The 144179-nt window shown below is 42.1% G+C and overlaps 3 protein-coding genes across 5 annotated transcripts; all 3 read right to left on the bottom strand.

Annotated features, from left to right (window-relative positions):
* Positions 1 to 3894: 3894 nt before the first annotated feature.
* On the bottom strand, positions 3895 to 25953 carry slc41a1 (solute carrier family 41 member 1). Its single transcript, XM_076751073.1, has 12 exons — positions 25640 to 25953; positions 23716 to 23827; positions 22679 to 23455; positions 15728 to 15835; positions 10282 to 10353; positions 8917 to 9061; positions 7760 to 7906; positions 6155 to 6302; positions 5419 to 5498; positions 4903 to 5037; positions 4540 to 4688; positions 3895 to 4102 (listed from the first exon to the last, which is right to left on the bottom strand). The coding sequence occupies exons 3-12, from the start codon at positions 23162 to 23164 to the stop codon at positions 3917 to 3919; spliced, it is 1656 nt and encodes a 551-aa protein (XP_076607188.1). The 5' UTR covers positions 23165 to 23455; positions 23716 to 23827; positions 25640 to 25953; the 3' UTR covers positions 3895 to 3916.
* A 14640-nt stretch (positions 25954 to 40593) lies between these two features.
* On the bottom strand, positions 40594 to 78338 carry klhdc8a (kelch domain containing 8A). The gene is made up of 9 exons (XM_076744929.1): positions 78061 to 78338; positions 75867 to 75928; positions 61553 to 61985; positions 60696 to 60906; positions 56565 to 56729; positions 56196 to 56414; positions 46274 to 46375; positions 45601 to 45749; positions 40594 to 41942 (listed from the first exon to the last, which is right to left on the bottom strand). The coding sequence occupies exons 3-9, from the start codon at positions 61715 to 61717 to the stop codon at positions 41889 to 41891; spliced, it is 1065 nt and encodes a 354-aa protein (XP_076601044.1). The 5' UTR covers positions 61718 to 61985; positions 75867 to 75928; positions 78061 to 78338; the 3' UTR covers positions 40594 to 41888.
* A 22183-nt stretch (positions 78339 to 100521) lies between these two features.
* On the bottom strand, positions 100522 to 125797 carry blacat1 (BLACAT1 overlapping LEMD1 locus). 3 transcript variants are annotated; one of them, XM_076751036.1, is made up of 3 exons: positions 125341 to 125797; positions 123144 to 123302; positions 100522 to 109316 (listed from the first exon to the last, which is right to left on the bottom strand). In XM_076751036.1, exon 3 carries the CDS (start codon positions 109283 to 109285, stop codon positions 109151 to 109153), a length of 135 nt encoding a protein of 44 aa, XP_076607151.1. In that variant the 5' UTR covers positions 109286 to 109316; positions 123144 to 123302; positions 125341 to 125797; the 3' UTR covers positions 100522 to 109150. The 3 variants fall into 3 exon arrangements, with proteins under 3 accessions (XP_076607151.1, XP_076607166.1, XP_076607159.1); XM_076751051.1 differs by lacking the exon at positions 123144 to 123302; XM_076751044.1 differs by lacking the exons at positions 123144 to 123302; positions 125341 to 125797 and adding an exon at positions 118713 to 121594.
* Positions 125798 to 144179: the final 18382 nt, after the last annotated feature.

Raw genomic sequence — 144179 nt, 5'->3', positions numbered from 1 at the left:
TCACAAGGAGGAGTATCGCTGTGCATTTTGTCATGTACGACTTGGTTTTCGGATGTATTTATGGGTTAAAGTGTTATTTCAGTTGCTGATTAACTTGACTCCAACTCCAACTGACTTTTCAGATGCGCTATGAAACCAGCCTAGTGTTTTTTTTGTTTGTTTTTTTCAGTCTCCAGGTCCTAGTTTTTGCAGATTCAAGTGACCAAAAGCTTGAAACTGACGCTACCAGCCCTCCTCTCCACTGCTGCATCATATAAAGTCATTATTACATTACTCATAATCAACTTACTGTACATCTTTTATTAATCAAAGCTAACTAAAGAGATGCTACTCTGTGGAGAGCCTAGCTCCTGATTGGTTACTCTGAGTTGAGCTTGGCTCTGATAGGTTAAGGCCATTCTATGTCTTACAAGTATGCTTTCCCCGTCTGAGACAGGGTGTGTGCACATATGTGTGAGGTGCGTAACGACTGGTATTAGGCACTGTGCTATGAATTAGCCTCACCACCCTTCTATTGCGGCATGCACCGAAAAGCTCTACTGGCCTTTTGCAAAGAAAAAAAAAAAAAGCATAAAAGAGAAGATAAAAATGACATCAACAAGGTGACAACGAAAACGGAGCCAAAATGAAATGACAAAATAAACAACCTTATATATAGAATAAATATAGTATGTACAATTTGCTTTGTGTGCTTCTAAAAATAAATAGACAAAGCATTACTTGCCCCCTTATAGAAGTATTCACAACTTTCCATTGACACAGAGGCAGAACGCTGGCACCTGCTCAGTAAGAGTGGAGGATACAGACTGACAGTGAACAGATGGAAGGACGCAACTTTTACAACAAGTCAAACGCTGTAGAAAAGAAGACAGAATACATGTCGCTGCGGGTGAGTGTGAGTGTGTGTGTGTGTGTGTGTGTGTGTGGGTTTCAATCCAGAGGACACAGAGATGCACTGAGAAGGTATACAGTTAAGAGAATCCCTGTGGTGCCCTCTGGTGTCCGTTTTACATATTACAGTACTTTGTGCATTTGACCAGCGTGGAGCAGTTGCTTCATCTTTACAGTGGTTGTTCGTCTTATGAAATTCATGACACAAAACAATAATGAGGAAGAGTTAAAAGGATTAGGGAGAGGAGGAAAAAAAAAAAAGAGAGAAAAATCACAATTTGAACGTAATTAAAACATTTTTTTGAAATCAGTCAGAAAAACAAAACAAAAAGAACAGATAAAATAATCACGTTTGCACATTCACTCTATGTGCCCTGCACATGCACTCTGCTGGCCCCGTCGAAACAACACAGAAGTCTGACAAGCGTCAGATAAATCAAGCATCACATGCAAGTTTCTCCTTCGCCTCTGGGCTTTTCCTCTGGGCTGTTTGTACTTGGTACAGTCTGTCAAAATGGCTCACGACTTCCTTTTGCATTCTCCTCCTCACCTGTAAGCCCTCAAAGAAAGAATCACACAGCTTGTGTGTGTGTGCGTGTGTGTGTGTGTGTGTGTGTGTGTGTGTGTGTGTGTGTGTGTGTGTGTATTCACTAAACTGATGTGTGACTAAGATTTTGCCCTTGGGCTAAACATCGTCCTGTCATTCTCTCATCAAAAGGTCAGCTTCTTCCTGACCACAGAGATTCTTAGTTATTCTATCATTTTAATGTGTGATAAGAGAAGAAAACACCTTTTTCTGTTTTTTTAACTGCAGTGAAATCTTCCTCAGTGCCTGCTCACAACACAAACTGGTCAGTCACAGTAGCTCTCCAAGTTTCTCTCCGTTGTCCATGTAGTGTGTCCCCCTCCCTGTATATTGCTCTAAACGTTGTCCATCATTTCACTCAATAAACAGTAGCTGACGGGGGACAAAAGCTCTCTGAGCTAAGGACACTTGCTGACTGACAGCATGCTCGTTAGATTAGCGAGCTTTTGGTTTCTGACGGGACTATGAGTTCACACAATTCATTCAAAAGTTGTATTTCTGCGATCAACTCCTGTCTCATAACAGTCTACAAATCATCCCTCTTCTGTGGAGCAGTTTATACTCCACCAGAGGCGGGATAAAAAAAAAAGTGGATTAAAAACTCCTGATTCCATTGAGGTGAAGTGATTTTGCTGTATTATATGCTGGTGTGACCAGACCCTCCACTTTTAGGCGAGCCTGAATCTAAAGGCTACAGAATGAAAACCAGTACCAACACTAAAGTACGAAAAAAGGTTTGCCACCATTTCCTGCCTGGGACCTCACTGTCAACCTCAAACAACTTCACTGGTCTGTCTTTCATCAGTTCAGCGCTCCAACATGGTCAAAATGCTTTGCGGGAATCAAAAATGTCAAATGGAAGATCTAAAGATATCAAATATCCACACAAAATATCAGCGATCAGTTCCTTTATGTGGTATCAGACTTCCACACTCCGCACCACGTGTGAGCACAGTGCCGTTCAGCTGGATGAGCTCTGCAGGTTGTTTCCAGTGCACTGCAGCATGGTGAGCCTCTTGTCACTTACTGTAAGCCTGACTAGGGTAACACAACAACAACAACTGGCCTGCTCCAGTAGAGAGTTGGCAGATGCTTTCAGACAGGGGGACTGGTGGTGCTATTCTCACCTGGAACAAAATAAGACCTCTCTAACCTCTTGGCATCCACCAAAAAAAACAAAAAAAAAAAACCCCATCGTGAGCTGCAACAAACAGTGAGGTGTGTTCTTGTGTGTCAGGTACACTGACACAATCCTACCTGACAGTTGTGCTGCCATTTTCCACGTACTATTTCCCACTGTGTCTGTGTGTTTGCTCAAACAAACACAAATCTTTTTCAGGACATTGCATAATGGCAGTTTTTAGTAGATTTGGCCCAAAAAAAAAGGAAGTAATGTAACCTCTGAGGAATAAAAATACAGACTATTGTTTGCAGCACACAAGCATCATTAACCTAAACTTTTAAATAGGCATTAATTACTCTCAACCGCTAACGAAATCAAAGTTAAATCCATTGTGGTAGTGGCTGACTTAAGCATTTGTTGGACTGTGATCAGACCTCAGATCTGATATCCTTAATTGTAGAGCCCAGAAATGAGGGGAAGTAAGCGCTGGAATCACAATCCTGTTCCTGTTCACTCCAGGTACTCAAAGCAAGCCATCCGCTGATGGGAGCAACACCAAAAGGGATTTAGCTTGTTACGTCTGTGGTCCAGTCCCCTGTGGTAAAACTCCCCAACCCTGTTCCCTACTGTCACAAGGCCAAAGCAAAACAGAGAGAACAGCTGGCCCTGTGCACTCTACTAAATCAGAGATGAAACACATTCGATTTGCATTTCATATAAATTCATTCCGCATATATGACATAGCACTTGGTGAGTAAGCATTCTAGGCTTGTTTGGATTTGTTTTTTGCTCTTTTTTTTGTCTTGGTTTCAAGCGTTAGAAGTCGATCTTTAAAAACGGGAGGGCTAACGTCCCCATTGAAAATAATGAGAATAGGCCCTGCATGTAGAAGAGATATGGATTCATATCAAATGACTTATTGACCAACAATAATAATCATTGTCAATAGTATAATGTTGCACAAGTAGTAGGACTGAGTTATTAAGTAGAGTAAAGTGGGGCTGGATCCATCCACTGAAGTTTATGTACTGGCTGAGGTGGAGATGAGTGTGTTCCCACTCTTTCTAATGTGAAACACAGATACTGTCTGGATTCTGGGCTGACATCCTGAAGATGAACGCTACTGCCCAACAAGTGCACTAAACCATCAATGAGAGCCCTACAGGAGATTAGCCCTTAAATTGTAGACGATGTCCACTTTCAGATAATGTTCAGGCATATGGGTGATATTCGTCACTGTCTGTGCGTGCAAGCGTACATTTTTTTGTTTGTTTTTTGTGGTGTGTGTGTGTGTGTGTGTGTGTATCTGCATGCATTCAGTTGCCGGCGCTAGTGTCTCTGTCTCCGATGAACCAGCGCATGTGGAAGCAGAGGGCGAGGAAGCCGGTCCCCAGCAGGTCACCCAGAGCAGTCAGGTAGGGGATGGAGAAGTTGTCGGGGTCCATGCTTCGGCCCCACATCCAGTGGACCATCCAGTCGGCCAGGTAGAGAAGGATTATCACCTGGAGGGAGACCAAGCAGAGGCAAAGCTTGATAACCTGCATTTTCAAAGTCTCTGAATGCAGTTTGGAGCTTTACTAAAGGTCAGAGATCACGTAATCTTTCTGCAATATTTCCACATAAACTCATCAAACTGAAGAAAGCTGAATGGAGTGTATGGCAGTACCTCGAACCAGAAGTACGGAAATTTTGCCGGAATTTACATATTCATAATGTAGCTAATATCACTGCTTTATTGTTTGTTTACATGTGCACACAAGCAATGCTGAAAAACGAAACACATAATAAATACAAACAGCAGACTAGTTGCAACAATATACTTGCATGTATTTGGGAAAATGAAGAACTATTTCCCGATCTGAAAGAGAAACAGTGACTTGATCCTAAAGACCTACAATAACTGGGTCCTGGGTTTAATTCCTATTTAATTCCTGAGTACCTGTAGTAGTGCAGCAGCCAGGTAGAAGGTAATGAAGATGGGTGTCAGGGTGGTGTGCCCACCCCTCAGGGAGTTAATGGTGTAGAGGAAGACGAGGTGACCTGGAGCGACCAGGAGGAAGAGCACACGGGCTGAACGAGAGTTCACAGCTGGAAGAGAGGAAGGATCTAATTTTAAAACGGTCAAAAAATAAATTAAAAAAAAATCTCTTTTAGGACTGATGCTGGAATCAAAACTCAAAATGTAGGACGAGGGGTGGACCACTCCCAGATCCTGATGACAAGCTGTGATGGAAAGGTCTGTTTTAGGAGACAAAACCAGGAGAGGAACAGTGGAACATTCCACCGCTGCCTGTCGACTTACAGGAGCTGAAGAAGGAGGTGCAGGGTGTGGGGCACTTCCTGGGGGTGGGGTTGGGATCCCCCATGGGTAGACCGTTCATGTGCAGATACGTGGAGATTCGACTGGCCTGAACTGCAACCAGGTTACCTCCCACACCTGATACACACACACACACACACACACAAGGTGGAAACAGAACAAAACTAGCTGAGTATGAGGATAGAAGGTTTTTCTGTGCCACCTTCATTTTTAAAGGACAGTCACTTTGCATGTATGTTTGCTCACGCTGGACCCATCTGTCTCTTATTAACCGGGGGAGGTGGTGACATCAGCAGCTTTAACTACACACTTTACTGCTAGAACAGATGTTTCTGGATGTGTTCACTCTATTTACCACTGTCTGTTTGTCTGTTCTTTTACTCATCGGCCATTGTTATCTACAGCTCTTTCTCTCTCTTTTTCTTATTGCATCTTATTCTCTGCTGCTATGGCGACCCTCAAAACAAGTTTCATTTCTTAGGTTTTATGACTCCTCACCGTTGATGACCGGTGTGAAGACAGCCATGCCAGCAAAGTTTGGGTTGGTGACAGTCTTGTCGAGGATCAGACCACCAACACTAAAAGACAGACGAGAGGGATTGACTGAAATCTTTTTCACTGCATGACCTGTCATCATCACACAGAAAAAGAAGATCCATCACACAGTTAAGAATCTGGGACATCTGGATGTCAGTGCTGATCAGTGCTGGGATGTAACTCAGTACATTTACTCAACTACTGAGGATTTCCACATTATGCAGCTACACCACACATCTCAGAGGCAAATGCAGTATTTTTTTCTCCACTACATTTGTCTGACAGCTTTAGATGTCCTTCCTGTCCAGATAAACCACGAATCTCCAAAAGTGGTGATTTTGAATGTTATACGTCAATACCTAAAGGACTTTTTGTTGGTAATACACACCTTTACTTACTGAGGTTCAGAATGCAGAATCTTTACTTGTAATGGAGTATTCTTTTCTTACTTTCATTTTCTTTAGTTTCAGTATATGATTTCAAAGTAGAAAAAAATAATTTTACATAAATACATGTAAACAACTAAAAAACTGTCTTTTCTTTTAATTCTAATTGTGACATTTTGAAAATGGAGACAAGACATTAGCTTAAGTGAGTGCAGTGTAATGGCTGTGAGAAAGTGAAAACTATACCTCCAGCATGTACAGTATGTGTATTCTGCAGTTAAATAGCATGAACTGGTCCCTGTGTGCTCTACCTGCTGATGGCCATGGCGATGATGACTGGCTCCCAGCCAGAGTACAGGAGTTCTCTGGTGGACGGGATCTTCCTGGCTATCAGCACCCATAGGGGGCACAATGCCACAAACACTGCACACACCAGCGGGTTGGCATAGTCATTGTACTCTGTACAGGAAGAAGAGAAAGTCGATTCACACACCAGGCACATGCTGATGTTACAAATGTTATATAAAGGTTTTACTAAGAAATCTATGGATAATTTCAGGTTTGTGATGATTGGATGGGTCTGTTTTTGCAATGTTATACCTTTGATAATGTTATTGAAAACATATGTTATATTACCTGAAAAGTGTGTTTGCTGAGAATAATCACAAGCACAAAGTGAAAACGGGGGCGTCGCCCACCGCAGTATGAAGTGTGGAATGAGCCAATTTAAGGATTATTATTGCAAAGCAAAACAGCTGATTTCCTGCCAAATCCAATAAGGTTTAATCTCAGAGCAAAAGTGTCATTTGTGTACAGAAAAAGTATTACTGTACTACCGATTGCTCTAAATTTCTATTTAAATACGATTCCTAAACACTGCTTATAGTAACTGTTGCTACAATTGTCATGAAAATCACATTTGATTTAAATTAAAGTCACTTCAAAGAAAGAACAAAGTCCGAGTTTTTTCTGTAAGATGGCATGATTTCATTATGTTTATGTCAAATATTAAAGCACCAGGTACAACTTATTCAATCCTGACAATAATAAAAGAGAAAGTGAGTTTGACATGTAACTGATAAATACAACAGAACAGAGAGGAATAAATACGGAGGTCATGATGACTATATTCAGACTGACAGTAAGTCCCTGGCGTTGTCTCTAGGAGGCAGTGTAACTACTAAATTGAGACTACAGGACACAACCACCACAAACACAACATTTAAAGTAGACAGACCACTTACGCACACAAGACCCAGACACCGGCTGTGTTTTTCCATGTTTGAGCCAAAACAACCCAAACAGGCTCAATATAGTAGCTGTCTGTGGCATTTAAAGTGAGTAAGACTGTCAAGACTCTCAGCTGAAGGAAGGAATTATGGGATTACTCCACACTCTGGTCAGGACGGTTACATTGCTCCTGCGTGTGTCAGAGTCTGTCTGTCTGTCTGTGGGGACCAGGGCTCTGTCAGTGGTGAACACAGTGACAGAGCTGACAATAGAGCCAAATAGCTGTGGAGTTTCTCACTCTAAAAAACACAGTGAGGTTAGGTGTGGGCGGCTTTCATCCTTATTTACCGCGCACAGTCAGAGTCACATCTCACACATTTCTACACATGCTGCTGCTCCCTCTTATGATAACATCTTCAAAGGTAATACAGGCTTTTGAAGCTCTATCCCAAATGTAGCTACTGTGATGACGCCATCGCTGAAATATTGGTTCTGTAGAAATGATTCTGTCTCATTAGTGGCTTGATTGTTCATCCATGAAGACCAAAGACACGACGGAAATTGGGATGTCTGACACAGATGTGAGCATCAAGAAGCACCATTAACTGAGCATTACATTAAATATTAAAGATATCACATTTATTCTGTGAGATGTGTGTGTGTGTGTGTGTGTGTGTGTGTGTTACCTAGCTCCTTGTACAGTCCTGTTGAGACGCCCGCCAGCAGGGACAGCGTGATCAGGTCTCCCAAGCTAGCGGCAATGGGCGTGGCCACGTTGTCAGGGTTGATGCCGACTTTCCTGGACGCGATGATCACACCAATCATGATGAGCCCTGTGGGGTTTTAGAGACGTCACAACATGGAAGCCATCGGAACCTGCGGTCTCACACAGTGACCCGTGTTTATGTAATATTGTGTGTACTAATAATGATCTGATGAACGATCTGTCATTGGGGTTCTGCGGTCTTGTGTGTGGGGTCTGGGGGTCAAGTGGGAGAAGCAACAACACAGAGTGCAACATGTTGACTTTAAGGGTGTAGCCTTGTCCAGGACAATGAACAGAGATTCTTCTGTTTTCCATCGTGACAGCTGAAGCTGGCAAAAACAAAACCTGAGGGTTGTGTTAAAAACATAAAGTGAGAAGAGCCAAAGCAATAAAGAGCTGCTGATGGAGAGTCTGAGAGCTTTATGGCATGGCAAGGATGGTTTGGAATACATCCTCTCTCACAGAAAGGGGAAATAGGGAGAACCTATGGTTTAGGATATTTGTTCAGCTAATGAAAGGCATTAAAAAAACACAATAATGGTGAATCTATGACATCTTTTGTCATCTGATTTCCAGCTGAAATTTTGCAAGAACAATCTTTAGCTTTCTCTTCCTGCTGTGAGGTTAACATTTGTGGTTTTGAGTGAATTGTTCATGAAATTTGGTTCAGGGACATTTATGCTTCAGGATCAATTGTAACAACTTTGGTGAGCCCTTAACTTTTCATCAAGAAACATCATGAGAACGAATATGACATTAACCCCATCAGCCTCAGCTCTACTTTGTGTTTTGTGCCAATAAGTATGCTAACATGCTAAACTATGATGGCGAATGTAGTAAACATTACCTGCTAAACATCAATATGTTAGTTTTGTCATTGGGGACATGTTAGCAAGCTGATGTTAGCATTTATCTCAAAGCACCACTGGGCCTACATACAGCCTGACAGTGCAGCTAGCATAGCTGTACACTCAATCCTTTTTTTTTTTACTCAAAATGAACACTGAAAGTTGTACAGGAAGTCAAATGTAACCCAGGCACTGTGAGGATCCCTCATATCCTGCATGCTGGTCATACCTAGCAGCAGAGAGGCGATGAAGGCGGTCGCCACACTGGAGGCACACAGCAGCACCGCGTGGCCCAGCCTGAAGTGTCCCTCTGGGATCCAGCCGAAGATCACAGCAGCTATAGAGGCCAGGAACCCTACCACTGTGGCCTGGACCTGACGACACACACACACACACACACACACACATGCACACATTTCAATGGTTCACGTGGGCATCGATTACAGTTAACGTGTAGCATAAAGTCCAATGTGTGTGAGACATCGTTACATGGGAGCAGCTTTCAGTCTGAACGCTGTCAAAGCTTACGTGGCATTCAAACAAATAATGTCAGAGTGCAGCAATCGATCCAACTAGCAAAATAAGTCAAACTTTAATCTCCAATTGAACTCTCTTGATGGAGAACCACTGTGACCCAGTGTGAGTGCACAATGACCTGTGCAGGAAGTTGTGTCAGCACCCGGCTGGCAACGGTTTTAAAGTGTTCCAGGAACTATGGACTCAAATATTACATAAGAACAAGCACAATTCAAATAGCAGACTCTCAGGAGAGGTGACTGACTCACTGACGAACAAATAGTTCATTTTAGGAAATGACATAAGAGAGGATCTGTACATATTTAATATATCCATATCCATGGTCCTTCCTGTCCCACCTGGGTTTTGCCTCAGGTCACGTTATTTCCAGACTGTGCTTGACTGGCATCTCTGTCACTCTCCAAACAGTTTAGTTCCACTTTTTAGGGTGGATCAACTTGTACTAATTCTGAATGTGCGGCGAGAAACACACTGTGCGGGGGGTGTGTAGGGGCTTTAATTATGTGCCTTCATTCACACTGTGTGTCACGTGACTCCTGTCATACAGTACACAAGTGTTATTGGTGTGCCCAGTAATGATCAGCTGCTGTGTTTACTGTACACACAGTGGACTTACGAAACCAGAATGTTCCCAGGTTTGTCAGTAATTTGATTCCTGGAATGTCATGTAAATCACAAACTGGATTTCCTTTCTGTTCTTTGAAGTGTAATCAGGTTTTTAATGGGTGACCGAATGAAAAGAAATTAAAATTTAAAAAAAGAAAGAAATTAAAAGCAATAGAAATATGTCTACTCTCTGCAGCGTCAATCAAGATTCAGAATAAAAAAAAAGGGGGTTGCAGGGGAGAAATCTGATTACTGACTAACTGCATGTAAACCGAGTTTCAGAGCAATCTGACCATTGAACTGAAGGGCACATAAACTCGTAATCTGATTTCTTGCCTTAAACCTGATTTCTCCCCGTAACCGTGTTTGTTAAGTGGATGTAAGCCTGGTCAGCGATGCTCAATGACGCTGGAATCCACTTCATTGTCCGCTACAGATGTGTTTCATTTACCTGGATGAGGGCCAAGTTCCCCATGATCATCTTCCACATGTCCTTGGCTGTGTCCATCTGACCAATATTAGCCTGAAAGAAAGACAAGAGGTCAACCCATTATCATCTGTGTGTGTTTCTGTGTGTGTGGGTGCACAGCACATGTACATGCTGTTGCCTATTGGTCCCATCAGAACAATCAGATGTCAGTTCTCCTGACAAAGACACTCTGATCTGATCCCCCACCCTGCGGCCGACTCCACTTATCTCATCTCCCCTCTTTTACACAGACACACACACACACACACACACACACACACACACACACACACACACACATTTCACACACACTGATGGTCTCAAGTGTCAAGTGGCTGTGGCTACAGTGGGCCACTGTGTGTCCAGAGCAATGATCCTAATGCTCGTCCACAGTGAGAGGACACAAACAGAGGATCTCCTCTTCTTCCTTCTCCTCTAACATTTATATATGCAGAGGGAAAGGAAACATCTGGACACATCAAAACACATATTAGTCTGTGTGTGAGAGTATATATCTGCTTCATGTTTGGCTTTAATAAAGCAGTGGAAGAAGCGATGCAAATGTGTGTATGAGTTGACATGTCTGAATATGTAAGCATTTGCAGCTATGGGGTTTGAATGTTAAAGTTTATTAAATGTAAAATGTTTTTAAAAACGCTGGTGAAGAGTTGTTGGAGAGAGTGAGTATTGGATTTAAATTGGTCAGGCAGCTTGAAACACGTCTGCAAAGAAATGCTTATGCTGTTGTGTTATGCAATGAGTTAGCTTGGATTAATTAATGCACTTTTTGTGAACTTTGCTTAAAATGCTGAGTTTTGTACATATTAAACTTTGTGTAAATCCTCTTAACTGTACTCATTAGCAGTTTCATATTTTGAGTATTTCATTCCTTTTTTTATCCACTATCAGAAACACAAATAATACAAAAACATTAAAAGGATTAGAGACATTCATTAGGGCAAAACATAAAAGCTAAGCCATGCTGTTATGGTGAGTGAAAAAAGCACAATCGATGCTGGAAGAGATTTGAAATGCTGAAACAGTCTGGGAATTGACTATTTTATAACCCTGGTTCCAAAGAAGTTGGGAATCTGCACAAAACATTAACAAAAACAGAATGCAATCATTTGCAGATGAACTGGGTTGAACCTGTTTACCTGAGGGATGTTCCATACAGGTGTTTCTTTCTGTCTTTTGTTGCTGCATCAAATTCAGAATAAGTACCTATTTACAAAAATCAATGACGTTTGCGGTTAGCAAGTTATCACATTCTGTTTATTTCTGTTTTACACAGCATCTCAACTGTTTTGGAATAGGTGTTTTCCACAAAAGATAAATTTATGTTAAAAGTATTTAAATCTAGAAAAAGCTCCAAAGGTTATAAAACTGATTAATGCTGAAAAGCCATACAGAGATGGTCTTGATGACTGGATGTTCCTATTAGTTTTTTCTCTCCCTCTCAAATTTCTCACAATCCTGCACCATCCTCATTTGACGAATATATCTGGCTGCATGACAGGAAAAACTCGCAAGCCTGACTGACATGATGATTATGTGTGTGGGACCGTGCGTCATTGTAACTTGTATCAGACAGATTACAGCCGTGCAAACATACTCCTCATCTGTCAGCACCATGTGAACCTGTGCATGGATGCCTCCTGACAGCCCTGCTGTCATTCAGAGGGGGCAGACTGCCACAAATACTGCTAAGAAGGTTTAAGGCAGAAAGATAAGAGAACGCCAAACATCTGTTCAGAGCACTGGGAGCAAGACAGCCTCACAATGAACTCCACATGCAAAGACACTCATATTGTTGCTTGAAGATGAACCTTTATCTGGAAGCAGTTTCACACAATTAGAACAACAATATGCAAACTGATTCAGTGCACAGACGAAGCTCAGGAATTCGCAGAAGCATCGCCTGGTGTTATGTGATGATGTGCAATGGTGATGCCAAGTCCACAGCTTGGGGTGTGTGCGTGTGTGTGTGTGGGTGTGTGTGTGTGTGTGTGTGTGTGTGTGTGTGGGCGGCTGGATTAGTGACGTTTTGGATCATCACAGAGATGTAGCCAGGTGAACACTGTGAAAGTGAATCATGGGTGACATATCGTGCATGAGAGGCTGTAATACCCTGCTTTTCAAAAGCTCTGTTACGTTTTTCTGTTGAAGAATAATACCATTCAATTTTCAACTTGTGAAGGGGAAAATCTATTGTTTACAAGGTTGGAACCTGAACATACGTGAATGGAGTGTATGTTGAAACATCTAACACACATCAAATGAGGATAAAGTGGGCTTTTTGTACTGTTTGTAATCTCTGATTATACCGCAGCCAATTTTGCATTTTTTTTGCAATTTGGAAACAGTCGCAAAGCAGGTGCTGCCAAGTTCCTGTAATCCCCAAAATATCATTATCCAAATACGTACAATCAATTAGGCTCAATAAAATGAGAAGGGATGAGGCAGAGCTGAGAAAACAACTGCTTAGTCAGATAAACAATTATGAGAAAGTACAAAGGCAAGCCTCATTTCAGTGAAATTGTCAGTCAGAGGCTAAAAAGACCAAAAGAAAAAAAATCCAAAAGGAAACATGGTCATGTGAATTGAAAAATCCTACAGCCAGCCAGTACCAAGGATTACTTTTTTTCAGTAATAAGCGCATTAGGAAACTTACAGTGGTCTTAATCTGCTCATAATTAGCGGCAGCGTGGAAAGAAACGTGGTCCCGCTGGGGCCAGCCAGCAGAGAGCTAACAGTAATGTCTCAGGACACGCACCAGACTCTGGCCTACTTTGTGATGATGGATGTAAGAATCCTTTTATGCTCAACTGAAAGCGATGCACATTGACAAATGTGAAAAAAAATGTGAAAAAAAATATTCCTGTTGAAACATCATCGTATCAGCCAATAAGACAAAGCTGTGTCAAACAGTCCCATGTAAAATGAACTTGTATCATGAGCTGTATGTATGTTGCATACTGTGACTTCTTTCTTTCTGAAAAGAGCCACACACGATTTCAGGTCTAACATCTTGGCCAAGAACGATGACAATTTGTTAAATGAGTGTTGAAACACTGGTGAAACATTGTCGAATCAACTTCCCACTCTAACACTGATTCACCACCAAACCTTCACTATGAATGAATATGGAAAGAACATGGAAAGTTAAACATAACACCGACCACAAAATCAACAGTGTGTCTCATCAAATATTCAGCTTCTCCAAAAATACTGTCACTATTGTTCTGCTTTATCGACAGCCAAGACCAAGGTGTTTATGTTGAAAAGCAAGCTGAAAATTCGAGCTTCCTGTATGACCATAATGTGCACCTGAAGCAGGTCACATTGTGTTTTGGCTGACACGCATTTTCTGTCTTGCAAACTTCATTTAAGATTAAATTTTTGACTAAATGGTTTGCTGTAGTTACTACTCGCCATGACCAAATAAAATAGTGTTGGTCTTAATTACTCTACTAACTCAATGGATTAGTGTGCTGCAGAATTTTTGAAAGACACAATTGGGAAAACGTGAATGTACAATATGTGATCTCGGCGCTAATTTGGAGGGTTCATTTCAACTTTTCTCCACTTTGTGTGCACTCAAGGGATTATCAACCAAGCTGGTTTATTCATTAAAAAATGGCTTTTGCAAATGAACTTGAATGGCGTGTTTGAGGACTTGAAAACTGTCTTTTTAGAATCGATTATTCTTGTGTGATTAAGTTGAGCTCTCCTTGCTGGGTGGGTCGGTGCTAGCTATGCTAATCAGCTTCGTCACGTTTCCCACATTCCAGTGGAAAGAATGTGAGGATTGGTGCGCTTAAGAGCAATGCTGAGCTAATTCTCTACGCCTTCAAAACTGTAGTTTGCTGCTAACCTCTGGCAATGCTGCTAGGTCATTGACCCCTTAGACTTTACAATGGACAATGTTAGCTCAGACATCGGCATTATGGCCAAGAGCTCAGTGGAGCTATAAGCTACAAAAAATAGATTACCATCAAATGCTAGCTGTGTAAACCCCGTAGCCAGACTTAAACAGTTCTAACTGTCTAAAATGTGAATATGGACAGATAGCAGGGTAGCTTACAATAATTATGCACCATTACCGTTACAGATTTTTTTATCCTACAAGAAACAACTGAAGTGTATGTGAAGCCTGCTCTTCTTGTTAACAGAGGTGCACAGCTGCTATGACCTTCAACTAGCTTCTCACCAGAGTATAGTGGAAGAATGAAATGGTTTCTGGCTTCAAGACAAAGCACAGTACAATTCCCAGTGGTTACTATTATCATTTGAAATTTTGATCATCATTAGTACTGTGTTTGATTACTGCACTTTGAAAAACTCACTGTAAATACTTTCCAGCATCAACCAAAGTTAGCAGCGGTCTCCCAGATGCAGGTGCAGCATGCAACATGGGTTTGGTTTACATCAGTGAAATCATGGCAGGATGCCATTTTTCAGCCTTCTCAGAGTCTGAAGTGTGGTCGTATTTGGCTTTTATGAGTGCTGATAGAAGACAGTCAACCTGTTTGCAGGAGGGTGGGCAGCACTTCGAATCACAGGTCACACAGATGACACTTCGAGTCATCTGTGTGACCACCACCCACAAGTGTACTTTACAGTGAATGCAAAAAAAAAAGATTAACTTTTAACGATAATACGTTAAACATAGCTGGAACTTCTTCCATCATGCAGTCACTTATAATTTGGGATGATTGATGGAACCGTAAAGGGACAGTATCAATAGCCTATCTAAGCTCTGTTAGCATGAAATACACATTTATGAGATCAGAATTGTTCTCATTTCTGCTTTCTGCTTGTCTTTCCCTGCATAGCTCATCATCCTACTGCACTTTGGCCATCACGCAAAGGTCAGCCTTCTCTTTGTTACTAACAGCCTAATTTATCCCATTACACAAAAATGGCATGTTTGTCCCTCTGTACAGCCCAGATTAATTAGTATAAACAAACAAAAAATTTGGACATATGCTTTTGGTTCAGCTATAAACAGCGCACCAACTTGTGTGTCTATTCAGCGAACAGGCTGGTTAGTGAAAATGTTAGAGAACAAAGGCTGGAACAGGAATGCTGCTATCAGTTTGTCTGAACCCCAGGTCACATTTGGCAATATGACCTCTGACTCCAAGAAAACACAGCTTTAATGGGTCTGAGAGGGGTTGCCAGGCAATGAGATAGATTGGTTAAATAGGGAAATGCTTTACGCAACCATCGTCGACTGAAACAGACTTTTCCAGGCTGACATAAGACAGTTGTGTTGTGTTATACAATGAACCCAGAAAATTTCTACACATTCTTTACAGATAGGATGATTTTTGTTTTTATAGAATAATGGAACAGAATGCAACCTACAGCACTTCTGGTAAGACATACTGTAAATCTGATACTTTACACACAAATTTCTTACCGCTGTGGACAGTCTGGAGGCCAGCGTCATCTCCAGGTTGCCTTTGAGCCCCAGCAGTGCTGGAACCAGGATGAACACCTCGGACACCTCCATAAACACCGTCCAGTGCTGCAACGACCACCATGTAATATCAGTAACATAACATCAACATAATGGACACACTGCCATACTGACACAGGACATCAGAATTACATAGACACACAATGTCACCAACGTAGATAGACTTTATCCTTAGGTGAGAGCAGAATGTCTCTGTGACCTTGTTCTTTAATACTGATGGAGTGGTGAAACCAGACCCATGTGACGGACCAGATAGTCTGTCTGTTCAGTCCTTTACACTCTGTATCATATCAGCTCTCTGCTATCCTTTACAAGAACAAGGTCACTGGGACTTCATGCTGAAATGATTTATCACCTTCCTCTTTTGGCCTCCGATCTTGAATCCCTTTCCCTTATGACTCCCCCTTTCACCTTTACTCACCATTCTTCATCTTCTACAGCTGAAACACAATAAGACTGGGCTGCCTCATATCTCACTGTCATGAAAATGGTACATTACAAAGTAGCAGTTGGGGCAGACACATGATAATAATGTCAGTACTTAAGCAAAAGCTAAGAATTCTGTCAATACACATGAATGATTCACAAAAAAGATAAGATTCTGTATCTTCACAATTACATAAATTTATACTGCATGGCATTCCAAAATCAAATCAGATCATCTTCCTGTAGAACAAACCTTTCATGTAAATAATAAGTTCATTTCATCTACTGTTTAGAGTTGTATGGAGTTTCTAGCCTGGTACCAGACCTCTGAATCTTGCTGCCTTGCTACACCCATGAAAAATGGACAAAAGCATGGATGAGACCGATGGAGCTGCATATTTAGTTGTGAGTCAGTTTAAAGAAACAACTCAAAATTTTGCGTATTTCGCAGATTGCTGTGAGAAATGCTGACTGGCACTAGCCACTGTTAGTGCAGCTCCTGTGTCGACTGAACATCAACTGGATGCCCCCTCTCCAAAACCGAAATTAGCTAACATGAACACAATGTTGGACTGAATGACTGAATTGGCAAGATGGTACCATTGATGTTCCAAGGTGGAAATAAAAAAGTATTACATACTTTATTGGTAAATCAATCAAAGCCTCAGAGTGCTTCAGCGACAATCATCATCCCACCTTACATCCTTGCTGCTCAGCTCCTACCTTTGCATAAAAAAGCTATTTTTTGCTGTAAACATTACCCGCAGAACCACATACAGAGTGTGAAATAAAGTCAGCCAGGAGTTGGACCAGCTACATTTAAAGTCCCCCTCCATTCAAAACTGTGTTTTTCTTATTGATCAAACAGCTGAATGTTTGAGCTTCACTGTGCAGGACGATGTATGAGCAGAGTTTGACGCTAAAAATGTTTGCAAATTCATTAACTGAAAATCTGGTTTCAAGGGACTGGCCTAAGAGCATAATTAGTGACATCACAAATAGTTTGGGAGCCAATCCTAGTCCAATAGTACTTACAGAAGTATGATTTGGAAATTTGCAGCCTTCAATGCACATACACTGAGAACTGACTTTTCAGTAGGAGATATCTGGTGTCAAACCATTAAAATTTAGAAATGAAAATAAAAATTACATAATCATAGATTCTGGAATTTAAAATGAGAGGGTAGCAGAAGTCATTTTAAGGACCCAAATTGAGCTTTTTTGGGGGGGGGAAACGTATCAGACACAAATTATTATTCAAAGTAGATTATTTTATATACATCTTAAAACACATCCACAGAGGATCTTTAAAGGACGACATGGGCAGGTGATGGGATTGCTTGAGACAATCACAAATCATGTTTAGCATGTGCAAGAGGACATGTCTGGTCAGCTATGCGTCCAGATCCTAGGAGATGGCCTGTAATGAAATTTATAGTCTGTGTTATTAGACCTGACCCTCGATAACCTCCTCCTTGGCTGCCAGCCAGCCCTTGAGAGGTGGGTTGCCTGTGAGTCCCTGGGCTTGTCACTGTGGTGAAGTGCCTTTCTCCGCTGTGCCTCCATTAGAGTTCGTGTAGTGATAGCACGTTTGTGGTCTACTGTGGCCAGAAACAGAGCTATTGCTGAGGCTGAGGCCTTCGATCTATCTCCAGTAAAAGTGCTTATCTTTGGAGCCGGCCTCAAAGGCCCCCTGCACTTAAGAGTCCAGTCTGCCCAGAGCTGAATCAATATTCACCGAGGCTGACGCAGAAAAGAAAAGAGGAAAGTAGAAAATTGACATGGGGAGGAAAATAGAGGAGTAGCTGACGTTGAAGCGACGCACAAACAATGATGGCCAACATTTCTCACACTAACAAGCTTGCATTTTTGTTTCCCTGTGTTGCTCCCATGGTGCATCCAGATGTACAGACTGATAAGGGGTGTTGCCTACAGTTCAGTTGATGTTGTATCAGTAGGTGTGGCACTAAAATGAACCGGTGTGGGTTAAACTCCTTCTGTCTATCCCCTTGCTGTCATCAAGCCAAGCTGAGCTCCATTCCAACAGCCAGCCCCTTAGCTTGGCTCACTGCCTTCTGCCAACCCAGCAGCCTTGTGAGCACCTCTGTGAGCACTCCTCTCTTCTTTCACAGCCGCATGTTTTCAAGCTTTCTCCCTCTCTCTCTACTTCTGTCTCATTCCCCTATCTCCCTCTTTGCCTCCCCTGTGGTGATATATGTTGTTGTCTCCATGGAACACTGGCTGTGAGCCAAACAAGCCCTCCCTCCTCATGGCCACCTCCTCGGTTCTAGGAACTCTACTGGACAACCCCAGCACCTCTGTGTACAGACCTATAGGAGCTCTGGTATGCAAGCCCCACGAGGGTCGGGTTGCCCAGTTGAGTAACATGGCCCCATTTTATTTGTGATCACTGTACTTGCTGTACAGAGTGGGAAGCTGAACCTGATGGCATTCAATCTCAACGCAACTCCGACAGCGTCACAAAAACTACATCAGGTGGTGTTCGTTTAATTTTCACATGGACAGTAGAGTTTGAGTCCGGCCTAATGTGCAAACATGTGACATGGACGAAAAATGAATACAGCTGTGATTAAAATGATTTTGGATACTGGAGTTAAACATGAACAATGAACATCAGCCAAGAGCTAAAATTTCCTCATGCCAAAAATGCTTAAGACTTGTTAGCAAAGTTGTCCTCAAAAGCATGAAAGCCCCCACACATGTACAAAAAAGCATGATCAGGCTTTAAGCTAAGTCCCAAGAACGCCTGAGATGTGGAGTGTTGGTGTCCACGGACAAGATGAAGGTGGATAAAGCCTGAACTATCTGACCTGAGGGAGTACAAATAAGCAACCTGGGACAAGGATTCCTGAGAATCATGGACAGAGTGAAAGATTAACCAGGGTTTGGGGCACAACAAAAGCATTCTAATCCTTTCGATCTCTATCTCTCAGATCCTTACCACGTAAATGTGGGATATTGTCAGGTGTTAATAGCTGTGAGCTGATATGTTGTTAATGATTCTCAGGACGCAACATCCTCAGCTGATGGCAATGACTGACCAATATGAAGAGAAGGTCTAAAACAAGCATTTGGTCAGTGCAATAACAAGTGCAAATAGTTGAAGTTTTCTTGAAGCTTACAAAATGGCATTTGGTTTGGCCTTTAGAGCATATGTCTTCTTTTTTAATGTGATTATTTGGGGAAATTCCCTGAACGGGCGTAATATAAGTGATGCATACATTTGAACATCAACTCATCCAATGAACGGAGCCGGGGTTAGAAGCCAGTAGGTGGAACAAAGATTCAGTTTCGCAGTGGTAAGTGGATGTGGTTGGAACAAAATGGTGTCTCGTGGGCAGCGAGACCTTGGCTGGTGTTAAACCACTGTGTTGACTATGACTTCCTGTTTACTGGTGCCTGTATTTTTAGACTGTTTGTTTTTCAGGCTGAAGCTGTGCCCCACTTCTTTGCTTTATTTTGCTGTATAAGTCTAAAGACACCACAGTGCAAGACAGACGGCTAGACACTGAGGCAGACATACACACAGATAATAATGGCAATTCACTGCAATAACAAGTTGGTTTCTTTTCTTCCTTTCTTTTTTTTGGTATCCTTTGTTTGTAGTTTGACTGTGCAGAGGAAGGTACCATAAGCTTTAGAATATAAAACTGTGTTGTGTAACCAGTGGTGGAAGACACATTCAGATCCTTTACTTGATCAATAGTACCAATACAGCAATGTAAAAATACTCCATTACAAGTAAAAGTGAAAAATCCCACTTAAGTAAAAGTACAGAAGTATTAGTGGCAAAATGTAGTTATTGGTTAGGCCCCTCTGAGTGATATAGAATTATATGGCATCAGATTATTAACACTGAAGCATCAACGTGTAGGCAGCATGTAACTGTTGTTGCTGCTGGAGTTGTTTTATATACAGTCTTACATACAGTCATACATACAGGGCCACCAGATGAATCTGAGGATTCAGGAGATAATTACTGGGAGAGGAAAGAAGAAAAAATCTAAGTTCTGATACACAAAGCTCTTTTTTTTCCTCTCTCTCTCTCTGATCAAAAGGAGTATTTGGTGGAGCTGTTAACAACAACTCAACCCTGACTACACACCAAACCACTGGTTCAGTCTTTAATAGTGTGTTGTGTTTTAACAGCTTGTTATATCATCCATTATGTAAAATCTTCATCTTAGAAGTAACTACTAACTAAAGCTGCCAAATAAATATAGTGAAGTAGAAATGAAAGACTGTCGATTGGAAATATAAATGATCAGAAAATGAAAATACTTAGGTAAAGTACCTGAAATTGTTTTTTCAGTGCAGTACTTGAATGACTGTGCTTGGTTACTTTCCACCACTACTTGTGACAAATAGCAAATCACCTATTTGGCCTTTGACACTGGCATTCGCAGGAAAACTAGCACGACATGACCTTTACAAACCATGTGTAATCTTCAGTCCAAATGAGCAGGTCACCATCAGAGTTCTGAGTTTCTGGCCCTGGCTGTGAGAGACTGACAGTTTTAGGTCATTCTGCTGCCAAGTCACTAAGCAAAACTATGCAGACGTCTCACTCCTCTATACCAGCCTGGACAGTCTTTTCTGGGCCAACCTCGAGTGGGAACGAGGCCATAAGCTCCGTCTGTCTGTGTGTTATACATAGTCAAAGGAAGCAATGTTGAAGAGGTTACATTTCAAAGTAGCCTTATAGAGAGTGATGCAAAAAGCCAGGTCAACTACTTAACTCAGGCCAGGCAGACACGTCAGCTAAAGGCTCTAGTATGTTCCAGTTTTCAAGCTTACTTTTAGCAGAGAACTGTTGCAGTCTGACCAAACCAGAGAGAGAGAGACAGCAAGAGCGAGAGAGAGAGTGAGAGAGAGTTAGACAATTACCTTCCAGGACAGGAGGGATTAGCTGAGTTAGCATTTCACGGTGTCATGGAGGGGGATTTAGGCAGTGAGACAACCTGCTAGGTGCTCAGCCGAACTCAATGGAACAGTCATTAAAGACTGACCGTCAAGCCTCGCCTCTCACTGCACTGCAAGTGTTTCTTCAAGGTTTGCCCACAGGCACAGGAAAGCATGGCTGCCTAGAAGGGAAAGATAGGACCCTATACCTTCTGTGTCCCCTCTTTCCCAGCCTCACCTCTAAAAGAGTGGTGCACTGAGTGTTTTGGAAACTGGAGAAACCGCAGCAGCATGGTGCCTAAGTTGAGGCAGCATGAAAACTTTTTGACCTCAAACTTCTGCATTCCTGGTTTAGTGAGGATACCTAACCTCATGGTAATGGAGGCTTTGACACCGCATTGTGTTTTCTTTTCACTCTGACTCGAGTCTGACTGAAGTGTGCTGCCATTTCAGGTGCTCAAAGAAAGTACACTTATTCTCCGGCCTCTTCCCCTCCTCCCTGTGCTGAGTTCCTGGGGTCCACCATGTTGGCATCAGTATGCTTGTACACAATGTGCCGGGACTGGTCTCCTGGCAGCCTGACACCTCCAGTTTTATCTGCATCACAAGCTGACTTTAAAGAAATATTTGACCTGTCAGCATGACTTTGGCCTGCATTTCTACACCGCACATGCACTCTTGGATATATTCAGAGCGAGACAGCAACAACAGTGATTCAACAGGAAAAGAAGGAAGGAGAGTAATCAGAAATTGAGTTATATCTTTTCTTGGAGTGAGAGTTGATCCAGCAGCTCTCTGGATACACACTGTACCAAAATAAACTCTTTATTCTTGTCTCTATTGTTTAAGTATGCCAGATTTCAGATACAAGGCTCTGTGACAGGCCATGAGAAGGCACAGAGTTTACCAGGATGTCTCAGCCCTGGGGCCAGGCAGGCAGGCCTGAGGAGTAAAAGGTTATGTAAATACCCCCATGGAGTGTCACGGCAGTCCCATCCGCCCACCCTCAAAAGGCATGCCATCCGATAGGGCAGCAGCACTGTGACAGGCACATGCCAAAGATAACTGAGCTCGCTAAACCAGTTCATTCAAATGCTCCACAGGCTAGCCCATCCCACAGTGTGACTCAGTGCACATGGTCTGCCCGGAGTACCAGCTCTGGTCAGAGACACAACTGTGAAACATTTAATGAACTTTAGTGGGTGTTTAAATAAGATGCAACTCCTATTTCACAGGTAACTGGATTGTAAGAAAAGGGAATAAAGTGGAGTCTGAATGAGTGCCGCTGCACATCTGAATCCAGGTAATACTGTTCTACAAATAAAGATGAAACTATATTGGTCCAAATTTGTTTTGTTCCCTGTCTTCCAAACTAACTAAAACATTTAAATCTACATCAATGTTTTTATATGTGTTCTTTAGGCTTGTACAAGATCAGAACCACATTTGGTTTAACTGCACTCAACCAGCTTCTAATAAGAATCATGCACAATCAAGTTTTCATAAATACATGTACAGTATAGAATATGTGGGATTGCTCACCTGGACAATGTCCAGCACCATTCCCGCTGCCACTGTCCCGAACCCGGCCAGCAGGAAGGGGAAGACCACCTGCAGGCCAATGGAGAAGGAGGTCTCCTTGAGGGGCGCTGGCGGTTCTGGGCTCTGGTCGGTGCTGGTGTCGTCGCTCTCGTTGCTCTGGCTTGCGTTCTCCAGGAGAGCGTCCTCCTCCCGCTGACCTTTGGCGTTGGCCCGGCAGTCCATCGCCACTACAATCTCTGACCTCTCCTCATCCTCCCCAGTCTCACCAGCCCTCTCCGTGAAAGATGTGACCTCTGTGAGCTCAAACTCGCCCCCGGTCCCTGGGCTCACCTCCTCAGGGCCCTTAGTGAGGATCACCGGGTGGACGGAGCAGTTAGAGTTGAGGAAGGCCGGGGTCGGGGGGCCTCCCTCTTTCTTCGTCTCATTAGCCCCAGAGGACATGTCGATGTCGGGGAGTTTATCTTGTTCTTTCGACCAAAGTACCATGCGGAAGCCTTTGGAAGACAGCGGGCTTGACAAGAAAAGGTCAGGTTGCCTTGGCCAAACAGTTTTGGGGAATTCAGAATGGAATTGACCACCTGATCTGGTTTTGAACCTGATCGGTCCAATTGATTTATCCCATTAAAGAGGCTTACAGGGAGTGGGTGTCGGTATTAAAGACCAGGAGAAAACTGCTCTGTAGGAAAAAACCTGCAGCAAGGCACATGCAGCCGTGCGTCTGCAGAGCCCGTGTTCCTGTCGGTGCTTCGGGAGCAGAACCAGTATGTTCTCCATTCACTGCAAGGTGATCAGGATAGGCCGGCAAAAAAAGAAGAAAGCATACTGGATTTAAACAGATGAGGATGGAAAACAAGAGGCTTGGGGAATCACTATAGAAATCCCCTGCAGTCACTTGTAAACAGTCCTTTAAAGTTCATAAGCCAAAGGAAAAATCGAGTCAGAGGTCTGAAGCAGTCAGATTGCAGCACAGACTGTTCATGCTCTTCCTCCACTGTTCATGTGAGACTGGTTGGTGTACCGGGTTGGAAATGTCTCACCTTACACCAAGTGGCTGCTGGCAGGTTTTCAAGGAAGATATTTAAAGGTCTGCAGTATGAGGATTCAATTACCGGCTGCAGAAAAGCGCCTCGAACCAGAGTGGACAGTCACCTGGAAAACCAACACACTCATTGATTAGTCAGTCATAAATGCAAACATTTCAGGGTTATTTGTAACTATAGACTAAGTCTATTTCCTGACAATGAAATTCTGATTCTAGTATACGCACACACACGCACGCGTGCGCACAGACAGAAAGAAACAACAAGAAAACGACAAAATGAGTCACTACTCCTTCATCTCTAATTGTCTAGAAGACAGAAACATTTAAGAGGTGAGAAGTATGGTTGTGTTCAAGCTCTCATCTTTGGAAAAATACTTGATTTTCTCTATGATGTATTATTAATATGAGCCATTTTCATTTCCCTTATCACAAAACGACAATCCTGATGTGTGCATTTTACAACAAACAAAAAACATTTCAGTTTTACAGGAATGTTATGTGAAATTCTTATAAAAGGACAGAAATAATACATCACCACAATTAAATAATATAACTGCTGTAATCTTGAAAACAAATATTCAGTGGATGATAAAAACTCCTCCCTCCCTTGTAATAGATTATTAAAGCATTTAATGCCAGAAAAAAACATTTCACTCTGTACTGACATGACAGAAGTGAGGAGAGACAAACAGGGTGTTTAAAAGCAGTTTATCCAGCGCCTAATTTCCTCCCGGCAGCTATAAATATTCTACCATTACCAGAGGTGCTGCGTACATCCTCTGGAAACGGACTGTCAAATTACCGTCAGTGCAACCCCAATGCAAAGACATTGATTCCTGTCACACCTTTCAAAGTAAACACCGCCGCCCTATCAGGAACATAGCATGACCCTGCACTGTCTTCAGTCTGAGCACAATTTCACTCTTAGAGTAAACACAGTAATCATAATTTGAGGAAACTGTAATAGAGAATTTATTCGAAAATTATAACACTGAGAAAAAAGCCTATCATTTAAAAGCTCATTATATTTGAGAGTCCCATTTTCAATCACAACGTGAATTAAGCAGCGGAATGTTAAATGAAGGAATGGCACAAGGGGGAGGGGTGGGCAGTCTGGCATGGGAATTTCCTTTAATCTTAAGACCAAACAGTCTTTTAAAATAGAAGACCTGTGAATCTTTCATTCACATAGTGATGAAGGACACAATTACTGTCAAATTTTGAGGGTTTGTTTACAGATTGTAACAAATCTGGATGATCTCCAGTGAAGGGTCTCTGATCACTGATACAAGGTCAAATGTAAACTCAATTTAGGCAGAGTAAGGTAAGCACCCGACGCACCTTACCAAGCTGTAGGCCTGCATGTGCCCAAAAGTTATAAATTATTCAACAATTAAACACTTTTATTTTGAAGGCCACTCTACTTGCTTCCAGTCTTACTGTTGCAGACTTGACGCAGCTTTCCTCCGCCGGCATGTTGCGACATCCGCACACAGACTTTGGCTTTCCCCGCTGTAACAATCCTCTGTTTAGTAGTCAGGACCAATACCACCCGAACCCAACATGGCAAAGGCGTAAATTAGTGCTCCCCTGGTCAGAGCTGAATAGACTAGCCCTCCTTTTCTATTCTGATGCTCATTTAAAGAAGGGCAGGGGGCTTTCTGTTCCAACACCGGGCTGGAGCCCATGTCACTGCCACTATCACCACGAGTATTTAACTCATGAAAGTGAATGCAAAGCCACAACAGTTTTCCATTCTGTATTATCACCGTAGAAAAACACCCAGAGCAAGAAGCTGAGGTTTTGCCGTGTCAGTCGCCAAGTGACACATTCCGTTAGATAAAGGCATTACGTGACGCTCACAGCTCACAGCGGCTAAAATGTCCAGCAGGTAGTCAGACAAAAAGCTCCTCGGTTACCTTTCAGTGTCAGCGCGCCAGAGAGAAGAAGACCAGCCGGAGTGATGATCCGTTCCGGCGCAGGGACCCGTGTGGCTGGCTGGATGTATCCTCCACCTCTTGGTAACGCGCTCAGGCTGAGGCGTGGACGCCGGTGCGCACGCCTTATGTAGGCTACGGTGCCGGCTCTGCACAGCTGCCTTAATGGTTAATGGTGGTTAATGGTTAAACCCTCCCTCCCGCGCGGTTAAGGCTGTGTCCCAGTCTCTCCCGACCCCGTCACATTGCACCCGTCCAGTTGCCCCCGCCGCCCGGCTGCTTCGATGCGCATCTATAATACACCCGTCCGGTGCAAGGGGCCAGGAAGCCACAAGGCGGGCCCTCCCTCCACACTCTGAGCTAACGATACAGACCCCCCCCCCTCCCCTCCACTGAGCACAAGCACGTCCCGTCCCTTCGCCCCCGTGTGTGTGGAAATTTGTGCCCGTGCGGTGCCAGTCTCCTCCACAAGCCTACTAATTTACTACCAGGGGGCTGAAATAGAAGTTTTAATTTAACAATAGGCCCAGATTCCTGAATGAATGTGTACACACGCATGTCACGACAGTGTAACTGAGCCGGGAGGATTTTAGTCACTCATCCACCAACATGGAGAACAGATAAATGCAAATGTTACATAAGTCAAAGTTCTGAAAGCAGACTAATGTGGCTTAAAACGCAAGAGAGAAACAAGGACTTTGAACAGAGAGTTGATTTTAAAATGGAATAATATTCATAGACAAAGAGGGAAAGAAGCCCATTGAAAATCAGATTAATATCTCTGGGCCTGTACTGTGTTGCCCACAGTGACCTGACCTGACTTGATGCAGGTTTTGTCTTCTTGATTTCTCAGTTCCAGTAAAAATAATTTAAAGACCTTTTGTTGCATCTGTGTGGTTAAAGTTTACAGATCTACCCGTGGAGTTCCCCAAGGCTCAGTTCTTGACCCTGGCACACTTCATTGGGTAAGATTATGCAAATCAAAAACATAATTAAGCACACAACTGCCAAATTTACATTGTTACCAAGCAATGACAGTCCCATGGAATCTCTCCACAAGCACGCTGAGCTAATGGATGTGCCTTAACTTTCGCCAGCAATATACAGACTCAAACGTTTATCTTTGGCACAAAACAATGAAGGCTGAGAGTTTGTGCTTTTCCCAACACTTCCTGTTCCTGAAAATCAAACGCCAAGTAATCATGGACTCAAGACTTTTTGGCCACTTGAGGGCAGCAGAGCTGTAAATACCATTTAGATACGATTACAATTATTATGGTTAATGTGTTAGCAATAAGTTACCATTAAGACCAGGGGTGGGCGATTCATTTTTACAAGGGGCCGCATGAGAAACCTGAACTGTGTTGGAGGGCCGAACCAACAATAACTTGAATTTAATTCTGTTCAGTATTAATTTTCTCCCGTTGTAAAAAGCAGTAAATTATATATTTCGATTAGCTGCTACTGGTAATCAGAAGTAAAAGGATATTCTGTAAGTGTTTCTATAAATATATGAAATTGTGGTGTTGGTCAAATAGGAAAATACTCCAAAAGAAGTAATGAAGAGTAAAAACAAAAACAATCATTACATCAGTGTTTCATTTTATTTTTAACATGTTCATCTTCACAAATACTGAAAAGGTGTTTTGCAGTGTGTTAAAGATCAGCAGTTGATCAACTTATACAAAAAGCAAAATGTGCTTTAAATGTTTTTCTCTTTTACTTGTTCAGTGGAAAAATCCAGTCTGTCTTGGACTTGAACAAGTGCATTGAAATCTGGCTGAATGTCTGCATTCTCTTCAAAAAACAGTTCACTTTTTCCAGCCATTTTGTGGGGTGTGACATAACTTGCCTTGACTGCTGCATCTCTGGATGAGCAAAGTTTAGTAAAAAGTCCTTGTTGATTTTGCAGCTTAGCTAGCAAAGCATCCGACTCCCTCGCGCGCTCTGGATCAGACAGCTTCTTGTATTTCGCCTCGTGTTTGGTCGTAGTGGCGATTCAAACTGTAATCCTTGAACACAGCGACCCGTGTACCACAAACTGAGCTCACGGCTTTACCTTTGACTTCTGTGCAGAAATATTTAGCCTCCATGTCTTGTTGAAAACGCGACATTCGGTATCAAGTTTTCTTTGTTTGGCGTGAGCTGACATTTTTGGGGCTAGCTGGCCAGCATCACTTGTAGCTGTTCACCCATGCACGTGCGTTTTTACATCAATTTAAAAAAAAAAAAAAAAAGGCACGTTTTTCAAAATAAAAGCAACACAGCTGTAGTGCGTGCACAGCAGGGCTAGGGCTGACTACTTTTTCGTTTATGTTCTAATTTACAATTGACCACATGGGGCCGGACAGGGATGCCCTAAGGGCCAGATGTGGCCCGCGGGCCGTAAAATGCCCAGGTCGGATTTAGACATTTGTGCTGGGTGTTTTGGAAAAAGCAAAACCAATCTGAAACTGAGGCTACCATGGAGACCAAGTTATGGTGAGGCTATAGTAGCAAAAGCATTACTATTACAAACCATAATACAACTGTAATAATAATAATAATCAGTAATGCAGTACTCCTCACAGTCACTGATATGATATAGTAACTTATTACGTTCAATGACAGTAACTAGTAATACGTAATGCATTACATTTTGAAAGTATAACTTGCCCAACAGTGTTCTATAGCTACAAAATGCTCCACACTGTTCAACAGCTAATCACTAACTTTGTCCCAGCTGCTGGGTTGGGAGGCGGTGGTACTGGCCACCTCTGAATTTCAACTGGCCACCGCAAGTGCCACCCCTGTGTATGATTGGCTATCTGCCCAGTGAGAGACAGGAACTGAGATCAAACCAACTGTTTGATGAGTGTATTTGAATGTACATTGTTCTCCTTTGTATGTGGACATAATGTTGCCTAAATGTGGAGGTACCGTTTCTTTTGGAAGGCTTAATGATAAACTATGGAAGCTTTATGCTAAATGTATATGGTGCCACTCTCCTGTATTGTGATTGATGGGACTATTTACCTTTTCAATAATAATCTTAAAAACAGTACTGTAAGAAACTGTGATTTAAAGTAGGAATTCAAGTAGATATGAGAAATGGTAAATTAGTGCTATTGTGATATGTGTGTGCACATGTATTTTACTTACTTCTGTATACGTCAGGGCCTCTCTTGGACCACCCCAGTCAAAAAAGTCTTGACAAGCCACTGCCTCAAAGGTTTCACAATCTGTACAGCGTATGACCCTTTCTATCATCAGAGATCAGTGAAACTTAATCAATACAGTTAAGTTGTGGGCAATAACCAAAATAATGAGCTGAAAGATGCTAAAACGCTCCATAGAGTTGAGGAGAACTGTAGAGTTGGGTGATAAATTCCGTTTGTAACAAGCAAGGCATTTAACATTACATTTGGTCATTCAATCTGTAGTGAATATAGAAATATTAGCGGCTTTAAGCCTTCAGTATTTTCTCTTGCATCTGTGTTAAGGGGCTAACTGGTGAGCCCAGGAGCAGACACAGACACACAGCGACAGGGATGATATTTGAGGTAATTAATCCTGGGGACAAATGAGATGGAAATGTGAGCTGCGCAGGTCCAGAGCAGAATCTGGAGAGCTGCTGGGCTGAGCTGGAATCTGAGGCTGGGGAGCAGATCAGAGGAGAAGAAGGGACAGGAGACAGAGACCGGAGCAGAGGAGACGAAACTGCAGGGAGAGGAGAAATAGGATGAGACTGAAGATAACGGGCTGCAACAGGTTCACTAGATATAAATGGGCAAAAATGACTTGAAGCATAGCAACACTCACTGGCAGCAGAGTGGACGATGTGCTGAGGTGGAAGTGGCAGAGCTGAGGCCTTGATGATAGATTGAAGATGGGATGCAGCTGGTACACCTGTCTCCACTCATACAATCACACAGAAAGAGAGAGACAGACAGGAGCACAGCGAAGGGAAACATGAGGAGACACGAGGGAGAAAACTGGGATGCATCATGCCCTATGTGATATTTATTTCTCTAACAGTGTGAGCACATTGGTCTTGCCTTCTAGATCTGATGGTATTTGTTTGCCATTGCACCCACTGTGTTTTTTTGCTTTTCTTTTTTTACATTTCTATATATGGTCCTTGATTAGATGTTATATTTGCATAATAAAAAGTTCTATAGGAATACTGGAACTGTTTTTCATCCAGGGACTGCATATTGTGTAGTGTATTTCGTGTGTTATCTGACAGATAAATTGTATGATGCCTCAGCCTCCTAATGTGGTTCCTAGGAGAGCAGCAGCTCTAACAACGTCCCCAGAGGACCTGCAGCTTTGTTGTGCTGTTTGCCTGTTGCTATACAGCCGCTCAGCTCACCATCAGCGGCCGCTCAGAGTGCAGAGGCTGCAATCCATCCACATCCTCCCATGCTGGCAAAGCGGTGAGCTGAGCCAGTCTGCTCACAGCGTAAACATCTGGTAACAACAGGGGAATGAGAGTCGGTTACACCACTGCACGCTGCGGTCTCTGGGTGGATTTGTTAGGTGCTTTTACGTAGACTCATAGATGAGCAGATCGTTGTGACTTGTTTGCACTCTCTTTATTACTCATCTAGGCTTTTGTGATTTTGCATATTCCTCTGACGTACACATACAAATATGGCCTGCGCAAGAAGAGTGACAGGAAATGGAATGAGCATGTGTCTTTCCTGGGAGTGAATATTCTGTGTTACTAACTGTTACTGTTGTTGTTTTGTTACTAACTAAATTTAAAGAAAGAGTTTAACATTTTGAATTGCTTTCTCGCAGTGAGTTAGATGTTCACACTGATACCGCGTCTTAATGTTCATGTGAAATGACTACCAGCACGCAGATAAATTAGCTTAGCCTGTGCAGGTGCTCGGAGGGGGATTTTGTTGCTTTTGGACAGAGCCAGGCTGCCTGTTTCCAGTCTTTGTACTAAGCTAAGGCTGTAGCTTCATACCTGTCATCAAACTCTCGGCAAGCAAATACATGAATTTCCCAAAAAGTTAAACTCTGCAACATTCAACTTTTGGATTATTACATGGCATATATGAGAGATTTTGGACCTGTGATAAACTATCATGCTTTACAGACACAGAGCTGAACTGAAACTTGTTTATTTAGTTTTTTATGCTGCACTTGGATACATGAATGAATCATCACTGTTAAGTGAGTAAGACAGAAAAGACCCCTGCTTTATTTCCTCCTGAAGAAGTCTTCATGCTGGGTCTGTGCCAAGAAGCAGGTGTTCTCAGTTGGCTGATCAGTTCTGATGACTTTAACTGAAACTGCTCTGTTTACAGAAGACCTACCCTTAATTTTAGGGGCGTTTTCTGGCTTTTGTCAAGGAGAGATTTCCAGAGAAAATAAAAACACAGCATACTAAAAATTCATTTAGTTTGTTACTGCCAGTCAAGCAGTTTCAAATCATATAAAGAAAATTAGGGACATCTTCAAGGAGAATTTCTATGACTTAAAAAAAAAAATAAAAAATTCTAACTGGTCAAAGCTGTTACGTTCATCACTGTTTCATATTGATGCATTCTGTGGAGACAAGACATGAGGCGCTGTTTAAGATCTCATGGCTACAGACAAAGACTGCAGAATGTCTGCGATCTCCTGTTAGTCAGCACTCACTCAAGCCAACACATGCCAATATATGATGTTTTAACAAACTGTGTATTCAAAAGAAAGTTAGATTTTACACAGTAATGCTCTGTAATATTTGAAAAGTATTTATTTCCAAATATTTACGTTCCAAAAATGTATGAACCAACAGAAAATAGTGAACAGTTACTGGGAAAAACTTTTTTTTTTTTTTTTTCATATTTTTCATATTTGAAAACCAAATGAAAAATACAATAATCCAACATCGTGCTAAAAAATTGATTATAATACCAGTAGTAAGGGTCCAAGGATAGCAAAGATGTTTCATCCATCTGACAACAATCTCTCCCTTTCTCGCTTCCCCCCCAACACACAATCATTAAACAACTTTAAATGTTGTCACAGACGCATCTGAGCTGAACAATTCTGTCATTCATTGATTGGGCAGGATGTGGTTTTGGCAGCATATCAACTAAAAAGTATTAGTTAACCAAAAATGTACATACATTCACTGACAGTGATTGAAAGTCTAACTGCAATTTTATATCTATTTTATTTCCTTTCAAACAGCAGTAGCACAGTGCTGAATGAATATATAACTAGCACAGATCCGTCAAACTGCATGAAAACAGAATGGTATCTACATTTTACAGAGTCTGTGCAGGATGGTTGGGGTCGTGTGGTAATGAGCCAGCACATACAATACCAGGACCATGAAGCTGAAGCAGCTAACAGGAATTCAGCCATCATTAACTCTATTACACCTGTGCTCTTCCCACTGTGACATGTCAAAATGTCCTGTTTACTTTGATGAAGTCATTCCATGATGTCTGGGTAATGATGTCTTGGTGCTTCTTGGGACCACATGCTGTATGTGATTTCTTCTGTTGTTGTGTTTCCTGATGCTACAGTGGTTTGGTGCTGCACATTGACTGCGGTCCAACAGGAATGTAGGCAGGGAGAATGGAAACTCACGGGTTGTCCCTAAGAGGATTCAGGAGCTAAGAGGATTCCTTTTTAGATTCAGTACACATGATACAGTATTGAGTAAATGAGACATCTTTCAATGAGGCTTTTAATATTCATCACTGACATTTATAACTTACAACAACACTTATAAACCAACCTAAGTAAGACTGCATACTGGTGAGTGTAAAAGCTGTGTCCTAAAATATGTTTCACTATGAATATAGTGAGAGTCTTGTACCAAGCTGCTAATCTTGTGCTTGCTTATACACATGGATTCATGCCTTGCACATTTTGTTGTGGCTTTGGCTTCGTACATGAAAGTTAAATAGTTTTCAAAACCTCTAAAGAATCTTGGACAATGCTCATTTCTAGTTCAAAGCATGAAAACTAGGCACTTTAGTGTTTTGAAAGATTTCCTGGGAAACCAGTCGCACAGCTGCCTTCAAACCTGGGCAAAATAAAACGGTTAGAAGGGCTGCAAAAGAACACATGATGTAATCTATCAGTTGTATTTTAATGGTGCTCAGTCTGAATTTGAAAATCCTGAAGCTCTTTGCTTGGATTATCCCATCGGCGTTTATTCGTCTTTCGTGAGCCGCTCATTTTTTGTTTGTTCCATCTGCAGTTTTGTCACTTTTGTTGCTAATGCTGTCAGTACAGTCAAAACAAGTCAAATGGCACAACCCTGATCTCTTTGTACAACCTGCTGTACGTTTCTCAAAGCTGGGAACAAATGTCTACATTTGTAATGAGGTTATATGGCCTGAAAACAGCACATCACAGCAGATATGAGATCGTATAAATCAATCTGTGGCCCAATACCTACAGTGTTCACTAGCTTACAGCACATAGCTTGATGTTTCTATGGTGATAATTTCCAATTATCGTTGTAATTAGTCTCCACTGTGACTGTACTTTAGATTAAGCTATCTTGTTTTAACCCACATTTTGAATGGCCACAATGTTGCTGTGATATCGTAGTATTAACACATAATAGAACACAACTACCATCACATTCTGACCATGACTACAGCTGATCTCAGAGCTGTGCAGGAGAACTGGTCTAATTGCGCCAGGCAGTCATTAAAGCACATATGTCAAACTCAAGGCCCGCATGGAATGGATGGAATTATCTTTGGCCTGCATGATAATATGTAATTATTATTAGAGCTGGCCCACCGGTATATTGCACGCACCACTAGTACTACAAGTCCCACAATGCACTGCCAGTGCGTTTGCACATCAATCAAAGGCCCGCAAGTGTGAGTCCCTGCCCCACACGTTCATCAGCAGCCTGATGGAGCTCGTTACCCGTGGTCGACTTTCAGCTACCCTCTCCCCCAAAAAACGGCTAAACAGACGGTGGACTTTGAAAACAGAGGTTTTCAAGGCAGGTGGGAGGCAGAGTATGTGTTCGTGGATATGAAGGACAAAGCTGTTTGTCTTCTGTGTGGAGACAGTGTGGCTGTAATGAAAGAATATCACGTACAAAGACACTATGAAACGAAACACCATGACAGGTAAATTACTCTGGAAAAGTTGCATAAAGAGCCATAAGAAATGAATGCAACTGATTTTTCTTGTATTAATGTTTAATGTTGTTGTTTATAGATAAAAAAACAGTCTTTTAAGATGTGTTAGTTCAGGCTTAGGTATCTGGCTTAGACTGCTGTGCATCAGAGAGCAGCACACTCAGGTCTAATATATGTTGACATTTTTGCACTCTTTGGGCATTTTTGGTTTTTGTTTGAAGGAAATTATTTTTTTTGGCTGTTGTTTGCCTATGGGAGAATGTTTTCATTGGAAATTACTGTGGAAAGCTGCAGATAAAGTCATATGAAATGAATGCAACTGATTTTTCATTTATTTAATGATTAATGTTGTTTTATAGGCAGTAACTTATAGGCTGTGTTAAAATTGAACCAGTCCTGGAACATTTTTTTTAAATTTTGGCCCACTGTGTATTTGAGTTTGACACCCCTGCATTTAAGGAATCATTGTATTATAAAACTCCTCAGATATTTGATAAAATGGAGGCAGGATGCAGATGTCGAACTACACAACATGACACATCCCCACTTCCTGTTTGGGCAGGAAGTTAAATGAGCAACTGACCAATAGCAGCAAACAATGGAGCGGAAGCACTTGCACTCATCTCTGGGTTGGTGGTTCAAAAGTGTCCTTGGGCTCTGTCACCATCAGTGTGTGTGTGTGTGTGTGTGTGTGTGTGTGTGTGTGTGTGTGTGTGTGTGTGTGTGTGCTTTGTCCATTAATGTAGTCCATTTACCATAAGAGGTTGAGAAGACAGCATTCATCCAGTGAGAAGATGAAGCGTAACGTTACACTGTAAGCTGCAGGGACAGGACATGGAACAGTGTGACCCCACACATTTGGCAACTGGTCTGTGTAACTGCTTCACATATGAATGATCTTTGCTTTAGGTTCAGAAATCTGCCTGACGACAGCACTGAATGGATGTTTGTTTTAAAGTGAAAAAAGAACACCTGTGGCACTAAGTGGAGACAGAAATAGCTGACTGAAAGATGATGTTTAAGCCTGTCCTGAGGTCTGGTTACGTGTGGACATACAGTGTAGTATGGGTCCTTCTGGTGGTTAATGATCCTCCAGCCTCCTTTTCCAAACCAGGAAGTGAGGTGAGAACGGAAGACAAAACAGTGTTGGGCCCCAGCAACGCCTCGGCAGAGTGGCTGTCCCTGGCAACGTCCAGGCGGTCTGTGCCAGTTTTGGGCCACTTCTGTCCTTGGGCTTCTTTGAGCCCAGAAGAATGTCAGGGGGGAGATTTGGAAACCTTCCCTCAGCTCAGGATGAATGGCTGTCCAGCGAATACACTCCCCCACTCTCTCTCCCATCCCCTCCATCCTCTCGCCTCAACACACAGAAAACTGCAACAAGCCTGAGCTTGAGTCTTCACTTCTTCTCCTCATTCTCCAGAGAGTCATTACATCCAACAGAGAGAGTGCTGACACTAAAATCATCCAGTCACTTTATTCCATCAGCTAAATGAGCTTTTGAGGGCTTATTTTTGTAGTTTTGATCACCACCTCACTGAGTTAAATATTGAGATCTGGAAACAAAGCAAAATCACTGAGAGAAGTCAAAGAGAGAATTGCTACCCTGCTCTATGATCCCTTGTCTTGCAGGTTGGGGTGGTTTATCAAGTCTCCCCACAGACCAACACCCTGGTTCAGCTTGGACTAGTTTACTGAAGTTGTGTGTGCTCCTAGTTTTTCTGTGCAATGGATTATTAGTGATGTTTGGGGGGCACTAACTTTTGGTAACTCTGGTACTTTTGGCAGGACGCTGCACACGAGGTGAAATTTGTCCTCCGCATTTCACCCATCCTGGTCGTCCCTCCTCCGCGGCAGACCAGGAGCGGTGGGCAGCCAGCCCGGCGCCCGGGGACCCATCTTCGCCGTCACCATTGGTCAGGTGGTGATCTTCTTGCATGTTTTTAGTGGGGGTATATATTTTTACGGAGGATACCCCAGGTGAACACGGGGAGACTCCACACAGACTTTTTTTTTTGCAGCAGGCACCGAAGGCATGGTGGAGGACACACCCCCGGTGCCCGCAGCGAGAATCGAACCCGGGACCTTCTTGATTGTGAGGCGACAGTGTTTCCACCGTGCCACCTTTACCACCTGCATGATCGTCTAACCACTTGTGCCTCATTGGTCCCACATCTCAGCAATAATTTTGGTGACTGCAATATTATCACAACCAATAGAAACGATTGGGTGGAACTCCAAAAATAAAACCCGCTTAAACTGGGATTACCCTTGACAGCTGTCACATTCAGCTAATATCATTTCACCTTGCGCTCATTTATTTTGTGACTTTTGTCTCATTCTTCAGTTTTGAACACGTTTGTATACATCTAGGGAGCTGCATGATATCACCATATGAGAGAAAATTCAGTGCATCAGTGAGATGACAAAGGTACAAAAAAGTATGGACTAAACTCTTGATGGGAGACTGTTGGAAAAATATAGATGCAAGTTTTTCAAATCATACCACAGACTGCAACCATGTATACCAAGAATGACAACTACTGCTATATATTTCTGTTCCTACTAAAAACTGTGCAGATGAAATGAATGTCCTGACCTTTGACCCCGGGCTCTTGTAATGAATGAGCTGTGACCTTCCAAATAGCTGTACCAGCAAATACAACATACTGCCAATGTTCCAGGGAGAAGGTTTCTGTAAAACACGGAAGAACCAGTATGATGATTAAAAAAGTTACTCATTCAAACAGAAACTCTGCAACATTGAACACTAAACCACATAAATGGAAGAAAAATCAACTTGTGAGATGTTAGGGAATAACCTACAGTCATAACGATTAACTGCCGCTCCTATGTGTGCTGGTAGGAGTATGTGTGTGTGTGTGTGTGTGCGTGTGTGTGTATGTATGGGTGGGTGAAGAGTAACCTCCTGCAGGCAGCACATGGTTCATCCATTAAAGGAAAACAGACATCATCATAACATCATGGAGAGATGGAAAATTGGACAATGGGGGCAGAAATTGTTTGTTTGAGGTCAGAGAGGTGTGTGAAGCACATGCCTTCTCAGAAAAGACCACTAGTGTTTTTGCAAGTTTTAGCCTGTTGCCCACTTGCTACAGCTCGTGGACTCGAGGATGATTAGTTTTCACCAGTTCAAATGCAGTAAGACAATCAACATGCAAAGACTCGCAAGAGTTGGGTAATCCATTACAATGAATGTCATGCCTGCTTCTGTCATTTGGTTTTGTATAGCAGCACATTAGTACACACAGCCTGACTTATGAAGTGTGTAAGTCATGTTGATTTCCATAGCATACTGGAAATAGTTGGAAAGACAAAACACAAACAGAGAGAGTCTTTGAAAAATGGCTGATGGTAATAATATACATTTGCAAAAAGAAGGACCCTTTAATAATGTTGGTAACTTGAGGCTGGTGGAAGGGTAGACGACGCTAGATGCTGCTGGAGTGTGTATGTGATTATACTTTATTTATCTTAGCGCACATGTGTGCTTGTCTTCCCTTAAACTCATTAATTTTGTCCAATAGAATTTGTTCTTGCACCCTTGCAGGAGTGTTTGTTCTCTTAAAGTTAAAGTTGAGCTTGTGCTTACTTTAAGTATTTCCTTTCATGCTGCTCTATACATAACAACAACAATAATAAATATATTGTTGTAAGGCTTTTCAATGTACTCAAAAATACTTTACAAAATAAAAGGTTGAAAAACTATTCTTCTTTTAAAAGAATGTTCAACATTTTGGGAAATATGCAGATTCACTTACTTGCCAAGAGATTGCTGTACAATATGAAGTTATGTCCAGGAGGCATTTGCTTAGTTTAGCACGGACACTGGAGCCAGGTCACCAGGTTCTGTCTGAAGGTGACAAAATCCACCTCCCAGCACCTTCAAAGCTGACTGATTAACATTATATCTTGTGGGTTTAATCTGTATACGAACTTAAGTGTTAACACAGTGTGTTGTGGTTATGTGCCAGAATACTGTATTTACTTATAATACTTTATTTACTTAACCAGTGAGGTTAACCTCACGGAGACAGCAAGACTCAAGCAACTGGAAATTAGAGAAGTCTATTTGGGAAACTCGTCAGCAACCATTGACATGCATTTATCATCAACGTCAAGACATAATGTGATAAAAGATTACATCCACTCAGAGGTTTTGCCACATTTTGACATTTGCTTCCCCATTTACAGTCTTTATGCTAAGCTAAGCTAACAGTCTGTGGCAAAGTCTCAAACTACCACATTAATACTTTAGTAAATATACTTTCAGCTGGTAATTTTTCCTTATAATGAGAACTTTTCATCACTTTCAATTTCACTTTTTCTAAAGTAGGATTTTGAATTTTTACTTGGAATGGAATATTTTTACAGTGTTGCATCGCTGCTTTTACTTGAGTAAAGAATCTGATTACTTCTTCTACCAACGTCTTATCCACATCAGACTTGTTTGCTGTGTGTGTGCCTTCAGTTTTTCCATGTGGGCAGGATGTCCTCTACTATTTTTGTCCAAAAAAAAAAAAGAAAAAAAAAAAAAAAGAAAACATCACTGAAGTCATGGGCCTTAATTGTGATGTAAATGTAATGTCAGTGTAGTAATTACATCAGTTTAGTACAGTATTTCATACTTTTACTTTTGCTTTGTAAAATATATTTTTATCTTAACTCTTTATCATAAATCATGTGAGTAGAGTGAGCCAGTTAGATACCAGCTTTCACCATGTACTTTGACCAGACTACCCTCCACTGCCCTTACACCCACCACCATGCACCCATACTCTGATACACACTGGTCCTTTCCTGCTATTTGAATATGTAACACCCACAAATTATGCAACACATTAGGAAACATGTGTTCAGATCAAATATGACCTGTTAGCAGAGAAAGGCAGGATTCACGATGGTGCACTGATGCAATTCATTCTTTGAAATCCCTCTCTGTGTGCTGTAAACTCACAGTAATACATACAGGTATGAGAAAGACACTCGGAGCTGACGTAAAGCAGAGGCTGCAGTTTGCAGAAGCCGACACTTCCAAGAAAACACAAAAAGATGTGTAACATAAAGAAAAGCCAATCATGTCTTGACACAAAGCATTAGTCAATTACAGTATTAGCTTTTCCACTTCGAAGGATACATCTTATTTGAAAATGAACAGTCAGACTCAACCTAAAGATATCTTGAGTAAGCTGATTACTTCGATTTCTCCCCGAATGGTCAAGTGAGGGTTGCTAGTTCAGGCTAATAACCGTCCCCCATTGTGTCTCTCTGCTGTTATGCCAGGGCAATTACTTTGACCGAGTTAATGTGGAAAAAACACAGAGAGGAATACAGTGGCCATGGAGAGCAGTCACAAATGCAGCCAGCCTCACTTGAATGCAATCAACCCATTTTAGACTGGATGATGTCTAAAATAAGTGTGTGTGTGTGTGTGTGTGTGTGTTGGGGAGGTGGGGGGTCATTTACAGAGCAAATTTCAATCCTTAGTGGGCAGTAGAGAGAGCCTCGGATGGAGAGGAAGCAGTGAATAAGCATTACCTAACAAGCCTTTCCAACCATGACTAAAGCTGCCTGTGACACTGTGAGGGCAGCAGTTACTGCTCCATTACCTTATATCCTTAGTATATAGAGGACCTTATTAAAACTTACAGTTTGTTTGCTTTTTGTAAGATGAACAATCACATCACCATTAAAACAGGTTTCCGTACATATATCAGTTTGCATCATCGTTAAGACCTGCATGGAGTCCTATACTGTCTCTGGCTGTCTGAAATTCAACTGTAAATTCAGTGTGTTGCTGGTTCAAGCTGTTGCCTTCAGTTGTGTGCAAGACCCAACCTCTTCAATCACTGTTTTTAAGGTTAGTAGCTCAGAGTTACGACTTCATGATTGTGTCCATGGGATTTGTGGCCTTTAATGAGGAAGTTATGTAGGGCGTACTGCATCGTCTGAGCTTGTTATGGTGCTTTGGTCACCAGTGAGAGGAGCTGCAATGGTGACACAGTCAGTTCAGTTTGAAGATTAGATGCAGTTCATATATCTATGGAACAACAAGGAAAATGACTGTTTAGAAGTGAATTTGTATATGCTATTCACTTTTGAGTATCCTTAACTGTTTTTTACTGTACAACTCACATTGACATCTTACACATGAAATTCCAGGAGGAAACAGCAATTGACGTTCCCCATTTGACACCATTTCAATCAGCTACATGATTTGTATTATCAGCTGCAAGGACGGACATAAAACTGATGCATTTTCAAGTTAAAAGCCATCAATTTGCACCTCTATCAGCTATCAACAAACTCTAACCATGATGTATAGATCATACAGTCTGACGTATTGTAAAAGCCATAAACACACAATGAGTGTGAACTGTTTGACCATAAAACAGACTTTTTTTTTTTTTTTTTTTTTTTTTTTTTTGTAACTCAAGCTACTATAAAAAAAAAAAAATCCACTACCTTATGAATCTGGAGGGCTGTGACCAGATCACTACATGTTAATAGTTAATGATACTTCATCTCTTGTCAGCAGTCATCATTATAGCAACTTGTATTAACTGAAGTACAATTTTGAGAAAATAATTAGAGATTTCTCCTCTCTTTCCCTTACTTGACTTTTCTTAATATAATGTATTCTAGGTTTATGAATATACATATCTGCATATGTAATAATGCACTGTCAGTTCACTGCATCCCTGTGGAGAAGCTAACACTGTGTAATGAGTCAGTGAGAGCCTCGCAAGTGCTTGTGTAGATTCATGTGTGTTCTGACTGCCATCTAGTGGGAAATAAGTGAATAACAAATAACAAAACCAATTTATTTCACTGAATATGACCACTCATACCCTCAGTGTTACATGAAACAATTGAGTGTGGGGCAGATCAGAGATTGATGATGGTGTATGATGAAATAAAATCTTCAGAAGAGAAAGTTTCAACACAATGAAATATTTCACAGCTTAGTTACTGGTTGCACAACAGCCTGTGCCAAAGAGACAAGAGTTTGGCTTTGACTATAATAACAGCAAACACCATACCAGGCAAACACCATACCAGTCAGTAGATTATCTCTGAAGTCACTAAAGAAATCTGTAACATCACAACCTGAGTGAGGTGTTATTAACTAATGATTATTACAGCACAGCACATGTTGCACAAAGCACAAAGGAAACACTGACAAAAAGAGAGCTTGTATTGCTGAAGGAATAAAATGTGTACAATCGATCACACTTCTTACCATCCATTTCTTTGTCTACAACAGCAGTCTGGTAATTACGTAAACAATCACCATATTGTCATTTAATACAGTTCTTTTTTCTATTTTTTTTTCTACAGTTCTATTCAGTGTTTTAAATCATATCTATGATCATACTGACAAATATGCACTGTTACAGCATAGAAGAGTGAGAGTACAGCATTCTCAGTGTAATTACAACAATACATTACACTAGAAATTATTGATGGTAAAATCAACTCATCCTCAGTGTTAATTGCTTTAGTGCAAATTTTGTTACAGTACAGTTTAACAAACACTACCCACCTTCCTTTTTTTGCTAGATAATAAACAGTATACAAATATTGCAGTCATGTCATCAAACTAAATAAAAATCTTTTGTTGAAATCGCACTACCCACAAATGTTCACTTGTTAGCAATCTGCACACAACTAAACACTTGAACAAAGACATAAAACCAAACGTGAAATGCATATAAGACATAAAATAGGTCATCCCTCTATTGTCTGTCTACATTACGAGATATATCAGCTACAAAAGTTCTTCTTCATGTATGCACTACAACGTACAATGCAGAAGTGTCACATACTAAAAGTATCAAGAAACATAACTTGGTATATAGAAAGAGCCAGCTCCTCCATTGTCCGTGTGTGGGGCTCAGTGTCAGTAAAGCCCAGCAGGGGGCAGTGTTATCTGTTACATTACATCATTAAGTCGGGCCTCTCACTCAGACTCATCTCTCTGTTTTTTCAATGCTTCCTACATATTGCACCACAGTCTGATTCAAGAGGGTTCTATAGAGAAGAGGAAGTGGAATCACTGATGTGCTGCATTCACTGATGCGCCTGGTATCAGTTACAACAGGCTACAGACACTCTTCTTCTTTTACATACAAAATCTCGTGGGCCGTGCTGGGAACCTGTGCGAGAGAGAAATAAGGAAAAGATTGGGGGTCAAAGTATTGCACATTTTCATACTGAAATATAATTCAATCCTGATACCTTAAATGAATGAAAATTCTTGCATCTGATTGGCTGGGAGGTGTTTGTTAAAACTGCATTTCTGGATACCTCACATTGTTTAACTACTGCTCTAAATCAGAGAGTCAGGCAGTATTTTTTTAAACTGCAGGAAACCACAGAAACAATTCATGAAACATATCCAGCAGAGAAAGTGATCAATTGTTCAACTGACTAAAAACAAAATAATTTAGACAGTCTTTCCGTTGAAGGTCCAGTGCTTGGAATTCATAAGGATTCATGGGTAAAAATGGAATCTAATATTCATAAGTATGTTTTCATTAGTGTAAAATCATCTGAAAGCAACAATCGTGTTTTTGTTACCTTAGGATGAGCTCTCTATATCTACAGAGGGAGTGGATCCTCCTCTACGGAGTCTTCCATGCTGCACTGTCATGTTTCTACAGTAGCCCAGAATGGACAAAACAAACCCCTTTTTCAAAGCCATCCTTCACACTGGACCTTTAAAAAGTGGCCATGGCACAAGAATGACAAAGTACTGTCCTGATTTAGAAAATGTATTCTCCATATGCAGGTATTAGATATGAAGCACCTTTTTAAAAATGGCTTGAAACTGATAACGTGACGCAGCAGATGGTTTGTTACACAGAGCCATCTGTGAAGTTGTCCTTGGAAATTGTTTGGAAAAGGGCAGGCACTTTCAAAAAAATACTCAGCAGGTGATTGGATGAACCTTCCAGCCTTCAACCTTCAACCAATCAGCTCAACAAAATATATGACGTAGTAGGACTCTTGCTGAAGCCAGTTGTGGGGGAGCAAGAACATCTGTCCCACGGAGTAAAGCCTTTGGTGCTGTTCTTTGCTCTTTTGAGCAAATGAAGAAATACTCTCCACTTTTGATACAGCTGATGCTATGGCAGCATCTAAGCTAACCTCATTAGGGGCTGTCATTGTTGATGTCAAAACAACAGTTGCTTCTCTTGCTGTCATCACATCTAAACCATGCCCATAGCTTCCATAGCTTGAAGTCATGCCTAGGTAAAGAAACTGACACATAAAGTCACAACTCAGACTCAGACAATGTTAGCAGGCTGTTTGTCCACAAGGCGAAGCTGTTCAGTCATTCTTTGACAGTTTGACTAATTTTGTTGCCACCTACAGGCAAGGAAAGTTCAACACTGCAGGAACGTGATGCAGAAAGCAATCATGCTGCAAATCCAGAAACGATGCAAAGTCTAAAATGCACAAAGAAAAATAAATGTAACGTAAAAGAGTTTGGAGAGTTGACACATATTCTCAGAGAAACTTTAAGATTAGAAATACAAGATACCTTTTTCCCTCAGAAGACAAAAGTTACAGCTGGAGAAGAATATGACTTGATTATTAAAAACTAAAGTAAAACTAAATTTAAATGAATACTTCACTTACTTCTTTATCGTGAATTATAACGTTATGTATGAAATCCTCATGTTTTGAATTCTGTAGCTAATCGAGGTAAATTATGATGAGAACTAATTGTGTGTTTGGAGGTGGGTAAAGTCTTCAGATAACTCATACTGAATCTGATATTTACTGTAACAGTGACGATAACAAAAGTCATGGCTTGCTTTTATATATGGCAAAGGAGGAATGTCCACCCATTCATCCATTTTCTGTTGCTTATTCTGGGTCACAGTGGCAGCAGGCTAAGCAAAGTGGTGCAGACATCCCTCTCCCTGCAGCATTTTCCAAATCCTCCTGGGCGATGCCAAAACATTCCAAAAACACATGAGATATCTAATCTCTCCAGCATGTTCTGGGTCTACCCTGGGTCTCCTACCAGTTAGACGTGTTCAGAAAACTTCCAAATGAAGGTGCCCAGGAAGCATCCTGATACCCCCACCAACCTCACCTGGTTCCTTTCAGTGTGAAGGGGAATTGGCTCTAGTCTGAGCTCCTCCTCTCTGTAAGGGTGAGCCCATCCACCCTATGGAGGAAACTAATTTTGGTTGCTCATATGCAGAATCTCAATCTTTCAGTCACTATGCAAAGCTCATGAACATAGGTGAGGCTTGGAACTTAGATTGGCTGGTAAATCAAAAGCTTTGCCGTCTGACTGAGGTCCCTCTTCACCCCAATATCCTGGTACAACAGCCACTTGACCATTGATCCATTTACTGATCTCCTGCTTCATTTGCCTTATTTGGGAAGACCCCAAGATACTTCAATTCCTTCCCAACCAAGAGGAAGCAATCATTTTCCAGCCAAGAACCATGGCTTCAGACTTGGAAGTGCTGACTCTAATCCTGACTGCCTCCCATTTGACAGCACACTGACTCAGTGTGTGCTGAAGGTCATGGTCTAATTAAGTCTACTGAACCACATCATCTGCAAAGAGCAGCAATTCTGAGATTCTCCCAATTCTCCCATGACCCCTCTTGAAAACCCTGGTAAGGTTAAGAGCTGATCCACCATTCCAGGACCAGGATGGAATTACTCCTCTTGGACTTCAGGTTCCACAGTTGGTCTGAGCCTCCTTTCCAGCACAAGCTCTTCCAGGGAGGCTGAGCCATATGATATTCTGATACTTGGAGCATACCCCCTGGTTCCCCTTTTTAAAATATGGGAACCACCACCCTGGTCTGTCATTCCTTGGGTCACCTTCCTCTACACGAATTTGTAAAGGCGTGCCAGCAAAGACAGCCCAACAGTGTCCAGAGGCTTCAGTGTCTCAGGATGGCTTTCATCCACACCTAGTACCTTTCCACTACGATTCCTGTGCCAACCAAGTGGCAAAAGCACCCTTCCTCAGCCTGACTGCATCCCTCACCACTGGTGTCCACCCACAGGATCTCAGGTTGCTGTAATGACAGGCACCAATAACAATAAGTCCAATAACAAAGCATGATTCAGGGCTCAGATAAGGCTGATCACTCCTTCCTAACCAAATGCCTGGTGCTTGGCTACTTGTGGTGGGCCCAAAAGGGCAGCAGCTCCATGTATTTCTTTTGGGCTGTGCCCCACCCAGCTGCATTGGTCAGATGCTAAGAGAAGTTACCAGTGTCCCTGGTCCAGGCAAGGTGCTGCAGCCCCTTCTTAGTCAGGCCCCTACCCTGGGACCAACTTGCCTTGGAAGGCCCTACCAGGAGCTATTTCCCCTGACAACACAGCTGAGGGGCACACTAACCGAAGGCAGGTGTACTACACAGAATACAGAAGTTTTGACATTTCTAATGGTCATTCAGAAACAGTTTTTTTGTAGCTGTAATTATTATCAAAGAAGATTGAGAAGCATTTCATGACACTGTTCATTACTGAAAAATGTAACACATCACTGTGTGCAGTTAGTCAGACAGACAAGGGTCTTTCCAAACACAAACCTTCTTAGTAGTTCCTCACTACAGACTAAAACCACACTCACAGTTGTGAAGAACACTCCAAGGGTATACATAAATATGTCAACTGTGGGACACACTTGCCCCTTTTAACAGTGAGAAGTAACCATCTGTCACCATGAATTCTAATACATGTCTTGCTGGTTAAGCTGCTGTCTAAATGATGTGCTGTTTATGTATGTGTAAATATATAACATTATGTTTAAATTTAGCAGGAGTGTACCTGGTTGACTCCTCCTACCACCAGGAGGCGGTCTCTGATGATAATGGAGGAGGTAGAGCATCGGGGGAAGGTCATGGGAGCCAACCTCTCCCACTTCTTTCTCTGAGGATGAAAGGCTTCCACTGTGTCCAGGGCTGAGGGCTCATGACCTGGAAACATAAATAAACACTCAAAGCTATCAGACATATCAAAGATAATAAATATTCCCTCATGTTTTACTTCTGTGTACTGACTGGCATAGAGGGTATTTCTCAAGTAGAAGCTCATATTTACAGGAAATATGACAACATTGATGCATCAGGATTCACCAGGATCACAACATTGCAGCCAATCAGTGTATTAGACTTCTAAATTTTGACACCATCAACAAAGGCCATGATCATTAAACCTGTAATCAAGTGCAGTCAATCATATAGATAAAACAAAGAATGTAACAATTTTCTTTCATTTTAAAATCATGAGCTTGGTCTTGCTGGATTTCTTTTTTGTTGTAGATGTTGAATTAGCTGTCAAATACATTCAATCATGTCAACACTTTAATGCACTTTAATAGGATATTTTAACCCACTGGATTGTTCTGAAATTAATTCTATAACAGGCAACAAACTTCAATCAATAAAAATGCAATGTGAAAGCTGTGGACAACGTTTTGTTTACATTGTAGCACACTTACCAAGTCCTCCAGCTACAACCATACGGCCACGCAGGAAAGCAGCAGCAAAGTCAGCTCTCTTTGTTTTCATTGCCACCGTCTCCTCCGACTTCAACCAGACTCCTACAGTAGAAGAAGAAGAAGAAACAACAGCTGAAGTGAGCAGATGTGTGTGCTTGTGTGTGCACAAGCTTACGAAGTAGCTGAAGGTGAAGTTAGTGGCACTGTAGTCCTCCGCCGGCTGGACAGGACGCTGCTGAGCTTGTTCTCGGACTGTGACTTCTACAAAAAGGTCACCAAAAAAGCCAGCTGCAGCCAGGACGAGTACAGTACATACACACACATACACCTGGCAAGGACACTCAAAAGGTTACAAACACAGACTAGAAACAGAGACAGAGAGGAGACAGGATGGTTAGAGTTAGAGTCAGACTACTATTACAGAGAGAAAGTGTGAATACTGTTTTCAGCCTGCTGGCACATCATTTTGATGGCTGCACTTTGCTATAAAAAATTTAGCTTTTGCTGGGATTTCTTCCCATGCAGCTAGTAAGGAAAGGGGTCAGGAGTGGGTCATAAGTCCAACATAGCTATTTGGACCTCCGAAGTTTGACAAAGTCTGCATGACAGTATAGAAGATCAGCTAGCCATTGCAAGATTCAGTTAATCTGAAACCTTCAGGAACACAAGGTATACTGGGTATCACTCTCAGCATAGTAGTATGTTTGTTGTTGCACTACACTAACAACAGAGAACTATAAATTACTGTAATGGGATTTGGATATTTTTTTTATAGGAATAAATATGCTGTAATAGAAATCATACAGTTTCACAGTGATCTGTTAAAATATCAATCATTCCTGTTTGATAGGGGACAGGATACACTAAGTTTACTTTAAACAAGGGTAGAGTCAATATATCAATGTTTTTGGGGATAAAGTTTTATTTCTTTTCATGCATAAATCTGCCATTTAAAGGAGCAGTCTGTTGAGGCATGTGACAGTCTTGAGAAGTGAGTTCCTTGTCCAGTAGATGACATAACATAGTTAGATTTATTACATAAGGATGTTTGCATGTTGATTCATGTAGTCATAAGATAGCTGTTAATGTGCTGTATGTTGATAATGCTTGCTTTAATCCAAAGATTCTACTGTCATTTACTTACAAAGTTTAGTAGACGTTTTGTCCCCAGACCAAAAACCAACACAACTCATCCTTCCAGGTATTTTAGGTATCAGGTTTCTTGTTCATGCTCCAATATGTGACAGTGAAGTAAAGGACTGTGCTATGATGTGGGTGGCTTTGTTTGTGGCCATAATTATAATTACAGTTAGAATTTGTCATTTGGCAGTTGCTTTTATCCAAAGCAACGTATGCAACATATGAGATTTTCATACATCACAAGCAAAGTTCTGGCCAGGAGAGAACAACAAGAGTAAGTGTCTGTAGCTTTTTTCTGAAGATCAAGAGGGGCGAATGAAGTTTGGTAGGTGGAACTGAAGTTACGTTCCGAGCTGCGTGCATTACTTTGAGTAGAGGGTGGAAAGCAGGACTTAGACCAGCAGTTACAGTTCATCACTTCTTGAAGCAGAATATATTTTAATATGTTCAAAGTTTCCATTAGCTTGAATGACAAAACAACGCAAGGCTATCCTGCTACCTTTTTCGGACATAAAATTATCAAGGTGCTTTGTTGGCCAATCAAATACATGCAAGCACATATTCCCAGCAGGTCACTTTGTAACAGGAGTGCTGTATTTCTACTGTTTATCCCCAGTCATTGTGATGTAAGTTAAAATAATTGCTGGCATTATAACTTTCCAGAGTTGTAAAATCCTGTCTCTGAGCATCATAAACTGTTGTGTGGTATTTTTGAGTCTGATAAGTCTTTAATAGGCATTAATCCGTTACTCCAACTGAACTTCATGGATCATACTACATTGTCCCACTGATACCTAAACTACACAGGGGACTGCGTTGTTGGGGGACCAATGCAGTCCCCTGTGCTGTTTTAATGCAAGGCTGTGTTGGGTCTGAATCCCCACTTACACACACAGTTGTTCTCACTGTCTTCCCCAGATCCCACCACTCTGCATAGATATCCTGACCAAACACTAGGAGCTGCTATTCCAGTGAGAGCATACACGCTCCATCAGCAGCCTCCCAGCCATAACGCTGCTACTGCCATGACAGAAGCCCCATTGCTGGGACTTGAACCCTGGTGCCCACAGGTGCAGTGGCGAGCATGTGCTTGTTTTAAATTCACCACCGAAAACAACTACTGTCACCTTTAATCCCACAATATTGGAAACAACATTAAGTCAGGCTGCAATTGTAGAAGACATTGCAAGTCTTATCCAATCTCCCAGTATCCTACCACTTAAAACTGGCAATGAAGACAATGTTCTACACACTGTATGCAGTCTGAGTGGAGGTGACATGTCCTTCACACAAAGCTGAAGAACTCCGGATGATCAAAAGAGTACACGAGAGTGGTGGAAATGATAACCTAGCCATCAAAATAATCTTTCTCTTCCCCCAGCAGGTTCAACACAAGTTGTTTTCTTTTTTACTTGTAAGTTTTGTTGCTGGGAAGTCTTGTTTATCTGAAGGAAACCCAGACTGGAGAGAATCGTGACAGAGGAAGAAAGATAACTTCATTAGGGAGTGAGGGAGGGTGAGGATGGAGAAGTAGAAAAGAAGATAGAGACAGAACAATACAAAAAAAAAGTACAAAAAATGCCTTGCTCTTTATCTTTGTCTATCTTCTGTTTCTTTTTCTGGATCTCTCTCTCTCTTATCTTTTCTTACACTTATTTTTACATCGTCTTTCTTCTGTCTGCTCTCTCTTCCTCATTCTGTCTCGCACTGCCATTGTCTCGCTATTTCTCCCCCTCTTTCTCATTTATTCTCCAGCTTTATCTTAAACAAGAGGCAGAGGCAACAAGGTGGAGAGAAACAAATAGAGGCAGAGAGAATGAGAGAGAGATAAGTAGCCAGATGGTGAGTCTTCCTGCATGTTGCAGCAGTGTGTAATGAAGAGCTGTGTTTTCCTTTCCAGCCTGGTTAAATTGCAGAAGAGAACAGAATAGAGATCACAGCTGGCCATCCACTCTGTTCTGTTCTCTCAGAGGAAAATCCTCCTGTCACATACTTCACACTGGTATGTAACACAAATCCAAGATGGTGAAGAAATTCCAGCAGCTATGTTGTCAAGCTGTTGCGTGTATTGAAAACTGTGATGTACCTAAATTTGGCATCAAATGCTTGCTCTTTTTGATAAATGTATCAAGGGCTGTGTACGAAAACATATCTATATTCCCAGTAAGGTATCGCATTGTTCCTGAGACTCAGTCACTGTACTGGCATTAGTGTAGAAACAGTTGAAACGATACCCACCTGGACAAGAACTGTAATTTAACTTTTCCAGCCTGCTTTGTCTACTTCTACTTCCCTATAATGTCAAGAATGCCTCACAGCAAACTTTCAGCCAACTCCACAGGATCAGAATGCACCTGCTCTCCACAAATCCATCAACAAGTTTGAATGGTAAGTCCTTTTTGAGTTCAGAGTTTACAGACTTGACAGTTACGGTTGCAGCTAGTTTCTAAAGTGGGGATTTACTAAATTGGGTTGTAATGTTTTAGCCTCTTGTGCAATCGACTATGAAAAGAAGACGTCAGTTTAACGTCACCTACGCTCGAGGAACAACATGAGGCGAATCGGTGTAGAGGCCATATTTGGTGTTGCAGGATCGCACGTTGACCCAAAAAGACAAGAACACCCCGAAATGACTACATAATCAAAATTTCACTCATTCAGTCCATTAAAATTTGGAAAGTTTCAAATAGCTGCATCAGTAAGTAACTTTACGCCTTTCTTGTGTGTCTAGAGACAACAGGAAGTGAGTCAGCTCAGTCAGAGAAAATGTCCAATGCGTGCATGCTCTCAACTCTTGAAAAAAAAAAAAAAAAAGCCTGAAAAATGTTCTTTGATTTTTACACCCAATGGGCAACTTTGACTGAGGGCTGTCTTTGAATACAGTACCCTGCTTTTCTTCAGACATCCACTAGAGTCATAAACTGTAACATACTTTTATGAACAAGAAAAACGAAAGTATAGCTTTTTGTAATTGTCGACATATTGTCTCATTTTTGTAAACTGTACTTTCAAATGGTTCCATCATCAGGTGAGATGTGTCGAACATAGTCCAGTTACATCTCTTCACTATAAGTGGGTCATACATGAATTAGCAAATTAGCTTTGTTAGCTGGTCTGGTCAGCTATGCAACAGCTCCACCTGGCACTTATAGGTGTGAATATTTAGTAACACATAATCTCTATGTAAGGTCTAGTGTGTGTGATGCAACCCATTTTAATGTAGTGATGTTAGAAAACATTCTCAGTGGGCTAAGTTTAAACTGTGGACACCTGATACAACTCGGTCCTGGACTTACTACATGTAGCGTCAGCCTGTCAGTCAGTCCTCCTCTTTGGTCCGGACTAAAACTAGGATCAACTACTGGATGGACTCACATAAAATGAGACACAGACACTCATGGATCCCAGAGGATGAGTCCTGCTGATTTTGATGAAACCTTGACTTTTCCTCTGGTGCCACCATGAGGCTGACATTTGTGGTTTTGAATGAAATGTCAAGTATTGGATGGATTGCCATGAAACTTGTTACACACATTAATGTTATCCTCAGGCTGAATTCTAATAACTTTGGTGATCCAGTGACTTTTCATCTAGCGGCACCATCAGGTAGGAATTTCAACATGTCCAGTGCTTTATAACCAATTATCTGCATGCCGAATGACATTCCCATCAGCTCAGCTGCATTCTGTGTTTGATCTAATAAGCAAATGTTAGCATGCTAATATTAAATTTAGATGGTGAACATGGTAAACATTATACCCACCATGAATCAGCATGTTAGCATTGGCAGTGTGACATTTAGCTCAAAGCTGTGCCTCATTACAGCCTCAAAGAGCTGTGAGTATGGCTGTAGAATCCTATTTGTGCTTCAACATGTGAGCAAAGACTAACAAAAAAACAAAACAAAACAAAACTGAAAAAGTGAAAAATTCAAATTGAAGCCCTTCATAAGAGCACGTCATGTGGTTGAATTCTCGTCAACTGAGGCTACTATTGATTGAGACATTAGAATATCTTCCTGTATTTATCTCTTAATGATTGTTGGATGTGGATCCATAAAAACTCCTGTGCTTTGATTCTGGCACCACTCTTATTCTTTCTTATATTTTACTTTGCACTGGACACAGGAAACATACTGTCATGTTATCGATGTTTTCCATTTATCAGCTAATGGAAAATACAATACACCCATCTACAAAGTGGATGCATGCTGCAACACTTGTAATTCCTTTCTAAACAGTGCTCACAGTGTTACAGGCTAGATTTTTCCCTTTAAATTACAGTTGTGTCAACACATCACTCTACAGACTTATGGTCCAATCCTCTGAGACTGAGTTTCAACTGCAGAACCTTATTCCTATTTGCTTTGGAGGGATTACACAAGTCTTCATGCCAAGATTTTCTTTGTAGGATGCAGGGAAAACACCAGCATGCATTATTCTTCTCTGGAGGGAGATGGCAGAGGAGAATAAAGAGATGGAGAGACAGAGAAAATACAGAGAGGCAGAAAATAGACAGAGAGAGAGAGACAAAAGGATGAGAGAGATGAGGCGATTCTCTGAAGACTGGGCTTTGTAGTCTGTGTGGGAGTAATTTTGTCCACAGCTCTCCTCTGTAATTGTCCATCGTGATTAAAACTAGAAAAGGATGGTGATTGGTTCTCAGTCTTTGCTGGATTCTGTTTCTGACACACGCAATGTCTCAGACCCCGCTGACCACACAGATGATCCTTTTTGGACAGAATCTCATCATTATGTTGTGGCATTTTTAATAGATACACATTGGCCTACAGTCATGGCCTAACCAAGACCACATTTGCTCTCTTGTCATTTCTGCTTCATTCCATCTGCTTTGTAGTCTTTTGTGTAGTTTTTACCATCTCAAGCAGGACATAAATCAAATATAGACAACATGGAATACATTTGTTACTAGTTGGACCCAAGAGGACTGCATCATTTATGTTTTTTGTTACTGTTGACTGAGTTATACATGCTTCACAGAGGCTTCTGATGAAAGTGTTTCTGATGAAAATAGTAGAATTCATAATTCTAGTTCAGTACTGCTACAGAAAAGGAATTGATTTAAAAATTCTGAAGGGTTGGTTTTCCGAAATCACGTAAAGATGTTTTTTCTTTAGTTCCAGGTTGAAAGGAGCCACAGGATATAAAGTCAGGAACTAAATGAGTAACGGAGAGTGGCCTTTGTTAATTTCTGTTTGAGACCTCATAGCATCTGAAAAGCCATGAAGAAGAGGCAAATCAGCCCAACAACAGATTAAAAAACAAATACACTGAGATGCAGTTTTCATAAACGGATACTATTTCTGCCTTAGTAGGCAAGGTGGTAATTTCCACGTTCCAGATGAGAGAATACAGGAGTTGATGAAAATACACACACATCTGAGCTGCTTCAGTTATTACTATGCACTCAGCAATGAACCTTTATGAGCTGCAGCAAGTGATTTGTGAACATTTTTTGACTATGTTTTCACCTCTCAGGCAGCACAGAGCATCCCCTGTCTTATTATTGGACGCTGCTGGGGCAACGTTGTTTTGTGCTTTTCAATTAAAAAGAAAGACAATTTCATTTGTGATTTTATTTACAGGTTAATAGTCTCCTAAAAAGACATTAGTGTTAATTACCAATCAAGGATAAGGCTGTAAGGCACACTGTCCATTGTAGTAAAGATGGAAATACAGCATTATTCAGTACCGTGTCTTTATTAACAAGCTAAAAGTGATATAGGGTTAGTGCACTAATAATCCAGTATTTTGCCTAGCATTTCTAATCATTAGTAGTACGAAGCTAGTGTGTAACCAAATGGAATCAAACAAAGCTTTGTTTCTAGTTTGAACCACCATCGCTGTCTCTGGCTCGTGCTCACCCTTGATTTGCATGCGCTCTCTCTCGTTATTTTTATCTTAGACCTGTCAGGAAGTCAGTAAACCCTTAAAGACATGTTTGTCCCTTATCCTCACCAAAAGGTACTACCTCCAGAGCAGGGTACCGTGGAGGAACTGAATTTCAATGCAGATAGATTTGGTTTTATTTATCCAAGTTTTGAGATATCTCGAAGACTCTGGCCTCCACCTCAATATAATGGAGGTCAATGGAACATTGTTTGTGGTGCTCACGGCAGTGAGACCTCCATTGTGTTGTGGTGGATGCAGACTGATACCCTAAAACTATCTGCATGGTTGGATACCAATAGAGGAAAGTGAGAAAATCTTTTTTTAGTAATTTGAATGAACTGACCCTTTCAGGTTTTTCGTTCTGTAAATTTCCTTTCACAACTCCACTCTTTGTGTTTCAGTCACACTTGTTGCAGCTTGCCTACAATGCCAAAACAACACCTAACAGGCGTGTGTCTTAAGACTGCCGATATGGAATGGAACAGTAATAGAATATCACTGTGTGACAGCAGATTGCATGACTGTGTGTGTGTGTGTGTGTGTGTGTGTGTGTGGAGAGAGATATTGCTGCAGATGGATAATAAAGCAATCTGTTTCTGGATCTTGTAATTTAAAGCGCTCCTCATCCCCAGCCCTCCCGCCGCAGCTCATCTCCCATCTCATCTCCACCAAAATTAGATTGGTGAAATGGGGTACGGTTGCCTTCCCAGTATGTGTGTGCACGAGCATGTGGATATGCATCAGTATATGCACATGAACGCTTGTGTTTGTGTGTGTTGGAAGACGTTTTCTTTCATTCTTTCTGCCTCTATCTCTCACACACAAGGCAAACTTTCTCCCCATTATCATATATTAACATCATCACTCCCGTGTTCTGCTTTATTTGGTTTTCATTCGACCAATCCCAACGTGTGACCGTACATCCAGCTGTCTAAAATGACTTATCGATTTTTGTTCTTCCATTTCTCTTTCCCGTCCCTCCTCAATTTGTTCATCTGTTACTCTGGGGTGTATTTGCTTGGATCGAGGTATCAGTCATTTCACTGTGTTATGGGACGCAGAATGTACACAGGGAGGAATAAGCCTGTTTGAGTAGAAAACCATTTCTCTTCATGGTGAGGGTGATGTTAAGGGATGTTTTGTATGACAGTTAAGTCAAAATGAAGATGGATGCTGTCAGAGAAAAAGGAGATGACGATGAGACACTTGCTGATAGCAAAAAATAAAATGTCTCTGTGGGACACCCATAATCTGTGTGATGAACATCTCAATTACCCAACTCTAACATCATGACTTTTATTTTTGGTTTGCAGATGTGATAGACTGGTCTTTAATTAATTTAAAAATATTAAGGGATGAGAGTAAAGTTCTGAGAAATATGCATATTATTATCTATTAGAGTGAGAGGCAAGGATTGATAAATATGGAGCTGATGTCAGGAGGTATTTAGCCCAGCTCAGCAGAAAGAGTGGAAGCAGGGAGCTAGTTGTAAATCTGACTGCTTCTCCGCCGATTTAGTATTGCAATCCTGCAACATTATTAGACTCACAATGAACAGTTAAAAAAGTAGCAAAATCAGTGTAGCTGAACCAGATATATCGTCTTTCTCACTTCATGCATTCCTCTTCCAGAGTCTTGGGTGTGCTATGCTAGTAGCAGCTAATGTAGCCTCGAGTCTCTAGCCTCATTCATGGATACAGAGATCTGGTAAGATCACTTCTTTCTAACTCCACACCGGCAGATTTTCAAATTCACAGTTTTCACTCCTAACTAACGCTGACTCAAGTGACATCACTCGAGGCAATTATCAGGCTTTATGCAACTTTTTTCACATGTGCAGTAGTACTCCCTAACACCTGTAAACAGATGTGTAAAACTGTGTTTCCTTTGAACATTGTGTATCTCACTTGTTCAACTCATGAATATGTAAAAGTGACAGTTTGTGTTGTTTTGGGGATTAACATGCTGGAACTTTTTCTTCAGAATTTCTTGGCAAATCCAGGCGTAGTGACTGTACACAGCTTCCCAAAGTCTTATCATGACAGAGAGGTTGCCAGATTGGGGATCTTTGTGCTTGTACAGAAGACCAAAACAAACCTGCTCTAACCAACCATATCTTGCAACCAGCACTGCACAGAAGTACTGTGCCAATGAATAAACTGTGTGTCAGGAAATTGTTCCAATCCAGTACCCATCCTAAAATCACAAATTGTCAATTTACATTTCTGCTTATGCACTGGTTTAACAAGTAAGAAATGTGCAAATAAGACGACTTAAGAGGTGCTGGTAGGCATATTTTTGAACTTCGAATAGAGTCAGTTTAGCTGTTTCCCCCTGCCTCCACTTTATGTGCTTAACCAAGACTATGCTTTGTTGTACTCAAATGTAAGAACTATTCCTTTAAAACCCTCCAGACAGTACAGCCCACATCTTTCCAGCAACTCAGCAACACCAATCATTTATAGTTTTGGTTACAGAGCTGCATATAAAGCAGTATTACGTATACATCCCTTCAAAGTCCTCAGCCTCAGTCCTGATTTTGTCCTCATTCCAACTCTGCACTGAAATTCTATTTTGCTTGAAATAAGTGAAGTATTCAAAGTCAAGGTGGCATATTCTGAATTTGCAGCTCCACCTGATTTTTTCATTTTGGTGCAATTAATCCTAAGGTTCAGAACAACCCTCTCACACATGGCATGTGTTGAGTGTGCATGTGTATGTCATCTAATCCATGAATTAAGGGTTAAAACTTTGTCTGTGCAAGATGTCAATGTGCAAGACCAAAAAGACGAATTACTTTCAAGTTACAAAGAAATAAAATGAAGTAAAATGGAAACTGGAAACCTATAAAGGAAAATGTGTTTACATACCTTGGTTGGTGTCAAAAATGTTGACATTCTTGGTGAACTTGGAGCTCTGGTGTCCTCCTCCCTGCCGCAGTCCTCCGAGCAGACACAACCTCCCCGTCATGTCCCATATCACACCCCCATACGAACGTTTACAAGGCATCATGGGTAGCGTCGTCCAAGAACGTGTCTCTGTGTCATATACTTCAAAGGCCTTGACTGGTCGCTTACACTGACGACCGCCTTAAAGGTGGCACAAAGAGAAAACCAATAATTCTAGTCACATAGATACTTAGAGAGCGTCTCCTTGAATTATTGGAAATCATTTCTGTTGTTTGACACACAAAGTGAAACTGTTGTGGTACAAACACACCCACACTGGTCTGTGTGTACCTGCCACGTAGAGCTTGTTGGCCAGCAGATGTGTGTTGGCATCGTAGCGTGGAGTCGGCATGGGAGGAAGTAGCGCCCACACGTCCTTTCGAAGGTCATACTGCTGCAGGATGCTACGAGGGAGCAGGTCAGCACCCATTCCCCCGACTGCCAGAGCCCGGCCATCTGCACACACGCACACACACACACACACACACACACACACACACACACACACACACACAACCACAGTTTCTTCTAAGTGCTTTCATGTATTTATAATGCATATATAATGCGAGGCTAGGCAGTTTTCATCAAACCCTATATCACATGGTGCAGAAATTAGTCAAACAATAACAACCTGCTCAACAATGATCGGCTTGTGAAAAACCAATCCCTGCTGATGGAAACACCTCATTGGCACTTTATTTCATGAAGTGTTAAAAATGTGCAAAGCTAGAGAGTTGGGTGAGAAGTTTGTGACAAGGCAGGAGACTGTGACAGACATGGGAAGGACAGGGAGTTACAGCAGCAGAATAAAAATGCAAGAGTCCACGTCTGGCACTTCGGCAAGACACCTCTAGAATAAGAATGGAAGTGGGTGAGAGTGTTGACACAAGGGAAAATACAGCCTTAACCATCAGAATGAAGAGAAGTAGAGCTGCAGGAAAACAATTTGCATTTTTATTTTGTTTTTCTTTATCATTTTTTCAAATTTTTGGATATGAAGCCATTGATTTCACATTCTAACCTCCACGCATCTGTGCATTACATAAATAACACAGGGTAGAAAAGTTTCCAAAACACTTAATATTCATTTCGGGGGAACAGAAAAGCTCATTACCTGAGGTTCATTATCTAATATCTGGAAAATAATGATTCTACAAATGTCAATAAAAATGGCATCATTTAGTCAATTCGATGACTGAGCATCCATTTAAATATAGCATATTTGTTCTAATTTGGACCTATCGATCATTTTGTCAGACCATTTGTCTTTTTCAGCTGCTGAGAACCAGTTTGGGGATGAAAGTGCACGCAAAGGGGTGAGGACTGAAGACTGTTCCGGGACCTGGAGAGGGCGGCACGATGAATATACACAGCCAATAAGTCTGTGTGTATACAACATCTATCTGTGTTCCAGCAGACAGGGACTGATGTGGCGCTGCTCAGAACACAAACTCATCCTAGGCTGAAAAGATACTCTCTGAAAAGACAGCTTATTTATGTAGAATGCCAGAATCATCCCAAAATGTGAGAATGAATATGAGTGTTAGAGGCCAAACGTCGTTCCATTGACACCAAAAGCAAAAACTTATCGTAGACTTCTTGGTTAAACTTAAAGTGCTCATAGAGTGTGTTCAGAGTTATTTGAGGTTCACTGTGGAGTGCAGTTACTCCAATCAAATTCTCTACACTTTACACACAGGTACTTACTGATGTAAACTATATATATATATATATATATATACACACACACACACACACACACACACACACACACATTGCTAAATGAAGACATAATTCCATGTCACGTGAGTGGTTGAATCTGACAGTCGGGAAGAATCAAAGCTCAAAGACAAACGAGTTCCCAAGAAAAACTTCTGGTTTGTTACCTAAATCTGTTGTCTCCGCTGTATAACCTCGATGCATCATAGGATACACGCTGGGTTCACACTGTGAGCAAACTGATTGCTGTGTCACTGTTTGAATGTAATCACAAGATTAAAGCTGCGCTCTAATTCCACACTAAATACTGACTCTTACTGGGTTTTGGTCATGTAATGCCTTTGTTCTCGTCAGATGGCTGTATGCAGACTAACACTGCTTGATTGTTTGTTTGTGCTGCTGAAGTGTATTACTGTTGTGCAATGTCATGTTTCAAGAACATCTTGATAAAAAGACTTAAACATGTTGCTTTGCTGTTAAGTTTTTTCACTGAATATTGGCAACAGCATGTTTCCAGATTTGCAGTTGGACATCATTTGGTGCACGTCCCGACAAGTGCATATTTAGACTTCTGTATATTCCACACTACGAGCTCTATTCTCACTGTCATAGACGGGTGGTAACAGCAGCTGGGCAGAACATTCTACATGTGGATGTGTTATCAGCTTTGGCTATTGCAGTACCTGTGAGGGACGACTAGCAGACAAATCTATTTTGCAGAGAGACTCTGGATGGGATGCACAGATAACTCATCTCAAAATAACTCAGTGCAAAGCCACTAAATCTAATGCGTACACTATGTGTTAAGACCCTATAGCAGGGGTCCTTCACTACATGTGTCCAAGATCTAGAATTTTTCCAAGCAGACACTGCAGGGGCAGAGTGTTTAGACCTAATTAGCCTATTATTGTTGAATATTTTTACTTTCTCACAAAATTAATGTTATTTCTATGAGCCTATATCAGGGTGAGTGGTCTCCTAAAAACATGGAAAATCCATATGTCAAGAGAAAATACTCTCAGACCTCAACCAAGGAGGCAGTCAGTGCTCAGTACAACACCCACAGTTCAACTACAAATGAATGAGTCCTTATCTCGACAGAAGCTCCTCTTCAGGAATTAAACAAAAATACTCAATGAGACTCAATATGTGGGTCCACAGTAGTGTCGGGCATATTAATCAGTATCAGTTAGAGTCATGTATAATTTTTATTGCTTGGGGTTAAAATTATTTGCTGAACTCATAATCTGATATATGTTCATTTGAAATAGCAAGTGTAATCTTCTAGTTGGTTAATTAATGGTTACAAGTAGCAACCAGAGTAAGGCTCACACAGGCACTTTGGGGTACCTTAGGGGTCCTTGGGGTCAGACACTGGAGGGTGCATGTGTTATTTCGTGCGACCTAAACAGCCTGCATAATGCAGTCACATCATGCTGTGCTTGTGTTTCTGTATTTCCACGTCAGCAAAAGTGGTCACACATATGTGACACATATATATAATGCATGTGTAAGAGTAACAGACTGTGTGAGTGATGCAAATAGGAGATCTGTACTGGTGTTTTGCAAGCTAAAAGAAACAGTATGTTTTGTGAAACAGTGCTCCAACTAGCAGTTTGGAAATGAGTAAATCAGTGGTGTAACTACCTGTAGCCTGCTAGAATACCAGCTGCGTGTATACTAAACATCTAACAGACAAGCTCAGTGATTCTGTGACAGCTCTGGAGTTACCTCCCGTAGTCTGGCCACTGCGCTGCTGTCGGCTCCAGGGAATGTCAGCCTGGAAGTTGAGGGACTTGATGGTGGATGAGTGAGAGGATGGTGCTTTAGAATAATCCGATTCTGTAGACCATGTAAACTATGAATCGTGGACTTTTTGGCTTGTTGCCAGGGGTTGTGCAGCTAATCAACGATCCCTCTCAGGCCCTAATGGGCCTCCTCCAGTGGTGAGTAACATTAGATGTGCTCTTTTTCTGAATTTATTAATATTCCGCGAGCCGGATGGAATGGGCAGGCAGCTGATGATCAGTGCACTACACAGATGTTATTGTACAGGGCGTAAACTGGTAACAGGCTGAGCTAATGCTCTGGATTGCTGCTGTTTCAGTACTTGTTGATAGTGTTTCCGTCCAACAGACTGCTTTCACTTTCATGCAGTCTCTGCTGAGTAACGTAATACATCTGCTGCTGCATTCATGAAATACATTTGGCATAATCAATAGCAAATTTCACGTTTCAGCTTGATATTTCTATGCACATCAAACTGGAATTGATTAAATGCGTAACTTAATGAAATGAGATACTATGACTGGATAGTGGACGCATTTCCTTATTCCAAGATGATTGAGCAAGTGTAGCTGCTCTGCTTTGTGTTTGGAGCTGTAGATAAAAAACAGCTTTTCTGAAAATGGATTATTTTCGGTGGTGAACTGTAATTTTACAGTTCACAGTTCTCGTGTTTAAGAGCAGTACCATTAAACTGATATGAGATTCAACCTACACAGCAAATTATTTTCAATCAGCCACACATTTTTTTTCTCATTATTGCCGACTTTGCATGCATCACCATACCACCCTGTAGTGACACTATATGTAGAAATATTAGTGAATGAGGACACAACTTATTCACTCTGGGTTTGGGCAGCATTTTAGCACTACTAACTCTTTTTTTCACAGTGTTGCAACTAACAATGTTGTGTGTACCTTTCACAGTGATGGATACACCCATCAAGGCCTCTCGCAGAGCGCTCCTCTTCCTCCATCTCCCCTCTTCTGTGTTGTACATCTCCACCACCTTCAGGGGGCTCTGGTCCTCCCCCACTCCTCCCACCACCAGGATTTGTTTTCCCAGCACTGCCACAGCTGCACCAGCACGAGGCGTTGGCATGGGCGGCAAGCTTATCCACCGGTCCCCCTGCAAACAGGGACAATCAGCTGCGTTCAGGCAGAGCAGTTGCTGATGCACAGGGCAGCTGTGGATATATCTGCATGTGTTTCAAGATTTATTTAAGTAATTTATAGTCAATGGCACAGAGCAGATGTTTCAATGAGGGAGAATACTTAAAGCCAATAAAAACACCAGAATCTGCGAAACTTCAACAGCAACATTTCAGCTGCAGCACAGCCACCAAAGTTTACTATGAGGTTGAACTTTTCCTGGTTTTAGTTGTGCTTTTTTTATTTGTGCGCCTCCTCAGTGCTGGGAGTTGCCTTACATGTACAGCTAGTTTATTTCCAATTTAAATCAACTGATTTGTGACAGTGTCTTCAGGGGGATTTAAATAATGCACAGTGGAAGTTGCAGCTACTGTACAGATAGTGCTTTGCTGTTGATTTGCCAAGAAATTATGAGCTTAATATTTCAGCTTCAGCTTGTATTCAGTGCACCGGGGAAATGCAACATTTCATGTACAAATTTGAACAAATGTGTGAATGTGTGTTTGTTCACATTTCTTTTTGCAATTTAATGGTTATGTGTGGCCAAATTATTGTAGATTTGACATCACTAATAACAGTTACTTAGTTAGTCAGTTACTGCCCACACTGCATTTGTTTGGTACCTCCGGGGAGTAGAGCTCCAGGGCCGGGCAGGGCCTCCCTGCAGCATCGCAGCCCCCCAGCATATACATCTGCCCCCCCACCTCAGACAGGGTGTGGTAGACGCGGCCGCTGGGCAGTCGTGCCAGGCTCTGCCAGTGAAACTCCTGGGCTGATGGTATTGCCATGGCTCACCAAGGCAGGGAGGGATGTGCGAGGAGGAGGAGGAGGAGGAGGAGGGCCAGAGTCAGGGAAGGTTTGGTGGAGGATTGATCAGGGGGAGCTGAGAAGATGGAGGTGTAGGAGAGCTGGGAGTCTGGAATCACGGCTCCAAGGTGAGGGGGAGGTTTGTTATTGGAGAGGTGAAATGGAGTTGAGTGGTGGGAGTGTCAGATCAGTTATAGGCCAGGCTGAACTCTCCTCTCCTGAGGATGCTCCGCTGCCTCACTCAGGGCCCTGCAGAAGATATGAAATGAAAATGGACTGAGCGGTGCAACACACAGCAGATGAGTATTAATACACAGTATTCTTCAGTGAAGAACAGTATGTGCATTTACTGTTGAGTTGCCATTTACAGTTACATTTACATTTAAAGTTACAAGATGCTAACACACAAAGAACGGGGTGTTTCGGAGTGTATTAGTCAGAGGAAGCATCTCATCAGCAGTGGTGCAAAGTGACTAAGTACATTTACTCAATAAAGACTTGAAGTACATGTACTTGTGTACTTCTATTTTATGCTACTTTAAAACTTCTACTGAACTCACAGGGGAATATTCTATTGTTTACTGCTCGATAATCATCTGACAGTAATGCTGCAGGGATTAGTCATTTAATCAATCAATCAATCCTTCTCTGTTTCATATTGTAGTAAATGAACTATCTTTGAGATTTGGACAATTTCTGTGACAAAACAAGCAATCTAAGGATTGCTCCTTGGACTCTGGGGAAAATGTGACGGTCATTCCTCATTATTTTCTGACATTTATAGACCAAATGATTAATCAGTTCAATGAGAAAGTAACTGGCAGCTTATTCAATAATGAAAACTGATTATGACTGGGTATAAAAACACATAATCGGCACACAAAATTACAGTTAAAATGTTTATTTTTATAGACGATACACACAACTATACGATTCTTTAAATCTTACTCTATGAGTTTGCACAAATTGATCCCCTGAGCAGAAAATGTTGTCTGTCCAAATGAGGAAGCCCCCTGTGACTGATAATGTTGAGGATTAAACTAACCAGCAGTCTGTAAAGTAGTTCAAACCAACTCCACCCTCACCAGCTACAGCAGTAAAACACTATATTGTAGATTGACAAGAAAGACGTGGAGAGCAAAGGACAAGACATGCAACCAGAGTCCAAAACCTGTATCGAATCGAATTACATGGTAAACATCCTAAACCTCTAGGCCACAGAGACAAGCACTGTAAAGGTCTGAATATTTCTTGCACAAAAACACATAGGCAGGCATACAAATGAGAGCACACTGTAAACACACTTAAGCTGATTTGCATAACAGATGCTTGCTTCCAGTTAAGCAATGCTCCTTTAATTAAACTCTGAGCTCAAATCATATAAATATCAATCTGCTGCATGTTAAGCACGAGAAGGCTATTTAAAGGAATACGCCCACTGCCTGAACCATCATGTTACTCACTCAAAGCGTTGGCTTCATTCATTCTGTGCTCTAAAATCTCCATCATCGTTATTGAAGTCCAATACAAATCAGTGGGGAAACTTTAGCTTTTTAAGTTTTTACATCTTGTGTTAACCCAACATGTAGGAGTTCACTTGTCAAGTTGCTCAAAGTTCATTTCTTCGGTCAGATTTGTTTAACCAGATATGTGTCTCATTAAAAGGAATCATCCAGCCTTGGAGCTGCTACGTCTCATCTCCTAATTTAAAGGATAATGCTAATTGCTTCGTGAACATACTGGATGGTTGATTATCACTGACAAGATCCAGTTTACCCACCTTTCCCTTTGACACTACATCACTTTGCCTGTGTGCAACTGGGAATCAAACCATGCTCATCTTCCACGCTCTGCTCAGATGAGCAGCAGGTTTCGTGTTTAAGCTTCTTTCCTTATCGTGGTGATGTTGGGCGCCGCTGTTGTTTTTTCCTGTGTCATGCCTCAGGAGCTTTCTGTTTCCTGTGTGTAACCCACTTCTCCTGCCTCCGCACGGTTTCCAGCGAGGAGCGGGGGAGGAAGTCTGTCATCGACGTGGGAGGAAGCATCAAGAATAAACCCACAATGCACTGCAAACCTAATTCTGACGATCACCTTAAACGCACCCTGTATCACAACTTTATGTGTCATACAGGGAGGAACAACACTAGTCATTACGGTCAAAGTCAGGTGTGTTTTGAGGAGGTCACAGGGGGAGATTTAAGTGCAAAGGTAACTGCTGTTAAATACCCAGCTGTGATTTAACACAGTATCTCAGCAGTTTATCCTTTAAAGCTTCACATCTCTTTTTAAAACGTGCAGCCCCCCGCACCCCAAACCTCCACCCCTCCTCCCTCCTCCCTCTCTCTGTCCGTTTCCCTCCATTTTACTGCCACGCTTTATCTACCTGCCATACCTTTGATCATCTCACAGACGAAAGAATAAAGGACAAAAGGGGAAGATAACGAGAGGACTGTCCTTCAAAATAAAATCTCCCCCATGTTAGTGTGCGGGTAGGTTACCATAGCAACAGTTAGGCTTTTCCCAAGAGGCACAGCTTTTGTTTTTTCATTTCTTTTGCACATGATTGCTTATCGCTTGGTTTGCTGTTAATAATGGCTTATGAAAAAGGATGAAAAACAAATAAAAGTGGTTGCTTTCCTATAGGCTGACCCTGGCAGGCGTGCACTTGCTAACGAGGCAGGGTAGTTCTCCCCCTGCCCGACTCACAGAGTGCATTAATTGAAATCTGTAACCGATTTGGTTCGCCACATCGTTTTTTTTTAATTAACTGCTTGAACAGCTTGAGATCAACAGTAAGCCCACCAGCATCATCTGAAGTCATTTACAATCAGCGTGGCTCCAACTTGAAACTTTTAATTAGGTGGCACAGTCACTCTCCCTCAGCTCCCTCCGTGTAGGGACCATCTCTCAATGTAAAGCCATAGAAAGCTTCCTCCATTAAATGAAGCATAATGAAGTGCATGTTAATTTCATACCGTGCATTATCATTGATTAGTGTCTTATCAACCTTCCATCCAAGTTTGAATGACAATAAACATCAGTTATGATAAACAGGTTGTTGTGGAGGAGGAACATCTGAACTCCGTCTGTTGGTTCTTCTGCTCATGAAATTTAGACACGTCAATATGCAAATAGTGAGACTGCAAAAGCTAACCTGAAGCCAAGGCACAAATCCAGCCAGTAATAACATTTGATACAACAAATTGGAATATTTGAGATGACTAAACTGGATCCAACTGCGCCGCCCTGTAAGTTAATCCCTTATTAATCAGACCTGGAAGGAGGAAATCCAGCGTTACTCGTCCCCGGGAAAGACTCACATTAGGGAATCAGAATGAATTAACTCTCACATTCATAGTCTCCTATTATTAATTTTTCATGATGTTGTGTTCAGATGTATCAAGAGTAACAATTTCCAAATAAATGTACTTCTGCTCAGAATTAATTTAATTACTTCTATTGAAAGACTGAGAGGGTAAAACAGCTTGTGGGTCCGTTTCAAATGCCACAAACTCGCCTGACTGGATGGATTTCAGTCATTGTTCATTGCAATGTGAGCCAATCAGAAGCAAGTTTAATTTTGTGATGCATTAGCAGGAGTTGAAGGGAGAGCCCCACCGAACCCCATGAATGGAGCAACTGATGCCAGGCAGTTTAATGCCCGACTTCAGCCTGAACTGTAACTGTAAGGTCCATTCAGACAGTGGCTGCTGTGGCTGCAACATAAAAGTTGTGTATGTTGAATAAGCGAGCTAGAACCCTGCTCCTACAGCTCCAGGTACCTCCTGTCCTACCAGCCAGTACACAACAGGCTGCTGCTATCCACCTCCAATAATCATACAATCTGCTCTATATAATTAATATAATGAGTTTTGCTGGGTAGTAGCATCAACATTTCAATAATCTTTCGACCGATGTTGCTTTCAGTACCAGATACCAGTAAAATCAGCTCCTGTATCGCCCCCTTGCCAAGTAAAAGCATCATAATACCTGAATGCAGCAGCAAAGAGCTGCACGTTGCAGCAGCCACCCTCCCTCTTCTCACCAGCGCCCACCTCAGTAATCGCTCACTAAAATTAACCTTCGTGTTAATACTGCATTACAACAAACTGTCATGATGGAGCCTTTGCAGCCATCTTGGCATCAATTTGTTGTCACTTCCACAATTCTCGCTGACAAATGACAGATACAGTATTGCATCTTTCAACAATTCCTCATGTCTCCGGCTTGATATTACAATTAGTCGACTGACAGGATGCTTTATCCCGTCTGGCTGCTCGTAGTTCAGTCAATATGATGTAAACATGGTGTAAGTTTGAGGTTCCCTAGAGCAAACATGACAACCGTCAGATTTAAACCACAATCATGACATACTGATAAATAATAGTGTTAAATATTAAAACAGGATTTCTGGAGATGTATCTCAGTGTGGGCAATCAATCCCATTTGAAACCTCCCTTGCGTCACTTGCAGCACAACAAGAACCTTGATAACCACAGTGCAGGTTGGTGGCCATGTTTACGGCTCAAAGCATGTGAGTGAGAGTGAAAACAGCATCAATCTTCACCGAGGTTCAGGGGACGACGCCTGCACTGTGGCAACATATCGCAATGACACATTTCCATCTAAGTGGCAGCTTGTTGTTTTCGATCTACGTTGGAAAATCACACCACCAGTTAGCATACATGCACACAACTAGGTCGTTACCACAGCAACCAATGCAGATTGTTAAAAGATGCCTGAAAGACCACGTCTGACGTGATCACGCACAACAGCGATGAAAGGCGCTTCTATACATTGGAATCAGAAAACAAGATGTGCCTGAACACATTCTGGGGTTTATCATTTCCTCAAACTGTGAGGAGGAACAATCAGTGGTGAACACGGCGCACAGCGCGGAGGTGTGATCAGTGCAACAGCAAAGAAAGCAAAGAAAGCCCTGTTCATGTTGGCATGGGCATGCAGACCACAAATACAGTATAACTGAAAGCCTGTGCTAGAAACTGGAGGTGTAGATTTTGAAACACTCAGAGGTTTACTGAAAGATGCATTGAGTTGCATTGTGGGAAATGTTGGATCCAGCATTTTGGAGACTAAAAGTCAGGATATCTTGGACCCCGCTGATTCAATTTGGACCCTTCTTTTTGCAATCTGTCCCCTGTGAATCCCGCTAACTTCATGAATGTGAAATACCAACACGCTGGAGTACAATATAAATGAGGAGTATTTAAATACAAAATGATGTCGAAGAGAAAACCCAACACACAGCACATGAAAAGCTTTGGGATTTTGGAGAGGTCTGTCAGTGCCCTACTGCCAACAAAATCCACAAGGCTGCTGTCTGCACTTCTGTTTGCGATAAGAGGTGGTCTGAGTATGTGGAAACCCAATCTGATGCCAACACTGCACTGCTCCTGTGTCTGATCTCCATGTTTGTTTCAGCTTGTTTTTACAGGATATTCTGCCTAATCTTTCAAATGGGTACACAAAAAAAACTGTATTGATGGACATCGCAATATACTGAGGTTTGAAATTAAGGATGAAAAGGCTTCCGGCTACCGCTTTGAACAGCACATTATAGCATGAAATGCAGCAGCAATCTTTAACCTGCTGCACCGTTTAAATTTTTTAAAAACTACCTCCTTCCCTGAGCCTTTAATCCTCCTTTAAGTGTGTATTACAGGTTGTTTTCAGTGCAGTAACCATTTTTCATTATTTAGAGGTCAGATAAAACGGCTGCTGTGCTTTCCTCTGGTCCACAGCTGATCCTCTCTGTACTCTCTCTCTCTATGGGCGCAGGCAGTTCAGCAAGGGATCATTTATTGACTTGTATTTAATTAGTCTGCAGTATTCAAATAGCGCATCTGTGCTGCAGTCTGTAGCTGACCTCAGTACACGGACAAAGTTGCCAAAATTTATTAGTGCGTGCATGCATGCGTGCAAATGTGTGTCCGCTTATCTGGATGTGCGTGCGTGTGTGGAAGTGTATAAAAATGCCGATGAAGGTGTCTGAGCTTTATCAGATTAACAGCTTTTCACACTGGCCCGGTTTTAACAATGCTGAATCCGTCCCCCACAGCTCCAATAGCAGTTCCACCTCCATGGTCTGATACAATCAGGACTGTTTTGGCTCAAACAAGCCTTATCTGGTTAAGTTCAGCACAGGCCAGCTACTTCATGGTGACAACCTGCTTTTGATACAGATCCATTTAACGAGAAAAAGTCTTGGCCAAGTAAAGACAGACAGAGGAGCGTGAGGACGCAGCAGTTCTTGGGTATTACTGCAGGCCTCTGAATAAATGATGGGAGACATTCTCATATAAATAAATGTGTTTCTTTACTTTCTTCTTTGCACTGATGCAATTGAGGTTCAATCCGTTTCAGTACACTGCCGAGGTAACAAAAAAGAGAAAAGTAAACCATACAGGAAATACAACTAGCAGCTACTCGTGTGTTAGATATGAGAGCAGGTACTTCTATTTATTTAGTCTGACAATAAATACCGACAAACAATAAATAAAGATTTCATCTGAAGCTCAGCAGCTTGGTAATTACAGCTTGTCAACACAGCCTTCATGAGCCGCGGTCAAATTTCACACTCCTTCAAAAGCAACCACAATGAAGCGTTAACAGTTGCTTTTAAGTCAGTTGCCAGGAAATACAGACATTTCTATACATTCACAAGAGAATTTCACACTTCAGAGACACGAGCTTCTCCGGCAAAAATAGACCAGGTGCGTAGAGACAGTGGAGTGGGAAAGAGTCTCACGTGTGATGCTTGTGGACAAACACACACACTCACACACAGACACACACAATGGCTACAATGGCAGCAGATTGTTTCCAGCAGCCATGATAGAGCCGGAACGTGACACTGAAGGATGCTGTGTACTCTGGTCATTACTCTTCTGCAGACGTCTTCCCCACCACGGTGCTTATAATTGCTGATATCCATAAATCTCTGTGATGTTAATAAAAAGAAATCAAATTTTCAAGGAACTCTGGTTTGAGACCTCTTCTATCTCTGCAGGTTTTTCAAACAAAATATGTGTCTGCATGTCTTTATGGAAATGTGATGATAATGTAACGTGTCAGTCTCACGTATAATTCGAGCCACTTGTATGTAAAAACAGCAGTCTTACTCGGTTGGTTCTAGGAGGCTGCAACAGCCAGTGCAGCCTACACACCACTCGTGTAATAGATCCACCATTCCACCAGAGGATGGCGTGTCAGTGTGACGGTTTGTGTTGCCTATGTGCGTGTATGACGTGTATGACGGTGCAGTACCAGCAGGGGGGGATAATGGCTGTAATGGACAAATTTAGTTTGTATAAAAGGTAAAAAAGCCCTAGGTGTTGAGTTTGGGGTAGAGGTGTGGACCACACACACACGACCTTCACACAGGAGACGTGAAACCAATTCTGATGGTTTTGAAGAAGTAGTTATTATTATTAAGTGAAACTATGATCTTTTCCTGAACCTAACCAAGTAATTTTGGTGCCTAAACCAAACCAAAATGATTGTCAGCTAGCTTTAGTTTGAAAGACTAACAAAATGTCAGCAAGCTTTATTTTGAAAGTGTAATCAAATGTTGCATATTTATTATCCATAACTTGAGCACAGAATAAGAATGCGTTTTCACATCACTGCGATGTAAGACGTGACACAGACACGGTGGACCGGCGTGGACCGGTGGGCAAATTACAAGGCATGATACCAGGTTACAGCGGCACCCGGTTAAACATGCACACAGAGAGATTAAATGCATCCTATTCCCTGTAGAGTTCTATTCAGCCGTCATCTTCTTAGCAAAAAATGTCAGATCAGTTCATAAAAAAGATTTTTCTTCTGCAGTGCTGGGACAAAAACGTAAAAAATAACACTCTCGTTCAGCCACAGTGATAATGAGACCAGCTTTCTCCCTCCTTATATTTTCAATTTTTAATCAAGTCAGCTGAATGGATGAATGAATGAATATCAGCCAAGACAATTCACATGCAGAACATGAGCAAATGGTAATTAAACCAGAGTCCAAACTTGACATCTTGTTATTCTACGCGGCTTCACTGTCTGACATTATAAAGTAAGCAGCAGAATTCTCGGCCTAATAAGTGATGAAACTGATAAGAAGATGTATGAGAGGATTCACCATGAAAAGAAGTGGGTGCCTTGTGGCCACGATGGTCATGAATTAAGGCTTGAAGGCAAAATAATTTTTCAAATCAATCATTGATGCAGCCTGTGAAAACGCTCTTTCTCCATCATATAATTACTTTCCACTGTTTCCACAACGCTTTTGAACATTTGCAGTACAGGCTAGAAGAGGCCAGCAGTGTCAGGTATCGCATGTCATTCAAGTGCAGCCCTTCAGCCAGGCCATAAAAGCTTCTCCAAAGTACTATTCTAAACATGTGCTCCTTTTCCTGGCAGTGAGGGCAACTGTGGATGAATAGATAAAGTAAAGAAACCTAAAGAAGCTCTAAGTTTATCTGAAGAAAATGTAAAGAAAAAGAAGTAGGCCTGCTGCCCACACAGTCTCATTGACAGGTGATGTCTGGAAAGGAACACTCGAGCAAAGAGAGCTGAACACTAAAGATGGAGCCAAAGCTAAAGGGACTTTTAGTTTACTTTTGGATAGGATTTGCAGGACAGCAGACCTCGTTTTCTCTGCTTTGCTTCAGACCAACAACGTATACTCTGCATGACACTTTCACAGCCTCTTTGCTATAATACCTCAGGGCACCACAGCTCCTCTTCACCATGTGAACATACAGCACATCCCAGTGTGAATACATTCAGCCTCCCTGGCTGACAGATCCACAGCTCAGCTCCTCTCAGCCAACTGAATCACCACCTTGCAGCTGCAGATATCGTGCCGCAGGTCAGCTCCAAGATTGGATGAAGCTCTGTTTTACCTGGCTGCCCAGCTCCAACTGATCTAATGGCCCGGACAGGATTAGGTGAATGTGCTGCCTTAACAGAGCTTGGCAGAAAGCTAAAGTCGGTTTGTGGGCTGCAGAGAGTTGCTCAACCAAGACTGTCCTCTGAGCCTGAGCTGACCTCAGGATCAATAGGCCGGAGGGAGAGACGGCATCCCTCAGCTTCCAGAGAGCAAATGGAGCCAATGGCTGCTCTCTCTGTTAATCTTATCTCTACTGTACACATAAACATACTGTGAGCTACTGTAATAAATCACCCGCAGCAGACAGAGACTCTATGGTGAGAAGTAACAATGCAGCATAATACTGTTGCCACAACCCACATCAGGAAAATTATCTGCTGCTGTCACCACAGCGTCTTTTAGCTCCGCTGCCACGGCTGGCCACCTCGCTGTGAATGTTGTCATTTACATATTTTACACAAGATTGAAACAGCAAAATGCTCCAGCCCAGCTGTTCCCGTGTCCCTATCGGTACTGATGAAGTGAATTAGCAGGCTGAATCTGGCTCCAGGTCTTATAATGAGAGAGCTGAGACTAAATCAGTTGTGGCTGATTGTTGGCCGAGGCTGTCATGGAGCAGTTGGTGTTTCTCTTATCTGCCTTTAAACGGCAAACAACTCACTCTGCCCCCCCCCCTCCTCCTGGCTTCAAGTGACTGTCCTCTTCATTTGTGTGTGTATGCGCATGTGTCTCTGTTCAGCTGACAGATGCTGTAAAATTGAGCACACTGTCACCGTAGCAACTCAAGAGTGCCGTCATGTTTAAGAGGAAAGAATATAGCACCTGTTTCTTTCTCCTTCTTGGGTTTTTATGTCGCTGTTTTGGCTGAGCACATGAAGGCACTGACCATCTTTCAGCCAAATAAAAGTTCCATTGGGAAACACATAAAAGGATAAGAATGTGATGGAGGGAAAACGCACCTAATCTAAGATTACCTGCCAATTTATGTAAAATAAATTTATAGTCAAAAGCATGGTACGTCAGTGTACGTCAGGACTTGATCTTTTAAAGCTGCATTAATAGAGGTTTCCACGTTATTTTTACATGTTCACACCTGCCATCCATAAGGGTCACATCCTAATTAACCCTTGCTGTTTTCCTTCCCTTTATTGAGTAGCTTATGGCATAGTCACATGTCTCTAGCTAGGCGTACCATATCATATACCAAGCCATATCATAATGATATCGACAGCACAGAGAAAATATCTTTCCCTTTCATACAAATGTTCGAGGAACGTGCTCCACAGATATAAAAACTATGTTGACAGCATTTTATTCTTTATGCATTTATGCTTTGCATCATGTACGTTTCACTGGTTTTCATTATTTCCACTTTGGATCATGTTTTGGCACTTAAGTTCCCATCATGCTATGGGTGATGTAATACACGAAGCGTAATGTAAGCATCTTACCCTGGTTTCAAAATCCTGAATATGAAACCTGGAGAGCTGCAATAGAATCCAGGATGCTGTTGCATGTGAACACCTCGTCAAGGTTTCTGAACGTTATTTGTTGGTACTGAACATAGAAGCTGAGATGGTGGGGAGTCACACCTGAGGACAGGTGATCAGAAACCTGGAAAACTATTATCATGTATACATGAATAGCCTGGTGTCTTATGGTCCATATAAACATCATTGGCTGAATATGATCTAAATCAGGATGTGGCTTAAATCCTGGATTCTAGTGCTCATGTTAACGTACTCTCTTATGTTTCCTGGCCAGCATTCACGTTTACAATATCATGCGTTTTCAATTTTTATTAAATAATACATTTCGTCCATATGTGATATAAAAAATGGAAAGTGGCACTTGAGCATGCAACACATTGGTCAGACACAGGATTTGTATTTATTTGGTTATCTGAACGGGAAGAGGATAGTACCTACCAAATTTAAGTCCAATATCCAGTCTCTTTTAGTTCTGTTTTCGGTCTCTACCAACTACTGATTGACATATCTGGCTCTTGTGTCTGGCACCATGTTCACTAGCTAGTTGCTAAATGTCTGCAACTAGCTAGTCTAGTCTAGAGCTTTGTGTCTGCAAACAGCAGCTACTAAGGCCAAAGACAATGCTGTGAGAGCCGTGAGAGTGAACCAAAACAACAAGGTTTCAATCAGACACCTAAAAAATGAGCTGATAATCACATCCCATGCAACACCTCAGGGTATCACTAGAGTGGTGAAACGACATGATACTGAATGAACACCGGAAACAAACAACATCAGCGATCTGTGTGTCTGTGTGTGTGTGTGTGTGTGTGTGTGTATTGTAACTTGCAATATCCTAACATTATAAGAAGGTGCAGCCGGCAAATATCGGGAAAAAGACCACACGAGCTACAACAGACTTGCTTCAGAGAGCACAGATGATGGCACATTAGGAACATTAACAGACGCGACAATATAAGAGCAATCAATATCATAGTTCAAAAGGGCAAATGTCAAAGTTTTTATGATGCTAGGTGCAACAAAACTGCAAAGCTGATACTAAATGACTCGCGTTTGTCACATGACAGCAAGTGGAATTTTAAACTGAATAATAAGTGAAATAGCCTCTCTTGGTGTTTTAATCAGCAAGAGAGGAATAACAGAAAACCTGCATTTATTTAATCAACTTTCCTGGCACGGAGGATGGATTATGCATCACAGCCAGGCACTGGGAAGAGAGTTACTGTTGTAACATTAGGTAAGACACAAAGATTTGTTTTCACAACTTGTAAATTAACCTTAACTTGTTAATAGAGATCAGCTGTGAAATCAGCACCGGTCTGCGTCTCCCGGCCAGGTTCAGGTCCGACATGTTTCAGTTCTGCATGGTCCATGTCCCGGCTTTCAAATAGTTTGGGCCAGTTTGGTTTCGGGATTTTTTTTTGACCCGTGCAGACCCCTAGCATAGATGCACAAACGTCTTTATGGGTTTTCATGTGAGAGTTGGAACCAGTTGAAGCTGTAGAGAAGCTGATCAGAAGACAATGCTGCATTTTGCATGTTGCTGTGCCAGGAGCCATGGAGACGAGACGGAAATAGATACAGGCGCTTAGGAAAAGGAAAACATTAGCAGAGCTGAGAAAACTGAGCTTGATGTATGCATGGACATGACGTGCCTGCACCGAGGAACATGCTTGGTTACATAAGGACAATGTATATTCAGTTTCCAGCGCACAGCATTGTGTCCCTGAAGCACAGCTCCCTCCCTGGCTCAACCATTCCTATATTCAAGGAATAGTGGTTCTGCTCCCTTTCACTGACTGCTGTGTAGGAGTCAAATTAGAGTGAGCTGATCCAGTGTGGCAGCGCTGTGAAGGCTTGAGTGGAGAAAAGAGCAGAGGAGGAAGAAGCGTAAGGGAAGGCAGGAAAGATGGAGGAGAGGCCGAAAGAGGAGGGGGAGTTACAGTGAGGAGTGGGAGAAGTGGGCTAAGTTAATGGATGAAGAATATTACATGGAGGGGATAATGAGAGGGAGGGATGGCTTAATGAGTGGGGTGATAGAGACTGGGTACCAAAGCTAACGGGTTATATGGAGCACAAGCTCTATTACAGGAGGGAGTTGGGGACATCATAATCCCTGTGGCCTTATAAGTAATTACTATGTGATAGAGAGAGAGAATGGTAAGACCTATCTAGTGTCAGCAGAATTGGAATGAACTCCCTAACGGTTCTCTCACTGCACCATGCTTTTATGTGTGAGTGTGTATGTGTGTCTGTGGGGGTGTGTGTGTTAGCCATGCTTCTACCCTTTTAAGATTTGAGTGCTTGACTTTCAGAGTGAGAGCGTTTGTGCATAATGAGGGCGTTAGTTCACGGTTAGGAGTTGTGTTTATAGAAAGCATAAAGTATGTGTTTACCTCCTCTGTTTGTGGATCATAAGACAGCAGGAGGTCTGGACAGTGTATTCTGCAAGCTGGCTGGCTTTCATCCACCTGCTCAACACGGTAACCAGGCTGCTCGCCTTCAGTCTGGTAAACATTAACATAAACACTGGCATTATGTGCCCCTGTAGATCACCAGCTCCAGCACTGCATGCTAACACTTTTGCATGCGGTGTGTTGAGTCGACGCAGGCCACTAGGACTATCCAGGCTAAGTTGACCGACCTGAAGCAATTAAAGTTTGTTATTGTTTTTGTTATTAGCTATAGCTGATAGAGCGACCTAATTTTGGAACTGCTGAGCCAACAAGAATTCATAAGCCATGCATTGATCTTTAGCTGCACACAGTCTGCAAACACTCACTTCAGCTCTCTGTACAAACAAGGAAACTAGTCTCTGCTTGAAAAAACAAAAAACAAAAAACAAAAACATTATATCTCTATCAGTATAATCTCTCATCCAAAGCTACAAAGTTCAAGTTCAGGTTCATGTTTATTGCGAACTCCATAGGAACAGCCAAAGGTTCACGCATTGAAATTCATGTACTCGTCCAAAAATATCAACTCTTAGAGTTGCTGCAAGTTTTATCGAATGCTAGTGGCTACTTTACCAATATCACTAATGCATGCTTCACTGTGAGCACAGACTCTTAAACTATCACCTAGGATAGTAATAATAGGTATAGCATAGTGCATGTTTTTGGTTTAGTTTAGTCTCATAAGCTGTGTCCCAGTTGCGTAGTTGGGTATATACCAATAATATAACGCTTACACTTTCTACTAATGTAAGCAGTGCACTTTGGTCAGTAAATATAGAATAAATAGATGTATTCATTCAGTCATGTATTGCTTTGTACTAAAAAGAAATGTTAGAAAGCCTGTGGCACCAGTTGTCAATCAAACTGTGACTTCGAAGCACTGCTGCCAATTCAGAATTTGAAAATGTCACTCACCTTGTCAGGAAGAGATGGCCCATCGTCCCAACAGCACATGACTGACAGACATACATTATATCAGTTTTTAACTTCGTCCCAACTTTGACTGGAAGTAGCTCCAGCCGGATTATCTTAAGAGCCAATTAGCAGACTGACATTACTGAGACCGCCATCGAACCACATTAATCTATCATAACTGCTGCACAATATGAATATAGCAATTGACTGAAATGGTATTTGAGAGTTGAAGGAAGGAAGTAATCAATGCCTGCTGAAGCAAGAAAGAATGTGCACGGGAAATATCGATGAGAAGGGGGAGTGGAGAGGAAAGTGTGGGGAAAGGTCAGGAGGTGAGGCTAGAGGAAAATCAATGACACTACTGTACCTTCAGGTTGGAATCCCAGGCAGGAAAACTTGGATAATTTCCCAGCACTACAAGTCAGGTACCTGTGAAGTCAAGAGGACGGCACCGTAAACTGTACAGAACGGAGGATTATCAGCCAACACTGCAGCACTGCAGAGCTTTTCAGCCTCGTTTAGTGCAGTCTTTTAGTTTCCTGGCCTGGAAATGTACTGTATGTTTATCTCACTGCTCTCAACAAAGACAAGTTATCTAACTTGAATTCTTTTTTCAATTCAAAGCACAGAATTTCAATCTGTCGAGTGAAGCTGCTGTCCAACGTTAACTTCTTGCACAGCTGCTGCTGTTGAGAAATGATCTTTGTAGAAAAACATGTTTCTATTTCTCATATCAAAAGCGTTGTTTTGGTATTGTGTCAAAACTCAGATATCAGGTTGGCACAAAAATCAAACAAATTCAAATGATCCCCAGCCCCACCGTCAACTCCATGAAAGCTAATGTTGGTGTCTTTCAAGAGTCTGTGTAAGTAGGACTTTATTTGCAATATTGTTAGCCATAATAACGCCTGTTTGTCTGTCATCTTGTTTTGGATTTCATCTGCTGCCTAGTGACTAAAAATGGATTCATGCAGCTTTAAAATAGAAAACTTAGCTGCTCAAATTATGCATTAAATAACTGGTACAGAATTACCTAGCTAACTTTACCAATTATTTTTTTAAGTGCTTTCCAAAGGCAACTGGACCTGCTTGTGGTTCTGCAAGACTTTTCGCCTGTCATCCAACAAGCTTCTTCAGTTTCAAATATCATTGACATAATAGTACAGCTGAAACAATAGTTTGCATTAAGCAAAGTTGCGGTCTGCATGAGCACCGCTGGAGTACAAAGGTCTGCCTTATATTGTTATGCAATTTTAAGTGAAGTTGATAATTTCCAACTTTGGAGCAAAGTGTGAAAGTAGAGGAGAGTGACAGTCTCCCTCAGGGAGAAAGGAAGAGAATGTCATTCTTCCTCCTTTACGTCTGTGCCTAGACGGACTGAAGACAGACAAGTGTGGTGAATATTGAGTAAGTGACCTTTCAGATAAGGCCTGGATGGTCTTTATATTCACTGTCTCTACTGTCATGAGGGCTGTAATAATAGATCCATCATCATCAATCATCATTTCGTGGGCTGGAGAAGGACTTTAAAATCTTATTGAGCAGCGGATTATAAACAATCCAGTAATATTAAAGCAGGGACTTGAGCTCAGTTGGCATTTTATGAGGCAGACACAGCTAAAACTAATGCAATCTAATGCTACAGTCCTGCAGTAAATCCTGACTAAATGCAAATTCTAACGTCCAGTTTTTGTTCAGGCTGTTTTAGAGGTGTTGTTTCAACTTTATGGAAGCAGAAATTCATCTTAAAAAGTGTCTTTAATATTTCTCCCACACATTTTTTTATCAATAGGAATAAATACTGGAAAGCAGTTCCATCAGAGACCAAACATTATGAAGTATGTATTTATAGAATTTATTAGTTTTAGCTTAGTGAGCCTAATAAATGCATAAAAGCATATTGCATGGTGGCTCTGCAGTAACCACACAGCACTATGTTTCATTTTTCCAGTGCAGTCTGTTCCTACATCTACATCCCTGCCTTTCTGTGCTGCTCTTTGCTGTGTGTCACTCACTGGCACTTTGTGGTCACTAATATTTCTGAGCTGTTTATCTCCATCACTCTAAATGTTTTTAATTGCCACACATCCCTGCTCTTCACTGTGGGAAAGAACCGTTCAGACAGTATGTTGTTGTTTATCTTAACATTTATAATGGAGGCATTTAGGCGGCCAATTATCACAGTGTCACACACAAAGCCAATTACAGGAGCAACGTTCACATTATATGACATCTCTACTGAAGTGGCTGGCTTCAGAAAGGCTTAGGGTAATAAATTACTGCACATTAATTAAAACCACAGCTCGCATTAAGGCAAAAGAAAGTGTCACCTTCTTAAAAACTGTTTTAATATTAGCCCACAATAATCCTGTCGCGCCACTCGCTTAACAGCAGAAAACAGTAACTTCTTCGAGGTTTCCTGCAGCGACGTGTAACGAGTAACGAAGTACTGCCAGCTGAAGTACGAGCATCACTTTTCAACTGAGCCAGGAGTCACGTAAACGCGCCTCTCAGGAAAAGCGATTCCATTTCCATTCATTTCCCCATCTCCAGCTACTTACTTTTTCCGTTTCCGTCGCCGCGCTCTCGGTGTGTGCGGCTTCTCCTTCTCTCCTCCTCTCCTCTTCCTGGAAACGAGATGGAGAGAGGAGTCGGATCCAGGCGGAGGAAGATGGGAGGCGAGGCGCGCCGCTAATCGCTGCCGCCGCACCGGGAGCGCACAGCGGAGGAGCGGCGGCCAACACGACACGGCTCCGCTTACCCGGTGTGATATATCGCCATTATGTGGGTCAGAGATGAAGTATTCATCTCCAGCTTTCAGCGCACAAGTTCAAATTCTTCCCGGCGATGGTACAATCCGGAGAGAGAGGGAGAGAGCCGGAGTGTTGTGATAACCTATATTTGGTAAAGGGGAGCCCACTGACACAATTTCACCTATTTGAATTGAAAGAGATGTGTTATGAAGTGGGTGTTTGCAGGTCTTTCTGTTGATTTGAGGTTACCGCAGAAATGTTTTGTGTTTGTAATAAATCCAAAGGCTTATCAGGAGTTGATTACATGATTTTTATTAGCAAAGTGGGAGGCTCTCTATGGTCAGATAATCCTCTATTTTTACTGTAATTCAATACACACCTAACCAGTTACTGTGGTGCCTAGGCCACACAGAGGCACACGCAGATATACAGAAGGGGTCGATCTGTCCATTAGGCTATAAGACTTTATGATTTAATGATTTTTTTTATTATTATCATCATTACAGCTGCTGGTCGTTGACAGCAGTATGTCAATAAACCTTTTTCATGGCAGGCATTTTGACATGTCAAAGCAGGCAAAGAACAAGTGAGATAAATGACATTAATGAAGGCTGCATTCCATGTAGGCGAGCCAGGTCCAGGGTTCGGTGCTGTAGCCCACATGCTGTCATCCTGGAACACTTGATGGGACTGAGCCACTGTTAATGTCCAGCTGTGGTTTCCCTGCTATGTTGATTCAAAATGTCTGCTGTGAAAAAGGTTTATTATTGCCCCCATGTGCACACTTATGTCCCTGCTACGACTTTTTATACATGCTCATGAAAATGATATGTAACATAAAAGTGGTTACTCATATCCCTGTATGATTTGTACACAGGACAGTGAGAGTGAGCATCAGCCCTCTACTGTACGTCCCTTTATAGTCAGCCTGCAGACTCCTCTCAGCGTCAGGTCCGGTCTGAGCAGTGGCTTTATTTGATATGTGGACACTCACTGGACATTAGTGTGAAAGACTTTTAAACTGATTTCAACATTCAACAATTCTTCTTCCTCTTGGTGTCCCCCCAAGCTGGTGGTGTGTGTATGCCATGTATTCCTATCAATACAGACACAGTGCTGCTGTTGGAACAGATGGGGGTTATTTACCTAATGCAGCCCACACATTTTTTTTTTTTCCTGTTTTTCTCTCTTGGCTTCTGGTTGCTGTTGCTTGCTATAGAAATTGCAATAATTCAATGTCTCAAAGTTGGGAACATGTGTCCACATTTTGAGGAGGTCATATGGCTGGACACCACTACATCCATGTCAAAGATGATCTTGTATTGCAGGAGCTTTCTCTCTCTCTCTCTCTCTCTCTCTCTCTCTCTCTGTATGTACATATATGTGTATATATGTATGTACGTAGAGCCAATATATTTTCATGCAACACTCTTTGTTGATAAAATAGGGTTTTATCAAGAGTTAATATACAACATTATTAGTAAATGTACAAAGAAAACACATTTCATTCCAAACTTTACAAGTTGTGCCGTGTTCAGTTGTAAACTGCCTCTGTGTATCAAATTACTCTTGCCTTCAAAGTCACAATGAAGTAGCTAAATATGTTGTCAATGCTGAGTTAAAGCCAGAATCTGGCATCTGCTGACATCTATTGTGGCATATAAAATACAATGTTGTGGATATGTGTCATTTTTCAGGAAAAAAACAAAAGGAACCGCATGTCAAATTTGTAAGGACTAGAGACTAGAGATAAAACCCAAACTGCAGTGACTGCACCCAGCTAGTGATGCTCCAACACATCAGTGATTGAGGTTGCCACACCACACAAACAAGGCAGCAACTAAATCTATGGAGTAATAGAGTAAATACACACCAGATAAACAGTCCTGCTAAGAGGTAACTAGCCTAGCTTGACAGAGTAGCAGTGACTTGAGTCTATGAATCTTGTGGAATTTACATAGTTTGAGTAGCAGCTACCTTGAAATCCCATATTTAAATGTATTCAATCAAGGATGAATTTATTAAAGTATCTTTTTAGTTCAAATGGACAAGACAGCAGAAGAAGAAATGATAATGTATTGTTTTTGTCGATACTGTGTTTCCCTTTGACTTTTAGATGCTTCGCTATTGAAATGTCTATTTAGGTTTCAAGCCCCTTACCATGATTAATTATCAGCGTAAAAAGTTAAGATTTTACAGTTTATATCCAGTCTGTTACACAGTTTGGCTTCGAGCTCTCAAATCTTCAAACCTTCTTTCTCTCAACTTCATTGATTCTGCAATTACTGCTGCTCTCTGCCTTTGTAAGAAATTAATGGCCACCATCAACCCCATACGCACCATTCCAAGTCCTGAATCTACACTGTGTCAATTAGGCTGTGTGATTTAGCCTGATAGACACTCCAGCTTTTGTGTTACTGTCATTGCCTCTAGAAAATTATGCACCCCTTATTTTCTCTGCCCGGGTCATTTCTTTTTTTTTTTTTTTTGCCTCCTGTCTGTGCTTCCATATCCCCTGCCCCTCCTGCTATTTTTTTTAAAAGCCAGACAGAGGGACTGTGGCCCAGAAATCCTGCTCTGAAGATGGGTACCAACTCGCTGTCAGCACTGCTGTCTGCCCTCGTGGGACCTAGCCTGATTACAGCACCATCATTCTCTCTCTTTTAGTTCTGGGCACACACACACACACACACACACACACACACACACACACGCGCGCACACACACACACACACACACACACAGTTGTGGCACTGCTCTCGGTGCACATCTGTACTTTGCAGCTCATTGAATATGCCTTTTCAACTGCATTATTATTTTCTAAGAGCCTTGAATGTGTGTGGCCTCCTGTCATTGTATTTTCAGGCGCTCTGAAGTCTCAGAGTCTGAGACAAAGATGACTGTGATATTGTTGCCGATGACAGCTGGCCAGTCAGATAATTGGCTTGTCGACATGTCACTCTCTATCGCGGATGTTTCCATTGGAGCAGAACACTGGTCTGAGGAAAAGGAATCCACTGTTACATCTATAATTCAGCTGAGACCCAAACTGTCTACTGCCAGCAGTTTTTACTTGGCAAAACTTACAGCTTATAGTACTTGGCACAGGTGGAGGAGGTTTGTTCCTGAAGGATTTTTTTTTCATACCAGGTCTACAGGAGCAGTAATTGGGCAATGGGTCTTTTTTTTTTTTGTGCAAACCAATTGCTAAACCATACTCAGATTGATATTCACAGTTTTCGAGAAAATACTCTGTTGGTCAACTTACATGTTAAATGATCCATCTGTCCCTGGCAGATCAATTGGTTCCAGTGCTGTCGCTGAAGCAAACACTAGACTGAGGCAGTCTGCTCCAGAAGAACTGTCAACATCGGCATTTCCACTCCCATCTGCAGGTAACCTCTGTTACTGGATCAGACTTGTTGCAGTGTTTCTACTGCTGTCCTTGGCCTAGTGCTTCGGTGGTCGCTTGTAATAATGGCAGCTGTTGGAATTGGGAATCTTTTTTTTGCAATTGTCTGATTCAGATGCATTTAAAATGTTGCAAAAAACCAAAACAATACCACACATCATGGAAAAGCAGGGCTACAGTGTATTTTTATACAGTCTCAGTGTAGCCAGGTCATATAGCCAACTGTCTCGTATAAATAATACAGCAGATGAGCAAGTGACCATACAGTCCATACACTGTGCACTTCCAACAGATATTTATAGGCTTGCTAGCACTTTCCCACCCACAGAAGAAGCAGTTTGACAGATAAATTCCATTAGTCTTTGCACACAGATACACATGGGGCACAGTCACCAGTTATAATGAAAACTAGATCAACCCTATCAAAACACAAGAGTGGTGATAATGGAGGATTCTGCAAGACCCCCGATAACGTTCTTCAAACTCTTGCTTTTAATGATGTCTGTGTGTGACAGCGACAGTATGGTTACGTTTTGTTGACCGTCTCTAATAAAACCTAGAAAGTGAATCAGCATGTTTCCCAAAATGTTGTACTATTCCTTTAAGGCAATTTTTAGCATTAAAACCATGCAATGACGTTTTAGATAAGTGTTCTGTCAGTTTTGTGTCAACAGTTTTGGTGTGTGTGACGTGTTTGGCCCTTTTATGCTCCCATACACAAAGCCAGGTCCATAAAGAAAGGGTTTTCCGAGTTTGTTGTAGAAGAACTTGACTGGCCTGTATAGAGGTCTGACCTCAAACCAACACTTGGTCACATCCAACACTTTTGGCATGAACTGGAACACTGTGTGTGAGCTTGGCCTCATTGGCCAGCATCACTGCTGGACTTCACTAATACTCATGCAGCTGAATGGGAACAAATCCCTGCAGCCAGGTTCTAACATCTGGAGGAAAGCCTAAAAACAGAAGATGCTACACTATCACATATTGGTGTAATGTTCACATGTTCATATACTTTTGGCCATGTAGTGTAATTTGCATTTAGTTTGTAAAGGTCACATGTGACTGACAATAAGAAGATAAAACCATGTTTTGCAGAATTCTAATATCAAGCTATAAAATGCTGAAAGACATTACAGTCAGATTTTATGCCTCAGATGGGACTGCTGCATGGACTAAGATGATCCAGAAGGGGCGTCTTACTGCCACTCTCTGCATTTAAATGCCTCTAATCATGTATTCACTTCAGGCATTTATTATAGAAGAATACACTATATAAACTGTATGTGGGCAACATTAAAATGCTAATAAAAGTTCAACTATGGTTAGCCTAGCAACCAGTAAAAGTAAAGCCTGCAAGAGCTGAGGCATGCCAAGTGTGAGCTCCAGACAATGCATATTCTGCAGAGTGAAGGCTACAAGGCAGTGAAGTCTTTCCCCATGCACAGAACAGAGTAAGCCCCAGGCAGGGCTTCACTTCTGGGCCCGTCTTGCTAACTGCCTGCCTTCATCCACTTTGATCACGGAGGCGAGCTGAGGAAATTCAGGAGAGCTCGACTTCAATCATCCAGCGGAGCTCCGTCTGTGAAGAGATTCAGTGTAGTGTAGCATCATGTGCTGAGAGACTTTTGTATGGTAATTTGTTATGGAGGTGGGGGCGAGGGAGGGTTGTTTTTCAAAGGAACCCTTTGAAGCTTGCCAGAAGTGTACATGGATGCATAGCGAGATTAGAATATACAGGAGTAATTGTTCTGTCCCAGGCAGAGATGAAACAATGAATAAATTCTTCAGTTATGACCTTCAAGTTTGAGTCAAACAGCTTTTGTTCCAATCTGACTTGAGAAAGTAATTTGACAGCTGAGACTGCTTTGCCTTTCCCTGTGAGGACTGACAGACACGGCAGGCTGGGATCTGATGTCCTCCATTACACAGGAGCCACCTGGGTGTTTGCACCTCTTTCAGATATCATACGTGGAGATTTCAGCTGTTCTTACGATGCGCTATGATCTATAAGCTCATTGTGAGGCCCTGACATTTGTTAGAACTGTAACAACCACGTCATTCAACCTGTAGGTTGAATACAGTGCATCATGGGGCAGTTTTATAGATATTTACGCTTAGTGTCTGGTGCATGTTATTATCATGAAATGTCATTATGTTTATCCGAATTGTAGAATCTTACCATAGCATTTACAAGAGTATGTGCTCAAAAGGAAAACAACAGCATTGGTTGTTGTTCAAATGCTGTCAACTACCAATATTTACATTCATTGACAAGGATGCCTTCTGGACATGTGTAATACTTTTGTGTCTCAAAAGAAAAGGTCGTAGTTATTAGACATTCTAGCACCACAAACCTCTTTAGGAGGAGTCCTGGGTGGATGGTTTGAGCATGTGACTGTGACACAGAAGACCAAGGTACAGTCAGTGTTTCTTTTAACTGTGACCATGAACACATGGATTTCGTGCCCAAACCGAACCTTAACCATAGAGGTATCACAGCAGAACACAGTCATATGAATTGTTTTCTTACAGGAAACACTCACATAGCCTGGTTCAGTGACAAACAGTCTGTTTTGTTTTTTTAGTTTGGAGGACTTATTATGCAATGATGTTTCCATGCCATTTGCTGGTCCTATTTGTGATCTTGGCACTGTGTACATTACTCTGCAACTTGGTCACATAGACTTCTCAGCACAAACCCTCGGGCAGAAATACAACCTGTTATCTGGCAGTGGTTTGCATCTTCAGTGGTATTTTGGTGACCTCACAGGTTTTACAGTCTGCTGTCTGGATCATCTTTGCCCAGGGCACTTCTAAATCCAGCATTTCCACAGCATACAGCTTGTAAAACGAAGAAGAGAACAGCAGGGCCATGTTTGTAGTGCTGTTGCTGAAAGGTCTGTGGAAAAGCTGGATTAAAATGCTGAATTTGAATGCAGGTTTAGCCTCGGGTTTGCATGTTTGCATGTTTTCATCCCTGGCAGACTGCAAACACATGTGACAGCACATAAGATGCAAACCACTCATGGATAACAGGTTAAAAAAAAAAGTTTGTATTTTCCTCTTTCCCTCTCCCCCTTTCAAAGGAAAGGCCAAGGCCAAAGTCACAAATGGGGCTGTGGCTGACCCATGCCAATGCTTGTGTCTGTTGTCATCTCTGCAAAAGGCTGCTTGCAGTAGGGAATGAATGTTAAATTGTCTCTTTCAGAAAGCTGGAAAAATGCTCTGACATCATAAAAATGTGAGGAGAGGGAGCTGATGCTCTTTGACCATCTGAAAGCACTTCAGCTGAAGCGTACAGTACTGATGACAGCTTTACAGGGCTCTTATATCTGCTCAGGTTTTGGACTTTTGAGGTACATGCCTGTCACAGGACTGTGATGTATTGCTGTGGGCAATTCCACGGCAGGTTGACCACTGAGGGGTGATGTATCTGTCACTGGCTGACTTTCAACATACATTACATGTAACATAATACTTCTAAGTAATGTAACATGCCATTTCTTCATCTTCTTCATCTCATTCTGCCCTCATTTTCCCCTGTGGTTCATGGTTTTATGATGCTATGAGGATGTAAACAACTGTAAAACACAAGAAGTAATCTTGACACTGCTTTGGCCATAAATCACAGGAAAGGTGATTTATTAACAATAAATGCATAAACATGAACATGAACATGAACAATTCCAGATTTTTACCTGTTAAGATGCTGGAACTTGTGATAATTATGTCTTTTCAATGCAACAGTCAACACTGGATCACATAAAAGTCATGTCATCATCCCATCTTGCTCACTTTACAGGTCGGTTAAAAGGTGGAGCTGCAAAAACTATGACCTTCCCTGGTTAGTGTACTTGTGTACTTGCACTTTGTGTGGGATTGAGGTCACTAGTAAATTTGCTAAGAATAAAAATGTCAAGTATTTTCAGACTGTTGGTACATAAAAAGTTGAGTTTCCTGTGTTTGTGGGATGAGATTGGCAAGCTTGAGATACACTCCAGCAGCTTTCAATGTTCAAATGTTTCATTCCCCAAGAGACAGAAAAAAAAAAAAAAACCCACAATAGAAAGTAGTTATTTCTACTTTATGAGAAATAACTCCACTAGATGTAGTACTGAAGTGGCTTTAGATTGAAATTACTTAGTGTTGCACTTGTTAAAATTTCCAGTCGTAAAGAATCCTCACAGTGCATCACTGCCTGTTTTGCTGGAGAACAAGTCTGATGTCACCTATTGCCTAATTGGTGTAATCCATGCAGCTGGCCATGTGCAGCACTGATCTCAGTGGTGGGTTCGTGCATGAGTGTCAATCAGAGGCAACCCCTTCATGCTCATGTATGTTCACAGCATGCCGAAATAATCATGGCTTCCCTGAAATGACCAAGATGCCTCATCACGCATCCTAATCAACCCCGAAGCCATCCGTAAGTACACTCCACACTGAAACAGCTTGATGTAGTGTTGCTGATTGGCTGCCATCTGTTGTTGTGTACTGACCCATTTGCTCAAAATTGATGGATGCTAAGCTTGATGAGCACTGTTTTCTCAGAAATTGCAAGTTTACTATCTACATCCCTTTTTAAAATTCACTGTCCAATTTAACATGCACTGTGTAACCACAGGCCCTGGGAATGCTGGACAAGGCAAGATTATTATGTAAAAATCTGGTATCTCAAAGAGGTGCTCCAACAGAGAGGAGTGTCCCATTACTGCTGAATGAGATGCTATAAATTCATCCAGCTTGTCCAATTCAAATTTCTGATGTTGGGTATGATCTCTTGTCTGCCCACATGAAGTGATGAATCACAAGTGAAGAGCAAAATACAAAGCAAACAGCTGTACATCACTGAGTGCTTTGGAAGCTGGACTCAGTGTGCAGTGTTTTCTTGTATGAATATGTGTGGTAACTGTTTGGCTTTATTCTCACTTTCATTAGAAAATATTTTAGCAATAACAAGAAGGTAAAAAAAACACAGTTGTGTTGTAGGAGTGTTCTTAAGTAGACTGAATGTTCAGTTTTCTGAGGAATGGGAAATTATATTATCTTTATTTACATAGAATTTTTTACAGAATTTGAAGAAAAACCAACAACCAGCCAACCAACCCACAGCATATCACATGCTCTCACTCTTATTTCTCCTCTGATATCATCTTTATTATCTGTATCTAATTAAATTATACTAATTAAAGGTTCCCTGTGGAGTTTTAGTATCACAAGTGGTGCTATGGAGCTGTTTTTCTCTGAGGATGTTCATGTTTTGTGCAGCTCATGCATGAGGATACACATGCACGAGGGTGCTACTCCACTGATCTTCAGGAGGAGGTAATGCACAAAGAAATCCAGCAACGAACCAAAAAAAGACAGAGAGGAAAACTGCAAGTGAGAAACATGGATGCAAACCAGGGCTGGGCAACCTTTTTCCTATCAAGGACCATTTAACTTTTTAGAAAATTCTTCCAAGGTAATGATAGATTATTGAATATATTTATCACACTAATATTGTGATGGCTGGAACTGCCTCTGTTTGGCGAGGCATCTGATATAACAGCTGGCTTTAGGTTTAGGTCAGTCACTCTTGAGTGGAACTGAGTGTCTGTAAGAGTCACTTGTGAAAGAGGCTGCTTACCGTAGCAGATTGTCCCAAATAGAGATGTAAACTTCAGCACATGTCTCATCAGAATGGGAAATTCCCAAAATTCTTTGCAGTTCTTTAAGCAATGTGTTGATTTTAGAAATACTGGACAAAACCACACTTTTCCAACAACACATTGTAAGCTGTTGCTTAGCTAATTTTAGCTCCCTGAGTTTAAAACACCCTCTCCAGCTGACCTCCTAAAAATTCGAGTGGAGTCATTTTAAAGCACAAATCCTGTAAAAGATCCATACTTATACCTGATGGTTACATACATGATATCATGCAAGACTGAAGTTAAGGCTTAAGCTAACAGGTGCTCAGCAAAAATTCAAGTAGCACATAGGACCAGGTGTGACAGTGGGAAAATATCACACAGTGGATGTGTGATATTTTGACTGTGGCTTTTTAAATGTAACCTGTTGTCCCATAAAATAAAGTACTATCGAATGCTTATGGCCTGGGTTATGACTGTAGGTAGAAAGCTAGTTCGCTTGCATACTCCATGCATGCTAACATTTGCATCTTATGTAAGAGCAGACAAACACAGTTTAATACATTCATGTACATTTGTGTTCTTGGTTTTGAATAAAATATGAAAAAAAAGACACCGCTAACCATTCAATCTCTTTGAATACCAAATATCACTCCTACTACAACCCCATACATAAATCCAAAGCTGCTAACTTGCTAAGATATAATTGGACAATTGCTACAGAGTGTGTACAAATGGTTTCCAAATATATTCATAAACCCATCGGCTATTGGAAACACTATTTTATACCATTTTTGTACCACTTCTCCTCTGTATTCTGTCTTATATTCTTTGTCCAAAAAATAAAACCCACCAAATATGTACATAAGCCTTTGTTGACTTAGGCTATATACCACAATGATCTTAGAAAAACAAGCATCTGTTTTCTTTCCAGTGTTGGATATTTCATTTTGAAAAGCGCTGGTGTGTGCTTCAGGAATGCTCCCTTCCACCGCACTGGTGGATGTTGCTGTAATCCTCACGATGCTGAGCAGAGCCCATCATGGGATTTCATGCCTCCTTCTCCCATTTCCTCATTTCCTCACCTCCTTGTTCCCTCATCCCCTCGTCTCCTCTCTTTTCATCTCATCTCCGCTGAGTTTCCAACCCGGAGTGCCTCCCCATTTTCACTGGAAAGCGGTCGTGACGAGCTTCAGCTTGCTGGGGGTCAGACTAATCACTAAAACAAGTAAACAAGTGGAAAGGTGAGCAGAGTGCAGCACAATCAATAATGGTTCTGTAGTTGATTGGTGTAGAGGTAGCAAGTGCATGCACACACACATATACACACATAAATCCACACGAACACACAAGGTCATCAAAGTCAATCTGAACGAGACAATGAGGAGGTGGGATCGGTGTTAAATGCTTGTTGCTTGACATTAACAAACGAACAGGAATCTCTCAAAGTAGGTCTGCTCTCCCTCTGACCTCAATTCCTCATTTCCTCTGTCAGCACATACACACACACACACACACACACACACACACACACACACTCACGAACATGGACCTGAACGTGCGCACACAAACACGTTTGTTAGTGTAGTGCACACATTTACACAGCAGCATACTCACAGCCACACACACCCGCACCTTCATGCACGCACGGTTATTAGCAGCTTCTCTCCATTTGGGACTACAGCTGCTGTCGTTGTGAATTTCGGCTGCTTTACTTGATCAGTTAATGGCACTTATTTCCCAGGAAGAGCCTCCACCTGGCTTCCATGCCACTCCATCAGCCTCTGATTAAAAGCCGAGCGTTAATACCAGCACTCTGGTGATCTGCCGTGCTCCTGTGTGTAAAGCAGGGCCTCGGATCAGGAAGATTGTGAATATCTGAAGAAAGTGTCTGCTGGATAAGACTGAACGTCTCCCAACAAAGAAGATGCAACTCTTCTCGAGAGCATTTGAACAAAAGTCAAGTATGTGAACTCGGTGAGAGACATGAGAGACACTTGTCACAGTGCATTGTGGGTTGAATGGCTCAGAGCAACAACTTCCACCTTTTCAAAAAAGTCTACATTTGTCTACGTGATGGACAATGTAGCATCTTATCTGTCTTACCTGCACATGAGGCTACTCTTGTCTTTTTAAGGTCATCTCGCGACAATGCAGAGCATCTTCATTACTGCTGTTGGTCCTTTGTTGTTCCCACAGCAACCCTGCTGAGCTGACAGATGAGAGGCGCATGAGACGGCTTCCCACATAGTAGCAAAAACACACACATGCATGCACACGTACACACATTAAAACACGTGCAGGCATAACTACATCTGGGGAAGCATACCCCGCATTGTTTAAAATAAGCCAGGCATCAGAGGCGAGGTGTTGGAGTGAGATTGTCGTACACAAATAGGCCATTATGGCAAAAGTGGAACAGAAGGAGTCTCCTATGAAAACAGAGTGCTCTCTCTCTCTACTCCTCGACTCTCTCTTTTTGCTCTCTCTGTCGCTCTCTCTGTGGGCAGGCCGTGTGTGCCTCTATGCTCGTTATCAGAACAAACAGAGATGAGGGTGGAAGAATGGGGTACACAACATGTACCAGAGAGGGGAGGATGAAAGAGTAAAAAACAAGGGAAAATCAAACACCCGGCATGAGGGCAACACCAGGGAATTGTTTCTATTGGTGCACACCTACTACCATAGGGAGCTTTACCATTTTAACGCATTAAAGGCGTGCCACACCACAACACACCATTGCACGAGATAGTCAGCCCCCGAAAAAACATTAATTCCAATTCCAGTCCATATCAGATGTACATTTCCCTCGAGGGTCTAAAAGAAAAAAGAAAAGAGAGAGACACTCCAAAGGCTGCAATAGGCTTGTAATGAATAAGACATTGCATCAGAATTGAAAAGACAGTGAAATCTCCTTCCTGTCTGCTTTCTGTGAGACAAGGGATGTATCATTACCAACTCTGTCTTTTTATGTCCTTGGAAGTGTGAATCCACACTGTGACGAGTGGTGAAACGTTCCAAAAAATCTAGCAGGCACAGTGTTGAGAGAATCAGCACTGTAAAATCCAAATATCAGCCTTGTCCTCAGGCTGACGACTTACTGAGGATTTGGTGATTAGATGAAGCAATCAGATACAAATATCTGCACATATGTACGTTCATACACTGATATAACATGCTGGCATGTGTATGATGATAAAGAAATCATGTGACTCCATGGAAACAGTGCTTGCAAGGTTTTTGATTAACATGATTTCACCTCATATTTGTTGAATATTACATAATCAACATTTGGATTAATTCCAGTGGTTTGCATGTAGCAAGTCGCCAAGGCATTTATGCATACTATAATCATAAAGATAATTAAATAAGTGTACAGTCTACAGACATGTGAGCAGATCTGTGAGGACGTACAGTGGTGTGTTGAGCTTTGATGTCAACATCAGAATGTTAACATGCCAACAATGCTGATGTTTTGCAAGTATAATTTTATCATGTTCACCATTTTAACTTAATGTGTTAGCACAAAACATTTGCAAATTAGCACTAAACACAAAGTACAGCTGAAACCGACGGGAATGTTATTAGTTTTGACCTGATAGTGGTGCTGCATTAAAAGTTAAAAGAACATTTATTCTATGTACCAAATTTCATGTTAATCCATCCAATAGTAGATCATTTCACTTAAAACCACAACCGGCCAACCTTGTCAATCCTGGAGCCATGCTGCAAGCTCGACTGAAAATACCTGGACATGCAAAACTATTTCAGTCAATATCATTTTCCACTGCATATTCCATTTCACATTCTGGTTTAGTAAATGGGAAATGTGGTTTGCAATCACCAAGTCCTTGGTCATAGTAGCTTAACAAAAATAATCAAATAAGATGCCAAAAAAAAAAGCGAGCACCAGCAGCTTAAAATATGTGCATGTCAGTCACGTTTTGATTAAATCTCTCCCTCTGTGAGTCCAGACAAATTTAGTTTTTGACCTTCAACTTTTTAGATGAAGATTTTTTTGCAGTCAGACGCTTTACACATGGCAAAAAACTGCCCCCTGCCACGCTGCAACGCAGTCACCCATCATGCTCCCTTATCTCCCGAGGGAAACACCCTCAGTCCTGATGTCTGGATATCTACTTAACAGCACTGTCTGCCCAAAATCCCATGCGGCTGACACAGCCTGTAGAGAACAGAGACAGCCTGGGCTGGAATCAGACTTCTGATAACAGTCAAAGAGGCTCAGACTTTGACAGCCATTTAAACACACACACACACACAGTAGTGATTGGAAGTTTGATAAAAGCACGTTCATCACGTCTAGATTGAGAATGTGTTTAGTTTTTGGGTGCATTGAACCTGAGTCACAGAGGATTAAATGAGCCTGACTGCTTCTGTGTCTAAGTGAGAGTCTAGTGTCTGAGGCAGTTGCAGTACTACAAGCTGCCATTGGGTGTCCCTGCTCCACCAGTAACATCAACTGGATGTGTGTGGAGTCAGTTGATGAGGTTTTGTCCTGGCTGCTTTCATTAGGCCTGCAGAACAGGTGAATGGACTGGTACTCTAAATGAAATCTAGCAGCTGTCCTTTCTATTTGTTTTCCTTTGCTATGTGTACATGTGCACAGCTGTCTTTAGGAGGACCAAATATACCAGCTGAGCAACAAGACGTCATAGCTAAATGACAAAATAGTTTGCTGTAATCTAAAGCGACCCTCAGTGTTTTGCTCACCTGGCGCACCTATCGTTAGTATGAAGACATAGAGAACTTCTTGCTTAAAGCTGCTGAAATCAATGTCTTTATATTAATGGTGCATGAAATGACTATGTGTAATGAGAAAGGAGCTGCAAACCCACAAAAAAATGAGCTCTACTCAGTTCTGCAGAGCTCTTTACTGTCTGTCAGCTCATTGTTTTGGTTTACAGCCTGTAACTTAACTGGTTGGTTCAGTCTCCCTACTCTCATCATCAGTGTTTTTATATAGCTAAAGCAATTTTCAGTGAAAAAGCTGAAGCAAACCCGCTGTACACCACCTGTGCTGCAGCAAACAGCACACAGATAAAATTACAGACTACCTGGTAAACATAGTGCAGCATTTAGCACCTAAATAGACATTTCTTTTAAGAATTGGTGGAGACCATAACAGAGATAAAAGGAGAGTGAATATTGGACTTGCATTCATCAAGCAGACAGAAACACAACTCCAAATGAATGCTAATGTTGCTCTGCGTCCGCTGGATGTTTCAATAATAAACTGTCAAAGTAGTTAGCCACATTAACTTTTTCAAGGGATGATAAATTGTCAATATTGCATCTAGAGATTGTTTTCACTTCACCCAAGTTACCAGTTAATGCAGGTTTAAGACTACAGAAAGTTTAGAGAAAGAATGCCTTAAAAAAAAAACATGATTTTTCAAAAGAAAAAATGTGGACCCACAATCTCTAGTGCTGGAGTCATGTCCTTTGCACATCCAGCCATCCCCATTGAGTGATTTTTGCCTTTGCTACTGACAGAGAACAGTCATTATTCACAGGTCTGCAGAAGGTTTGCCTGTCAGGAAAAATATATTGTTTACAGCATACACATTTCCAAGCCTGTTGTTTTTCTGATGAGGACACTCTCAAAACAGAATATAAAGATATCAGTCAAAATGTTTGTTTAATTTGTGTGTCAAAAGAGTTATCTATTGCAGTATCAGTAGTTCAACCTTTTCCAAAACAGCAGAGGTGATCAAGTCCATCATTTTTGGAGTTCCATTCAAGGCAAAGAGTGAACAAAAATACTCCAAACACCTTGTGCCAACACCTTGAAGCTAAATGATTGAACTGTGGGTCCATAACTCCAATATTTTCTTCATTATCCTCTATGTGTTCCTCATTTACAAACCTCAGGTTGCCCTACAGTGATTTACTGGACGAGTCATGCTGCTTTAATGTGGCCCTTAGATGCTCCAGCATCCCAGTTTGTAAGTCATAAATACAACTTGGAAGATTCATTTACATTTCCGTCAAAAAATAACTACACAGGCCATTAAATTAACATCTGTCTCTGGAATATTTGGAGAAACCAAATGTTAGAGAGGTTATTCATGCTGTAATACTCAAATGCATTTTTAAAACGGTACCAGATTTGGTTGTTAAAGTAATGTTTTCACCTAAAACCTTCCCAACCTTAACCAAGTATTTTTGTCGCTAAAAGCTTAACAAACCATAGTGGCAGTTCAGAAAAGGCTTGAATAGCTTTTGTAGCATTGATCTTGATCCATTTGGAAGGCTCTCTACGTTGAGGTTTGAGGACTTATTGTCAATGTGTGGTTGTGGCATTTTGTGTTTCTCAAAATACAGAGCTGAAGTCCTGATGTCACACCTGAAGTAGCTGCTGTTCCACTAACTTGCACAATTCAGTGCAGTGTCTCAGAAAGAGGTTATTACTTTGGCCTTTGCAAAAAAATCTAATCTGTCCCTGAGGTTTACTCTCCACATTCTAACAGTTAAATATCAATGAGATAAATGAGATAAATGAGAAGCTACAGCACTTAGAAATGGAGACCTTCACTGAAGAGTTTAAACTGAAATCTCCTCAGCTTGGTTTAACAACAATTTATTAATTTTTATGTCATAAAGAGTCTTTCTCCTTTGTTCAAATGTATCTAATGTGATATTGTTCCATCTACGCACTGGTCACAGCTACTCAACATGTCTTTTATCTTCTGGTGAAGATCTCAGATTTGTGGGAAATGGTGCACATTAAAACCACTAAAAACAAAACCATCACGTCGTTAGAGGTACTTTTCATGTTGCTGCTGCCTGTTTACCATAAAGTAAAACCTGTTCCTGTCATGAGTCATTAGTTTGAGTAGTTTGAGTCAAGTTTCCATTCAAATGTAACACAAATCTTAATTGAATTTCCAGAAAATCTGCATAATAAAAGCCAAATTAAAGTAAGTTTCCATTTACTGCTGCTATGTGAACATCAGGAGTTGAGCACATGGAGGTAATTCTCCAGTTGAGTGCCATTAAAGAACAGCAGAAGTCAAATATCAAGCAATGGAAAGCTCAAAATATGCCGACCATTGTTACATTTTACATGTACCTGTGCCTTTCATTTTTAAAAGCAAAGAAATAAAAGAAAGCTAAAGAGATTCTGGAAATGTATGGGCAGTCACAGCAGGTATAGCAACACAAATGTGTACAGACAGTGTGTGAGATGAAGACAGACAGGTAAACCCAAAGAGAGACGGAGACTAAAAGAGACAGAGGGAATAGATTCCCCACTGCTCGTGTAACTCGCTTTCAACTCTGACGTTTGCTCTGTCGACGTGAGTGAGCTGCTTTTTCTCGTCGTTTTCTGCTACTGAAATGTCAAAGAAGTTGCTGTGGCTGCTGCAGAGCGCCTCTGTGTCTTTACTACGGGAGAAACAGGCAGAGTGCCACTGTAATTGTAGTGCGATGAAGACTATTGTTTCTCCCTCTTTCTTTCTTGCTCTCTCTGTCGTTTCATATTTGAGTTTGCAGAGACTTCAGGATGCTGAGGAGAGAATTTTCCTCCTCATTAAAAACACTGCAAGAGGAGCAGAGTTGGTAGGTGCACACCAACACACACACACACACACACACACACACACGCACACACGCACAGATGGACTGGACTCATACATACACAAATACACAAACATAAGCCAGAAGCATGCAGCTATACTGAAGGTCCAGTCGGGCTAACTGAAGCTGACAGAGCAATCCCAGTCATGTTCATGCCTCTGTTCCTCTCTCATCTCTATTCATCTCCCTGCCACCTTCGTCAACCTTACCGCATTCCTGTTCATCCCGCCCTCTAGGGGACTACTGCTTCATCTGTTTCTCCACTTCTCTTATTTTGTTTTACTTAATTACCGATTAATCTTCTGTCTTTTTTTTCTCAATGAAATGGACACAAACTACGACTATTAAAAGAACACCTGGACCGCTCAATTTCCATTTATGTGATGGGAACATGGAGAATAAAACAAGCCATACTCGCTTATGAAGATGAACTTTAGTAATGACATTTTCATTAGGTCATACCCAAAAACAGAGTTTGGAGCTTCTATGTGTGGAAGGACAGAGAGTCGTCTGAACAGTGAACAAATGAATGAACAGCTTAAATTCAGCTTCAACTGGATTGTTGGATAGAAATTGAATCCAAAATGGCCAAACAAATTTGGATTTGAAGTTCAACCTTGAGTGTAGGGGTGGATAATCAGTGTTAGCATGCTAAAGGTAGTGATGACATTCCAGAAATGCAGTTCTTACTAAACAATCTATATCAGGGCAATCAGCTCAAGTCTCCCAAAGCTTTACAAAGAAATTTCAGAGCAACATAAATAATTTTAAAAGTTCGTCTCTGAGTCTGACTAAAAGCAGGCACAGGAGGTAGCCTCCTCGGTTAGCTGCTGTAGCTAACACAATGGCAGCCTTGTTCTGAGTCAACTTGCTGCTGAACAAAACTGGCTTTTTGACTCAGGTTGGACATTTTTCCTTGCTTAATACAATTCCTTGCGATGCAATGTAATAATATCATTTTCATGTATACTTGAACTCATGCTTTTATTGTCTAATGTATACAGAACAGTTTGCTTGTAACGTGACAAATGTTCAAGGAATCTGACAAAAAGCGTAACCTAATTTAATTGTAATCCCATAGAAAGCAGCATTAATATAACAAGTATCTTTATTTTATGGAAAAGTGAGTATCTGTAAAGTGCATTAAGCCTCCCAAAACACATTTTCATTGAGCAAGTTTACAAAGGAGCAAAATAGATTTGCAAGATGTTGATCCAGAAGCGTATCAAGGTTCCCTGGGCTCTAAATTCATACTGGGTTCAGGTTCAAACCCCTGCCTTAACCCTGGGAACATAGAACCTTGGGAACATAGGATCCTTTGTCATGTTCCCATTATGTGCCATATAAATATAGGGAAACACAGGACCCTGGGAAAGACTTGATCCTACTTTTGGGTCCAAATGTTGCTTTTTTTCAACCCTGTGAAGGTTTTTGAGCTTTGATCCAACGTGTGTATACATTTTCCCATCATAATCTGTTATTCTGCATGTGGCCTAAAGATAGTACATGATGGGAATTGTGCACAACTACCTGCATCTAGATTTATTTTATGGTCATCAGCAGTAAGTCAGCAGATTCAAAGGGGCTGAAAACAGACTGCTTGGTCTGTGTTCCCTCAGGAAGTTTCCCTTTTTTTGTGGTGCAATCATTTATGTAAAGGTATCAGTACAAACATGCATGCTCACATATGTTTCCAGTTACTTGCCCCAAACCCAGTAGCCTATCAGGTGTTTAGAGGGATTGATTTTGTGAGGAAATGTTGCTGCAGAGTGTCACTTGAAAGAACGATAGTGGCATATAAAGTGGAGGCGGACGTTCCGCTGACACAGCGTATTATTATCACTCAACATGGTGTTTGCTAAAGTGCAGCACCGCACCCAGGAGAAACAGATTCTTCAGAAGTTAACAGTCTCATCTCCCAAAAACTGTCAAGTATTGACTGTTCTCTTTCAAGTCAACAAAGAAGTCACATCCCAGTGATTTAAGTTGCTACAACAGTCTCATTGGCTGTCTTTGATGTTTTTCTTTTCCTCCCTTTCTGTCTGTGGTGCTGGGTGGGTGGAGGTGGAGAGGTAATGTGATGCAGAGAAGCGACTGGAGCGAGACGGAGCTCTGAGAGAAAACCCATGTTCACACCAGGGTGGTTTACACTGCTGCTTTACTCTCTGTTCACACACACACACGCACACAAATGAGCATACGAGCACCTGCGTGTACACACCCACACACATATGCACACAAGCATGCATATTCACGGGCGTGCGCGCACATACAGTACAAGTAGAAACACACACATGCTCACACACACACGCACATTCAGAGCGGCTTATGAGTTGTGCACCTCAATACCAGCCGCAGTATAGCCCATCTGTGAAAAGGTAAATTGAATTTTACAGACACAAAGCCGACTCCCCTGCGGTCTTTAGAAAAAAAGCCCCACTATGTGAGTCTAAAGCTTTTCTAAAGCTTTCGTCTCTTCATAGCTTTTTTCCCCCCTTTTCTTTTCTTCTCCTTCCTCCCTCTCTCCCTCTCTCCCTCTCTCTCTTGCTCTGTGGGGGAAATGAAGGTGTGAGAAACACTGATCGATATGCTCATTAAAGAGTTGTGTCTTTGGGAGTCCTGCAGAGGGTCTGCACAACGCTGCACACAAAGAACACAGAGGCAAATGCTGCACTGAAAAAGACTGCTATATCACCACAACACCATCCACAACTGAACAGCACCGCTTTTCACAAGCACAAAGAGCAAAGTGAGAGTAAAAACAAACCCTTTCTTTTTCTCCCTCTTCCTCTTTTTTCTCAACTTTTCTTCCTCCTCCTCTCTCCCACTGTCTCTTTGCTTACCCAGAGATGTAGTTAAAGCACTTTTATTCTGCTTGTGCAGAGGATTTTCCAATCTGTCCATGGCTCTATTATTAGAAGCTCCCTGTATAGCCTGTGTTTCTCTATTGAGTTAACACAAACAGCTATGCAGCTAGTCATTCTGCCCACACAATTAACCCCCCCCCCCCACACACACACACACACACCGAGGTACCGAGAAAACGCAGTTTGATAAGTTAAATTCTAATTAACTACAGCACTACCACCTCCACTACTCTGTGTGTGTGTGTGTGTGTGTGTGTGTGTGTGTGTGTGTGTGTGTGTCAGGCAGGTGGGATAGACACTGACAGGTGGAATAAAATTGCCTGTGCGAGGTATCCATCTGTGCAAGATCCACCATATGCATTTCAAAAACTCTGCAAGGTTTCTGTGCCAAATGATGGAGAGAGATTGACACTGTTCCATCTGCCAGTGTGGAGTCTGTATTTGAGATGTATGGGTATAAACATGGGTGGAGAGATTATTACAATGTCCCACACAATTTGAAGAGCTGTTTGGCTGAAATGTCCCCTGAGAAGATGCTAAAAATAGGACTGGAGTCAAAAATGGTGTAAAAAATCTGTTCCGGAAAAGCAGTAAGTGGCTGACTCAAAGCAGATTTAGAGAGAGAGTTGCTCAGAAAAAAATAGAGTGTACTCTGGTCCACATTATTCATCAAAAGTAATGCAAAATGGAACAGAGGAGAATTTCCTGAGTTAAAGGAATAGTTTGACATTTTGGAAATACCATGAGACCATTAGACAAGGAGATCAATACCATTCTTGTATTGATCATTCCTAGAGCATCAAATACTTACGCTTTGTCATGTCCTGTGCATCTCATACAGACGCACTGCCAGAAAGCCTTGTGGTTAATGTTGTTAAACCAGTTTGGTTAGGTTTAGTATCAGTATAAGATTGTTCACGTTGGGTTTCTCCAGGGTGAAAGTCATGTGCTTGAGGCATGTATCTTCCCCACCTCCCTCCATCTGCAGATTTTCTTGCTCCTAATATGATGCCACCTGGGCTGAGCTTCTAATATTGATGCGTTGAAAGACGGTGACTCATACAGACACTGAAGGGTGTCTTATGCGTCTGTATGCTAAGAGGTGTGACACAGCCCAGGTGTGTGACGCTCTCGGAATTAGACCAGGCTCGTCTCTTAAATATGAAGCTACTGCCAGCAGCCCAGCCAGCTAGCTAGCTTAGCTTCACATAAACATTGGAGGCGCGCGCACACGCACACACAGGCACACACACACTCACACACACACACACACACACACACACACACACACACACACACACACACACACACAGAACGATCACGGTCATGGTGAAAAGAAACACAGACTGATGGAAACAAGACAGGCTGTGAACAGTGGTCTCCAAGCCAAAGAGTCAAAGTCACACCCCTGTTAACTCAACCTCTGCCCTGGAAGATTTAATGGTTCTGTGACAAAATCACGTTACTATCACCCCTTTACTGACAGACAAGAGTGATAATTCAGGTGGCCAGTAGAGGCCCTTGTCAGGTACACCAGCTCAGTATTTAGCTGAAGGTCATATTGGATGATTCTCCATTACGCTTAACTGTATCATTGGTTTGTGCCAAAGCAGGAAGAGGTGTGCCGTACGAGACTCATGTTTTTATTAACCATGACCACAGTCTTTCTGTGACTGTAACCATGCTAAACTTTTTACATTTTTACATTTTTGACCTGTAGTCATAAAGTATTGGAGTGCTACATGTACAACAAAATAATGTGCATGAAGAAATAAAATGTTTCAACACTTTTCTTGGATTTGCCCTCTCTAGTCACATGTAAATACACAAGTTTGATGGAGAGCCTGCAGATATGAAAGGCTCTTCAAAATTCAGCAAACTCGAACACGATTCAAGTAAAATTACTAGAACTGGACATAAGAGTGCTGCCCACTCATAGTAACAATTGCAAATCATTGCTTCCCCTCTTGGGTGTAAGTGTTTGCAGCGTGTTTGCAGCGTGTTTGCTCAGACCCATGAGTGTTGAGACATTAGGATGGAGACAGGGAGCAGGGCTCCATTTGTACCTCTGGTTCCCATAGTTGAACTGGCCAGCTCTGGTTGCCTGGGTTACGGTATCCCTTGCGGATGGTCAGCTCGCTGTTGCTATGCTAATGAGAGTATATCAAAGACACGAGCGGCAGCCACTGTTTGTCAAGTGTATGTGTGTGTGTGTGTGTGTGTGTGTGTTTTATTTACAGTGCGACATCACAGGGTCACAGAGAGGCCAAAGCTTTTAACTTGAAATGTCACGCCAATTAATAATTCGTGAAATTAAGCAGGCAATATCAAACTTAACATTCTATTCATTAGGCATAGAGCTGTTTCTAATGGGATTTCTCTCTCTATCTCAATGTCCTGTCACTTTCACCACCTCTCCTCTCACCTCCCTGACTCACTGTTCCTTTTCCTCGCTCCTATTTCATTATTTACATCCCCTTCTCTCCCTCTTTTCGCTGCAGTTTATCAGTTTAATCAGCTTGCATGGGGAGGGGAGGAGGAGGAGGAGGAGGAGGAGGAGGACGGGGGGATGGGAGAAGGGAGGGGGACACGCGATCTGCATCATTCTCACATCCTCGTAGTAATGCATCTTTATTAGGCTCCCAACATCAGCCCAGGAGACGAGTCTCTGCTATCACTGTCAATTAGCAGGGGAGCCGCTCAGGGAACCGGCTTGCTTCTCTTTATTAATGTCTCCAAACAACCACACAGCACTCAGATGTATAGAAAGAGGCTTTCTTTTTATTAAAACACACTCAGAGCAGCAGTGCAAACTATACAAGAGAATGTCATCAGGCAGTGTAAGGTGCAGTCGCAGAGCTTTAGGTTTCATTTACTGGGATAATTAAAAAAAGGGGAAAAGATGAAGGGTGCTTTGCTTTATTTAACACAGGGACAGATATTACATTATCATTTCATCATGGCTTTCTGGCAATATGGCTTTTTCAATCAGCGGATACAGGCATTATTTATTCATAGATGCATTTTTAAAAGGCACACAAGATACAGCATAGCCAATCTCCATAGAGTTGACACAATCAAATATACATGAATATAATATTAGTGTGAGATGGGGGGAGGTGCGGCCGGTGGATAAATTAAACTTTATTCAGATGGAGAACAAGGAGAGGAAATGGAAAAAAGGATTGGAGTGGAGGGTGTTTACTACGCGGCGTTTATTCCTCCACTCGCTCCACGTTTATTCCTTCACAGAGGTTTCTATTCTGTTCGTCCAGAGCTGCCTCTGCATCTGCATCACTTTCTGTTACCCTGAGTGAATCTGGAGTGTTGGTGTGGAGCGCACGCGTGTGTGTGTCTGTGTGTGTGTGTGTGTGTGTGTGTGTGTGGTCTGGCAGTATATCCTTGCTTTAAGGCAAGTGTCTCTTTAATGAGGCTTTGCTGCAAAAGGAGCTCCCTAGGACTCTTGACGTGCTCTGCATTTCAAACACACACTCTCCTGCAGCACGCAGACCACTAGCACATCCTCTCCTCCATCACACACACACACGCCATGCGCACACATACACGCCCACACAGAGTACCTTGCAGGTTGATGTGCATGTGGGTCTATGCCCCCCCATGCCAAAGCATTGATTGGTGGCTACCTATCTTTCCCCTGCTCTCATTCTCACACACTTTCTTTGGTTCGCCCTTTCTCCTTCCTTCTCCATCTCCCACTGTGATACTCTCTGACCTCATGTTTATGTATCTCACTATGTCGAGCTGTTCGTCAATGCTGCCCTGTCAAAGGTCCCTCCTGCTTCTCCGTTTTTCTTTCTCCATCTCTGCCTCGCTTGCTCCCCCGCCGCAAAGGCCGAGAGATAGGAATAATAGAAAACTCCATAAGCATTACACACATCCAGGCGCTGACAAGCAGGCTGTTGTGTGTGCTGCTGGGTGGCAGCGAGCGCAGAAGGCTAGCAGGGAATTTGCAAGATGCTGCAAACAACAAACACAAATCCTATCAAAAAAGTCTGGACGCACAGAGCGAAGCCGCATTAATGGACGCAATGTGGAAAGCACAGAGTGGTTTCCTATGTTCTCAACAGCTTTGGCCACACATTGGATCAAAGGCACAGGCTTTTTATTGGTTTAGACAAAATCAGCGGCTTAGTAAATGTTATGAATAGGCTCAAATGACACTAAGTGTATTTGCAGTTGGAGCAGAAAGGCTCACAGCCAGAGCTTCCTAAACAAAGACTCAGCCAGCTAGTTTTCACTTATTTGGAGCTCTGATGAACCAACAGTTTTGAGAATTGACTCAAGATGCAATGGGGACACGTGTTGCCTTTCTGTGTGTGTGATTGTGTGATGCCACGCTTCATTGTTTTTCAAGGAGAATGAGGTGTTCGAGAGCAGATCAGCTCATTAGTGGCCCTGCTGAATTGCTCTTAATTAATGCTATCAGCCTCTAATGAAAAGTATTGTTCTTCAGCACAACTAAATCAAAAGGTGTTTAAAGCATGCGCTCGTGGCACACATACGCACTTCATCAATGAGCATTTCGCAAAGAGGTCTCTGATGGCGACTCAACACCATAGTTACAGGGCCTAACACCCCCTGAGAAATCAAACTCTCATTTAGACCACAGCCACTGCTCAATACCCGCTCCGTTATCGACCAGCTCCGGTGGAAGTGTGAGTGTGTGTGTGGATGAGAACAGGAGGTGGGGCAGGATGAAGCGAAAGGGGAGAGAAATAGATTTATCTCTCATTGATGATGGAGATTTGGCAGCAGATATGTGCGACACCTGACCTGCTCATAGCCCTTGGCCAATTAGAAAACTTTTTCCCTGCTCAGTTGAAAACACAGCTCAATATACATTTCTTTCCATTTCATGACCATGTACGTCAGATCTGGAATAGCATCGCAGCAGCAAAAAGCGGTGTGTGTGAGCGCAGCTGGAGAAGATTTGAAGGGTTATGGAGACAGCTAATGAGAAAAATACAGCGTCCATCTCGATGTGCGCCTGCTTTAACCTTCAGCACACTAAAACCCAAGACTCCATGAGATTTTCTGCGTTCAAAATAGACATAAATTGGGTTTTTGCTGGCAGAGTTGCTGCTGACTCTGCTGCTGGGTTTTAAAAAATGTTCTCATTACCCCTATTTCATTCTGACACTTTAGACTATTAAGCAAAACTGCTCCGAAACCCAAACTGTGGCAGTGAACCAGGTTATATGCCACTAAGTGTCCCAGTAATGTTCCTGGTGAGTATTTACAGAAAAAAAAAAAAAAAAACAGGCAGTAGTAAAAAAAAAAAAAAAAAAAAAAAAAAAGAGAGAGAAGAAGAAGAAGAAGAAGAAGAAGAAAAGAAGAAGAAGAAGAAGAGGGATCAGTTAGTTCATTTTTGTATCATGCTGTATTTATACTTGCAAATCATATTAAAACTTAAGACTTCTTAAAAGATTTAACAAATTCTAAGATAAATATGACATAAAAGAAGATAATCATGGTGTTTCAGCAGTGCAGCACCATGGTCAAAGCTAGGATTTTACAAATACTGAAGTCATGCATCCCAGGACACCTTCGCCAAGAAAAAGTTGATCCGACACCAAAAATAAAGCCACAAAAAGTTTTGAATGACCTGATTTGTATATGATATTCAGTTCACTAACACAGTGGTGTAATGTCGTCTGTGGCTCTGGAGCAAGTTTTCTATAGTCTGATGATTTTGTCATGGGTTACTGTATCACAGCTTGAGCTTCAGCTTTGACTTAGTTTTTACAGAAAAGCTGCGTTACAAATAGGAAGTGTGGGTGGAAAAGAAGAAAGGACACTTTGGAGGCAGGGAGGGTCTAATGAAAGAAGCTATTGAGCTACATTATGGGAAAGGTTGGTTCCATTGATTTTGGAGCTTAACCCTTACTAGAGACTAAATCATGGCCGCTGCTGCTTTGACCTTTCTCTTTTAAATTAGTCCTTGACTTTATGAAAGCGCAATACTAAATCACTTTAACATTTCATATTCAGTTAATCATTCAGTTATGTCATCTGTACATTTGATTTCCTAACAAGAAGGTCTCATATCTGTGAAAACCACATATCTCCAAAGAAGTGGTTTAATATAGCTGAAAAGCCAGCTGATTGTCCTTCTGTTCATCTAGATAATAAAACTCATATTTATATGTAATATATAGCTTTTGATTTGTAAGAATTTGTTAAAATTTGAACCATCAAAATAATATGTCTTTACTGTCAGCCAAGGTGAACATTTTCTTGGCGTTTGGTGAATGAAATTCTGACATCAAAATGTTTGATGGCAGCAAACATTTTCTATCAAACTGAAAAAAGCAAAATCCCAAATAGCACCGAGTGAGAACTTCGTCCCGAGGGTGATGGCTGAACCTCTTCATCACCTCCACCCTCTCCGGACCTGGAGTGGGACATTTACTGACATCGTCTTAACAGAATTTCTTGGTGCTGGGGTCCTAAATTTTCCGTCAGTTATGTCTGGCTGTCATTTGGAGCTGTCACAGTGTTAAATTGCCAGGTGCAGCTTTAACAGCGATTTATAAATAAATTTTACTCAACGTAATTTCATCACTCCTCAAGCATCGACCTCAACTCTAGAGGGGGTCAGAATTGCTTTTCCATCACAAACAGAGTATTTGGGGTTGGCAGGAGAACATGAACAGAGATAGGATTTGTTGGGGTTGGGGGATGAGGTGGATAATGAACATGGCGCAGATCCGAGGTTGGCACATCAGGCTGCAATCTAATCAGCGCTGCACCTTATTTTTATCTAGACATGAGGGAGAATTAGATATTTAATGGCAGCAGTTTTATCTTCCAATCACACAGCTTAGGTCTGCACCATGGACACCTTGTTAAGTGCCTAGATGTGTCCAATCAGCCAGCATAGGTGGGTTGTCAGCATGAGTTTGCACATGTGTGTGATTGAATGTGTATGGGTGCCTTTAGCTGGTTAGCACTCTCCAATCAGTGGCATTTGTGTGTCTGCTTGTGGCTCGTATTGGCGTTTGATGTCTGTAGACTGGCACAAATTGGCAATCAGGTGAGGTTGGCATGGACGAGGGCCTCTCCTCAACGGGATCCTGACTCCAATTGGCCCCTTCTCTTCTCTCCCGTCCTCTCATCCCTCTCTTCTTCTCTCACCAAAGCCGTTTTAACTTGACCCTGACAGGTGCTCCTGACAAAACCCATTACAGTCTCAATTACGCTATATATCTCTCTCCTCGTTTTTATCTCCTCTCTCGGCATCCCTTTTCCCCATTCCCTCCTGTGATGCTTGTGGGAGCTGTAAGCGGTCAGCGTTGGCGCTTCCCTCCTGACTCTATCACTAGTCTATCAGCGCTCTGCATGTCAGCACTCTTAATTAGCCATGGTGGGACCATCACTTTCCTCTTCATTAGAAAAACAGAACAGATGTGTGTGAGGGAAAGAGAAAGTAATGGAGGGACAACAGGCTGATGCACGGGAGGACACACTGGAGAGAAAAACAGTTGTATACTATAGTGCGGTGGTAAGACTGCCAAAGTTGAGGGTTCTATTCCTTGAAGAAAGGTACTAATGGATCTATATGCTTGTGTCGGTGCTCCCAGATGGCGAGCACTTACTGCCATTACCTCCATTGATGCCACTGTAAACTTAACAATGCCTTGCTGCTGATGGAGGCGGCGGTGTCAGGGAAAGACTTGTCGGCTGCCTCTAGAGAGTGTGTGCATGCTTATTTGTCACTACTGCCTGCATTGATAATCACTGAACTGATCATTCTTTTGGAGTTTGCCTTTATTTGGTTGTGACAGTAGATAGAGAGGACACTAATGATCACCAGTCAAACTGTAGATGTATGTGCCTTACCCACAAGGCCACCAACTTTTTTAGTTTGGCTCCTCTGCAGGAGCTAGCTTTGTTGGTATCCTGAGCTGGAGTTTGATTGTCCAGTTTCCATATTTGTGATTTGACAAAATCTTTTTAAAAACATAGTTTTTGTTTTTTGTTTTAAACTCAGTGCCAGCTTAATTTTACTGGTGCCTTCAGTTCTGGGCAATGTCACTGGGTGGCAGCCTCAACAGTAGAATTTGGTGTCTGAAAGCAGCTTCTTCCGCATGATCTGAGTGTTAGAGATTCAACTCCTCAATGGGACTGAAAAGGGTTGGATTTTGTTAAGCAAGGCACTATCGTGGATAGGAGTATGGGGTTCAACCCCTTCATAATATACAGAGGGTAAACCAATACACTACTCAATGGATAAAGGAATCTTTCTGGGAAATATGCTTATACACTTCCTTGCCAAGAGTTCTGTCTGCTTCCAGTCTTTATGCTATGCTAATCAATACCCACTTCCCTCTAACTCCATGCTATATGAACTGTACAGACATGACAGTAGTATTGCATATTGGTATAAAGATAATAAACGTCTATCTGAAAATGTCACACTATTCCTTTAAGCTTCAGAGCCAAGGCTCTACCATTAGAGTTTGTTCCAGACTGGGATCTTTCAGTCGTATGAATTTATGTATGCGCTCATTATACAGCAAGAGCCTTGGATAGAATGGCATATATTAATATTATAATATTATCTAACCTAGCTGTGGTTCAGTCTCTCTTTCTCTCACATTATACATTCACCTCTTTTTTCTGCCGTGCTACTTCTCCTTTGTCTTTCCAGCAGTTTACCATCTTTACTGGAGAGCAGGGGGAGGGCGGTGAGATGTGGAAGGAGACGTGCAAGAGGTACAAGGAGCAGCGAGTGATGAATCTCACCGCCGCCTGTAACACTCTCCGCTTCATTGGCTCTTCCCTCGTTTCTGACCCAAATCTAATGCGACAGGACTCGTTTTCGCTGTCCCCACCCACACACGCGTGCACACACCTCCTCCCACCTCCCTTCCCTGCTGTTGCAGGAGTCGTGCACCACCCCTCTATTTTTAGCTGTTTGTCCTTGAGTTACAATCCCTGAAAATTGCCATGATCCATAAAGGACTGGGTTGTGGTGCTTGAGGGATAACACACACCCACCCCCACCAACACCATCCTCCCTTCAGCCCCCCTTCCCCCCGCTTACCACCTCCAAGTGTGTGTGTGTGTGTGTGTGTGTGTGTGTGTGTGCATGAGCAACAAATCGTTACCAATTTCAAGTCTTTCGCCATTACTGGAGCGAATATTACTCTCATTACAGAGGTGAAATGGAGGGAGCGTTAAACGAGTGTAACGCCGACAGATCAGGCTGTTCTTTTCTCTGCCCCCCCACCACACACACACACACACACACGCACACACACACACACACACACACACACACACACATTCATCCCCCGCCTCAGAAAGTTATCCACTGTAGCCAATTAACATGACTGCTCTGTCAAGCATTAGCCCCCCTCTTCCATATCCAACTCTCGCTCTCATTACCGTCTTTTTCTCTCTTCCTCTCCTATCCTCCACCAACCCCTCTTCTCATTCTCTTGCTTTCTCATTAGGGCTGCGTCGTAACACAGTGAATCATAATAGGTGCTCTACACTGTGAAATGGCTTTAGCTTTGTCTCATTTCGCCGCTTGTAGCAGGAGAATGAGTAAACAGACAATCTATTCCATGCAGGCACAGACACACACCGACAGACACAATCAGGGCCGTCCATTAATCTGTCGTAAAGCAGCTTTTTGCCCGCCTGAAGAAATCCCTGATATTCAGAGTTAGAAAAAGAGAGAGTGGGGGCTAATCTATGGGAGCTGCCATGCAAGGCCATGTACTATCCACTGATAATAAACAGACGAATCCGATGAAGAAAAGAGTTTGGGGTGAGATGTAAAAGATGAAGGAGAGGGAGAGATAGCAGAGGGAAAAGGGTGAATCTGATGACCGAACGGTAGACGGACAGGAGCAAGAGGATGGATGGTCGGAGGTGGGGGTGGGAGCAGAGCGTGACAAGGGGTGGAGATGGTGGCACCGAGGCGCATTCTAAGCCCTGAATGTAAATATGCGTGAGGGGATTATCACAGAGTGCCAGGCGGCGCTTTTGGGGCTTTGTTTCCGTGACACCGTGACGTTGGCTTTGTTTCCCTGACAGCCGACGTGTGTGTGTCTGTGTGTGTATGTCATTGCGTGTGTTTGTGTGTGACATCCAGGCATCTGTTTCCTGCTGGAAAAGGTTAATTACATCTCCACTGCCTGACTGGACGTGCCATGCATAATCACACACGCTAATGAGACCTGTGTGTATGCGTGGCTTTGTCTTTGTGTCTCGATGTGCATTCTGAAAAGGCAGTTCTACAGCAGCTGAATAGATATCTTAACCACTTGTTTCAGGTTTGAAAGTCTATTGTTGCAGCCAAGAAGAAACCCAAGCACACAGGCACATGCTTTCAGAGTCATACACTCACACAGGTGACAGCTGGAAGTGCACCACAGTGGCATTTACGGACAGACACTCCACTCCCACCGAGGGACATTAATTGATGGGTCTGCATCAGAGTGTTCGCTTGTAATTACTTGGCTGCCTATTAATGAGACAGTGATGCTACGGCATCAGAGGGACTTCTCCCAAATCCTGTTGCTCATTCTGACCCTTGACTCCTATCTTCACACTCCAGCTAAGCTGCTGATTGGACAGCTGCTCGGCTTTAGATTGGGCCCAGCTCAGCGTGAAAACTGAGATGGGCTTCAGCCCTCCGTGGGTGACTTTGGAAATTACTGTACACTTTCTCACTTGGCTGAAGTTTTCACTAAGTTGATCTGACATAAGCAGGTAGGTGAGGAGGTGCAGAGCTCCGCTGAGCTTTGGTTCCAGTTCAGCCTCTGTGGAGCTGCGATTAAGGGGGAGAAGGGAGAGATGGGGCGTCACTGAGAGGTGTGACTGAGAGAAATAATAGATTTCTAGGGCCCGACGTCTATTCACACCTTATACAGTATACCAGCTATGACAAGACATGAATCAAAAAGATATGATTTTCTTTTTTTTTTGGAATCACATCAGCAGAAGCAACATTCTCAGTCAGCTGCCAAAGGGAAATTAGAGTGCAGCAGTGATAGGTAATGGGGATGAGCTCAGAGTTCATAGGCTTTTATTTTAATCAATCGGATTTATCTCAAGGAATATTAATCACGACAATTGTGTGGTTGTGGTTGTTGAGTTCAGGCAGTTTAAAGAGTAGAAAGAAGCCTCAGTCACAAACACCGTCGTAAAAGGTCTGGTTTCAAAAATGCCCAATTAATTATGAATTTTCAATAAAAGCCTGTGTGTGCTGAAGCCCCTTTACCATCCCTGTTATAGAATTCCCACACATAATATCAGACAGTCAGGACTGAGCAGCAGTGACCCGGGGTGTACATTCCATGCTGTTAGAGGATAAAACCCCGGTGAGGAGATCGCAGCTGACAGCGCCGCTGTCACACCTCTGTCTCCTGATCCCTCCACTGTTCTACCTCCTCACCCTCCTCTTCCTCCACTTGCTCCTTTTTCTTCTTCTTCCGTCTGCGACAGAAGCCGTTCAGGCCACAGAAGCAGGCACAGGTGAAGGGCATGGTCTACCTGATGCACCGCATCCACGTAAACCTGCGGAGAGAGAGGGAGGGAAGAGAGGGAGAACAGAAGGGGAGGCATTAAAACATTTCTCCTTCATCTGGCAAACTGCCGAGACATCACACTGCTCCTGAGGAGTTTTCTCCCAAGAACTCTTTTGAACACACATGGCTTTCTGGCATCAAAGAAGAAGAAAGGGGTGTTCTTCTTTTATGCATATTGAGCCAAAGTGAGTTTTCAGAGCAGAACTTTTAACTGAAGTCTACGATGAAGAGACTTTTTCTTATTTGGCTTAATTTGATTCATTTACAGTTTGCCTAAGGGACTTGCGGAAAGTAAAAATATGATCAAGTTATCCCTTATTGATCCTCGTGGTGAAATTCAGTCTCTGCATTTAATACAGCCCAAGTATTAGTAGCTGTGAGCAGTACCTGGGGACCACCTCCAGTTCTAGGCCCAGTGCCGGGAGAATGAACCTAACATACATGTTTTTGATGGTGGGTGTAACCGGAGGACACGGAGGAAACCGATGCAAACACAGGGAGAACAATTAAACTCACTCCTGCCAGGAATCGAACCCAGGACCTTTTTGCTATGATTCCTTACTGCCCATGTGAGCACGTAGTTGCCATTTCATCCCATGTTGTGGTTTCTTTCGGCAAAAGTGCCTCCAAGCACAACGCAAGCATCAGTGTTCAGCACTGACCTTATTCTTCTAGAGGCTATGTTGAACACAAATTGTGAAATGATACCTCATAACCTGAGTGCATATGTTGGGACTTCACGTTCTGAAACTTGCTCTGAGGAAGGCCTCTGGCTGAAATGTGTTAGCAATAAAACATGAAGCTGAACAAACACTAACTGCTTCAGTGGTGTTCTAGTTTTTCATATTTTCTGAACTGATTCATATTTTTTTCCTCTTTGGAATGAAAATGTTAATTATGTACATGTTGGATTATTTTATTTGTAATAGAAAAGGCTATAGAGTCTCAGCAGTAGGATATGCTAGTTCTATAAGTATTTCTTGCCACTATTTATTAAGTGTTTTTTTTTTTTTAATTAAGGTTCTTTGACATAGAAACACATCGATTGATATTTTAATGATCGGTGTATGTTATACAGTCAGCATCAGTTTTGGTTCATTGGCTATAACCACGATCTTTCCCCACCGTTAACCGTACTGTAGTTATTATAGAAAGCGAGAGTTGTAGAACCTGAGCTTTGGTTGTAACAAAGATGTTGTCTTAAAGTATGTGTAGTTTTTCAGAATTGTCCAATATCAATATTCTTGTGTGGTGATACAGTTTTGGGACAAAAAAAATAATATAAATATAAGTAAAATCACCATTGGTGCAAGTTTGATGAATGGATGTGGCTCATCAAAATGTTCCTTGGCTGTCATATTTGACTTCTCTCCAAGTTTCGCTGTTTCAGCTGTCAGTCACCTGACATTAAAATTCACGTGACTTTTACTTCTAGATCAATAGATGATTAAAATCATTACACCCACTGTGGAGCTCTATGGGTGAGGCATTTAGCTCACTCCCAGCTGTAATGTCCAATCCAGATTTTGACAGAGTCGCTGTGGGAACAATCTAAGCGCTGTGCTAGTGTCATGGCTGACCTTGAAGGCTTCATGCTCAGGAACGTATCGTCATGCAGCCACATGACTTCAGATCTTAATTGTTAGATTTAACATTGTTATGTCAATGACAGGTCTACAGCAGGAAAACCCTTGTAATCCAGTGAAGGTATGTAGACGACAATGGTCGATAAAATACTCAAGACAATGTATGTGTGTTTCCAGTTTTTGCAGTGCTCTCAGCAAGAAACTCGGTGCAGAGAAAGTTGCTGAGGTTCAGTCAATAGGTCAGTCAACACACACTGCACACTTCAGTACAGATTGGCAAGGTGGTCTATTGAGCGCTGTCACTCAACAAGGAGAAAAACTCCTTTACCATTACACTTCTCCCATTTTTCTTCCCATCTATATTTGCTCTTCGATTATTCTCTCTCTCCCACCATGTCTCTCTCTCACACACTCACACACACAGACACACACAGCCAGAAGTAGTCTTAAGGCTCACTAAACTCCCAACGTTAACATTTTTCGCTAGCGTGCTAGTAGCCAATCACAAAGGAGCACTGAGATTAGGAGACGTGAGGTGAAACTGAGAGCTTCATTAAATACCAACCTGAGTCAGCAGCACCAGCAGGCCTGGCTAGGGAGTGTATTGTGTGTGTGTGTGTGTGTGTGTGTGTGTGTGTGTGTGTGTGTGTGTGTGTGTGTAATGCAAGTGGGAGAGAGTGGGTGACAAAAACACAGGCACAGACCAAACATAAAGTGTCTGCATTCATGCGTGTATGTGTGTGTGTGTGGCATTAGGGATTGATGCGCACTTCAACCTGTCTCATATGGGGGCAATTAGCTGAGCTAGACTGGGCTGCCTGCAAGCAGAGACAAAAACGCCTCAGGCCATGCAGTGTATATGTGTGTGAGAATGTGTGTGTGTGTGTGTGTGTGTGTGTGTGTACATACATGCTATTAAACCTCCTCTTCTTTTATCTCTCCTCTGTCATTCCATATATCCATCTAATCCACGTCTGCAGATCTCCCACTCTGTACCCAATGGCTTTCGACCCTATGTGACATGCCAGAGAAAATCACATAGGAATAGAAAGCCATAAAACACAGCAGTGAGCCAGTCACGGCGGCAGCAGGAGTAAACTTTTCTCTCCACACAATGATTCGTGCGTGTGTCCATGAATGTGTGTAGCTCTCTCACTTCATGCCTTTAACACCCTCAGCTTGTCTGACAGCTTACAAGGCCCTGCAGAGGATTTACAACAGTGCTGAGACACCTCTCTCCACTGTGTATCCTTCTTGTCTCCCGTGTATCCTCCAATCCCTCCCCTCCTGTCCTTCGATCGCTCCTTCTCTCACTCTCACCCGCTTCCCCCCCAGCTTGCTCGCTCTCCATCCCCAGCCATGCTGCCAGCCATCAGGAGTCAGTGTCTTGTTTTGGTGGTGTGTAATTACTAGGGGTTCTTTCACAGGCGAGCGCAGAGATGAGACAGATGAAAACACAGCCTGCAGACCCTCTGAATTATTAACTGGCTGAAAATGGATGAGTCAACGTTAACAGAGAGAGGGAGAAGGAGGCAAAGCAGCCCACGTGCATCCACAAATACACACATAAATGAAGAGCCACAGGCCTGAGTACAGCGTGGCACCATGCATGAACCAACCGTGGTGGGATCCAAACTTGGGTTAGAAAGATATTTCTGGTTGGTGATATCGGCCAAAGAAAAATGAAATCGGCAACACGTTTGAATTATTTAATACTTTGATAAAAGTTTAACTTGTTCTTATTAAATTATTAATTTCAAGGCAGTGATATGCCCAAGTATCCCTAAAGGGTTGGTTTGCTCTATCAAGCTCTATCCCCTACAATTAATAACAATAACAACAATGTATTGGCTCATCATTTTAAAAATAAATGCATTAACATATCATTCTGATAAGGGTAAAGAGTTGAAATAGTAATAATAACCATAAACAGCAACAAATACAACTACAATATATATCAATATGAGTCTATACAGACACACACACACACACACACACACACACACAAATATAAGATGGCATTACATGAAGTAGTGTGTATAGGCAAACCTCTATAATCAAAATTAACTCACCTTTTGGTCTTTGGCACTAATGCACTAGAATTTCTTGTTTCATATTGGCCAATACATGCACACCAATACTGACATATACTGTATGTGTAAGGCTGAAAATGATCATACATCAGCTCCACTAAAGTATCACCTATATTTCTTTTTTGGCAAATATCAAAATGTGAGTGGAAAAACATTTAATAGTGATACAATGTCCACAAGCTGCAAGGGCCTGCAGACTGTGCAGACTGCATTAGGCTCTAATCAGCAGGGCTCTGGTCCCATTGTAGTCTGAGTGCTGCTTCTGAGCCATTTCTACCTTGAAATAATTGGTTTCTCAAAACATTGTGTTAAGGGCTTACAAATGGTTTGATTTAGTGAATTTTAACACATAACACAGGATCATCCATGAACATCCTCATGTCAAATTATTACGTTTCTTGTGCAGAGTTAGATGATCAAACACACATCAGTAATGAATTAATTGTAGATATTTAGCGATGCTGTTTATTTTACCATTGAACAGAACTGATTAGACTAATTTTTCCATACCAGCATGAGAGTGGTATCAATCTTTTCATCTAACACTCAACAAGAAAGTGAATAATTCCCCAAATTTCTAAATATTCCTTCAAGATGAAAGGTAAGAACACACATATATACACCTGCAAGGTTGCTAATAACCAAACAGTATCTGTATATTTCCTCTTTATCTGGTGAACAAAGAGCTACTTCACTGTTTGGAGGGGAATCACTACTTTTCACGAGACTGCTCTAGCAACAAGCATGGGAATGGGAAAGTCAGAAAGCTGGAAAGACATGCAGAGATAAGAGGAAATGAGAGATAAAGAAGCAGGGCTTGAGAATAAAATAAGAGGGGCACTCAGAGAGAGTTTGAAGCAGGTAGGATTAATGTCAGTCATCCATCCCTGTTGTTGTCTGTCTTTTTCAACCTCATTCCTGTGAAAACACGCTCTGCTTCCTTGCATGCACCCGTATATGTTTGCGTGTGTGTTTTTTCTGTGTTTGTGTGTGTGTGTGTGTAAGCTGATTTGTGTCTTATCGAGATCCTCTGTGGAAACAGACAATGTGGTTTATTTGTTATCTTCTTGTTTGGACGACAAGATAAGGTGAACAGTGTTTGCGTGAGCGCGCAAAAACATATGAGAATGTGTGTATATGTGCGTGCACTCAGACTTGCGTTTGTGTGAGTTCATGTGTATGTGTGTGTGTGCGTGTGTGCATAGAGCAATAGATAAGCTGAGCGTTGTGCCTTTGAGTTTGAGTGACAGAATCCTAATGCTGATCCCAATGGTCAACAGCCCAGAGACGTTCCACAGAAAGCTTATTAGACCTTTATCCATTATTTATACCGTGCCTGCCTTCGGACACGCACACACACACACAGCCGCACGCACACACACACACACACACACACACACACACACACACACACACACACACACACACACAAAGCAGAAACACTGTATGTGAGTGTGATTCATGATGACATGTGCCTAACTTCTATTCATGGAATATAAGTAGCCACTGAGAAACCTTCCGTCCAAAACATTTCCCATCAAGAAGGCAACAACATGCTCTCAACTCGCCTATAAACCAGAAGTTTTACAGTGCAGTGGCCTCGAATATTCCAAATCCCAAAGCACTCACTCTTTTTTAGGTCAGTATATGCAGGGGTTACACTCAAGAGGCACATTACAGCTCACACAATTCACAGAATACTTTCCAAAAGCAGAAAAAGCACCTAAAAATGAGGAAAAATGCCAGCAGATGTCATTTTACTTACATCTTGTATTTGTCGTATAAGCAGAAATCCTGCACTTTCCCGAGTTCCCTTCACTCTGTCATTGTCGGCACATACGAACATTTCCCTGCCACTTATCTCTAGTCAAACATAGATCGTCTCTTCCTCATTTTCCTGTCTCCATGTCCATGTCTTTCTGGCACTAAACCCCAGTTACAGTCTCTCTTTACCATCACATGGACATTAAGACCAGTGTGTGTCCTGGATTCCTGCAGTTGATTATGGTGCACAAAGCTTTCACCTGTATCTGGAGCATTTTTGTCCCCCCCCCCCCCCCCCCCATTCTAACCTCCCTCCCAACTCTCTGTTTCTCCTCTCCTCCTCGCTGTCCCTCGCTCCCTTGTCCAACACAAAATGCCCTCTGTCCTGCTCTCAGGTAAAAACGCCCACCCACCAACCCCCCGTCTAGATAACCGAGAGGGCTGAAAAAGCAGGGAAACAGTTTCTGTTGTTCTAACACAAAGACGCCAGTGGTGGGTGGGATGAAGAAGGAGGGAAAGATGGATACATGTATGGAAAGAGAGGGAAAGCAAGTGAGGGGCAAAGAGGAGAAAGTCGGGGAAAAACTGATAAGGTGGTAAAGAAGGTAAAGCGGGAACAGTGGACAGAGATTGAATGACACCCTGCCAGGCTCAGGTATTTGAATAGTGTGTGTGCTGTTGCATGTGTGTGTGCAGGTTCAGGTTCACCGTGGTGCGTTGGAGTCTCAGTCTGTCCTCATGGCTAACTGTCTCCCAGTCCCACTGAACAAAGAGCCTATTGACTCAGTAACACACAGGAGCTTTCTCTCTTTTCCACAGGCCACTGCTTTGTGCTTGTTCCCTCAACACACACACATTTCTAAATTCCCCCAACGAACACACACAAATACACTCACACCACCACTCCACCTGCGCCTGGATATATCCGCCCCCGTCGATACTCGACATCTTCATGTCGAAATACCTATTTATAAAAGTCACTTACTTTATGATTGCTGTACTTTCCACTGCAAACTAGGTTACTTTGACTAATTTCTGTGAATAAGGTGGCTTCTACTTGACACTCTGTGAAGTGACCTGTCTTATTTAAAGAGGAAATGCCATTTAATTGAGTTCATGGGTAAAGTATCTGGCGCAAGTGTGATTGACTTTGCTTGTGAAAAGTAGGATGCCTTTGAGTGTTGCCAGCCAGATAAAACTGATAAAAACACCTTTGCTTTAGTTGTAGTCGTGGCCTTTTCTGTTCAGCTGTGGTCTCTTGCACGGCGGGTTCAGGTACAGTCATGGTGATTTTTGGATGCAGCCTCAGTGTATGTGTTATGCTAGAAAAGTTCACTCTGAACTTCCCCAAGGCTGCTGACGAACACACTTTGTGTTGTCTGTTGGCCTCTATAAGTTTCTCTCTTGCCCCCTTGTGGAGTGAAACCAGGACTACAGAGAGCCGAGGTCCCGAGGTCTACCAGAGGTACGTTAATTATAACCTCCAGGGTCCCAGTGGGGAATAAGGCTTAACGAGGCCTGGGCAGAGAGGAGAGGGATTACGAGGTCTCACTAGCTGTACAAGTGTCTGGCCAACCATTGAGCTCCTCTATGAAGTTATGAATGTGCTGAATAATAATGCTGTAAGGCACTGGCGGGAGTCTTAGAGCGGCTATGAACTGTGTGAGAGAGAGAGAGTGTTTGTGTGTGTGTGTGTGTGTGTGTGTGTGTGTGTGTGTGTGTGTGTGTGTGTGTGTGTGTGTGCATGCGTCCTGCAGCCAAGAGATTTCTCACCTCAGCTGGTTGGACAGATTACCTGAAACTGAGAGAAGAAAAAAACAGATAGTGAGTGAGAGAGAAAGCCAGAGAAAGGAGGAGAGAAAGGCTGTTGTGATCTCAGAGAAATAAAAAGACAGATGGAGAGAAAAGATGGATGGAGACAGAAAATCTGAAGGGTATGTAGAGAAGAGAAAATAAGAAAGAATGAGGGGCCCAGCAAAACTGTTCTTAAAGGAGACGCTATATCTTATTACAAGGCTCAAATTCCAGATGTAGGTCAAAGACTTGTTGGTCACTGTAATCATCCCTGATGCTATCTCTTCTCAGTGTGATGACACTGTAAGAAATGGAGGACAAAATATGAAGTCCTTGCTTTGTTAAAAATGCAAGTCAAGCTAAGGCTGTTATGCAGCTGCCACAGTCTCAGTCAGCGAAGCGGGTAAAGCTACATACAGTAAGTATTCCACGGCTTCACGAGAAGACAGCCCAGGACAACACCAACAGGGGATCTGTGTGTATGGATTAACCTTTTCATTATTTCCATGAATCAGTGTCAAAAAATAGTGACACTATGAAAGTTCCCAGGCGCCAAGGTGACATCTTCTAGACCAGCAGCTCAGTCTTCATTGGCTTTACATATGTTCGCTGTAGAAGTGTATGTGTTGGCTGTGTTTGTATATTTACGTGACGGCTCAGACACTGACTGATCTCTGAACTGACCACGAACGTGCCTTTTTCTAATTTTCCTCCAGTCCTCCTTTTCCTTTTCTCTCTGTATATGTATAAATTGGTCGTTACGCCTTTGGATCAGCCTGAATTTTTCACCCAAGTTACAACACTTCTGAACTCACATGCAAGTGTCATTGCGGCAATTTGCATCACCCAGAACTGCTTTGCTTCTATCAGCACCCACTTGCTTTCTTCCATTGACTTTGTTTACAATCAGTGGGCAATTTGAGTAAGGATAAGGGGGGAGGCCATCCCAAATGTTAGAAGTATGACCAAAGTGCATCTCCCTTTGTAGCCTGTGACCCCTCCCTCTCCATCACCTCGCAGCAGAGAGAGTGGACAGCAGAGGCGTCGTTTAGTTGAATACGTTCATCTCATCTGTCTGACTGATTGATCCTTTATCTGACTGAGGTTTGTGCAAGTTAGAATCTGTGACCCCGTCCATGTCTCTGAAATATCAGTGTGTTGTATATCAATAAATCCATGGCGCTGTCCATGGTGCTGAAGTAGTAGATGGATACTATAGGGGACTATACTATACTATAGGGTATAGGCTACAGGAAACACTACTCTATAGGGCCTATAAAGAATTGTTTCCTTCATGATCAAAGTGACAATGAGCAGTGTGTAGTCACAGAAGAGTGAGAGGATCATAGAGACACAGTACTATCTGTAGTACTGTAGTCACAGTGGGATGAGGTCAATGTGTGTTAGGTGGAGGTGTGTGCTCCCATTGGGCCACCCCCCGATTTAAAATCAACAAATGTGTACAATAATGACACATTTTAAGAGAGAGAAGGAATGATTACAATGACCAACAACTCGCAAATATTAAAACTGACTTGTAGGAATGCGAACTTATCCTTTAAGCACTCGAGAAAACACAGAATAGTATAACAGTTGAGAGAGGCAGAGGGAGAACAGAGAGTCAGAAAGAGGGAGAGAGGGCACCCTGCCCTAGTTATTCGACTGTAAGCCGCTCACAATACAGACATGGCAACGGGCCGCGAGAGGCGAGCGCGGGAGAGGAGATGAGAGGAGAGCCGAGAGATGGGCAGAGGAAAAAAAGAACGAGGGACAGAAAGTCAGGCCAGAGAAAGGATTAGTGATCAAAGAAAGCCAGCGGCCATCCTGAAAACCCCCTACACACACACACACACACATACACACACACACACACGCACACACATACAGACACAGAGAGAGGGAGAGAACAGGGGAGATTAAAGTTTTTTTTTGATGGGGTTAATCATTTACCTTTCTCCTTCCCAGCAGCACCTTGGCTGTGAGAATGAGCACCTTATGCATAAATCCATTGATTGATTATAGTGCTGGAGTGAGAATATACGCCAGTCTAACTTTCTCTCTAATTGGTTTCATAGCTTTCTCCCAGGAGAAGAGCTTCGGGAAAGACAAGACAAGACAAAAAAAAAAAAAAAAAACTATGACATCTACCTTTTCCTCCTGCAGATATTCCGAGCTGGAAGCTATACTTGTGAAATGCTTTTAATTCCTCGTCAACCTCTGTCTCCCTCACTCTGACGAGTTGCCGATGAAGAGATAAACAATGGGCCGAAGATACCAATTAGGCCGTCAAATGGCAGCACAACAATCTTCAGTACTCCTCCACTTCCCAGAGGAGCGCTGGTGGGAAAAAAAAAAAAAAAAAGAAGGAACAGCAATGGAGGAAGGACGGCAAGGGGGAGCTCGAGGAGGAGGAGGAGGAGAAAACTTTGCGAGAGCTCACATCTAATCAGGGAATCCTCCTTCTCAATCTCTCTGTGCAAAGAAACACATCCATACACACATCTCCCCTGTCAGTGGCTTGACCTCCACAAGCTCATCTCGCTCCTTGGTATTCCATCGCCCTCCCACCGGCTGACCTGATTGGCTAATGACGGCTCATTTATCTTGATGCAGCACCTGCAGTGTCTAAAAGGCACGTGCGTGTGTGTGCTAGAAAGAGTGTGTGTTTCCAAGTGTCTATATGGGCACGCGCACACGCACACACACACACGCACACACACACACACACACACACACACACACACACACTGTATATCTCATCTCTGCTAGACTAGCTCCATCTACGCCAGCGCTGCCCTTGCTGCAACAGCTTGCACACATTGGTTCACCTCTGGGGAATAACGGAGAGCAGAGAGAAGAGGAGGAGAGGATGGAGTGAGAGGGAAGGAGGAGGTGAAGAGCAAGGTAGGAAGACAATGATTAAGGAGGAAAGGGGGAAAGAGAGAAGAAGAACGAGAACAGGGAAAGAGGGGGGAAGAAGCAGAATAATAGCAGGCGGATGAAGAGGAGAAAAAGCAGAGCAACATAAGACTGAGAGAAGATAAAGAAAATGAAAGGAGGATGATTAAAAGAATCAAAGGTGGGAAAGAGGAACAGATAAAAGAGAAGGGAAGAGAGAAAAAACAAGCAGTGATGGAGGAGGGGAGTTCAAATGAAGGGAAGAGGGATTGATGAATGTTTTATTCACTCACCGCGAACACTTCTTTAATTACCGCAGCTAAAATCACTGCCAGTGTGATCACTGCACGTGTGTGTATGGGGGTCTTGAACATGTGTGATACACAGCGATCATTAATCATCAGCTGAATAAGTGAGGAAAGTGAAGAGGACAAGCAGGCATCCTGTACATGCTATATGAGGCCGTTCAAGACTCTCTGTAAACATCATTAGTGATCCTTCGCTTCAAATCTATAGCATGAACTCAAGTTTCCAACATTTAGATAACAATGTGGCTGACATACCAACGAATCGCCAAGTTACTTTGATGAAACTGAGTCGTAATTCAAGTTTTACTTTCAACAAGTCCCCCAGCCTAAAATAAATGTTTGACACATGTCATTGCCTCGCACGTTTGACCAAAACCTTCAGTAAGAACTACAGTTTTATACTGGCACCTCTGGTTTTATCGTTGAAGTTAACATTGTACTCACCACATAATCGCTAACATCCTTGAATGCAGTGACGTCTCTAAAAGTAGGTTCAATGGGGCAACAATCATGGACGGTCAGAATACCAGACCGGGTGTCTACAAACCTATAGTGTGGTAAGATTAGTGTGAACATACCTGTTATGTCGCTAATGATCTGTGAGCATTAATAATTAGAATATGTGGTAAAATGAGTGCACATTTGGCAAATGCGGTGGGCCAGAGTGAAAGCAGGAGGCTGGTACAGCTCATCTTCACATTCGTCTGACCACTTGTGTTGGAAGAAAGGTTTGTTTAACTTTAGATCTTAGTCATGGTTAAAAGAAACCAACGTTAACTGCTGGTCAAAGATACGAATCTCACAGTGTTTGATTCCAACTTTGTATGCAAAAGCATGTGTCCAGCCTCCTCACTTGGAGGTTTTCTTGGCACTATCACGTCGTCACGCTACTTCACAGAGCCAATCAGAGGAAGCAACATGCGAAACACGGAGTTCACTGTTTTTAATGTTATTTGTTAATAAAATATTGTCAGTCCGAGGTCATGGTGTTCGCTGGATTTTGTTTTATTTTTTGGTCGAGCAACTTTAGTCTTTCCTTATGAGGGAGGAAAGTCGATACTCAAGTGACCGCAAGAGGTTTCTTCAGCAAAATGTGAACTTCAGTTGTGTTCAAGTGAGGACAGACTCTTTCCTTTTGACATCCATCAGCTCATTAAGAGTTCATCCAGTCATTTTGTAAAAGATTCAACTTTAAATGACACTTCATATCCCAAAGTTCACTCGCTTATTTGCCATCTTCTCAAAAGTCCACCGGTTCGACTTTTCTGATGCAGCTACACTGCAGCTCATTTTATTTTTATTTTTTTTTACATAATTTGATTACCGCAATCGCCTTACATATTATGCCTTACTCATCTCTCTCTCTTTCCCATCTCCTCCTCCTCCTCCTCCTCCTCCTCCTCTCCTTCCTGACTGCAGAGAGAGGAGGGTTTGCATGTATTATGTCTTCTTTTGTTCTTTGCTGTCGGCTCATTGTCAAAAAAAAAGAGGAGAGAGGAAGAGGGCGGTTAGTGAGGGAGACGGAGGGAGGGCGGGAGGGGGGTAAAGGATGAGTGGGTCTTTATGTGACGTCCATCCTGACTGTAGGTAGATATTGGAGGCTTCACCCACTTCTACAACCCCCACCCTCACATCCCCCTTTGTGCATTCTTATCTTTTATTTTCTCTCTCAAGCCAGGTGCTGCTTATCCAGCCTTCAGCACATCTTATCCTATCCCCTGCCCCTCCAACCCCACCTGCTTTATCTCTACACTGGCACCACAAACTCACACTTTGACATATGAACACACACATTCCTTCAACCTGCTCTTCTTTCTCCCCCCCTCCTCCTCCTTCTTTCCCCCTCCCTTCCATCGCTGTCTTTCCGTCCCTCTCCGGAACCGCTGGAGGCAGCTGGTGGGCCATGACCTATCCTATCGCTGCTCCGGAGTCAGTCCTGACACATAGACATGGCAGGCAGGCAGACAGGTAGGCAGTTAGACAGGCAGCTAGGAACTCATCAACTCCAGATCTGTATCTTAACTCCGGTCTTAGAGGCTTAATCCGGCTGCTTTCTCCAGCGCAGCCAGCTACTGTAGCAGCCAAGAGCCGGAACAGACAAATCCATACAGTTTAAAATCCCCCAAAATCTTTTCAAAGTCTAGTTTCTATGAAGCAAATCGGGCACTTTAACATCTCCTGTGTTTATTTTGCGTTTTCATTTTGTGGGTGGTGCAGTGCAAATCGTCAAAAAACACCTAATTCCAGAAAGCTGCATTGTTTCGAAATCTCCGAAACTGAGACGCCCTTTTGTCCTCACACCTCTCATGTCCAGCATCGACGCCAAAGTGTGTGGGATTTGGCAAGGTTTCAGCGTTGCTATTTCATACTGTTGCAGCATATTCACTCCATATTATTAGCTGCAAAATGGTAAATTTACAGCTAATCTTTGAACTTTTTTTTTTTTTTTTCTTTTTGGAGCGCAAGTGTTGTAGCTGCTGGCTGTAACGGGAGGGAGGGAGGGAGGGAGGGAGGGTGTCGAGGCTGCCTGAACCGAGCTCTCCGTCCTGATTTAGAATTAGATCTATTTCTGTTCACCCTCCAACCCCGCCGGGAAATATTTAAATCTGCCATGGAATGTGTGTATATGTGTGTGTGAGACAGAGAGAGAGAGAGAGAGAGAGAGAGAGAGAGAGAGAGAGAGAGAGAGAGAGAGAGAGACGCCGAGAGGGAAAGACAGTGAAAGAAGTAGAGATGATTTAAACATATAAAATGTTGGGTGCTTGTTTGAGATTTTGCATTTGGTACACGGCTTTGGCAGTGCAGTTTCCGTATGCAGGCATGCCAATCAAGTCACTGAAGTCAAATCAGACAGAATGAGCAAAGAAGAAACTAGAAAAATAAACAGAGGAGGGGGGCAAGAAGAGGAAAAAACTAATAGAAGGAGTTTTTGCCTGCTCAATGTGAACAAGCGGGGAGTAAGACTCAAGTCGTGGTCAGTAATTCATAAGCAGAGCACGTACAGACTTAGCCAAGCTCACCCTGTGGCTACACATACACATACATGGGATCAACACACACACACACACACACACACACACACACACACACACCCACAATCGCACCAGCAGTCTGGACAAGCCTGAGCCACAATCTCAGCTCCATATCCAATCCTACAACCATTCAAATGTCACCGCCAGCACCTTTGACCCCTGTTAACGCAAACAGCACACACACACAAGCCCACACAGAAATTCACACACACTCTACACCATCCTCAGTGTGACTACGCACGAGATAAAGCAGCATAGCCCCACTTTAAAGAGCATCAGAAAGTAAATTACAGGCGAGAACAGTGAAAAGTGTGTTTGTCGGTTGTTTATCACACACTCACCTCAGAGTGGAACCCGGCGCTCCGCTGCGCTGTGGTGTAGAAATGACCAGCTGCACCCCCGTCCTCGCAGAGACACATGCACACACGCGCGCGCTCACACACTCGGCGACGAGGTGTGTGTGAGGACAATGAGACTGGACTGGATGGAGCTAAGCAGCACTAGTAGTAGGAGGAGGAGGAGGAGGAAGAGGAGGAGGAGAACGAGGAGGAGAGAGGGAGGAGGGAGATGTGTGGTTGGGCGGGAAGGTGAAGAGGAGAGAGAGAGCGAAAGAGAGAGAAAGAGACCGGGTGAATAATGAAATACAGCAGAAGAAAAGAAGAAGTGGCTGGAAAAAAAAAAGAAATGTGAAAAGGGTCCCACTGAAGCGGAGTCCCCCTTGTTCCATTTGTGGTTTTGTGTGTGTCTCGCAGTGTGTAAAATGTATTAAGGTGTGTGTGTGTGTGTGTGTGTGTGTGTGTGTGTGTGTGTGTGTGTGTAAAGGCTCTGGCGGGTCTCCTGTTCGTCACTTGAGACTTGGCACCCTGCCTCAGAGCAGAAAGTGTAGCGAGAGCAGCTTTACATCTCTTGTAAGTGTTGATGTGTGTGTGTGTGTGTGTGTGTGTGTGTGTGTGTGTGTGTGTGTGTGTGTGTGTGTCCTCCACTCAGCAAGCCTGTAGCTCCCCAGCATTACAACATATCTCATGTCTTCTCGTCTCAGAAGCTCCTCAAGCCTCCTCTTCATCCTCTTCACCTCTCTCTCTCTCTCTCTCTCTCTCTCTCTCTCCAGGGAAATACCTCTGCCACTAATCTCTTCAAAGGTCTCTCGGCCACTCAAGCTACCAAAATCTCTCCCTCTCTTTCTTTGGGCTAATTCTCACTCAGCTGTGCACTGTAAAAGTCAGCCATTATCAAATCATTTTTGTCAATAACTTAGTGCTAAAACCTTTTTTTCAGTCAATCAGGTGAGAAAAAAAACAGTGATGACTGGAAGGGTTTTTACGTGTTTCTAATAGAAAGGAGCACGTTTCAAGAATTTCTTACCACTTCGCAATCCTTAACTCGAAGCAAGAATAAAGAAGAAGCAAAAATGCAACTTGATTGTAGAAAAAATCCAAAACCAACAAGAAATTCATCTTAAATAATAAAAACAATAATTGTCTTGCTTGATTATTTAAAGCCTGACATGTCTTATTCCTCCGCGCCACAGACATCCATTATTGTCCTGAAACTATAAAAAAAAAAACCACCTAAGACATATTCTTTCAGCTTTGAGTCAGTCCTTCATTCATACACCTAGAAATCCTGTAAAAGCTCAGAGGAGCATCAAGAGCGTATTCATTCACAGCTGAAAATAGTCCTCAATAAACGCTCTGTTGACTCCTTTTTGAGTAACATTTGCTAAAAACTACAGTGCGCAGGTGTTAAAGGAACTTATTTATTTAGCCTTTGCTACAAGTGAAACCGTGCATTTGTCAGCATTTACCTCTTTGTATGGAAGATCCAAAGACAGAGTACTGAAAGACGCACTGACATACTGTTGGTTTTGCTTTCTTGGTGAGATTTGTTGACAAAATCTAAGAATGACAACAGACTCACACAAAAATGACTTGATAAAAGATTCCTGCCATTTGTCCAGCTTACACCCACGCTCACACTCACACACACACACACACACACACACGCACGCACGCACGCACGCACCCTGAGCTCCAGGTGTGTGTGCGCGTGTGTAATTGTGTGTGTGTGTGTGTGTGTGTGTGTGTGAGAAGTGCAGCCTCAATTCTCCGGCTCAGCCACAGAAAAGCCAATCTCCACATCCAATTATTTGCTTCTCAAAGGCAGACAGATGGAGAGAGGGGAAAAAAACAGAGCGAGGTAGAGCGAGGCAGACTCAGAGCGAGAGAGAGAGAGGCTCTTTGAGGGTCTGCACAGGGGGGAGTTAATTAGAATGAAAGAGAAATGGAGGGAAGAGAAAGTCTCTTCTCCGTTCGAGTCCGGAGAATAGTTTCACAATTAGTCAAAATCCCAAACAGAGCCTGTGGACACAACTCAACAGAGAGAGAGAGAGAGAGAGAGAGAGAGAGAGAGAGAGAGAGAGAGACATCAAAACCCAAATGAAAAACGCCGAAAGGGACAGAGGAGCTGAAGTTGTTAGAGAAAAGATTGGCAAGAGCATGTTTTATATGTTTTTTTTGTTCTTATTTTGTGTCTCCGTACCCTCCTGAGATGAGCGCTGGCTGTCCCGCTTTCTCAGTCCTTGAAGTCTTCTTTCGGTCCTCCTTCTCCTCTACTTTTTCTTCTCCTTCCTCCTCTCCCTCCTTCAGCCCTCCGCCGTCTGGGATATTCCATCAAAGAAGGGTCCGGCTCATGGTGGATGGAGGCATCGCTGCGCTCCAAACACTCCAGCTTTCACTGTCTTCTCCTCTTTGACTCTTTTCTCTCTTTTCTCCTCTCTATTCTCACTTTCGTCGGCCGGAGCATTTTTCTTTCTTCCCAGCAGCGGTGACACACAGCGTGGGGGGGTGAGGACAAGGAGGGGTGGAGAGAGAGATTGAAAAAAATTAATAGAAAAAAAAAAAGGAGGGAAATGAGCAAGTGTAGGTAGATGGAGCGGCGAGCGGGGAATGACGGGATGAGGCAGGTGGAATTAGTAGTGACACATCGCGGAGGTGTGTGTCTGCGTGTGTCTGAGTGTGTCAGAGCACGGGGGCCGTCCTTCGAGCCGAGACACCACCAACGAGGAAGAGGTGGAGGAGGAATAGATGGATGGATAGATAGGTGGATGGAGGGCTGGATAGAGGGAGTGATTCAGCAAGCATCCCACCTCCTCTCCTCCTCCCTTCCACACACACACACACGCGCGCGCACACACATTTGCTTAGTTCATTATCATTCACTGGATTTCGCCATGACACGCATGGCTAACCTACTCACGGAGACGAAGCCGAGCCCTGAACTGAATTCTAATGTAGGAGAGGGAGAGAGGATGAAGAGGAGGAGGAGGAGGAGGAGGAGGAGAGTGTATCAGGCGAGCAGGTGTCCCCTCGACGTCTATTGTTCCCCGTCAATGTGTGTCTATGTGCATGTGTGTGTGTTTGGGTCCTTTCAGTGTGTGTGCGTACGCACGAGTACGAGCACGTGAGCGTTTGCTTGTGGTAAAGTAGCTGAAACGATGCACATGTGCACATGTCTGAGCTACCAGCTCCACTTCTATTTTTGGGATTCAAGCTGCCATTAGCTGAAATTTTTCATATCCAAAGGAAAAAGTATGACATGGATTCAGTGTTTCCCCGAGAATTTCCCTTTTAGGAGGTTGAGAAGGTGTCTGGATCAGATTAGACCGTCATGTGTGACCCGTGACAGACAGCTCAAATCTGTTTTTTCAGAAATTCAGTATGAGTCAGATAGTTGAAACAAGGCAAGTCAACAGGGTCTTCAATCTTGTCAGCTCAGATTGGCTGTGTTTGGGGGAAAAAGCAATTCAAAAAGCATTTTCAAAAAACAGAAATTGTCCTGACCACACTGATTTCAATATTTCAACTCTAATTTCACACATATTGTGACAACAACATGAAGGCAGAGTCCAGAGGACAGAGGCCCCTGAGTCTGGGCTGTGAAGCACTTTTGGCATAGTGGCTGCATTTTCTATTACTTTGGCATTCATCATGTGATGCACACTGGTCCAGAAAGCATCTTCACTATACACACAGCTGTAAAACAATATGTACGAGTGTGACAACCCTCATGAAATGACACTTTATCTTCATCAGAATTTCATCCATTCAGTCCAATAATGTGTGGAAGATAAACCACGTGATTGAATTATGTTATCCCATTCACACATACAGGGGTGCCAACCGCAAGTCAGTCGGCACGGCCAGCAGAGGTCTCACATGTGAAAGTTGTCAACTGGCTTGGCTGGTGAAGGACTCCAGCTCACACACTCTGTGGGTCAAAAATACACACATATGAGAACATAATTTGGCAAACACACTCATTTGTTGTCTTGCCTGCAGTTTTATGAGACAATTAATGCCACCTTGGAGCTAAACTGAGGAGCTGATTGGCTAGCTTAGCATAAAGGTTGAAAGCAGGGGAGCTAGCCTGGACTCTGTCCAAAGTTTAAAAAAATACACCTCCATCACCTCTAAAGCTCACCAATCATCACATTAAGCAGCGTGTTGTGACTTCCTTGATTTTCCTGTGGCTGTGAGGTTGCCAGGCGATCAGCGGACAGGAAAACAGTTGCACGCCAAAGAAAAGGTTCCAGTATAAAAACTCCATGCAAAACTTCAAATTGACAGCAAGCGGCCTGTGCTGAACTTTAAGCCAGACCACTGTAGTAAGAACTCAGCCTTCAGTACCTGGTGCACACACTTTACCAGGTAAGCTACATGAGCACACAATCTAGCATTTTTACATTTCATTTTATTTCCACATTAAACAAACAAGGTAACTATGGAGGTAATGATGGGCAGAAACATTCCCCTGAATTTTACTCTTTCCACAATGTTAAGATAATCAACTGCTGCCGATAGCTGTAGCAGACAGACATGAGAGCGGTAATGATCTTGACTGTTCTAACTCTGTAAGAAGGCATGATGTCAACCACTGTCTCAAATGTGACATGTATTGTATAAGACCCACGGTAACAAGAAGAAAAAAGACCAACTGGGTTCATAATGAGTGTTCTGCTCTATACCTACAGATCAGCTTTATAAAAGGTTGGAAAAAGTCACAGTGAAACTTTCCTGTCACTAAACTGCTATAAGACTTGAACTATGCTTTTACACTACAGAGGCTGATTCAATATATTTTGACTGTTACAATGTTGTGAACAATTAAAAACTGTAATTTTTCTGTATGGGTTCACTTTAATGAGATTACATAGCTGTCAGGCAAGCACCAATTAGGTGGGATTAATCAATTCTGGTGGCAAAATGTGCTCTCCAAGCATGTGCTAAGAACCTATTAAAGGCTGTAAGAAAGGCTAAGCTGATAATGGTTATGATCACCTTCAGCTGTTCACCTTTTGTGGACAAAGCTTACTGAGGGTTCACACCGGACTTTTTGCTCCGGTGTATAAGGAAGGAATGGACCCCCAGTGGTTTGCTGAGTCCAGCAGGTGTACACAAGCCTCTGGTGTAACTGTGACAACATATTTAAAAATGTCACTCGTAAATTAAAATTACAGTAAAGCTTCAATATACATTAATAAAAGAACAAATGTGGCTTTCGCATTGAAAGCTCCATAGCAGACAATAATTCAACACCTGTCATAAAACCTAAAGGAGATTTAATCATTAATTTTACATTTGTTCCATTACTGTTGTGCTGTGTGTCCATATTGGCAGTAAATGAGTTAGTGGTCTGATACAAACTAAGGCTGTAATCTCTGTAGATATTATTTGTTTGAATAATGCAGGGTTTAGTTTATCTGTGGTTCATACTTACAGTGAACTCTTTTCTCTGCTGCAACAATTATTTTTGCCCACACAGGCATCATTGAAGCCTCATTTAATCTAAACACGTGTAATAAAGGAAATGAAAATGAGTCCATTTTAAAGTACTTCAAGTCTCCGACTCCTCAGTAATGAGCCATTAAGGTTAAATGCAAGTCGAGATTCAGTTTTTAAGTTCTTGAGTTTTGAGTCATTGACGCTTGAACAGTCTTTCTAAAATTGTCTATCAACATAATATCCATTCCACTCTTTATTTTTTAAATGAAGACAACAAATCAATTAGCAGCTTACACAAATCCAATATGTAATATGTTGTGTGATAATAGTGCCTTTCATTGTTCCAGTGTAATCGTATATTATTGACTGATCAGATGATGTTCAAATTCAGGTTAAGTCCTCTAAATGGGCAGGACTCAGTCCAAAACATTATTGAATGGAGTTACAAATCAAAAGAATTCAGGACTTAACCACAATACACACTAGATTGTTATCAACTGGAATAAAATGTGCAGTTAAATGTATGAAATGTCTGTATTAAATTAAAAATGGCAAAACGTAACATACAACTTAACTGAAAACACAAAGAAATACTCTTTGCATTAGTGTCTGTGATAAGGGGTCCAATTCCAGAGAGTAAGTACTAAAACTTCACATCTGACATGTATAAATACAACCAGAGCTGGGCCACTCCAAGCAACACAGCCACAAAAATGACAAAACAAGCGCAAGTGTAAAGAGTCGGAATTCCAGCTAACAGGAATGGCAACGGTTTGAGTGTCAAATGCGTTTCCCCATAAGAAAAGGGACCCTGGCATATAAGGAGTGAAGTGTGCCTAGAATGCTTGGAAGAGTTGTGTAGTGAGCTACAGTGCCCAATGTTTACAAAGGTCAACAACATATAATCCAAGAAAAACAGCATCACAGTACTGTCCGCTCTGTGTGTTTGCCAAGTAATCTCAGGGAAGTGCAGGATAAAACCAGCACAGCAATGAGTGCAAAGAGCTCACCTGTCCTGTCACGTCTCTGGACTCTAAAAGTCAACTGTCTGTCGCAGGTCATGGCTCGTCCTCCTCAGAAGGACTGGGTCCTCCCTGCGTTTAGATTGCTGTGCCATTATTATCTGCTTTGAAAAACTGGGCATAAAGTAGAATTAAAACTGGATATGACAAAATAAAACAGCAGTTAGGTATGAAGAAAAGACACTTCAGGAGAAAGCAATGTTAAAAAGATGTTTCTTAAGATTTTGTTTTAGGGTGTCAACAGACTTAGAACCCTTCAGGGAGGCTGTTCCAGAGTTTAAAAAGGCTGCCTCTCTGTGCCTTTAATTCTGGCCTCAAGAACAATCAAGAGGTTTGAGTCAGAGGATCTAAGCGGCCTAGCAGGCACATTTGTCTTAATTTTAAAAACCAATAAAATCATTTTAAAATGGATTCTGTGACAGACAGGTAACCAGTGTAAAGATTTTAAGATAGCAGTAATGGACTCTCTGTTTGGTTTTCATCAGAACTCGTGCTGCTGCATTCTGTAGCTTTCTTAGACACACCTGGAGAAGAGTGTTACAGTAGTCCAGCCTGCTGGAGATAAAAGCATGTATTAACGTTTCTGAGTGGGAGAGAAATGGTCTGACTCTGGAAATATTCCTTAAATGATAGAATCACACCTTAGTCACGTTTCTAATGTGATGTTCAAAATTTAGGTCTGAGTCAATGATGACACCAAGGTTTCTGACCTGTTCCTTGATGTTTAGTGCAAGTATATGTGGGTGTTCAGACAGTTTCTCTCTCAGCTTTTGTGCCAATAACAACGATCTCTGTTTTGTCTTGATTTAGCTGAAAGAAGTTCTGAATCATCCATGCTGATGTCAGAGATGCATGCAGTTAAGCTGTTGATAGAACAGTAATCATTTGACATATATAGCTGGGTATCATCTGCGAAATTTATGGAAATTGATGTTGATGATGCTGAAAAGAACTGGATCTATGATAGAGCCCTGCGGGACACCGCATGTCAGGTCTATTTTATTGGCAGTGTGACCACATAGAACTGTCGACCAATTAGAAAAGGTCTGAACTATTTAAGAACTGTCAGAGAGACCAACCCTGATCTACAGGATTGAATGCAGTGCTGAGATCGAACAGGACCAGAGCTGACAGTTTTTTCTCATCACTTTTCATCCTGAGGTCACTCACAACTTTGACTAGTACTGTTTCTGTGCTGGGCCCCAAAATCAGACTGGAATTTTTCAAACACACTGTTGTCACAGAGGAAATCATTCAGCCGTTTAAAAAATAATAATAAAATCCAAAATCTTGGTGACACATTGTCCTTTTCTGAGTAATGTTTGTTCTGATGGCTGCAATCTTATCTCTAAAATAAACAGAAACAGAAAATTCATTGTATTTTGTAGCATTCAGGTGATCTGAGTAGTGGTCAGGGGCAGGGTCAGGGGGCTATCAACAGTTGGAAAAACAACTCTTAGATTGTTATAGGTTTTTTTTTTTAGAATTTCAGAGAAGATGATCAGATGATGGGAGAGTTGGCAAAGCTTCAGGCCTATTGTTTATATGCGAGATACAATTTTCTGCCAATTCAGATAGAAGATATCAGCGTTTTGCAGTGCATCTAGAATTACAATTCAGCATATGAAGAGAGACAGCAAATTTAATGAAGAAGTGATCGGACAGAACCACATCCATGACTGATGAAATGTCAACAGAAATTCTCTGTGTAATGATAAGGTCTACGGTACGACCACAGCTATGAGCTGTAAGCTCAGATCTTCCGATAGAAGGAATAGTCATCAGTCCTCTTGTCTGTGTTATTGTCAATGTGAAAATTAAAGTAATCAATAATGATTATATTGTCATAATTAGAGCTGATAATAGATAACGGCTCAGAGAAATGCTTTGGGTCCATGACATTTCAGTACGACAGCACGATACTCAGATGAAATAAAAACATCAAAAGACATATCCCTTGAGCTCAGGGCATCTAGTGACTGTCCCTCCTGCCCTCTTCTCTTGTCTAATGGAGAAATTAGAATTCTGTGGTGCAGCAGGTGCGTCCGTGTTCGGCCAGGTTTCAGTTAAAAAATAGTATAGAAATGTACAGAAATAAGATCGTTAATGAGGAAAGTCTTATTGTTGAGGGACCTGATATTTAAAAGTGCAGATTTACTGTCTTCCTTTGTGGTTGAGAACAGTCATTGGATGCAGGGATGTATACAATGTTGTTAAAATTTACTCTGCCGTGGTTTAGGTGTATATGTCTTGTAGTAAACTGAGAGTCTATCCAATTTGGTTTAAAAAAACGTCCATGGAGGAGATGTTTTTACTCTCTAAGAAAAGGAGCACACAGGTGGGCAAGAGATGTTTGCGGCAAAGCTTTACCCCCAGCCAGTTAGGATGTAATCCATCACACCTAAATAACTGCCTGTGCAGTGCCATCAGTGCAGGCTGATGGCAGACAGGTGTGCATAGACAGTAACCTGCTGAGGTTGCAGGAGGGATGCAGCCAGACACGTAAATGTGCCTCACCGATGCACAAAGTTTGACCTGCTACACAGACTCTATCTTGTCTCTGTTACGTATGCTACATTGACAGTATTTTTCCACGTAGTTGGTCGGCTTCACTGTATGCATACTGTGATAAAGTGGTTGATTATGCAGAGTAGAAGTGTAGGCTGTATTAACTGGTACTGAATTAATTAACTAGATTGTTTTAACTATGTGATCAGGGATTTATTTTAATGAGCAATGTAAAACACCCAGTTTGCTGTAATTCATCGCATTGTCTCTGGTACAATGAGGTATTTTTTTAAATCATTCATTTTTAAAATGATTGTACTTGATTATTTACACAGTTCCATGTAGTTTTTACATGTTGGAAGCCCTGATGTCTGCACATGGCTTCCATGGTCATTGTAGCAGCTTCAGTTGTTTCTTGATGCACTGTGTGTGAGTCGCACATGTGTGTCGCAGACCTTTGATTTTGCCATCATGTCTTAATGGGTTAGAGTGGCCATACAGCCATGTACTCACAAAAATAGACTATGAAAATGATCTGTTCATAGTGTTATTGACATCACACTGGCCTTTCACTGCAGATTCAAAAGCTGTAGACCTAAAATCAGAAACCAAAATCAGTCATGATTATTGAAGACCGTTATTGAAGATAAACTCAATGTAGAAATACTGGGCTGATAGTAGCAGCACCAACATTATCTGTGTGGATACCACACACATATGAGCTGCAGCAGCCCGGGATTGCAGCAGTCGGGCAAAGGTAGGCAGTGTGTCCCAGGCTGTAGAGAGCTGGTGCCAGGTCGGCTGCAGCTGTTATGGAATTTAAAAGCCCACTGAGACATTGGCCCACAATATGTGTCTGTATCTTCAACTTCTCACTTCTAAATTTCTTCTAAGAGGTTTGTTCATACGAGTGTTCCATGTCGGATTTGGATTGAACCTAATGAATACCACCTGTTCATGAGCAGGTGTGCATTCATAACATTTATTCTTTGGCATAATGAGTCTTGCCAAAGTGCTGTATAAGGCTGCCTGTTCTGCATCATTTGTGGGCAAGTTTAATTAACAAGATTGTCACTCAATAGGAAAAAGGACTCGCTTGACTTAAAGTCCCGTTGTTGCAGATTTAGCAGTGTCAGTAGTGGCATTAGGCAATTAGACACAATCCCTGAAAAAAAAAAGAAAAGAAAAAAAAAAAATACTGCCAATGGGAAAATTATGATGCACCCTTTGGACTGTAAAAGAAGTCTTTTTTCTTAAAGCCTTACTGTATGTTTCCGCTTCACTGTCCTTAAAAAAAAAAAAAAAAAAATACATCTTATAATAGTTGTTGATGACCAGATGGAGCTGACATTTATTCTGTGATTGTTTCATTTTGCCAGTAATATGCACTCTCTGCACTTCTACACTTTGTACTGTTCCGACAGCAGACTCCCTATGAAATCCTGCCCTAAAGTTTCTTCTTCTTTTCTTAATAAGGCTTTGGTGGGTGGTTTCCCTTGTTCTCATTGTGGGTTTGGGGCTGTGGGGTGCCATTTTCATTTACTGTTTCATCATGTAGGCGTTACAAAGCCCCGTGAGATTCTACCAGTTAGTAAGAGCTGTACGATTAGGCTTCACTTCCTCCGGCACAAACATAACTTAAGCCTACAGTTTCTTCAGACGATGCTACAGACAATGGTAGAAGGAGTTAAAGACTCCTAAAAAAAACAATTTGAATGTGTTTATTTGGAAGGTGTTTAGCAAAAACATGAGACGAGAGAACAAGTAGCCACGTGTAGCATTAAGCACTAATAGGCTGCAATCTTTGAGTTGCCTTTTTATCATCTTCTCTACTGACTATTAGTGGTATTATTATCTCCTCTCTATCGATAACCCCAGGGGGTCATTTAAGTCTCATTTCGTCCAACCTAACTCAATCTGCAGTCCACTGAAGCAAACAAGTCAGTCACCCACCTTAACTGTTGTCATCTTTCCTCATCTCCTGACACCTTAGTGACACCCAGTGTGGCAATCAGCATCACCTTCCCCAACATCTCCCTTTCAATCACGCTTTCAATTGCAATCATCTAATTTTCTGCTGGCGTGTCAGTCCAGAGCGCCGATATCAGATTTGTCAAGTGCGAGACCGGGAGAGAACCTGCATCACATAATGCGTAGACGCACACCATTTCCTCAGTGTACGGACTGCAATTCATTTTATAAATGTCAGGCGAAGCTTGGCAAGCCGTCTAACCCAGCCGCCCCCACCCCACAGCCTGATGGGTAATATTCTTATTAGCAATCATTTTGATTGGCTTCCTCTGCCCTTTTCATTGTCTGAGCGACAGGGAGGAAAGGGATGATGAGGTCTGTGCATGTGTGTGTGTTTGTATCCATGCATATAGAATATTATATGTACGTGTGAGTGTGTGTGTGTGTGTGTGTGTGTGTGTGTGTGTGTGTGGATGTTGAGAGTTTATGTAAACAGAGATTAGAAATGCAATAAACCTGTCACATGGAGAATGCTACTGTCATGGTGTCAACCTGAGTGCGCTGTCACTCTTATCTACCTATTTTATACACACACACACACACACACACATACTCAAACGTATTCACACACACACACATACATAAACACATTTGATAAGGAAGGGGTGAGGATTACAGCTGGATATTGAGCATCTTAAGCCATCCTGACTCCCATGCCATGCTGTTGGAGTACCAGCACAATGTGTGTGTGAGTGTGAGAGAGAGAGTGTGTGAGGAAATAGTGTCACAGTGGCTATTGAACACGCAGCTTGCTTCCCTATTTCTTGTGGTGCCACAGATTATTTCACGGCCCTTCATCTGCTGTTTGTGTGCGAGTGTGTACGAAAGGCCTCCCTGTAAGAGTCATTTGCCATGCCTTTGGTACACATTTGTGTGTGTGTGTGTGTGTGTGTGTGTGTGTGTGTGTGTGTTTGTCTGTGTGTACGCATGCATTCGAACCATGGCCGAGGCCCTGATGGGTCCCTAGACACAGAGGATGAGTTAGCCTCTGCCCTGGTTTCCATGGCAGCTGCTGGCTTTATTAGACTCTCCCTTTAGCCCACGAGCACACACACACCTCATTGTACACTGACAGGGCAACATCACCACCCCACCCTGAGGCATTCGCATTTTGGAGCAGTTAAGCAACTTGTCAGGAATGAGAGATGGCCGATGTGTGGCTAAATGAAGCGCAATGGAGAAACCGTCGCACGATTTCACACTTGAGTAGCCTCCGGCATTGCTGCTGCCCCACACACACACACACACACACAGACACACACACACACACACAAACACAGAGGCGGTGTGAGATGAGCTTGAAATGAGAACCATGGTGAACATCAATACAGCCCTCCATATCTACACCCGCCAAGAAACATTCTAGATCAATATTCTTCAGACCAAACCAATGTCACATTCTGTATGCTACAAGCCAGACAGCATTAGAGCCGCTCCAGCCAGCATCAATCAGCACCGACTCATTCGTCCAACCACTTACATGGCTCATAACATGCTTCATAAAGGATATAACCACCTCGACACACACACACACACACACACACACACACACACACACACACACACACACATTATACCAATGTTCAGATCTGATATAGTGGCAAATACTGCAGTTGGTGATCACTGTAAACCAGCGCTGTAATATGTTTAAACAAATGCATTCAATGTTTTCATAGACTTTTGGGGAGTTTGGTGCATTGGTCACATAAGATGCACAGAAATGCTGCAAGACATTCGGGGCCTGGTCAGCACAGCATACTCTGGCCCCTGGAAACTGTAAATATCTTAGACCCCAAGTACGTTGCAGGGCTCCTGTTCTGCCCTTGGCCTGCTGAACCATGTGTTTCATGGTGTTCCAAAGCCATTTGGTGGCCTTTCCAAGATGTACTCCAAGATGTACTGAGATAGTTGCTACATGTCATTACAGTAGATAGAGTAGCTGCAGCAGGTGTATATGGCTGGCTCATGGCAAGGGTTAATTAGGCAGGTAGTGTCACTTCTTTTTTCACCCTCATGCTGAAGCATATTTGTGTTTCCGTGGATCCCAGATGATTAAAGCACATGGCTCATACACACTTCTTCATTTTGCTTCTTTAACAGCTCATTATGAGCACATGGATTTAACGGTAAGGCACATTGACTGTCACAGAATACTGTGGTCTGCTTTGCCATCACACCACAAACTAACCGTCTGTGTGGGAGCCAATCAAGACACCCTTTTTTCAAGTGGTCTTGGTCCAGATGTTTAGTCTACACCAGAATTCCATTTACAGCTACATACCAGTTAAATGAGCCATACTGGCCAGGTAAATGTCAGTGTCACCAGATGATACCCAAGCAGGATAATAACTAAAGTTAAACTCTGGTACCCAAACTGGTACACAAAACATGTTGTATTCTCTAATCACTGCTTTTTTGTTAAATAAAATATTGTATAGTACTATACTAAAAGTATGATATGAAACCTATAGTCACACTTGGCTTTGTAACATAAAGAGTCAGAACACAAAAAGACGGAACTACTGCACTGGATCAACTTAAATAATAATAAAGCACTCAAAAAGAGCAATAAATGTTACACAACCATACAAATGTGAATGCAAATTATAGACCGCAGAGAGCTTTACACTACTGAAAGACTTCTATTTTCAAGTTTCGTGTTTTCATGTATTTATTGCCCCTTTTAGTGGTTAAGTGTGTAAAAATATGAGAGACACACAAGCTTAAGAGGGAGCAGTTGAGACTGAGCCAAAGACTTGGGGGTTGAAGCAGAAGGGGATAGATTATATTTTTATTTTGATGGTCTAGTCTCCTTAAGAATTCTGTTCATATGAAATGTCTCCATTAGACAGGATTTAATGGCAATTTTCAGCTTCAGTGTAGAATGGAAGTGCAAGTGTACTGTTTATGTAGCTGGTGAAGGCATGAAAATGACTTTGATGATGCTGAAGACCATGGACCAACAATCATCAGTGACTTGTTTTAGTGTTCAACCATGGTGATCTTTTGCTAACTTTAACCATACATCAACCATACAGCTGTTGTAATGCACATATATACTGTATATAGGTATAATTTAGCAAAAACAGCAAAACAAAACAAAACAAAATGGTAATTTAAAGAGCCTTGAGACACTATTCATAACGACCAGTGACAGCAGTGCACAGGTAAGGTGAGGTGCAAGCATTTATCAACCAGAGCAAACTGAATACTTGCAGCAAATATGCAGAGATAACGGCATAATGTTTCTAATGTGAATAAACTAATTAAACATTTCCCAGCCAGTGGATGTGTTTAAACCTGCGTTAAGAAAAATAATACTGTGGTTAAAACAGTCAGCATTTATCTATAAATGAAGATGAGTGATTGTGAGAATATCTGTTGTTCAGAGCCGGGTAATACTGTACAAAATGTTTCTGCTTCAGTTCATCAAATCCCTGCAGACATCTGAAGGCAGCCGTGTGTACGTCGACTATGTTTACCCCCATTATAACGTGCAAATGACACCAGGCTTATTCAGAGTAACCACACACACCTCTCTGCACATCAGACTGGTACGGTATATGTGCAGAAGATAGTGGGTTATAGTGGCTCATCTGTGGGTCAGAGGCTCCTTTTCAGCTTTTTTTAGCAAAAATTCTGTTTTATTCTTGAAATGCGTCATGGTGCAATGATGATCTGTCCTATTGTATAATTTGCTGCTCCATCTAGACAACAATTCCTGGAGAAGTCGTTTCTTCATTTGTTTTCATCATGCATCACTGTGATTGGCTCAGCTGTTTCAGAACGATGAAACCAGTGATGTGATTGGCTGAGAGTGTGCTTATCAATCACCACTCCCTCCAATCTGTACTCCACTTCATCCAGCTGTTTTGCACTTGCGCTGCTGCACATACATCAACCAAAATAGCAAGTGTGGCACCCACACAGTCAGTGCACCCAAGACCTACTGCTTTGCACTGGTCATCACACTTACACCATTAAATAGGACACATAATGAATTGAGGCTGTTGGTTTTGGATGCATAAGTTAGAATCAAATGCAGTGTCGAGCCACTGCTACAAGAACACAGTTCAACATAGTACAAAACAGCAGAGACAAAAGTTCAACCAGGAGCACCTGCTTCCTCTGGCCTTCAGTGAAGAGAAGACACTGATCACCACAATCCAATGGCAAGATGAGTTCACATTTGAAAGTAACATCATATTCATGTCTATGGCCTTCATTTCTAACCTGTTTTGACATTTAAGAAAAAAAAAGTAACCTTTACAGCTGCTGACAAGCATCCTACATGAGGACATGCTGACTGTAATCCACAATCCAGCATTGGTTGTGGCATTCTGATGAAGGTGCCATCAGGTCTATTGAGAGGTCTTAGATGTAGTGTCAGTAAATCATAGTGTAAATAAAAGAGGTAATAGAGGATGGAGTGTTCCAACTGTCCAATTCTGTCTTTCATCTTAGCTTCTTTAGTGTGTCAACCCAAGAGGAGCATGTTTTTCCATATTGAAATTGCCACTGACACTTAACATAAGCATAACTTCATTTCTGCACAGCAAGAATTGTAATTACAAAACACCCATGCAAGCACATGATTGTATCCTTTGTATTTTTTACACGTTGGTCTATTTCTGCATAAATGCAGTCCTTTAACACATATTCTGATCCACTAAACAATGCTTAAGGCCAGGTCCCCCCTTTGATAGCAGGGACCCAGCCACTTGTCCAAAAGACATGTACTTTGGTGAGTTAATAGAAAAATTTACAGACAAGTTTGCAACTATGAAGATGTGAACTGTTTTCTACTTTGAACCTGATTATGAAGCTTTAATGAAAGTTCAACAAGGAACATTTTTTCTGCCTGCTTTAACCTTTTCCGTCACTTCTGCTTTCGCACGCCATCCCTTACATTCAAAATTCTATGATTTTTCTGCCTGTGTTCCTGGAGTGAACTGGTCCTTGACATACTATAGCACAACCCACCACCTGCCCATCACTGCAACAATGACCTTCAGGAGGCTGATAGGATTTTTCTGTGGGCCTGTGTGTGTTCAACTCTTAGTACATATCGTTATTTGTAGCTTCTACCTGAATCACTGTGGATTGGAGTTTAATTCCATTCCTGTGCACCTGTTTGTACTGTCAGATATATTTGTTTTACTGTTTATTGGTTGCTCTCGTATGTAATGGAGCTATGTTAAGTGACTGCTGATGCAAAGCAAACATTTGTTGCTACATCACATTAAAATGACCCAGCAGGCAGAGGTAGAAATCATGAATCTCTTTGCAGATTCCAGTCAGTTAAGTTCAAAGATTCATACTCATTGACTATGTAGTTTGTTCAGTTTCTACCCGGACAACACATATTTATGATTACTGACCTGACCACAGAGCCCTACACGTTGAAAAATGATTCTAAAGGGGTACCCACTAAAAATGACTCAAGGGGTCCTGGCCAAGCATGCATAATTGTCGAGTTGGGATTGAGAATGTGTTGTCAGTTCAGTAGTATGTTCAGTTCGTTCCAAGCTGCCATGCTCACTTCTGTACAAATCAAGTGTCTACAAAGACTGCACATTTGGTTCATAGCTCAGTGGCCAATCATGTATGGCAGAATTATGAATGTTTCTCCTGTATGCATTTATTTAGTAGGCTCCACGACCAAGAGCTGCTGATTCCAGTCTAGTTTGTTCAATTTCATTGTTAAATATTCATTGGCACATGGACTGAACACCTCTACCATTGTGAGGTACTCACTGGAAATGGAATTTATTTGTCACGCAGTTCAAGGGTGCTGTTACACAGGTATAATTTGTATCTACATTTGATTAGTTATAATTACTGCAGAGAGGAATAGTACAAACAGAAACAGCACACCAGCATGCATCTGACATGTCATCCACATAAACAACTTTACCTCACTGTGTGGCACAGAGGAAAAACACTCACACTGTGCCAGTGTGGCTTTAATGCTCCCCGCCATTCATAGCAAGGATTGACATGACTAGCCCACCCCCTCTATCATAAAAAAACCTAATGAGAGACACTGGTGATTGGAAGCACCTGGGAGGCTTATGATGCATATGCAAATGGAGGGAGGGGTTGCTCACTTCAGGGGTGCAGAATTGTATCAATGTGGTGTTTTCCCCCCTGGCGCTCCCTTGGTGCCGCCCTTAGGGGCACCCTTGGCCATATTAAATTATTGAACACATCAATTGCTCCAACCTCTGTGAGGGCTCGAACTACTTCTCTTTGGTGAGGGGTCTGATGTCAGATAGTAGTGATGATGATGATGCTACTTGCAACTGGTTTTCCAGGTTTGGGTCAGTCAGTCTTGAGTCTTTGCAAGAGTCAGTTTTGAAAAGAGCTGCTCAGTTGTAGGTTGTTGCTTTGCAGCTCAATGATTTAATGTTGTAGCTTGTCAGGAACATCAGCTCATTCCACATTAAACGGTGCAGCAAATATGTTAAATTCATTTTGTTTACTTTTCATGTCCTGAAACCTCTCACCAAATGGCTGTTCATACTTATCAGCATATTCAGATGTAATAGCCATTTTTTTGTTGTTGCAGAGTAGGAGTGTTACGTCTTTCCAGTTGCACTTGCCAGAGCTTTTCACTTCAATTGATTTCACATTTGAAAGCAGAGAGCTGAGAGGCTGGCTGGAGTTTGAGGTTCAGCTCTGAGAGGTTCTTGGTAATGTCCACTATGAAGTCCAAATCACAGAGACACTCTATCACTGAGTTTCCAGGTCAGGTTTTCCTTCATCTCTATGAATTATTCCAGACAAACTGACACTTTGGAACTTTGTCTAGTATTAGCAGCTCCACACAGCAACAAGGCTCTCCTTCACAAATTATCCTTCTCAATGAGGTTTCAGCTTCTATTAGCTCGCTCACCACAACACAAACAATGTCTCTGTCAGAATGTGGTCTTGTAAAAGCTGCTTGTTGGACACCCAACGGTAACTTTAAGCACATCTATTCTTGCAGCTCATCCAGTTTAACATGTTTGAAGTTGTAATGTTGGTCAAGGTTTGCCTATTTCATAACTGCAAGCTGGTCCTCACAAATTAACTAAATACTGGCTTGCTTTTGACTTCACAAAAATGTAACAGTTTGTCAGTATCTCTTGGAAGACACAACACTCCACATCTAATTATGTTTTGATGATGCTTTGACGTGACATCAACCACTACATCTGTTGCCTTCAGGGACCACTCTGAATTATATGTTAGTCTACTATTTTATGTTATTTTTTTAATCAATAAAAAAAGAAGGTTTTTTTGTATATACGAATTACCCCATGGGACAGATCAAATGTTCTAGCAAGTTGTATACAGACCAGAGGCCAGAGGTTCCCCACCCCTGATCCAGACTTAAGAGGATTCTGTCCTATGTCCTATTTTTCTATCAACCTTTGCTAAATGAAGATGCATCACTTTGATGTGGTCTGATTGTCAAATTCTTTAAAGTCTTAAATACTTAACTTACAACAGATTTCAGCTTATTGAATTGTGTGTAGACACATTTGTCACACGGCCTTGTTCACTCCCCTTCACCTTCACTTGCAACTGTCAACAATGTCACATGATTGATTCAATTTACTGTTTACCGGTTTTAATAAAACTCTTGTCTTTACTTTTTCTTTGAGGACGTTGTAAAGCATGTCTGCTCCCACCGTGACTTGCGAGCCTCACCATCTGGCGGGGACACATTTCAGCAGCAGCTTGAGAACATGCCAAATTAGATTTAGTTTGGAGTAAACTTGCGTTTGCTGCTACAAGCTGCCGTTTTCTCACTGTTGGGATAACACTAATCACCCGTGATTACTAAGCATACTGTAGGCTAAAAGCACAAACATGTGACAGAACTATGCATTCTATGACTTGTATCAGTTTACCAGACATTAGAAGCTGTTAAACTCAGTTCTGTGAAATAAAGTTTTGATAAAGTAAGAGTGGGTTTGGTTTCCTTCCGCTACCTCCCTTTGTCTCATACCTGTGTCAAGATATGTAGGATTAACACAGCCTTTACTGGAGAATCTACTGGAGGACGTAACAATGTCCTATTCAGCACTCAAACAGCTGCATCCACTTTAATTGTCAATTAAAGAATGCACACTACAGGGCCAAGGTTACATCAGTCATGCTGTATAAACTTTATCCACCTGCATTTTGTTGCTTGCTCCCCCATCTCCTTCTGTCTCCTCCTTTCTTTTTTCAAACCCTCTTTCTCCTCCTCTCTCTATCAGCCGTTGGTATTCTCATCTGAAAGGGGAGAACAGAGCGCGAAAGAATAAGCATGGGAATGCAAGGACGCGTGGCGGAGAGAATACTAAGCACCGATGGGTGTTAAACACAAAGCCCTGCACACACCGGTGCGCACACACACACACACACACACACACACACACACACACACGCACAGAGAAGTGTATATAAGCACACATTGCTCACATAGGCACACACACATATACACAAACACACTCTGCTGGGTATTAGCGGACCCCTTGGTGCAGGTTGAATAGAATGTATTTGTACCTCAGGCTTAAACAGTGAGGATTATGGGGATACGAGGGGAATGCTAAAGCCAGGAGGGAGGCCAACGACCTTGGTATGGACTCAGAGGAGGAGGAGGAAGAGGAGGAGGAGGAGGAAGAGGAGGAGGAGGAGTTGGTTGTGGGTGGCACATCATTCAAAATTGCAGTAAACATGAGCACTTAAAACAATGATGGCCTTGTGTTGTTGCGCTTGTGTGTGTTTGTGTTCAGTGTGTGAGAAATCAGTAACACAGTCATCAAATAATCAGTAGTGAAGAGTTTCATCTGTCCAAAATGATGCAACGTGTTTGTAAATGAAGAGATTGTACTCGTTTGAGATTAGCTCCAATTATACATTCATGCTTTTGTATTTCACCAGTTTGTGTGTTTTAGTGCGTGTGTATGTGTGTGTTTGTGTGTGTGTGTGTGTGTGTGTGTGTGTGTGTCCAAGAGCAACCACTTTTCCCATTTTGCATGTGTTTCTGTGTGCCCAATTGTGTGGAAACAGGGGATGTATCATATACTTGTTACGAGTGGCCTGACAGAATGCATAATTCATTTTCATTTGGGCTTCTGTAATAGGGTGTGTGTCTGTGTGTGTGTGTCTGTGTACCAGCCACTGGGAATGTGCTTTTTCTTGGTCTAAATGTTTGAGTGTGTGTGTAAGAGAGAGAGACTTGGCACATCTGTGTAATAACCTGGGATTGGATGTGTCAGGTCATTTCTACAAGTGTTAAAGAAAGCAGGGAGGAGAGACAGGCAATCTGATGAGTGGACCTGCATCTCATCTCATCAGTGGGGGAAAGGGGGGATGGAGGGATGGTAGGATGGTGGGGTGGGTGTTGGAAGAATCGCCAATGCAGAGGGGCAAAGAAGAAAATATTGAAGTTCAGGAAAAAGGTGGCAGCTGGGCAAATCCGAGATGTAAGATGAATACAGAAAGCATGAGGAATGGGTGGATCAAGAATAGGGCAGAATAAGAAGGGGAGGACAGAGAAGAAGTAGAGATGAAATAAGGAAGAGGAGATAGAGGATGAATGTGGAGAGCAATGTTGGGCAACGATGATGATGAGATGAAGATGAAGATAGAAGGGGAGGGCAAATATGGAGAGAGATGATGGAGAGATGGTTGTTAGAGAGGTAGTTAAAGCAGGAGGGATTAGTGAGTTAGTGAGAGGAGGCTGACTAATGGAGAAGGGGGACTGACAGACAACCTTGGATAAACTCTGAAAGGCTTTCAGGTAGAAGTGTTGTCTTTTAGAATAAGCAGGAAACTCCTGCCTTAATATCTCAGGCTGCTCATGAGAGATTACCATGTCAACACCATAACTAGTAGGGGTGCAACAAAATGTAGTCCTTCTTTGTATGAGTATCCGTTTATTTCAGTAAAAGCTGTATGAGTTACACTGGAAGTTATCAGCAATCATCTAGACTTACATTTTCTTTGTTATATTGTTTTGAATGGCCATTTATACTTCTCAGATTCTCATAGCTTT

Source organism: Chaetodon auriga, chromosome 2 (assembly GCF_051107435.1).
Source record: "Chaetodon auriga isolate fChaAug3 chromosome 2, fChaAug3.hap1, whole genome shotgun sequence".
Lineage (NCBI taxonomy): Eukaryota > Metazoa > Chordata > Actinopteri > Chaetodontiformes > Chaetodontidae > Chaetodon > Chaetodon auriga.
The sequence above is the reverse complement of the archived record's forward strand: the minus strand, read 5'-3'. Positions and strand labels throughout refer to the sequence as shown.

Excerpts from the sequence above, each read along its gene's own strand:
- slc41a1 (XM_076751073.1), bottom strand. The coding sequence starts at position 23,164 with ATGGTACTTTGGTCGAAAGAACAAGATAAACTCCCCGACATCGACATG. Across the intron at positions 5,499-6,154 it reads ATCGCCATGGCCATCAGCAG|TGTTGGTGGTCTGATCCTCG; the intron begins GTAGAGCACACA and ends TCTGTCTTTTAG. Across the intron at positions 4,103-4,539 it reads TGGCTGCTGCACTACTACAG|GTGATAATCCTTCTCTACCT; the intron begins GTACTCAGGAAT and ends GTCTCCCTCCAG.
- blacat1 (XM_076751036.1), bottom strand. The coding sequence starts at position 109,285 with ATGCCCTTCACCTGTGCCTGCTTCTGTGGCCTGAACGGCTTCTGTCGC.
- klhdc8a (XM_076744929.1), bottom strand. The coding sequence starts at position 61,717 with ATGGCAATACCATCAGCCCAGGAGTTTCACTGGCAGAGCCTGGCACGA. Across the intron at positions 45,750-46,273 it reads GGTTGTAGCTGGAGGACTTG|GTCATGAGCCCTCAGCCCTG; the intron begins GTAAGTGTGCTA and ends TTATGTTTCCAG. Across the intron at positions 41,943-45,600 it reads TGGTAGGAGGAGTCAACCAG|GTTCCCAGCACGGCCCACGA; the intron begins GTACACTCCTGC and ends TCTCTCGCACAG.